At 38.2% G+C, this 142303-nt stretch overlaps 9 protein-coding genes across 13 annotated transcripts; 3 read left to right on the top strand and 6 right to left on the bottom strand.

The window, feature by feature from the left end:
- Window positions 1-3215: 3215 nt before the first annotated feature.
- Window positions 3216-66386, bottom strand: LOC106924132 (guanine nucleotide exchange factor VAV3-like). Of its 2 annotated transcripts, XM_088014968.1 has the most exons (27): window positions 65502-66370; window positions 57648-57764; window positions 47248-47306; window positions 46754-46819; window positions 46045-46162; window positions 44550-44642; window positions 44088-44156; window positions 43893-43996; window positions 42686-42785; window positions 42254-42349; window positions 40206-40274; window positions 39724-39810; window positions 38515-38600; window positions 38196-38328; window positions 34637-34746; window positions 31932-32033; window positions 31521-31612; window positions 30835-30857; window positions 29818-29842; window positions 27394-27524; window positions 21136-21201; window positions 20857-20891; window positions 20605-20721; window positions 14683-14770; window positions 14208-14337; window positions 6694-6842; window positions 3216-4640 (listed from the first exon to the last, which is right to left on the bottom strand). In XM_088014968.1, the coding sequence occupies exons 1-27, from the start codon at window positions 65703-65705 to the stop codon at window positions 4599-4601; spliced, it is 2511 nt and encodes an 836-aa protein (XP_087871094.1). In that variant the 5' UTR covers window positions 65706-66370; the 3' UTR covers window positions 3216-4598. The 2 variants fall into 2 exon arrangements, 1 of the variants encoding a protein (XP_087871094.1); XR_015765915.1 differs by lacking the exons at window positions 3216-4640; window positions 6694-6842; window positions 14208-14337 and having other exon boundaries at window positions 20605-20713; window positions 65502-66386.
- A 2740-nt stretch (window positions 66387-69126) lies between these two features.
- Window positions 69127-78158, top strand: dcaf8 (DDB1 and CUL4 associated factor 8). Of its 2 annotated transcripts, none has more exons than XM_014997689.2 (13): window positions 69127-69400; window positions 69826-69901; window positions 70010-70108; window positions 71156-71817; window positions 72395-72535; window positions 72641-72735; window positions 72875-72985; window positions 73121-73251; window positions 73845-73952; window positions 74337-74467; window positions 74644-74763; window positions 75135-75251; window positions 76160-78158. In XM_014997689.2, exons 2-13 carry the CDS (start codon window positions 69865-69867, stop codon window positions 76265-76267), a joined length of 1860 nt encoding a protein of 619 aa, XP_014853175.2. In that variant the 5' UTR covers window positions 69127-69400; window positions 69826-69864; the 3' UTR covers window positions 76268-78158. The 2 variants fall into 2 exon arrangements, with proteins under 2 accessions (XP_014853175.2, XP_087870627.1); XM_088014501.1 differs by having other exon boundaries at window positions 69838-69901.
- A 513-nt stretch (window positions 78159-78671) lies between these two features.
- ndc1 (NDC1 transmembrane nucleoporin) lies at window positions 78672-87752 on the bottom strand. 2 transcript variants are annotated; one of them, XM_014997687.2, is made up of 18 exons: window positions 87564-87751; window positions 86414-86534; window positions 86204-86305; window positions 85711-85885; window positions 85497-85623; window positions 84894-85002; window positions 84666-84717; window positions 84430-84562; window positions 83978-84070; window positions 83817-83898; window positions 83540-83701; window positions 83199-83459; window positions 82946-83058; window positions 81944-81994; window positions 80629-80692; window positions 80439-80539; window positions 79461-79621; window positions 78672-79369 (listed from the first exon to the last, which is right to left on the bottom strand). In XM_014997687.2, exons 1-18 carry the CDS (start codon window positions 87600-87602, stop codon window positions 79306-79308), a joined length of 2010 nt encoding a protein of 669 aa, XP_014853173.1. In that variant the 5' UTR covers window positions 87603-87751; the 3' UTR covers window positions 78672-79305. The 2 variants fall into 2 exon arrangements, with proteins under 2 accessions (XP_014853173.1, XP_014853174.1); XM_014997688.2 differs by lacking the exon at window positions 81944-81994 and having other exon boundaries at window positions 87564-87752.
- A 380-nt stretch (window positions 87753-88132) lies between these two features.
- Window positions 88133-91093, bottom strand: LOC106924138 (uncharacterized). Its single transcript, XM_014997697.2, has one exon. The coding sequence runs from the start codon at window positions 90049-90051 to the stop codon at window positions 89338-89340; it is 714 nt and encodes a 237-aa protein (XP_014853183.1). The 5' UTR covers window positions 90052-91093; the 3' UTR covers window positions 88133-89337.
- Window positions 91094-91440: 347 nt separating this feature from the next.
- On the bottom strand, window positions 91441-96368 carry yipf1 (Yip1 domain family, member 1). The gene is made up of 10 exons (XM_014997695.2): window positions 96285-96368; window positions 95943-96054; window positions 95208-95365; window positions 95030-95110; window positions 94829-94916; window positions 94574-94690; window positions 94331-94497; window positions 93543-93725; window positions 92195-92302; window positions 91441-91969 (listed from the first exon to the last, which is right to left on the bottom strand). Exons 2-9 carry the CDS (start codon window positions 95974-95976, stop codon window positions 92219-92221), a joined length of 912 nt encoding a protein of 303 aa, XP_014853181.1. The 5' UTR covers window positions 95977-96054; window positions 96285-96368; the 3' UTR covers window positions 91441-91969; window positions 92195-92218.
- A 1849-nt stretch (window positions 96369-98217) lies between these two features.
- Window positions 98218-100754, top strand: lrrc42 (leucine rich repeat containing 42). Of its 2 annotated transcripts, none has more exons than XM_014997691.2 (7): window positions 98218-98918; window positions 99014-99145; window positions 99219-99337; window positions 99423-99508; window positions 99922-100035; window positions 100120-100204; window positions 100282-100754. In XM_014997691.2, the coding sequence occupies exons 1-7, from the start codon at window positions 98524-98526 to the stop codon at window positions 100584-100586; spliced, it is 1236 nt and encodes a 411-aa protein (XP_014853177.1). In that variant the 5' UTR covers window positions 98218-98523; the 3' UTR covers window positions 100587-100754. The 2 variants fall into 2 exon arrangements, with proteins under 2 accessions (XP_014853177.1, XP_014853176.1); XM_014997690.2 differs by having other exon boundaries at window positions 98219-98918; window positions 99216-99337.
- A 409-nt stretch (window positions 100755-101163) lies between these two features.
- Window positions 101164-105052, bottom strand: tmem59 (transmembrane protein 59). The gene is made up of 8 exons (XM_014997694.2): window positions 104831-105052; window positions 104529-104634; window positions 103889-103983; window positions 103656-103808; window positions 103490-103562; window positions 102487-102610; window positions 102277-102394; window positions 101164-101811 (listed from the first exon to the last, which is right to left on the bottom strand). Exons 1-8 carry the CDS (start codon window positions 104984-104986, stop codon window positions 101659-101661), a joined length of 978 nt encoding a protein of 325 aa, XP_014853180.2. The 5' UTR covers window positions 104987-105052; the 3' UTR covers window positions 101164-101658.
- Window positions 105053-105542: 490 nt separating this feature from the next.
- Window positions 105543-108336, top strand: tceanc2 (transcription elongation factor A (SII) N-terminal and central domain containing 2). The gene is made up of 4 exons (XM_088014794.1): window positions 105543-105921; window positions 106009-106150; window positions 106960-107153; window positions 107854-108336. Exons 1-4 carry the CDS (start codon window positions 105823-105825, stop codon window positions 108040-108042), a joined length of 624 nt encoding a protein of 207 aa, XP_087870920.1. The 5' UTR covers window positions 105543-105822; the 3' UTR covers window positions 108043-108336.
- A 1118-nt stretch (window positions 108337-109454) lies between these two features.
- On the bottom strand, window positions 109455-115729 carry cdcp2 (CUB domain containing protein 2). Its single transcript, XM_014997698.2, has 6 exons — window positions 115663-115729; window positions 115075-115422; window positions 112221-112562; window positions 111133-111486; window positions 110726-110904; window positions 109455-110199 (listed from the first exon to the last, which is right to left on the bottom strand). The coding sequence occupies exons 1-6, from the start codon at window positions 115727-115729 to the stop codon at window positions 109894-109896; spliced, it is 1596 nt and encodes a 531-aa protein (XP_014853184.1). The 3' UTR covers window positions 109455-109893.
- Between the last annotated feature and the right edge of the window lie 26574 nt (window positions 115730-142303).

Here is a 142303-nt window from a genome sequence, read left to right on the forward strand (position 1 = left end):
GACAATACTGATACAAAATCCTAAACCACAGGCAACAAACAGACTCATAGCCAGACTGACATGCTAAGCAGAAACAATTTAAAGCCAGAAAATACACACACACGAAAACAAAAACAAAGAGAATCTTGTTACACTGTGCACAGAAGATGTCTACCATAAAAGGCTGCAGTGAAGCCAAAGGCTCCCTAAAGGAAAGTGACCACAGCAAACCTGAGCATTCCTGTTGGCAGGGCTGGTTGGAAAGCGAAGGCAAGCAGGTGGGTCGGGAGACAGACAGCCTCCTGCCAAAGAGGACAAGCAGCGCCACCTTGTTAAACCTGTCCCCAGGAACCGCAGGCAGACGCTCTGCTTCCCTATGATAATGACAGACCTGCGAAACAGCGTCACGCTCCTTTGAACAACTACTGACCTCAGAGCTGTGACTCGCTTTGACGCCATTGCCAGTTCCACCTCAGCACACTCACAAGAGGCTCGATTCACCACGAGCTTTAACGCAGTGTCCTAAATGCCAGGCTGCTGATGCAACCGCCGTCGGTTTGTGTACTCCATCAAGCTTCTCCATATGTGGGCCTCGCATTTAAGTGCCTCCAGATGCTTGATCTCCGATTACATATTAAGACCTTTGAAAATATGCTCCCCGGCTCGGGCAAGTTGTGATTAAGGATATGAAGTGAAACCCATTAATTTGTGTTTATCCAACATTTTATTTTTAGAGGACCAACTGCTGGCAAGCATCAAAGCCCAGTCAGCGCGCGCTGCCATGAGTCAAGAGGAAGTAACTGGGGTGAGCAAGAGATAGAAGGGGAAATCAGGAGATAGAGGGGGATAGATCAGCAGTTCTCCGAGGATTAGCTCATTTAGGCTGCTTTGATCTGGGAGGTCTTAATTGCTGGGCAGCACTGTTAGAGTCTTAATGAAGATTCAGCAACATCATGCCGACAAGAATGCAGAGGGATTGTTTCTACCTTCCCTTCCCAACTCCTGTAATCTGGAGACACAGTGACCTTAAATCTGTAGTTCGACGGTAATATCTGTGCATAGGCACAGCTTAATAAAGTTAATATTGAAAAGTTAATTTATTTCTGTAAATCAATTTGCGGAGTGAAACCTCATTACATGGAGTCGCAGAATTATGTGTTTCGAGCATTTGTTTCTGAAGCTGCCCGTTGATCCAGTGTGTCCACGCATATTAACTAAGAGTTGTGTGGAAGGAAAGAGTGTGATAGGAAAAGATGGACAAGCGACTGGGACACACTTAACAGGACAACGCGTTGAATTTATGTACAGTAAATGCATTTAATGCTAATATTTTCAGGTAAAAACTGGAAGGTAAGAGGTTCAAGTTTGGCAACTGCCATAAAGGAGCTGAAAAGTAGTTTTTCATCACACTGAAATATAAACTAAGTGCTCTGCATACAACATTAACACTACAACCTGGATATTTTCTTACTCCAACAATGTCAAAGTGGAAACAATGTAATTCACGCCAAACTAATCCAGTTGAAACTTTCCTTTTTTTTTGGGAAAACACTGCAGAGTGACTGGTGGTCACAACTCAGTAGTCGAATATAAATCTGAAAAATAAAGTCTTTTGCAGAGCCAAGCTCTTTGGGGAGGGATTGAGAGTATTTACTGTAAGGGCAGCTCCAGTTTTCACTAAATCCCTGTTTAACCTTCGTACAAAGATCCAGGGAGTATGGCTGGCAGAGAGCGATGCTAAGAAGATCATTTACACAGATGAAGAGAAAGCAGGACCACCTTTCACTCCTTGGCCTTTGGCTCTCTCACATGCATGCGTTTGCACAAACGCCCATCCTTATGAACAATGTCCCTGCATACTTATGCAGCTGCACCTCTCTGGCTGCTCTCGAACATCTCCGTTGTAGTCTTTTATCTTCTTTGCCTAAGACAGGAGCAGGAAGATTTAGGAGAGAAAGCGCATTAAACTAGCTGCACTGCCTCTTTGTGATGGCAAGTTTCACTGTTATAGCACAACAGAGCCCTTCCTCTGCAGAGTCTGATCATTAGGGAGGTAGCGGAGCAGCAGAGGCACAGTTAACATTACAGCAACACCAATACTGGGAAGCTTCAGTGCCTGGAAAGTACAAGGCAAAGGTGCTAAAGAGTATATAATGTGGTCCAATGAAATTTACTGCTGCAGGAAAACTGTTTTCAGAGTTTTTGACTACTTCATGAAAAAAAAAATCATGAAAAAAATCAATACATAATAAAATGCATGAACAGAAAGCTGCCAACACAATGTATCCTTATTTCTTATTGTAAGCTGATTGTATGTGCGATACAGCAAATATTTCTTTGTGCTTCTGCTTTACTGTTTCCATTTTCAAAAGATGGACTAAAGAATTATCTTTGAGATGTTGAAACCTTGGAATATTCTCTTATAAACAAACCCGGTGTGAAATTTCTTATATTTTGACCCCTGATTTTTCTGCTTTTTTCCTTAGCCTTCATGACTCTTAAGTAAAACAACCCTCTAAAATATCTAAAAAGTGTCCCAATGTGTGCAACTTTCAGATATTTTAACATCAAACCAATGCATCATTTTGTTTCCACTGTTTAATTTTGTGATATTTATTTCGTTTTATCTATTTATTTATTTAAAAACATTATTTTATCTATTTATTAAAATCACAATAAATAGATTGAATTTTGCAGCTGTTTGTGGCAAAATTAGAAAAAAGTTCAAGATGACTGTAAATATGTCGCTTGTCTTCACTGACTGTATGTTTGGATCCAAAAATTGTACAACAATATCCAGCTTTGAACTGAAAACAACATGAAATAAATCTTTTTGTGACTTAACGAATCAGTTCAATAAATAAGTTTCATTTTTAAAATTACTGACACAGTTTCTGATGACGTTCTAACTTATTATAATGCACCTATTCCCAGATTTTAAAGTAGTATTTTGCTGGAAGGATGAGACGCCGGAAGCGAAATTCGCCAAATTCGCTTCCAGAAATTAGAAAGTAAACAAGGCTTTGCAGCACCATCCTCCATGCAGCATAATTGCTTTCAGGTGTCTGTCTCTTCTGCTTGTTTAGCCGCATTTGAGAACCGCCAGTTCTCTGCCTGCTCCTCCACAACCGTCTCCAACCCAGCTGGGGTTTGTGATGCAACTGCAGTGGCATTGTTAATGCAATATCACATTTGTCTTAAAAGGAGAAAAGAATTGCCAATCAAAATTTCAAAAGTACAATTTGAATGGAAAGCTTTTATTAAATATTGATGTCACACACATGGTAAGCGGGTCGTTGGCGTTTGAAGGAAAATTCATCACTTTGACGCCCTTGTGCTACTTTGCTCCACAGTGAACAGCTGTTACATCACCCTTGAATCACTCATTTTCAAAGTAAGAAGAGTTGAGGTAAACACTAAAATCTTTGGAATGCAAAGGACTCTCAGGTTTCCACAGTGGATGCTCACGGTGAGGTATGAGATTGTACCACTAATTACATCACCCACTTATTCTGCATTGTTTTGCCTTTGATTGGATTTGTGGATAAGACCTTTTCATTAATAAATGCACATTAAAAAGTATCTTTTAAAGCACCGTCCTCTCACATGTCAGAAGTGATCTCGCATGTCTCACATGTGTGAGTGCAATCGTTCGCTATTCCTTCGACAGGTACAATTGTCCTTGGAGTGGATTTGAAATTCTGTTCCTGAAAATGGCGACCATGCGCATTGCTGGTGTGTGAATGTGTGACTGACTGAAATAACATCATGTAGAGCTGCACGGGTTTAAACAGAAGCTATCTGGGTGTAAACCATTTAAACTGTTCTATACAAAAAGGAATTATTAGAACTGAAATTTTGGCCCCATAATCTGGTGGAAATGTATCCTTTTTATGAGTTTTTTTCCCCCAAACAGGCGTCCTTCCTCTTCATGTCAAACAGAGTCTAACAAGCTATAATACTGAAACATTTCATAATTCTTTTCAAAAAAGAAGAATGTTAAAAAGTCCGGGATAGCAACAAATGAAAGTTCAAATCTGTCCAGTTTTTTTGAAGTTTGAAGAAGGGAAAAAAAAAAAAGAAAAAAAAAAGCTGAACACAAACGAAAAGAGAAGCAGTGAGGACTCCTGTGTTCCTGCCACGGTCAAAGCTCCTCAGCAGCTGAGTTCATCCCTGGGGGGGGAGAGTACCTGGGCGGTGCACTGTCAGCAGGATCTGCGCTTCGGCTAGACGACTGAGCCTTCCAGGTGTCGAAACATGATGACAGCAAAGGCAGGTATTACCACAGCCAAAGCAGTGATCAATAACAGGAGAAGGTGAGAGGGAACAGAGAGGGCAGACAGAACCACAACACTGCATGACATCTCTGGAATCTCCATTTTGCCAACCTCCTCCTCCTCCTCCTCCTCCTCCTCCTCCTCCTCCTCCTCCTCCTCCTCCTCCTCCTCCTCCTCCTCCTCCTCCTCCTCATGTGAGAGTCTACCGGCGACCAGGAGAAGATCTTAAAGGGTAGCACCGCTTCATCTCATGTCCCGGTTTTATCCGGGAAAGATCTGAGTAAAGGTACGGAGGGTGGCCGTCGTCGCACGTCGCCAACTTTCGCTTATCGTCTAGTGCAGTTAGTCTTCTTCGTCCACGTAAGTTGAGGGGAACCAGCCCACCTGAGAAACAGCAGAACAGAAAAGAATCAGGCACCAGCTCAAAGTTACACACACCCAAAAGAATCTTGCCAATTTGATCTTTTTATGTTATAAATCTCCGGTCGCAGAAACACAGTTATTATTTTTGGAATAACTAAATCAGAGCTGACAGGAATCCTACTCAGGCAGTAATGTAAGTAGACAGGCTTCACAGTGATCATTCGCAGCTGGTATTAAAATTCGCTCTGAGCGATCAGTTCACATTTTCCCCAATTTTGCGCAAATTAACACGTCACAGAGCAAGGCGACAAACATCCAGTGTGACATCACTGCTCACTTGAACTTACACACACTCAGTTCTTTCACAAAATAGAGTCACTGCTTGTCCAAATCAAAAGGACTCAGTGCAGGTGGTTGGGGCATCTGATCAGAATGCCCCCTCGGCGTCTCCTGTTGGACATTCTCCAGGTACTGATTCCGCTGTTCACAATGCATTTTGGGAGATTTTCTTAAACTGGGATCTGTCCAGACACATCCGCTCCTCGAGGGGAGTCTACTAATGATCCACTAATGCAGATACGAGAGTCCCAGTCCACTTCTGAGAGATTTTACCACTGTTCAGACATGATCAGATCATTCACAACAGGCATCAGCAGCAATGGACGTGATCAGGAATGGTGTAGGAAGTGAGGGAGTTAATGAGAGGAAAACAACCAACTACCTGGACTGAATATATAGGAACAGACTGGATTTTTTTTTTTTTTTTATAGTTCTGAAGGCTTAGATTTAGGAATTAGAATAAAATGAAATCTTGAACTGAGATGATGTGAGACATCAGTCAGGACTGTTTTTAGTCATCAACACTTTGCATATTTTTTTTATGTCTATAAAGTTTTTGAAATGAACAGGTATTAACATCCATATCTGGCTAAACTTAGTTATTTTAGTTTTGTCTGCACCTACCTGACATATGCAGAGTTTTTGATGAATCGGATAACAAAGACGACCAAGTTGCACAGACCCACTCTCTTTCTTTTTGTACTGAAACCACACTAATAGTGTGGAAGTTTTTATTAATTGGTTATTTCACATCTGCCACGCTTTGCCCTTTTGTGTGTTTTATGTGCTTCCATAAAACTTCAAACATACACTTCAGGAGAAAGGGCAAATATCACCACAGAAAGCATAGCTGTTTATTCTCCAAAACCCTTCATTATGGCTAAATTAAAACAATTCTAGAAAGATAAGCATGCCCAAATTCCTCCACAGAAATATATATAAAAAACCTAATTTGATGCTAAATGGCAATTGTTGTCACCAAGGGTGGTGCAGCAACTTTGTATTAGGATTAAGGGGCAATTACTTTTTCACATTGGGCCAGGTTGATTTTGAAAATCTTTTCCTCTTAATAAATGAACTTATCATTTCAAACTGTGTTTTTTCTGTGTACAAAACAGAAGAAATCTGTAAGAGGCAAATGGTTTTTAGAGCAATGTTGTTAATCCTGATGGTATCACCATCTCAGAGCACAGCGTGTGTTTTTCATCTTGGTTTGAAACTGGGGTGTAAATTTCTCTTTTAAAATAATACCCATGCGCAGCTGTTAATCATTATGAAATGATCTTGTGCTGTTGAAGAAAAATAAATATCTTGTGACGCATTTTTAGACTTTAAGTTGAGCAGCAGCGTGCCATGAGAGCGAGGCAGCGCTGTGCCCTTAGGCTATTGGTGAGAAAACGGATTGTTTTACTCTTTTACAAACATTTTCCTGTGAAGAAAGAAACATTTTCAGTACAACCAGAGAGCATGCTAATACTTCCAATGTTGCTGATAATAGTGATGAAATCAGACGTATGAATTAGCTAAGCTTCCTACTCTGGCTACATTGAAGAGAATGCTTTTGTCGTCATCTCACTCAAGAATCGTCCCATTACATTTCACTTATAAGATGACATAAAAAAGATTAAGAAAATAAAAATACAATGACTAAGTATTCTTTTTGTCTAGCAAAAAAAAAACAAAAAAAAAAACAGCCTAAATTCAAACCGTTTAATCAAAAGCAGCGGCAACTGACCTTGCCATCGACCTCTCCCCTCCACCAGCCGTTGGTCATCTTGGTGTAGATCCTGATAGTGTCTCCCTGCTGCAGAGAGAGCTCCCGCGTGTCTCTGGAGCTGAAGTCGTAACGTGCCACTGCGATACCGACTATCCTGGGAGAAATAACTGAGACATGGAAAGATCCTGTTATTTTTATTGCGATTCACTCTTTTCACTTTCATAGCAATCCCAAAATAGTTCAAATGTTTGCAATCCAGATAGATTCAAGCTGAAGTAAATAAAAACTACAAGAGAACTTCAGGTTGCCTGGTATGCATGGAGACATCTTCACCAGTCCAGCAGGTTGGGGCCCAGTAAAGGTCAGAGGTCATGGTTATTGTAGCTTTGTGCTGAACTTATTAAAAGTCAATCCAGGAGTCAGTTCACGTAATGCGTCCTCCCTTATCAGGATAAACAACATTCCTCCTTACACGTGCAGGTCAGGCCTCGTGTCACTTGTGAACACGGGTATGGAAAGGTTTGTCTGCCTTATCAGAGAAAATACAGATGACAGCTGTGAAGATACGCCGGACGAAAGGAGCGTATCCACTCCCGAGTGCACACAGAGGCACAATATAAGATGACAGGAGCTCTTACCATCAAATAAATATGCACCTGTACAGGATTTGTACTCGTCATGTTCCAAATACGATTTGTTACGTGGTGAGTGCATGATAATATGTTCGGTATTGCCGTGCATTTACGTCAGAGCAGTAAATTGCATGCTCTGAGCGTTTCTTCGCTATTTCTGGACTCTTTTGACCAAACCTGACATTTCAGTAAAATTCTACCAATTTTCATTTTCAACATATCTTGGACCGATTACCTGTAAAAGTGCACACATGTAAATTGCATTCCTTTTTGCCACTTCAAAGTAACTCTGAAACAAACTGGAGATAGGACAGTAACGTCTGCTATAAATTTAAATCACTAGTTTATGTTCTGATTTGTCGTTATGGGACAAGATAGAGTCGTAACACCGATGGAAAACATGGTGATGTATTGAACTATCAATAAAACATTACTAAAAAGTGAATTTATTTCAGTGATTCAATGAAAAAAGTGAAATTACATAACAAAATGCATTACATCCAAAGTGAGATATTTTAAGAATTTATTTCTAAAAACCCAGAACTTCATTTTTCATAAAGTTTAATATAAGACCAAAAACATTTTTTAAGACAGAAATGTTATATGACCTACACAATCACCCTCCACAAGGACAAGCTGCATAAGATCCCTGCTTGAAAACTTATTTTGTTTACTTTGTGTTGTATCCAAGCATGTCAATGGAAAGTTGAGTGGAAGGAAAAAGTGTGGTAGAAAAAAAAAATTCACAAGCAAGAAGGGTAACTGCAGCCACCACTCACATGTATCCAGAGTTTGGCCTGCAACTCTGCCCTCCTTGTGTTAAGCCATCTCTGAACCAGAGACAGCATCTGAAGCGTCTTTCTCTTAGGAGTCTCAAGGCATCTTTTCAGGTGAAACAGACGTTGTGTTTGATTTAGAAAACAAAGTTCCAGACTGTGGCGAAAGAGTGCGGAGGCACAAAATTGTCATCCTTGGTTCAAGAGTGGCTTAACGGCAGGAATGCAACACTTGCAGGCCGTTTCCTGGGTACCTGTGTGTGTGGTGGGTCTGGAAGCACAAACACTCAAGCCGCAATTCATACTTTGTGAATCTTCAGTAAATTATTAAATTGGCTTCATTTTACAGGCCTCTTAAGGCTGAAGTTATTGCTTGTGCACCTCTTTCTGCCACAGTTCTTTGTAACACTAAACTTTCCACTCATATGTTTGCATACAGCATGCTGTAAACTGTCAACATTTCTGATTAAGTTTCAAATTTATCACAGTGTGTGTGATTAATCTTATTACTTTTATCTGAATTACTGAAATAAATACACTGTTTGGCAGAAATGAACCATTCTACTCCATTCAGATGTATCTATATCTTACTTAAAATGTAATAAATGAAGACAGTTATGCTTCAAGAACTCTGAAATATGAGCATGCAGCTCAAAAGAGACAAAGAAGAGCAGAAAAGCTGCACCTGTACCTGACCAGAAAGGCGAGAAGGAGGGAGGAACAAAGCCGCAGCCGCCAGAAGGAACTACAGAGAAACATAGCAAAAGATGGAGGAGGAAGTGAGGGAAGTGGGAGGTGGGTAAGGGGGGCGGGAGGTTCAGTCCGTAGTGGGAGCAAAGAGAGAAAACATAAGCAAAGTAAACAGAAGTTTGACAGAAAGAGTGTGTGTGAGATGGCGGAGAGGAGCGGAGAAAGCAGAAAAGTTGTCAAAGTCAAAAATACAAGGAAAAAGAAAATACTGCTGAAGTGCTGTGAGAGAAATGGGCAAAACAGTGAAGCAATCAAACAAAACTGTCACTTTACGAGGCACATCTCATTCATTTTAGTATCGGTATTAAGCAGAGACATAGCAGTAAGTGGTAAAGAGACCAATAATTTGACAAGGCTGCGTCAGTGTAACAAAAGTAAAACATATCGAAAATTCATGGATGGATGGATTCAGGAATATTAAATTATTGGGGATTAGGAGATCTTGATAATCTAATCTATTGGCATCAGCAATCCTTTCAGCTTCAATCCAGGTGAGCAGAACCAAATGAATGTGGTCAAGATTGGTGGTTTGACTAGGACATGTCTAAAAACTCGGACAGGTCATTTCAGAAGGTACACTACTAGTAAATAGTAAAAAAAAAACACTAGTAAATATACTTGTGTGAAGTAAAATCCCAGTGTAAATCCGGATGCTCTGTGTTAGTGAACATTAATGAACCAAAATCACCAAAAAGCAAACCACACAGGTCAGGAAGAAAGTTGTGGAGAAGTTTAAATCATGGTTCGGTTCTGAAACAATATTTAAAGTTTTGAGCGTCTCACAGAGCTCTGTTCAGGTCATCAGCTTAAAACCAATCCACAAAGCTCTAATCAGAAAAGCAGCCAAGAGCCCCATGGTGACTCTGGAGGAGCTGCAGAGATTCACAGCTCAGGTGAAAGGATGTGGGCCGACTAAGATTGGAAAGAAGAAAGTCAATGTTGAACAAATTCAAATCAACACAGCAAACGTGTTGAAGAAGGGACTTAAGTCAGATGAAACCTAAAACAAAGGATGCAGATTATGATTTGTGCATCTGTCAACTTGATTATTAAATTAAATCAAATCTTAAACCTGGTAAGTGTATCATTTCAACTTATTTAAAGAATCGATTTATTGCAGGCGTACTGGCTTTAAGATTTTCATCAAAGAAATACAACCAGAAAACACTATAGATAAGTCATCTCTTAAAGATTTTCCAAGCAGATATTTAATTATCATTACACAGCAAATCATTTTCTGGTCCCAGCATTAACACACACAGACAATGACAAGCACCAAGTCAGTCACAATTAAAACGTTTAGAAGGGGATTTCCCAACGACTTTTCTTAATAAACTTATAGCGTTTCTGTAGTTCTGAATCTCCGTGTGTGTTTGCTCAGTCACACATTTTTCTCTATTCATTGCTATGCAGCACCTTGTTTTGAGATTCAAACCTTTTTTTTTATTTATCATTTTGCTTTTTGCATGACATCTATCTCTCCACAGAGGCTGTTTACCTGACAGAGAATACAGTGCCCACACTAGTGCGTCGACGGGGGTGGACGACTTAAGGCAATAATAATCCACCCCGCAAAGCACAGAGGCAGCCGTGGCTCTGTCAAGGTTTCATGAGAGAAGGTAGTGCTGTGAGTGGCAGCAGAACACAAAAGCACCTCTTACAGAGACGCTTTGAAGCTCCGCGCGCTCTGAGACCGACTCTGCCAAAAGAAGCGGAGGGACAAGGATGCAGCAGAATTTTACATCCAAACAGACACAAAGGCCCAAGTCTGACTTTGTTCCAGCGCTCATCTGCTCGCCCTGGCTGCTGGCTGTTTACACATGCGTCTCTCTTTAAGTTAAGACAGTTTACCTCCAGCTGCCTCCCGCTCATCTAGATTAGATCACATCTGCAAACTTTTCCCAGTTTTGCGGAAGCCGCCGTGGTCCCTCCGTTGGACCCGGGGTATTCCCCCAGGTGTATGCCAGCAGGCGGCTGTCACAATGTTTTTTTTTTCCCCGTTGCTGGAGCCAGCCCAAGTGAAATGTCATGTCCTGTCAGTAAGATTGTGAAGCCATCTCGCAGCTAAGCAGAGTTCGGAGTGTGACGTTTTGGAGTAGCAGGCTCTTGGTGGTTGCCTAAGGCACTTTAGCCCTAACTGGGACCTCCCTGCCAAGACTGGTGAGCTGCTCAGGCTCCTTTTTATTTATCTGTCAGTAAGCTTCCCAATCTCTCTGTTGTTTTTAGCTCAGTCCCTTACTTTCTATATCACCTTACTCCTATATGCATCTTTCTTTTAACAAAGAAAACGGCAGCAGAAACAAAGAAATGTTGAAATAAAGAACTAGATCAATTGCTTTTTTGGTAGAAATTATAATGTATAAGTGTTGGATTAGTTTTTGATGAAGGGAGAGTCCGACCACTGCTCAGGTGTAGCAGAGGAACAGGTAATGAGTAGATCCAACTGGCAGTCAGTGAGGTCATTTGTGAGCTTCCATGCAGCAAACAGGTGAGGCAGCACTATAACGTGTTGGTTATTCTCTGAAACTGAGTAAAATTGGGTTGTTTCAAACATTGTTCAGAAAAATGGCATACTTTAATTTAAAAAAATAGGAAAGGAAACATAAAGTAGCACAGAAACTGCTAGACTGTTATTTTACTTCTATTTATTAGCCTATCCAGCAGATTGTAGTCATGATTGTAGAGGTACTAGCTCTTTGAAGCGAAGACATTATGTTTTTTTTTTCCTTTTTGGTATTTTCTTTTTAGAACGTATCAATAATTTGTAGTTTTACAAACTCTTCTGCCTCAATAATTCACACATGAACAGATGAACTTCACAAATTTTAGGAAACAAACAAAACAATCCTGAGGCACAACTTGAAAGATAAACTTTGAGAATTTCCAGAAACTTGAAAAAACATTTTTTATCAAGACCAATTTTATTCTTAGGAATGGTTTAGATCCTTTGCTGAGTGCTTTCACTGAAATGCTTGCTAAAATAAAATATAGTTCTCAAAGAGACACTTAGTAGGGAGGAGCTAACACAGATAAACGTACAGGGGCATTAGCACAGTTCCAACTCAAACCCTGCCAGTGAGTATTGTAGCAATTAGATGCATATATAAAAGAAGAAACCCTCCTATGGTCCCATTTTTTAAAATGACATTCTAAATGGGTCACTAATCCTCAAAGAACACATTAACTGGACTAAAGAGAAACAGTGCGACATTTTATTGACACACTGTCTGCCAGATGGCACCAAAACACTGAATTAAATCCAGAGTACACTATGAAGCATGGTGGCTGAGGCATAATGATATGTCAAACTTTCTATTATTTTACACACTTAAGTTTCATGCATCTAGAGATGCAGTCCAGAGTTTCTGATTTGTAGTTTAACGATTTATTCTGGATCTTTCTGTGCTCTGCTCTCTGTACTTTCCCTGCTGAGTTTTCCTTTCTCCCGTTGGCTTTGGGCTCTTTCTTGTGAAGTTGTGTTCTGTTTTCGTATTGTTTTCTAGTTTGGGGTCTCTGTGTGTTTATTTTATGTTCTGCCACTCATAGCATTTCTATCCCCTCTGTTATCTGTTTTTCTCTTTTAGCTGCTCTCACTATGGTTGCTCGATTGTCAACCCTCCGTGCTCCAGGTTTCTCTTCTCAGTTCTTGGATATGTCTGCTTCATGTTTCCTTTTGGACTTTTTTTAGACTTTGTCCCTTGGATTTTTTTAAGTTCTGTTTGAATTATTAAAACTTTCAGCTTTTGCTCCCCTCCTTGTCTGTATTTGTGTCCTTCGAACCCACCGCTTGTGACAGGGGATGTCTTTCACACCGGGGTGTCAGGGCAATTTATCACATACCAAAGATGATGGGTCAGTTTGAATGCATCAACAACTTGAAGAGGCCATGTTGCCTTATGTTGCCTTCAACATAAGAAATTCTTTTTTGTTACAGGGCAATGACCCCAACCACACCAGTAAGTTTGTAGAATCCCCAAACCTGAATACAAAAGAAAACCAAACATGCTGTTTCTTAGACAAAACCAAGAAATCTAGAGTTATGGATGCAGAAAACTATATTTGTTCATAGTTTTCAGAAATTGGTGAACTCCAAGCAACAAATGTATGGAGTACAAATAGTTCTTAGAAAGCTATGTTTTCATTTATGCAGTAAATATTTGAGGTTTTATGAAAAATGCAGACACTACAATTTTTTTTGAACATCCCAGAACTCACTTTTCTTCACTTTTTCCGAAGTAAGAACAAATTTGATCTTTTTTTTCTTCATTCTCTGATTTGGAAAAGAACGCGCAGTGTTCCCAGTGTATTTCATCTGCTGAATGTTTTATAAATGGCCTGATCTGGTGTAGCATTTTTCTACTCATATTGAACACTCAAAGTGCTTCAACTTAGAATAACATTCACTCAACCAGACTCACAACATTCACTCAGCAAAAGGCAGTTCAGTAGGCAAGTTGGGGTTAAATGCCTTGCTTAAGGGAACACTGGCATGACAGCTGAAATAAAATCAACAACTTTATAATGGTGAGATATTTAATCTTACCATTGATCCACAGCTAAATTAAAGGAATTTTATGAATTTTACTCTCTTTTTAGTCTACACTGCTAAAATTCTGAACATGACTGTACATTGTCCCACAGTTATAGAGTAAATACTATAGGAAAACAAGCAAGAAAATAAGAAAGGTTACTCAAGATAATACATTTGAAATCTATTAAAGGGAAGTCATCGTTTTAAGATTCAAATACTCTGGATCCAATTTGTTCTTGTCTTGCTCAGAAACATGGCCAGAGCTGGACAAATTAGTTGGCATATCAGATTTTAAAACTTAACTGATCAAAAGGTGAGTAGGCTTGTCTTCATCTGAAAAATGGGGAGCATAAGTAGGGCGGGACGCGTAGGGGACACAGCAGAAAGGGTTCAGCCAGAGTGCTAGTCATGACAGAATCACTGCTTTATAAGTTAGAGTGTTTTACTTCCCAAGAGCGAAACGGTTTGATTGAAGCAAAAAGTTAAGGTTGTTGGGTGAGATCTGAGCAAACTGTTTCATAAAACAACTTGTATTTATTTTATGTGATAACATAGAAAGGATTCAGCACAGACTGTGCCTGTTATACACAGTTGGCAGGTAAGCAGCCTTCCAAAAAAAAAAAAAAAAGAACAAAAATCACCTTTTTCCTTTTTATCTGATCTCTCTTTTTTTTATAGCAAAAGCCACAAATGCTGGTCTTGGAAGCAGGTCAAAACAAAAACCTTGCTTAGGATGTCTTTCAGATATAACCGGCTCAAGATGTGATCTGAGCATGTAGCGTTTCCACCTATCAAGCAGAAAGTGTCAGGGAAGAAACCTGGATGTTTGCGAAGCAGACTCACCGTTGCCAACCTTGGTAATGGCCTTAGGCATGTTTCCATTGGACAGTTCTCGGTAAGGAACCTGCAGAGTGGTGTCAAGGCTGCTGAATCCCTCTTTCAGTGAGTGTTGTTTATAGTACTCTACCAAGTCCTGTGTGAGACGAGCACAAGAAAATACCTCAACGAAACAGGGGCTGAGTCTGGGTTATATTTGCACCAAAGTTTAGGTACTGCACCTTTGATTTTGACATATCTTGATGTTGACTCATGATCATATATTTATATTTTTTATGGAAAATCTTATTTGCAGGTGCTGCAAGTATTTGCTAATTACATATTTTAGCTGCTCATTTTCCAGCATGAATACAAAAAGATAAAAAAAAAAAAAAAAACAAGTTCATATATCTCAACTGAGCAGCAAAAGTATTGTCAATTAACTCTACAGAGTTCTGTGGGAACAGATAAAAAAAAATCCATACAAAGTCAAATGCGTTACCAGCACAGTCTTGAACAGGCGGCTCTCAGCGATGTAAAAGCATCCGTCCTTGGTCAGAATCTTAATGTGCTTGACTTTATCGTTGAACCTGTGGAGGGTAAAAAGGACATGGACTGATAGTCAACTATACATACTTTTACCTCCGTTTGGTCTCTAAGGTGAACCATAAGGAGTAGCTGTCTGAGAGATTAGTTGGTTGTCATGCAAGAAAGTATGTTTGCATAACAAACTGAATAGAAAAACTTTTTTTTCTTTGAATAAATACGTAAAGTGTCGTACCTAGTAATTATGTATTTTAAGCCATATTTTAAATGCATTATTTAGAAACTGGTACTTTACTCATAAGACTTTATGCCATTAAGGAGGTATTAATAAAATTCTATGTAATAAACCAATTACCCAAAGAGCATATTCTAAGAAGTGAATACATTTTTACCTTGCTGGATTACAAAGCAATTTCTTACAGTTCAATTAATAATGTTTATTTATTTGGCATTCATCACCACAGTATAGAATATGTTTTTATTATAACACATTTGTCACAAAAACAGAAAAAACAACTAATTAATGCAATTACTTAGTCACAGCCTTGTAAACAATCCAACAGCCAGGAGCAGAAATGGCGTGTTGAGCAGTGCGATCACGTCTTTTACAGCCGTGGGAAGATGCTTGGTAGATGCATGCTGGTGTTTGTCTTCTGTTTCTCTTAATAGATTAAGTTCATGATCATCAAACTCTCCCTCTTTCCCCTTTCTTGTCTCTAAGAAGTAAAAGTGGTTTTCTAAGATTTACAGAATAATGTTGGGAAGCAGTTTCCTACGTTCAAGCTAAATTAAATGGTTGATCTTAAACCATTTTTGATCATAATCATATTTTATTATTTGTGTACAATGCAAGAACCAACACAGTGGAGTTGGAGCAGCTAATTGCTTCCTATATAGTGAACGATAACATTCTTTTATCTCATTTGGTGCTGTATTACCAGGTGTGTGTTTCTTTGCTTCCTGTGTGGCTCTGAAGCTCTGGAACATCGTCCCAATGTCCCTACGATTCACAGACTGCACACACTCCTAAGAAATAACTGAAGGTGTTTTTATTTCATACATAAAGACAGGCCTTTATGTATGTCTTATTATTTTGCATTTGCGATGTATGTCTGTGAAAAGTTTTTTGCAAAACTTCGTATGCATTAAAACTTAAAAAAAGAGTCTAGGATTAAAACTACAATAATGTTCCATTGGTAACACTTTATTTGAAGGGGGGTGAATAAGACTGTCATGACACTGTCATAAACATGTCATAACACCTGTCATGAACATCAATAAGCCTTCATGAATATTTATGACTGTTGTCATAAAGCGTCATTCGGTAAATTATGACACTTTTAATACAAAGTTGACATTATTCAAAATGTCTTTGTTATGACAACTTGACATTAACCAAGAAATCATTACTGTTTAAACTTTACCTTTAATAACATAAAGTTACCTAATTTTTAAAGTGCAATCAGTAATACTTTTATAACAAATTTATATCAGTAATGATTTCTTGGTTAATGTCAAGTTGTCATAACAAAGACATTTTGAATAATGTCAACTTTGTATTAAAAGTGTCATAATTTACCGAATGACGCTTTATGACAACAGTCATAAATATTCATGAAGGCTTATTGATGTTCATGACAGGTGTTATGACATGTTTATGACAGTGTCATGACAGTCTTATTCACCCCCTTCAAATAAAGTGTTACCGTTCCATTTATATCCTCCATTAGTTTGATGTTTTACTTAGAACCAACATTGTAAATAATGTTCACAGTTAAACATGTTAAAAGACTTCTTATTTACACAGTTATGTAAAAAAAAAAATCATAGTAAACATATTGTAAATCATAACAAAAGCTATCTGAAAAACATACGTACAAGACTGAGTGAACACAGTCAAAATGTGTTCACTTAAGGAAAGGCTGACAGCCTAAACCCAAAAGTGGGAAACAAAGAGAAACGGACTGGCACGTAAGATCTAGGGCAAAACATTAAAAAGAGTTCCATCACATCAGGTGTTTTCCTTGATACATTATAAATATAGGAGGGGTAATATATTATTTATACAGTATATGTTGTGGTATAACGCATTGAGACATATAAGGTATGTTTTCTGAACAGAGTCTCTCTCATACTCGCAGGGCTGGAAACTACAGAGATATTGCATTTAACACAGAGATATGCTCATAGGCCAACCACTCGTGGTGTAGTTTGACATTAAACAGCTCTAGTTGATCGGTAAGAGCTTGCTGCGTAAAGCTCCATTATCTCAAACAGCCATCCTGATAATGATCTTAAGCACTGAGACGGGCAATTAGGATTGGACTGTTCAGAAACTGGCCCACTAGATCAAAGCAAGGAATGAGTAGCTGCGTGAGCCGACCAGAAATAAATGGGCTGGAATGGTGTGTCACTGGCTAAATAGTCTTAACATCCAAACACTATTTCAGAGTGCGCTCTCCGTCGTTATAATCTCCCACAATTGTCATGCCAGGTCAGGAGGACTCGGTGGGCCTTTATTTCTTTTAAAAGACCGTACACGCTTTGATGTGGCTTGAAAGATGTTCACCAGTTAAACAGACAAAGTTGCTTTTCAAAAGAGAGACAAGAAGCCACTTTGCTTCTAGATAAGGCAGCCTTTTATTGGGGCTTTGTGGGATTGTGCGTGGTATCTACAATTCAAAGGTATTGTTAACCCTCTTTTGAAATGCATTTCTAAGAGTTGTAACAAAAGTGCGTCAAGTGGTGCCATCAAAAGCTATCGAGTGTTCCTTATGTCTGAGACGCATAGCCGGATAATGAAACGACAATCCATTTCCACTTTTTCTCTAAGTCACATTTGCCCAATATGCATGAATTAAGCCAACTACGATCATGTTTACACTAAATCAGAGTCTTATATGTTTACATAAAAACTGTAAAAGAGTAGCCTCATTACAAATGTGCATCTTACTCCGTGATTTTGTGATTTTATGTGATAGACCAAGGCAATAATTGAGGCGTGGAAGGCAACTTATTTTTAAACCCTTCAACATTACAGTGTAATACGTATGGCATGCATGCGTTCTACCAAGTGATACAATACTTTCTAGAGCCATCGTTCACCCCAACTGCAGCTGAAAATATTTCTGCAGAATGTCAAACCTTTGCACATCTGCAGATCAAAGAAAATGCCACCCCTTTTTTTCCAGGGCAGCTTTTGCTCAGTCAGATTTTATGAAGAGTCTGCTTTAAAGCTGCAGTAGGTAAATTTCATAAAATATGTATTTTACACATTTGTTCAAAATGTCACTGCCGTGACAGTAAAACAAGAAACAGATAATCTGTGAAAAAAAAATCAAGCTCCTTTGTCTTCTCCCAGGGGTCCTACTGCCATCTGCAGAAATATACCACAGCAAATCAGAAACAACCAATAAGAGTCAGGAGGAGGGTCTTAGTATTGTCAATCATACTCGTGTACATGCTGCTTTGGATTACAAATTTGCTGCAGCTGTTCAAATGGTGGAAAACAACGTACCATTAAAGGTAAACTGTTTATCTGCCGCCATCAGAGGCCATGCTAACTAACATGCGCATTCGCTGCATGGGGGAAGAGTGTGAGCAGCTCTTACATAAGCATGATTGATTGCCGGTTTGTTTCTGACGGATGTATTTCTGCAGATGGTAGTAGGACCACAGGGAGGAAGCAAAGGAGTTTGATTTTTTTTCATTGATTAACTGTCTCCTGTTATACTGTCACGACATAGTGACCAGAAAAATAGAAACATTTTTATGTTTTATGATTTTCTTTAAAGATTGTTCTGATTTTAAGCTCCATCCATCTTCCCGTGATGGGAAGTATCACCGCAGTATAATACTATCAGGAAAAATAAAGTCGAGAGAGTGCAGCAATATAAGAACAATGTAGGACTCGTCAAAATATACAGGTAGATATTTCGACGACATAAACACGTATGTAGATGCCGTCCCACCTCCTACGTCCACATCCTCCAGGATGTGAGATATTTCTAGGTGATCATCACTCAGCCTAACATAGTGCCTCTGTCAGTTTGCCATTTTCCTGCTGTCCATTCCTTTGTCATCTTTTCTCCTGCTTTCCACACAATGTAAAAGAAGAAGGCGATTCATCAGGTCAGATCACTGATGTTCCATTGCTTCATCCAGTTCTGACACTCGCCTGTCCATCAAAGACACTTTGAGCGAGGGGAAAAAGCTCAGCCTGGGCGTCCTTACTGGTCTACAGCTGTACAGCCCACAAAGCAAGCAGCAGCACACTGTGTGATCTACCACCTTTCTATTAAAGTCGGCGTAAAGGTTCACAGCAATTTAATGACTGTATAATGGGATCTACGGGATCTCACCACCTTTGCTTCCTACACATCAATGTACAATGGGCGGCAGTAGGGATCCTGTAGTGGTTCACTGAATCTTCTTTCTTGGACTTTATTTTGTAGGTAGAGCAGTCGTAAGACCTGCTGCTCTGTAAAAGCTTTCGTATGAGACTACAACAAATTGGGCTTTGTCAGCTTTTTTCATTCATCCACTGTTGCTGCTTCTAAATCCAAAAGGGTAGACTGACCTGGAATTTGGGGCGCATCGTACATTCAAAGGAATCAGTATCCTGTAAGCGTTAACGTTCATATTTATTCAATGAAAGGCACTTTAGAAAGAGAAAAATGTGGTTTACTTTTATTGAGGTGGCAATTTCTTTAGTTTTATTCAGGAAAATGTAATGTAAGGATTGTACCCTGGCTAAGACGTTTGGTTTTAAGAATTTTTACTAAGTCAGTTCTGAAACAGCTGCATGTTTCATGGTGATAATTTTTTTAACAGTGGAATCCATGTTTTAATGACAAACACTGGTAAATGTCACAGGAAAAGAGATGACATTTTGGGATTTTGGGATGGTGGTTATTTGCACAGAAATGTGTATTGTGTCATGTACTATCTCCGTTTCACCCTCAATTAAACTAGTAACGCCAACAACCTGGATAAGCAGTCAGCTTATCTCTGCACAAGATGTGAACAATGCTCCACAGTCTCCAGGATCTCAATCATCATTTGGATCGGTTGGATCATGCCGTCGTCTGTTTCATTATGTGAAGGTATTCACGATGCTGCTGGGTTCTTACTAATCACTAAGAAGGTTTTTCTTCCATGCGTCCCTGGCCTTCCTTCCACACAGTAATGAGATGCTTCTTTACAATCTATAGAATTTCCCTTTAATGGCTCATCTATGCAGCTCTTTGCCGAGAACATTACATTAATTGAAACACTACCATCTGTGTGTGGGTGGGATGAAGTCGTAGCCCCATCTAGACACTAGATATGCTGCTACTAGCCTTCTGAACCAGGACCCGTATATATGCTGACACCAACAGGACCACAGGTTCATCACATCAACATGCTAAAATGAGTGAGGGAACTCCTCAAGCTCCATAACGAGTAACGGGGAGCACATTGCATTCTTGTTGCAACTATGAAGATTTCTCCAACACAGACTTTATTCTAATGCTCTGAGTTTGTTGTGAAGTGGGCTTGAGATGGAGACCACCATGCTGTTTTCATTTGCACTGCTTTCCATACAGCTACAACTGTTTGCTCTATTGATCAACACATTTAGATGCGAGGCTTAGATTTTGAATTTTATTATTCTAAATTCATTCTTAATTCTCTACATCAGGTTGTTAGCTGTATGTGCTGCTTTGTGTCATAAAATCATGTTATTCTAGTGATTAATAAAGTTTCCAATCTAATCTAATTCAATCCAATAATTAGGTTTTATTGAGATGAACTTCACAGGATGATCCTCTTCTGCTGCTCTGCTATTCATTTTGAATGAAGTGTGGAAGACTCAGAATGCCGTCACGTGACTCACTTTATGCTGATGGCATATTCGTTGCAGTCTTTGCTCCGGTGCCGAACCAGATAAGTGCTGTTCCCTCTGTCGATGAGCTCCACCTCAGCCTGGTATCTCTCCATTAGCCCTGCAAACCTGAGCAATCAATGAACAACTACTGCACTTACACCGTGGCCCATTCATGACATAACAATGAAAACAGTGGATAGCAATCAATAACATAGTGCAGAAATGAATCATGGTTATCATACACAATCTCTGTTTTCTTACCAAAGCTGGGAAGAATAATCGACAGGTTTTGGAACCTGGCGGAGAGAGGAATTGTGGTTATTTTGTGTTTTAATGCGATCGATACAAAGGGTGGAGGTCATTAGAGGTAATGTGATATTCAAGCCACATCTGATGGCTAAAATAAGTCTTCTTCAGTGAAAAAAGGCAATTCTAAGTCCAACACCTCATTGCTCAGACGTCAATAGTAGCCATTATCTACTGAATGCGTTGTAATCACACTAGATTTTGTTATTGATTTGGATAAATACAAACACTTACACATGGGCAAGGCCTCACAGCATCACTTGGAAAGAAGCCAGTCTTGCTTGTCGCCAGAATTTTGCCCTGCAATGGCAGCCGTTTGTTAATCGCATTATATTTGTCTGGGTTAAGATCAACTTTCTCCCTCCCCCTCCCCCCCTTTTTAACCCTCCTCCTGTACCCCCGCTCTCGGTTCAGTAAATCCTCAGCAATTAGCACACAACAAGCAGTGCATCTAATTTGCAGCCTGAGTTAATTATGGTTCAAAGTCTGCCGGCAGTTAGATTTGTACTGCATCAAAACAAGAGCCTCGTTTTAACACTAAATAATGGATCGTATTCTAGTCTTTTAATATCTAAATAGTGTGAGCGCGGGCTCACGCCAGAGACACGCGGCTGCTTTTCAGGAAACCTGCCCAAAGCAATCGCAAGTTTTATGTGCTCATCTGTAATTCTTTAAAACAAACAACAGAAACTTTTGTCTGCGTCAAATAAAACCTACTGCTAAAATGAACCTCTCTATTTCTAACGCATATACACCACACATAGAAAACAGACCTGCTAAAGCGCCTTTTCCACCTTTAAAAATGTGCAACTCAACAGAAAAACAAGAGGGAATGTTTACACACCAGGATGCTGCTGCGTTCAGAATTAGCCACCACATTCAAACTCCTCTTGCGATCACCGTAAGTCTGGGCTTATGACGTATGATGGCAAGTCGGCCATCTTCCAAAGACATTTGGCATCTTGTGAAAAATGTGTTAGAGCTGCAATAATGAGTTCTGAGAAAACCATGGACTGAAACGTTGAACAAGCACACCTTACAGGTCGCTCCACCTTGATCTCTGCTGCCCTACAGTCGTCCCTCCACAGCTGAGCCTGCCGAGAACTTGAGATGTCAACAGTTTTCCTGTTGATATCTCTCAACTTTAACCAATCATTGCTGAGAGATTTTTTGTTATCTATTTATAGGCTGTTTCTGTGTCATTAGCAGAGCTGCAGCACACTGGCAATGTTGAGCTTAAATGACGGTACACAGGGGATAGGTGTGAGTAGCTTGAACAAATGGACAGTGCTAAGGCCTTCCCCCTTCCTCTGATTGGTTGTTTCTGACTAGGAGTGGTGTGTTTTTGGCAGTAGGACCACTGGGAGGAAATTTACTTTTTCTTTTTACACAGATTATCTGTCTCATATTCAGGGCATACCGACAGTTTTAACAAATATGTAAAAAGAAAAAAAAAATACATTTCAATGTATGAAAAAACCAAGGCTGAAATTTTGGGTCATAATTTCAAATAGTTGTTGGCAACTTGTGGAAAAAAAAAACCTTCTGACCTGTATGTGCTAGGAAGCTCAAAATTAAAAGGAACTTCATCTTTCATCACAACAATGCAAAGAACACATCCATATCATCAAAGGAATGGCTTTAACAGAAGATTACAGTTTTGTAATCACCTGGTCAGAGTCCAGATCTGTGAATCTGGCCAAAACCCTGAAGAAGGCTGGAGCCCATAAAATCAGACAGATTTTAAGTGATTTTGCAAAGTGGTAAAAGAAAAAAAACAGCTAAATTAGGACCTGTGCTGACTCAACAGGGTGAGCAAACCTATGCCACCACCTATTTTACCTAAATTGTGTTTGTTTTTTCAGGTTAAAGGTTACAGCTCACTACAAAATGTGAAACAAAAAGTTCTAAGATGAATTCTCCTTGTCACTTTTTTTTTTTTTTTCATTTTACATCAAACAAACCTAGCATTATAACAGGAGTAAGCTAAACCTAAACTTAAATAGCCACTTTAAGTTTAGGTTTAGCTTCTAGTACAGCTTTAATCCACTAACATGTGTCTCATGTTTTCGAAAACAATAAGAACATCTGTCAGCATTAACCTAATAATACGGGCTTACAAGTTCAAATTCGAGGTCAATTTGAAGTCCATTGAGCGAACATGAGAAGACAAGAAGTGGTGGGGACACGTTAAGCTTCTCATTCAGCTTCCTGCCCTGTTTATGCTTCCCTCCTCACTCCTCTTTATTAGGGTATGAAATCCTTTTTGGAGCCATCCAAGCCCCGGCAGTAACTAAATTGGATAGCGAATCTTTACCCATCTCTATGATTCATTCTGTGTAATAACATTTCATCAAAGGTTTTTAAGAGAGCCCTTCTCTATTCGTTATGCTTTCGATAAGCGTATGATACAGATTAAACTTATTACTCTGTTGGCATAAACAGGCAGCAGCCAGAGGATCAAATGAAATTACAGTGATTGATTGTATTGTTCTGCCAAGGGGATGGGGGATAATTGCCTTCTGGGTAACAGGGGATATGAATTCTCAGTGTTCTGTAATTCCATCCTCTGGCGCCACCGGGGACGCTGAAGATTAAAGGCACCCTGTGGAGTTTTCATTGTAAACAAACAAGGTTCTGTTCAGATTCAGTGTTTTTTCCCCCAAATCGTATTGTGTGCAACTATAAGACCTTTTAAACTTGTTTACGTGAAACCGTTTAGAAAATCTTTTGTTTTATTAATCCTTTTTTTTTTAGTTCATTGCCACTGCTAGTAGCTGGGATCCAAATAAAGCAGTTTGAATTTGCAGGCTACATGAACATACTTTGATTATTTTTGTCAAAATCGATTTTTGCTTTTTAAATAACTGTGTATTTTTTTTTTTATGTAAAAATATGTAAAAGCAAACAATCTTTAAATTATGTGAATTCATTTTATGAAACACTGGCACAAGCCTGTGTACATGCATGTTTGCCAATCCCAGTGTTACCATTCTGGACTGAACAATTCCATCAGCTGGAAATGATCACTATTTACATATCTTTGGTTTTATGTATTTATTTATGGTTACTGTCCTTTTGGATGAGCTTTTATTGTTGTATTGCAGTTTTGCCCCTGCTTCCAAGGCAAATTTCTCCTACGGGAGACTAATAAAATTATTAAATTATTAAATTATCTTATCTTATCTTATCTTCCCCACAGAAGTGTCAGCATTCATGAATAGATAGGGGATAAAGGCAAATCCTGAAATGTCGTTGCTGTCTCAAATAGTATCTGAAAATGCTGTGACCTGCTATTAAAATTGAATAGTTTTCAAATGCAGTACTTAACAGACACGTTTTATCAGTGCTGGATCCAACTTCTTCTCCCTTTTTAGTTCAAAATTGTGCATCTGTGTCAAATTTTGTAAACGTTCAACAAGCCCGTGTAACAGAATTCCTTCAGCTGACCTATGGCAAACTAGGGCTGTTGTAAACGAATATTTTAGTAATCGAGTAATCTATCGATTATTCTTACGATTAATCGAGTAATCGGATAAAAAAAAAATAAAATGAAATATTGGTAAATCTGGCATAATACCGGTGTTACTATCAGATATCAATCAGTCCAATTTTTCATATTTGAGCATCCCTAACAGTTGCTTTTTTGTAGTTTAGAAAACTAACCTGTAACAATAATAGCTCACTTTCTAAGTTAACCAGAAGAAAAGTTATAGAAAAATCTGAAATTATATTGAATGTAATAACAAAGAGGCAGGCTCAGAAATATGCTTATAAAAAATGTCTACAATCCAGCTTTTAGTTTATGTATTCATCTTCAGTGAGTTTAATAGATTAATTAAACTCACCTTGCCACCTAACCTGTCACGCTTTGGGTTTGAAAATACGGGAAATGCCGCCTGGAGTGGGAGGAGAGGGCGAATGAACGAACGTAAGATGGGGTGGAGGGGAGGAAATGGACCAGCGGACTGACGAACCGTTAGACCGGGGGACGAACACGGGGGGAAGCAATACGGGATATTTACGACACCTTCACTGGTCACACTCAGAAACTCATCTACCAGCCATGTACGATGCGCTCCGCCACCCGTTTCTTCAGACCGGGATATGAAATTTATTGTGCGGTTCGTCGGTAAAGCTACATTTACACGGTAAGCATCAGCTACTCAGCCGCCCGCCCTGTTCAGGCTATCCGCTCACCTCAGCGCTCTTCCCGCCGTTCGCTTTCAACCAGCAGCCCCGGAGGAGAAATGCTGCCGTACTCCAGGCATTCCCCCAGTCATTTTAAGGATGCTTATTGGTTCCCCAAAAACGATAAAAAAGTCGGGCATTATCATCAATCAATAAAATCCCCACGGGCCAATCTTGAAGATTGGACTTTATGCCGCTGAGACTTAGCTTTTGTCAACAACTCAGAGGCGGAAGTGAGAGCTCCGCGCAACGCAAATGAAGTCCCGGCCGGAACACGGTGCGCTAACTAATAAAACATAAATTAACGAAGCTTCGAGGCAGGTAAATTTTCCTCGAGGAATTTTAGTAATCGAGGTACTCGAATCATTCGAGGAATCGTTTCAGCCCTATGGCAAACCCATCTTCCCTTTGGTATTTCTGAACAGGCACTTCACCATGGGCTATGCTGAACTTCATATGTCACTGATCTCCTACTGAAAGGTCCTGGTGTAAAAAAACACTTAGCAGGGAAATCGCCTGCACTGGAACGCCGGGTTTCCCAGCTTGAATCGTGTTTCAAAATCACAACAAAACTTCATAATGAAATGAATGGAGAACAAAATTAACTTTATATATTACTCTAAGTGTAATTTCACATGAAACGTTCTCAGCCGAAGACTGTTTGAATTTGCTTTCCAGAGCTGATTACCATCTTGTGGAGTTATTAGTTGTGTGCAAACCTTCAGCTGTTAAACATGCGGTCCTGGTAAACACTGCAACTCTGTGTCATACAGCGAGTCATCATGAGCTCACTCATGGCTGGAGAAATTATTTATCATCCCCGAAGTTACAAGTAGCCCCCTAGAATCAACCTTCCTTTAAAACAAGAAGGCGTTTATATAGGTTCATTATTACTATCTTAAATCTCCCATGATCCTTTGGTTAGGGCAATGACACAGCTTTGCACAAACATCCCAAAGGCTCCGCAATCATCTCCTTTGATTTTCAAAGAGAATTTATGAAGGAAATGTTACTGGTTTCCAGTTTATGTGTCTTTGTCTCTACAGCTACAATTTTCTTGATTTTAATAAGGACTGTTTCTTTTCACCTGTGTACCTCTTGTCTCCTTCTCAACACCAATTTATGACAAACGGTTTACACCCAGCGCAAGTCCAGACCTAAATCTGATTGAAAATTTGTGGCAAGACTAAATTTAATTCATAAATATTTATTTAGAAAACAAAAAAAAACATTATTGTCTGTGGTAATAAGTCTGTCTGGGAACCATTCTAGAAAAACACACATCTACCACTGGTAACCTTTAGCGAGGCAGCTCCCGGTATCATTATGCAGCAGGCATATACGCAGAAATGTGTTTCACCACCTTATTGCTCCGATTATGCTCTTACAGCATGCACCATTGCCATGGTAGCAAACAATGCAGTGCCATCAGTTCTAGGGCATGACATTCTGGTTGCTACTCAGCCAGCTTACAACAAGTCTCCTGGCACTCATGTCCTCGTCCTCCAACTCGTACGGTGACACAACAGAGAGAATCATAGGGCATCAGAAATCGGGCTAACTGCCCACTCCCAGCTGGGCTGCTGGCAAAGGTTGCTCTGATTGGAGCAGCACCAGAAGGAGAATGAGGCTTTGATGTCACCATAAAACAGAGCTGGAAGCAGTGAGGTGGGCTGCCAACAGACCACAGATAACTCTGTCTTTTCAAAAATAGATAAGGTCAAAGACCATGAACTGCTGGCTTACGTCGTGAGAGGTTTGCACAATTTGCCGGAGCACAAAGTGGCAAATAAGCAGTAAAACATCCTGGGGGGGGGGTAAAGGGTTTGTAGTTTCATCGTTTCATTGTGTCACCTAATTAATCAACTGAAGCCACTAATTGGTTAGATCATCCGATGGCTCTGATTCAATCTAAGCAGTGACAGAAAGGACAGATATCCCATCTGTAAGGTGGCTGGAGTCCAGTGGAGTTCATGTGGTAGTTCTGATGGCAGCTGACCTCATAAGGCAGCACAGAGAGTCTGATGAACAGCCACAAACAGAATCAGCAATTCATCAGGAAGAAAGCTGCCACAAAAGATAAACCGTTGCCGTTGCTACGCTGACATCTTGCTAATAGTCTACCGATTTCGCTTGTCTCAAAGTGGATACGATGGAGTTAAAATGCAAAACACATTCAAACCAGTGTTAGTGGAAAGACATTTCATGTGTCTTACCAGTCAAGCGAGTCTGAACATATTATTTTTTCATAAAGTCACAGATGTGGACATGAAACAGGAATGAGTAGACTGTGACACACACCTGCCACCAGGAGCTGTGCAGGTCAGCAAACATCAACTCAATTACATCCCCTGCCTGAATGCTTAGTGGGGGCCCACACAGGGGACTGGGGATGCCGCTGTAGTCTCTGATCACAATCATCCTCGGTAAACCTGGCAGACAGGGAACACAAACAGTCAGATTCCACGTTCTCTGCTTTTAGTTCAGAGTATTATGAAGGCAAAGTAGAGGAATGTCACAATGTGTAATAAAGGCTACTTTTCTGCACGAAATCAGAAAAAATCCAGTTAAATAATGTAAGTTAGTACATATTATAAAGAGAACTACTAAGATAAAATAACTATTGAAAAACATAAAAAAAGGATAAATTACAAAATATTTCAAAGTATGAAATCCTTACAATTCAGAAGTCCTGAAAATTAAAAAAAAAATCCTAAAACATTAAAGAGATCCTGATCTAAAAAACTTTTTTTTTTTTTTTTTAGATCAGGATGTGACGTGTTCATTTACTTAAATTTCTCAGCCAAGTAATCAGGCCATGGGGAGAAGATGGGCAGCCTGCCAGTATTTTTTCCCCTTTGTCAAGATCCCCAGTATCTGAGGGGGATTAGGGAGCAAACACTTATAACCGCCTGTTTCAGTAGTTATACTGATGAAATGCAGTGTCTTGTTTTACGGGACTTTAAATGCAGGTTTTGATGAAACATCAGGCTGACACTGGTTTGCAAATGGTTACTTTTAAATGAGTTGGATCTGTATCTGGACCAAAACTAAAATCCTGGTCAGGACGTCCCTCAAAAGGGTGCGTTCACACTGCAGCCTTAAGTGACTCAATTCCAATTTTTTTATGCAATGCGACCTGTATCCGATCTTTTCATGGCAGTGTGAACAGCACAGGTCGGATTCTTTTTCGAATGTGACCCATATCCGATACGTATCCGATTCAAATGCGACTTAACGTCCAGGTCGCCTTCATCCGAACTGAACGTCACTGTTTCTCAACAAATCTCACTATTCTGCGTCCTGATACGCGCAACTGGGAAGAAAAACAACAACCATGACAGACTATAATGAAGACTAAGTTGTTAATATGCTGCCCCGGCCGGATAACTACTTCAAATATGTAAGCTAAGCTCCACCGTTAGCCTCCATGTTTACTTCCGCAAACACTGAGCACTTCTTTTTATGGCGGTTGGCAGAACACTGAGAACGCTGACGCTATTGCGCCCTCTAGTGCGCATGCGGGACACTTTCAGGTCGTTTGCCCGTTTACACTGCAGAACGCATACAGGTGGCATTTACTGGCAGTGTGAACGGCCCTGGAAAAAAATCGGAATTGCCAAAAAATCGGAATTGAGTCACTTCAGGCTGCAGTGTGAACCCAGAACTCTTCAACATTTTGATACAAAACTGCATCAGGCAAAATGTAACTGACTGTGCTTATCGATACTCAGCAAAACATATCAAAAGCTGTTGAGATTATCATTTAGCAAATTCTTTCTATTCTTTCTCCAGCGCAAATTATTCTATTGCTTTTAATTGACTGGTTTCATTCTCAACTCTTTCCCAGGTCTTTTAAGATCTAAAGCACTTAAAAGGTTTCCACCCTAAAAGCACCAATTTACCGTCACAGGAAATCCATCTCTTTGAATCCTGAAAGGTGGCACACCAATCTTTCCTCTGCATGGCAGAGCCAACACAGCCACAAGCATGGGGCTGAGGCAAAGACTAAACACCCCTGCCAACTTAAAAGACACAGCCACTTACTCTCCGCTGACTCACACATCTAGCCCACCTCAGACAGATCACCCTTCCAGCTCCCGCTCCCCTGCAAACCAGCCTGAGGAAACTATTAGCTGACTGTGACCTCAGATGAATGGAATAGCTCGCATTCATGTTTTTAATAAGAACAATAAGCACGGCTGTCTTCCTCATAAACCCCCTTATGGAAATTGATTTATCACAAAGGCTCGCTCGGCTCAGCAGCCGAGGCTGAGGCTCGGCGGATTGCTCGGGGAGCGAGTCTGCATTTCTTTTCCAGTATTTCTCCTGCGTGCTTCTCATAATCATTCCACCCACTCCAATTCATCTCAATGCGATCAAGGGTTTAGGCACCATGGCGAGCAGAAGGAAAGAGGCTTTCTTTCTGGCTCTGGCTAACGATCCCTTGCTCACACTTTTATCTGGTCATTAAAATTTGTTAAATGTCTAAGTCAATTGGATATTCTGCTCCAGAAGAGAGCTGATTCGTGGCCTAACTTATGAGAAAATAGCATTCTGAATATATTTCATGGATGCATGAGTTCCATGACTGAAACTGTATCAGTTATTTCAATCTTTCTTAAAGTCTCTGCTACAAGGCCGAGAGGAAATGATTTAAAAGAAAAAGTGTGTGAAGCCCTCTGCAGGTTAACAAACTTGCTCAAGTGGTCAAATCATGCTGACCTGGGCCTGGCGGTGCTGCGTTCTCCTGTAAATGGTGAAAAAAACAGAGAAAGAAAGAGAACAAAATAGCAAGAGGTAAAATATTCGTTGTGCCTGCACAGGATCAGATTGACATGAGGAACGAGTCACACAATCACGTTGACGGTTTACGCTGTTTAAGTGATTTAGCCATTTTAGCACCAATGATAAAGGCCAAGAGTATTTTGTTTAGTTTTAGGGTAAAATTTTGAGAATATCTACAGTTTTCTGCCAGCAGCAAACGATTTAAAAACCTGTTATTGACTCAGTGAGCTGGTAGGTCGTTCAGTTTTGGCTTTTCTTACCAATAAGGGTTCAATTTGAGGATTTTAAAAGGTTGTAGCAGATAAAAAAAAACTCAATTCAATCTGCTAGATTTTCTTGAATGGGAAACTGTTTTTAATCACTTTGATGAAGGCTTCAGATGACATGTGTTGTGAAATGGCCATATTTAAATAAAACTGAATTGAATTGAAAATGCTAAAAGCTTTTCTCAGCTAACTATCTTCATTAAATATAAATTAAATATAGTGAATGAATGGATAGATGGATAAGCAGACCATTCATTGTACGTTTAATACAAATAGTGATTACATTTTGTTTTCACAATTCACAATGCCTGTTGGATTTATGAGACAAATTCAGTTTTTAATAGCAGTTGTTTGTTTTAGCAACACTTTATTTACCTAATCTGGAAAAAACAAAAAGTAGAAACTTCTAAAGAAAAAAAAACAAAAAAAAAACGCCCTAAATTTAAACATGAAATGAGACAGTTATTATTTAAAAAAAACACATCTCATATCAACTTCATCCCACAAAAGGACTGAAGTTAAAACTGCAATAACAAGGTCACCTGTAGCTTTGTTGATGTTAATAGCAAAAGCCTTCGTTATCTTTCCAACCACAGACAAAATAAGAGTCCAGCTGCTGTTTCATGCCTGAATCGTTACGTTAGCTAAGATGTCTTAAGTCGAAGAAGAGAAACAGATCAGGTCTTACCTTGGGCCTCAGCTTGACAGGATCTGCAGGCAGGTGGGAAACAGACACAGTGAGAGGAATACAATATTAGACTATGGTGGCTTCTTGACATCCAACCTCAACTGTCAACCTCTGGTGGCCCTTATCATGCCTCTGAATGCATAAAAACCGCAGCGGTTGTGAAAGAGAGGAAGCTTGTCAGGCTCCTGAGCTGGCTTTAGCTGTGTGTGAACTGGGTGAGGGTAATGTATCTAAAAGCACCAGTCTGGAGACACACATGAGGCTGTTCCAGACGCAGCATTAAAATTCAGCAAATACTTTTTTTTTTGTTAGTCTTAAGCTGCAAAAGCAGGGAGAAAATGTGTTTTATTTGGCACACTTTTCTTATAATGAATGTAAAGGGAAATACGACGTTGGGAGCGAAAGGAGGGTTCAGGGTTAATGTTACTATTACATATATTAATTTGAAAATAGTGAGGAAAAAAGCATCCACATTTCTGCCTTCTGCAATCCAGAAAATAAATCCATGGAATTGCAATAAAGTTCTCCAAACATTTTACTCTAAAAAGCAGAACTCTGCTCTGTAGATTACATGGTCATATAATGGCAGATATGTACAGACAAAAAAATACCTGCTCAGCTTGCTTAAATCTAAAGTCTGAGTGGTAATTAAACAAATAATTGGCTAATTTAGTGTTAAGTCTCACCTGTTCTCCCACAGGCTCCCAGTCGACCCAGACACTCTTTATGAGCCCCCAGGCCACATTTTTGACACCGATAGCCCTGGTTAAAGATGCCCCTGCAGACAGTAACAAAAGAAGAAGAAAAAAAAAGAAAAAACAAAGCAAGTGACATAAAGAGATTTCTGGCTTCTGTCCCACTGTCAAAATAAATGAAATGACACAGGAAACAGAAACAGCTAACATGACAGTATGTACTTCATACAAGTTAAAAGCCCGAGTTTTAAAATGTCATTAGGTGTAGCAGAATTAAACCATGGTTTTCCAGCAGAGAACTTGAAGTTTCTGCACGTCCTAAAATCTATCGTAAGGTCTCTTCATCAGGAATGCACAATTATTTTCAGATTAGTCTTAGTCTTAATGTTCTCTAAATCTTACCTGAGCAAAAGGTGACAGTAACTACAGGAAGTGATTCTTTCAAATGTGTGCATCTTGAACTGGTGGGAGTTGTGGTTAGCCTTTTCTGGTCGGATATTTGAGCTAAGAGCAAAAATAAAACAAAACAAATTGTGTCATGCATTATATATCAGCAGGTGTCGCAAAAAGAATACCCGCAGATGAAAAATCAGCAAAACTGACAAATATAAAATTACTTTGTGTAAATAATTTACAGCATTTGGCGATAAAACTTGAGGAATACCAGAGTTTATTTGAAGAATTTCATGAAGTTCTTGTCTGACGGAAGATAAATCTGACACTTGTTAGTCTTTCATATTTAATTTTACTACTGATATCTGAGATTAGATCTCAACAAGGCTGCAACTTTCTCAGCTGACATTTTAAAACCTAGTGTCTGGAGATGCTTAGAGTATAATTTTCATCAAAAAAAATGTTCAATAACTTCAGAAACTTCACTTTAAAAACAACCTGGCAAACAATCTGCACTCACATCTACTTCTCCCACTGTTAGGAACAAACTCAGGACCTGCTGCTGATATCCAGTCAGTAGCAAGGACCAAATGAACCAAACAACAAAAAAACAACAACAACTCTCAGTTCAACTATCTAATATCTGAACAGTCAGATGGAAAGAGTTACAGGTTTGCTTCAAAAATCATACTCTAAAAGTAAGCAATTTATTTTCAAAACCAGTGAAGTCTTGAGTGGGTAAGATGATGTTTTATGTCCTCCTGGAACAAGAGAATATTTGGTTTTTGTGTTGTCTGTTTTCCTAAGAAACTAATTAACTCAGAGACCACTCTGTTATTGCCTGAGGTTTCTGAAGGCTGGTGTTTATCTCGTTTTTGCAGCCCTGCCCCTTACGGAGTTTATGTTTTTCTGTCAAACTTAGATGTTTCAGGTTATCAAAAATGTTAGCATCACAGCAGTTTTCAACTGATGATCTCGTTTAATAAGAGAAAACAGATATACAAACCAACTTAGCCCTTTGTAAAATGGAAATGTTTCAGTTCATGCTTCATTTGATTCGGCAGTAAAAGACAGACAGCAAGAATGTCATCAATGGAACGATGCTCGAAACAAACACAAGATCCCGTCTCACATTTTCCAAAAGAACATACTGATGACTCTTAAGACTTTTGGGAAAATACTCTGTTAGCAGACAAAGTCTGGGCTTAAATCCAGTTGCAATACTGTGGCACGATCTACGAAAGATCGATCATGCTCAAAATGTTAGCATCATTAACATTAATCTGTCTAAATTAAGACAATTCTGCAGGACAAAACTTATCCTGAGCCAAGTAAAATTAAATGATGGTGCCGAGGATGGCACAACCGTTTAACACGTTTAGAGGTTGATAATATCCATCAATGAACAAAGTTAGTCCTGGAAAGATTTTTTTTTTCCTTTATAAATTATATTATGGATTTTATATTTATTAGGATTGTGTTATGCCTGATTTTAACATTTGTTTTATAACTTTAAGCATTTATTTGTAACAAAGGCAAATACCTTTTCTAACTGCATTGTAGCTCAAAGGACCTGCAGCACAATGTTTTCTTCTTATACTCAGTAGTTGTCACGTTAATTTGTTTTATTATTTTGTACATAATGTAGTCACTTAACATTGGCTTTGGCCAAAAGAATAATAAGTGTTGCATCTCTATTGAAAGAAAAACAAGCACATATTGTTTCAGTGTGAGTGAATGTCTCCATAAAGCAAGTATAGTCCTTAGCGCAATAAAGAGAGTAATTGAGTGCAGATAATTGCAGTTCTGCACGAGCTGAAGTATAGACGGAGCAACATGCATGACAAAAATAAACAAATATGTTTTCAGCGCTTAGGCACAATCCAGAGACCAGCTGAGTGCTCCCCTAAGTGAGTCTTCCATCGTGAGCTCACATCTTCTTCAGATGGCACAATTTTCACTTCCAGAATTGGACCTTCTGGTGTCATTACCCAATGCACAGAAGCACGCATAGCTTATTTCTGACTAAAACCCAGTAGAAAAAACAGTTTGGAGCCGCCCAGAGAGAGAAGGAAAAAAAATCATTTTTGTAATGTTTGTGAAATGCACATTATGTTTTGGGCAAGTATCGGGGGTTTTGTGGTCCAGGGAGGGTGCAATTTACATTACCGCAAAACATTTCAGAACATCACGGCAATTTCAAAGCTCTAATGTATTCAGCAAGGTCAAAGCTTCAAGTGTTTATGAAGGGAGAGTGTCGAAACACGACGTTCCAGTCCGACGAGGCAATCTCAAACTGAAATAGCATTTTCCAATCAACAAAAGAAGACAAAGAGGATATCTGCCGATAAACTCCTCCAAATGTTACAGAACAACACAAACACAACAGTTTATCTCCGCAGAACACTGAACTGCAGAATTATCACAGCAGAGTGAGTTTACTGTAGCTCTGCAGCTCACTTTATATCCACACATAGCTGTGTAAGTGTGTGCATGTGTGTGTTTTTGTACTTTTTGTCAGCCGTGTGTGCTTGATTACGACTAAGACCTGATCAAACAGCACACATGAGAAAGTCAACAGCTCTCTCCACTTTGAAACAACACAGTTGCAAACAAAAGTAGATAAGCTCTATGCATAGACATGCATACAGTGACCTGTGTCAAGCAACCCGTTACCGTTCACGACTGGGGAGTTTTTGCCTCTGTGTACTTACATTGCCATTTCAAACTGATCCAACCACTTCTTCTTCAGCTCTTTGGTCTTAAAGAAAAGCTCGAAGCCCATATGTCCCTGCTGGTGAGTCACGAAGAAGCCGTAGCACCACTGCAGACATCGAGAAGACAAAATGGAAATGAAATTTTCCGACACCACATACGTATGAGTCAGAATAAGTACAATGACCTAATTTTGGATTTCAAAAATCGGGTTAGGTTTTATTTTCAGGGCAGGTTGATGTAGTGTTTTAGTAGGTCTTATGTTTTTTTTTTTTTTATACCTTTTTCAAAAGCCAGAAAATAGAAGGAGTTTGTGATGCATCCTTTAAAAGGTATTCAATATTTCTTCAATATTTCTTCAATATTTCTTGTGTAGTTCTGGAAAAAGCAAAAAGGGTGTCAACTGTCCCTGGTTTACCCTCCAATGCACATCCTGACAGATGTCTCTTAGCAACCATACAAATGGCCTTTCAAAGTACATACAGACACATACAGTGTTCATAAACATTAAGTAAAACCTTTTTACATTACAGCTATTTTATTTCATGTAAGACCAGCACGATATTGCACATAATCAAGTTGGTGGAAGGAAAAGGTTTTTAAATCATTTTACAAATAAATATGTTAATATTCTATTGTACATATGATTATAGCCTTTGTACTCTGTTACCCCTAAATAAAATATAGTGCAACAGACATTTCTCTTGGTTCTAGAGATGAATAATAGTGATTATGAAAACTGCTCTAGAGTTGAGTCACTTGATAAATAATTAATAGCATAAAAGCATATATATTTATCTAAAAAAAAAAAGTGAATCACTCTAAGCCAGCCTTTAAGTTGTAACCCTACCAGTTATCCAGTCCTAATAATGACAAGGTAAGTATGGCGGGTGAATAAGTGGCAGCTCTCTGACATAATGCTGTCAGCAATCCTCCCTGGTTTTAGTGCCAGTGAGGTCACCGGCTGCACAGATCAAGGAAAATATGTTGGCAGCTGAATTCTTTCAACATCAACAGAGCTGCTCCTGCAATATGAGTTTAACCAGAGTTCAGCCTGGAGAGCACTGAAAGGTTCAGGCTGTAAAAATGCACCTTTAGAGGAACCAACTTCCTTTTACATTTATAAATTCATAAGTATTACCTCTAAAAACTTAATCCCCGCCAATGATTTAGACCCCATCTAGCAGGGGCCACACAGCTACTGAGAACGCGTAAGGGAGACTAAAACATTTCTTACTTTTCAGGTAAGAAATGATTTCTTTAACCTGTTGACCACTAAGTAGCTCCAAAGTAGCACGTTAAGATTTATCCATTTCTAAATTAAGGTCCCTTGCTCTCGCCAACAATCTGCTTCCGCCAGTTGTGTCATATACAGTAATGTGAAAAGTAGTTGAGTTTCCCCGACAGTGATTAGGCTGACCTGCGGAGCCCCAAGTCTTTTAGAGCTCTGCTGGGTCTTAAATCATTGATGACTGTGTGGGTGCTGTTCAGCAGCGCCGCATTCAAAGGTTGAAGTTTTATTTAGCAGAAAATGATGTATAGAGTTAAGCAGCCTTGGAAGAGTACACACATTCATCACCTGATATTAGCATCTCGGTCCTGCAGTGCGTGGTGGTTCCAGGCACAGGTTAAAATTAAGCCCAAACATCTCCAGAGGTGCTGTTGTGTTGCTTTGTGCAACTAACAGGAAATGTATAACACACACAGCTCAAGGCTGGAAAGGGTCTCAAAACTAAATTCATATTTAATTTCAAAGTACCTGCAAAAAAAAAAAAAAAAAGACAAAACCACCGAAAAGCACGTTTAGGCAATGAGATGTTAAATACCAGTCACTGTGCTGCACTAACACCACCCCAACACACATCTCACAATGGCTTAATAGAGTAAATGATTATGATAATAGGCTCCCTTTTATGAAAACCACATCGTATTTTGGCGAGCTGTCGCTTTCATGTTAGCAATCAGCACCAGAGTGAGAAGACACCATCTGCAGGAATCCATCAACACAACATCAGCAAGTCTCTGACACAACAATGCTGCCTGCCAAACATTTGGTTAAAAAAAAAAATTCACACTAACCAGAGCCCTGCAATTCCTTCAACTATTTCCCATTTTGTCACAATCTCATGTCAACCTTTTGTCTATATTGTTGAGATTTTATTTACAGAACAACACAAAGCGGCGCGTAACTCTGAAGCGGAAGGGAACTAATAACATATCATTCAAACAATATTCAAATAATTCAGTCCCCCACTATTGTCCTTCAATTTCTCATTCATATCTAAAGTGTTTGAGAAGATAAAGATAAAACTGTGGAGAATTATAAAGTGGGGTGGGGATATAAAACAATTTTTAAAGCTTTGTGGGTCTCATCATTTTAAAATGGAAAGAGTATGACATAACGGATGAAGGTTTGCTGTTGTCCATCTAAAAGAGGGGTCTCCAACTGTGTTCCTCAAGGACCAACACTAGCTCATTAGCAAGGCTCTTCAGAGCTTGACTACATGCTAGTGAGAAAGTTTCACCATGTAATTCAAGGAACACGTCTAAAAGTTGCAGGACTCTGACCCACAAGGAATGCAGTTTGAGACCACTGATCTAAACTAACAAGCCGTGCAAGGAGAGCATCAATAAGAAAAGCAGCCAAGAGGCCCATGGTAAATCTGGAAGACCTGCAGAGATCCAGCACTCAGTTGGGGAAAATCTGCCAATAGGAAAGCTATTAGAAGTGCAGTCCATAAAACTGGGCTTTAAGTGAGATACAGGACAAATATAGATTCATTTTAATGCATATTTCATTTGTCTCTGCGCGTCAAGGCACTGAATTCAGATAAAGTTATGGATTGGACAAATGAAAAAAACCAAGCAACAAATCATTCAGTCACAGGGCTACAACATTTTTGGTTGAGGTGGGCTCTATGTATGAGGATGCACAAATGCACACAGAGGTCCGTTTGAGGAGTCTGTGGGGTTTTGCACTGCAGTCTGAAGTTCGGGCGTTTCTGGAGGACAGCATTCTGGGTGTCACTGTACTGCAAAAAAAAAACAAACAAACAAAAAAAAAATAACTCGCAAACACAGTGGCATGGCTTTCCTTACTGACATTACTTTGCATTTGAATAACCTGAACGCAAGGTTGCAGCGTGTTGACCTGTGTGCACATGTAACCACTTTTCAGCATAAATTAGGTGATTTTAAGACACTTCTCCTCTGGTGAGGAGAAGTGAAATCGTATCTTTCAGAACGATAAGTTACTCCACAAATACCAGACTGATATTGAGAAATTGCAGGAGCAGTTCAAGCATCATTTCTAAGTTTTTGCAGCGACGGATGAAGTTCTTTGTGGACCCTGTATCCACTGCTGCCAGTGAGCAACCTTCAGAGTTGCAGCTGGAACTGTGCAACCTGCAGTCAGATCCGTTTTTTGTTGGTTTTATTTTCATGCGAGGCACAATGAGAACAGAGTTTAATTTAGGAGTCTGATGTGGAAAACAGGAACATGGACGCAGAGTTTGCATTCTCAACAACTACTATGCTTATGAGCATGAGTAAACTGACCTTTTTGCCTTCTCTGTCAGCTGTGGGATTGTTGGTAACTTTGAAGAAGTTAAGATCCAGTATATCCTTCATCTCATAGTTGTCTCCCCTTCTCTTGCAAACAATGGCTGCCACATCGAATAAAAATATGTGCCTATAAAACAAGAGCATGTTATTTTATTTATTTGTCTTTATTCTCTACCATTAAGATTTACTTGACATTTTAGTCAAAATAAGCTTGATCCTTGGACTAATTTCATTCATCCAGCCTTCAACAAGTAATTTTACTGTCTAAAGATTTATTTTTCTCTTAAGGGCAATGACCCTGAAGCATACCAACCTGTCCTGTTTCCTCTTGTCAACATTGGAGACCAAGCGCACCTCTCCATCGCCTTTTGGTCGACCAAAAGTGACAAGTGGCTGATTCTGCAGGCGAAACACACAGGAGCTAAGCGCTGGTTTACTTTCAAAATATGCTTTGACACATAAATGAGGATATTGTTGTTACTCAACTGCACAACTACCTCGGTCAAACAGCATGTAGCACATTGCTCTCTATGTCCTGTATTTAAGTACTAGAAAACAGAAACCCACCTGTTCAGAGCTGGCTTTGATTGTTAATAACTGTGACACTGATCGATATATTCGATGAATATCTGCTCGATGATTTTGTAATGTTTATTGCCTGTTTCATAATCTATTACTATATTATGTTACATGGTTTGAAACGCCTTGTTTACTGAAACGCGCTCGAGATCTTACATCCCAGGTATTTTTTTGGTGTATTTGTATGTAAAGCAATGAAGAGTTTGATGTTTTTGTGGCCTACAAGTTATTTTATGCCCTAATTATGCATGAGCTATATATTATTGCATCACTGTGTTTCCATCTGAGGGTCCAATTTTAAATGCTTTTCGATTCCTTACTCAGAACTTCCACATAAATACCCAATTAGGTTATTTTCTGTGTAATGAGGATCAAATACTATGTATTTTTTACTAACCATTGCACAATTTTCAGAAAAATGTCCTTCACAGTTTGAGTTGTTTAAAAGGGGCTGCTTTTGTTACTGATGATAAGACAGTGTGCTATGATTATTCCAAGAGGAAGATTTTAGTAATTACTTGAATAAAAAAAATTTAGGACACTAATTAAAGAAAAAAAAAAGCTTAATCTGCTATTACCAAGCTTAGCTAGTACAGAAGAAGAATGGAAAAATAATAATATTACTTTTGTTCAAGAGCATGTAAACCTGCATTTCCAGAGTGGTTTCACTGAAATCATCACATTCCAAAATGTTTAGGAAGTTGACCATTTTGGAAAGGTTTTACAGTGAAGAGAAAATATATATTTTTAGCTACTGGTGTTTGTCAGATGTTAAGAAGGGTACAAAGAAAAAACACAGTTAAAATCTCAAAATACACCCGGGCCTCATGTTTCTAAGGAATTTGAGTTTGCATCATTTACTTCCTTTTGCTTAACATATAAAAAAATATATTTAAAAAGCTGGTTATAGTTCCAGGAAGAGATTTATTTATTTTTTATTTACCAGGTTTTCGATAGATCTCTGGTACTGGTCGATCTCCCTCAGAGTCTCGTTATCTCTCTTCACTTCATTGACATACTGAGCAAGGTCCTAAATACGAAACAGACAAAAAGAACATTATACTGGATTAATGTCATGCAAAGGGACAAGAGTCAACTAAAATGGCAATCATTGCATGGACATATGTTTCAGGAGCTGACATTTCTGTATTAAAAATGGTTTAATTAGTGTAATACTCTGCTTTTCATTAGTTGAAAATCAAAATATTTTTTTTTTCATGATTAAAGGTGTCCGTCCTGTTTGTAGGTTGCAAAGCCTACAGATTAGCTGCCGAAGCAACTCGAGATAATCTCAGTATTAGTGTTAGCGAGTGAAGTTTTCTTTGCACTCTAAATGTAAAGCTTATTTAACCTTTTTAATGAAACAAGCAGCTTCTAACATGAAATGATCTGCTATGTATCATACTGTTCAAAACAGGCACTTGCCTTCATGGCATCAAGAGCAATCTTCAGGTTGCTCTTATCAGCAGCATCATGCGTGTGTTTGACGAGTTCCTGGTGGAGGAAAAGGACAGAAAAACGATTACAGACTGCGTCTGCTAGCTGGACTCTCTCACGCAGACACAATTACGTGGACAAGTACATTCAAAATCAGAACCCGAAGTATTGATTTGACAAAGACGGGGAGCGGTTTTCATTTGAAAGACTTTTCTTTAGTTTCTCTGATTTTAGAGCAGCTGACGAGGTAAGTTAGCTGCAGCAGATCCTCAGACAGGATTTAAAATAGACAAGGTTTAACCGCTTCTCCTTGTTTTATATTCCATTATTAGGTTGTTCAGTTTATTGCAGCTCAGGAAATCAGTTGATTAATTACTTTATATTTTGAGATCATCAGAAATCATAAAATGCTTCTTAGCCTTGGATGTATTTTTTTTTAAAGAAGACTATTAAGCATCAGTACATCTCTACACATGTGTGAATGCTTATAAGTTTCATTAATAAATTTAGCAGTTGTTGATTTTTAATGTAATCTTTTGAGGAAGTCAGTGTTTTTTTATATCAGCATATGTAGATGCCCTCTTTTATTTGTCATAAAAAGAGTTTAATTTAATATGTTATAGGACTGTTGAATGTATACAGACACACTGTGATTTGTGAACAGTTTAACATTTTAACATGTTAGCAATGTTGCTGTTGTTGTTTTCACTATTCTGTTGTGTTTTAATTCGAAATATTTAATCTCCAGATTGTGCTAAATAAAATATACCTAAGTAACAACCGCAGGAATGTATATCTTTCCATTTTTATTTTTATTTTTTAACACATTACTGTAGTTGGGGCTGTGCAAACAAAGTGTGATGGAAGACACTCACTTCCACTGGAAACCTCACAGCGCATCCCGACATCGCTTTGTGTTGAAGCCAAGTTTTAATTTCTAAAGTGGCAGATGCTGCCTGTTAACCACACAAGCTGCCAACATTGTTTTAACTGTGTGTGTGTGTGTGTGTGTATGTGTGTGTGTGTGGGTGTGTGTGTGTGTGTGTGTGTGTGTGTGTGTGTGTGTGTCTGTTTAATAATTATGATAATCGAATCATTTTCACACCATTATGCACTGAGTATACCTATTATATGTAAAAATATATATATATAAAAAAAGGGTGTGGAATGATTTAAGCTGCAATAACATTTCTCAGAACATTATGAGTAATGAAAAGATAAACAACCATATCTGAGTCACTTTTTCCTCTTGCCCCTCTTCTCCTTCCCCCCCCCCATCACAGTTTCTCCTCAGGGAATGGCTAAGAACTCCCTGATTCAACACCATTTACCACAGAGGCCTTTACCCTCCACAACGATTTAAAACCACTCTGTACGCATTGGCCTTTTCTGCCCTGCCAGCTGTAATCTGACCTCAGATTCATATAAACCAGAGGAGACGATGTCATACGGTTTATCAGTAGGTGGAGGAACCGGTGCGAGTCCGAAAGGCAGGAAGTCCACTTTCATCCAAGAGAATAAAAGCATCCGACAGAGGATGCGCAAAGCTAATCTTCTGTTTTTATGACTGGAAACAATCATTATTCCTCTAACAAAAACAAAAAAATAAAATATTTTTTTAAATGTATAAATGATATTCAGCTGGGTCACATAACAGGAGGTTTCCTCCTTAAAATATTTAGACTGTGATTTAGTTTGATTTTCTTTATTTTTCTTAATTTTTTGGTATGCCAGTTCAGATTCCAAGAGTGAAGCAAAGTGTGTTTACTCATCCAATATGGTGTTTTTCATTGAGTCTTAAAGAAAAATTATAGAGCAAACATGTGGAGGATGTCGCCCCCTAGTGTTTACTTGCAGATTTTTAATGAAAAGAAAAACTCCATATTCTAAAGGTTTGGATTTGTGTTTTTATGAAACATAAGCAGTAACATGAATGGGCTCGACATAAAACAAGCTCTTCTAAATATAAAATTCTATTTTTTATTGAAAAAAAAATGCTTACAAATTTTTCAGTTTGGTAAATTAAGCGGGTTTACCTGTAGCAGGAGATGGTACTTCAGGACTCGTTGCATCGGGACAACCAGCAGGTCCCTCAGTGTGAACTTCCCATTGTTGGCCCTTTTGGAACATTCCTACAAAATATACAACGGGCATATTAGGATCTGTGTAAATCACTTTGCACAATGACAGATTCTGTATGTGTTTGTGTTAAAAAGGTTTTAATATTTTTGGTCTGGAATAAGCTTATGATTTGTTCAAACATAAGTATTTTTTTGCTAGTTTAAATACTTTTCTTCAATTTCATTGGTGTATCATTTCCAGAATGTGTTCCTCCAGAAGAGTAAAGCCTTGGTATATGTAATGCAAAAAATGCACACTAGGGGTCAGTACAAGTTAATAAATATCATTTGTGCAGCGCATAGGCGTGAGGAGTTTTGGAAAAGAAAAGTGGTTTTCAAAAGTTTTACCTCTAGCTTCAAGCGAACATCTTCTTTCTCTTTGCAGATGAGGTCTAAAACTGCAATTGCAATCTCCACCCGGCTGCAGTATATCCCATAAATGAGAAGTCTGTGATGGGGAATGAAAGGATGGTTTAGTAAATTAAAACATACTGTAAGGCATCCAAAACTTCCTGAAAACCATAAAAGCATACAGTACTTTGCAAAAAATATCCATGTCCCTTGAGCATAATCACATTTTTTTTCACCTTACAAACACAAACTTCAATGTATTTTAATGGAATTTTATGTGAAAGAACAAAACAAAGGAGATAAAGATTGTGAAATGGAAGGAAAGTAAGACCTGATTTTAACTATTTTTGAAAATAAAATTTTGAGAAGTGCTGTGTACAGTTAGATTTAGCCACTGGTACTTGTTTTACCACGATATAAAATCTAACGCGACCAATTTCCTTCAAAGGGTCTCTAATTAGAAAACTGAGGCCCGTATGTGTGTGATTCAACCTCTGTATTAATGAAGCTGTTATGGGACGGCTTTGGAGGCTCATTAGAGAACATAAGAGCACAAATCGGCATCATGAAGACTAAGGAGCCAGACGGGTCAGGGAGAAAAGGTTTAAAAAGAAGAAGTTTAAAACAAGCTGAGGTCATTAAACCGGATCCCAGCTTTCAGCACTGCTCACTCCACCAGATAATGGAACGAACACAGCACAGCTGCAAGCCTACCAGCAAACAGCTCCCAAAAAAAAAAAAAAAATGATTCAGAGCAAACAGATTCATGTGTGAAAATGGCCAAGTCAAAGTGCAAAACCTAAATCTGCTTGTGACACTGTTTCATTTGATAAATTACTTTTTTAAGAGCAACTGGCTACAATTTCATGTCTCTAGATAAGATGAGAGAGCAGAAACATTCTCCTGAAGTGCTGCAGCTGTAAAATGGCTTCAAGACGTGTTGCTTGATGAAAGTGATTAGGAGATTTTAAAAAAAAAAAAAAAACGAAAGCCACACGTTTCAGATTTTATCATCACTAAAACCATAGCAAAGAATACAGAAGTTCTATAAAAAAGACACTTATAATGCAAATACTTCAGTGATTTGAATGGTTGTTAAAAAAAAATTAACTGATAAGAGAGAAAAATTTGCACTTTAACTAGAAAATTCACCAACAAATAAAATAATAATGGAAAAAAAAAAACTCCAGGTCAAGTTTAGTACCTTTCCTTATAGCTGATGAAGATTTGGTAGAGATTGAGGGCATTTTTGTTCAGGATGGAGTCTTGCAGATCTCCCATTAGGCTCTTGTGAACTTTAACCAAATCCTGCATTGTAGTAGAAAGCCATGAGCGTCGGAACAGATGGTCTTACTGGCATATTTTGCTATTAAGAGATGAAAAATGCAATTTGACTTACAGGAATATTGACAAAAACTTTGTCAATCTCAGCTGCAGAGAAGAATTTCTTCAATGGATTTAGGAAATACTAGAAAGAAATGAAACAAGAACATCAGAAAAATACTTTGAAACTCCTTCTTGACACTTTTTTTAAATAATAATTTGAAATAATCACACATCCATACTGAAACCACACAGATGTGTCATTTGATGAATGACACTAGAGCGAGAAGGGAAGGTGAAATGCAGAACTGTTAACTGGGAATTTCCCCCCAAAACCCCAAACATCTAGAAAAGTCCACATGCAGAATGATCATCGTGTAATCAGATTAAGATTAACGAGTCTGACATTGTGATTGTAATAATTTCTACTTCTGACAAACAGCTAGTTAAAGCTAGTTGTGTTAACGTGGTACAAAAATAAGTAATCCAAGTCGTGATGAATGAAATCTACACATTTCACATGAAACTGGCTCAGCACCTTTTCAATGGACTCCAGTGTTTCTGTGTATCGCTCTTCCGTCTGCTTAATCTCTGAAAGGCAGCAGCTACGCACATCAACCTCTGCCTGTTTCTAGGAAGACACACAAGAGGAAATGCTGTTTGAATGTCGCCATCTGATGGGGAGACGTTGTTTTCTTTACTGCATCTGAAGGAAAGGAAATCCAAAACGTTGGCAAGTGACTAAGCAATTCCATCAACATTCATCACACAACCTTTAAATGAGCCGTTTTTTTGTTGTTGTTGTTTTTAGTTTTGTTCGTTTTAACATTTCGACGCATTGCAACCACACAACCACAACATATTTTGTGAGGATTAGGTGTGAAACAGACCAACTGTAAGTGTGAATTATTCAAAAATGGTATGGAAAATGTCTAATGACAATAGATGCATTTTCACTGCAAGAGGCGTTTTAGTAGACATGTTAGTTTTCTGGAGTAGGTTTGCACAAGTCAGGGCAAAAATCAGCCAAAAGCAGTTAAAATCTATCTAAAACAGTGCAGGTAGAGAAGTAATACATTTAGATCTACCCTGAATTTGGGCGGGACTTCATGTTAAAACATTTATTAAGGGTTGACTATCTTTGCTTTTTGTTTAAGTGATCGGTGTGTTTATCTTCCACTGCTTTATTAACTTTAATTTACGTGGCTACAGGTCTGTTTGTTTGAAAACTTAACCATGCCAACAGTGCTGAATATGGCAGTGTTTTACAAAGTCTTCATTAAAATACATCATTAAACTCTGTCAGTGTTAGAGGAAACATTTAATTAAAGAAAGCATGGACTTCCCCAGTTACGTAGCGGGAGAGAGACAAACATTGTTGTCAAAGCTCTTTAAAGAGAATTTAGAAGGTCAAGTTAAAATATTTTTAAACGTTAATGTTCCGAGATGCCGACTGAAGATCTGCTCAGCATTAGTGAGCTTGTGTGGTTACTGTTCCTACAAGACACATCTCCCTGACTTTCAATTATTAAAGTTAAACTAATTCTGAGTTGAAATTTGTTTTATTTAAACTTCAGAACCTAATGACTGGAAAATGATCAGAAATGACATGAATCTTTAGGTAAAGGGCTTTGGTTTCAGACCCTCAGTCAAAAATTCACACAAAGCACAGCCAAAGTAGCTGAACATTTTCCAGGAAATTAATTTCTGGTAAAAAAAGAAAAAGAAAAAAAAAACCTTCAGTTGCGAGTAATGGAAATGAACATTAACTGCTCAGAGGGTAATTTCTTTTCACACCTTCAAAAAAAAAATAAAACAGTGTGATGGTAAGAAAAACAAATAAGCCCTTTAAAGACTTTCATTACAAGAAAATACTGTATTGCTGACGTACACTGGATAGCAATACACCTGGCGAGAGGTTGCAGTTTCATAACGCCAGTAATGTTTAGTGTGTGTGTGTGTGTGTGTGTGTGGGTGTGTGTGTGTGTGTGTGTGTGTGTGTGTGTGTGTGAGAGTCTGACTCATTGTGGTACCAGTGGTGCATGCTGTTCAGTCTTCATGAGGTCTTCATAGATCTCGCCGCCTGCATACTCATCTTCCAGCCCGTATACCGCCGCATACAAGTCATCTTCGTCCTCAGGAACATTCTCACTATCACACACACGCACATGCACACACACACACACACACACACACACACACACACACAAGCGCACAAACTTTAACGAATCAAAACCATGCAAACCATCTGTCACAAGTAGGGTACCTTGTTGCACAAACCAAAATGTGTAAATTGTGAAAGGGTTTTGCAGCTACAGTAAAGTATTTTCTTTCTCATCGTGCCCACATGCAGATATAAAAGAATGAAATCCCTCAGCAGGACAGCTCATGATTCAAATAAACTGGTCTGCAACACTGATGTGGCAAGAAACAAACACAAACATTGCAGTTGCCCCATGTGCTCTCAAAATTTTATTCTTTTCTATCAATCACACTGTCAACAGCTCCCATTGAGAATCTTAATGGGGGTGGAACAGCTAGACTCAGCAAAAACGTGCCAAATTACTCATTTGTTTTCTCTGACAGTAAGAGGGAAACCAAGCAAAGCCTTTTACCAAACATGTGGGTGGCTGCAGACCCCCTGGAGAGCCCGGACGCAAGAAGCTAAATCTTCTTCTGAATGAAATAATCGCGCGCCATCAACACCCCCAAAGGGCCCACAGAGACAAGACTCATACGTACTCAAGCAGGTCCTCCAGGTTGTTGTAAATCTCCTCGTCTTTCAGGCTCTCCTCCAGCGGAAACGGCCTGGAAGAGAAGGGAAAGCAGGGAGACTTCAGTCAATAAAGGAGAAAAAGAGGAGCAAAAGTGACTTTTTATCTCTAAATGTAGTGATGTGTTAGATGAGATTTCTCAAAACCTGGACAAGAGGTGAAATACTAAATTCGAAAACCTAAATAAAACTTAGGTTTTATTAACGTCTGGTTCTCTCTTCTGTTTCTTTTTGTTTGTTTGTTTTTACTGTTGGATAATCAAATTGTTTATTAAGAAAAAAATATTTTTCAACACTGCTTATAATGAAGTTAACTGGAAATTGGTGGGTGACTTGCGGCTGCAGTGTTGGCTGCAGTGTCGGTAAAGAGGGAAGGCGGAGGCGGAGGTGCTGGATGGAAATGAAACAGAGGTGCAAGCAGAAAGTAGTTTAAATGTGTTTAAGAAATATTTACTGGACTTACTTGAATCCTCCTTGCTGTGCGATTGTTGTGTGGGAGAGCTTTGACAGAGTGTCCATAACCTGGCGAAACAAAAACAACCATATTTCTGAATGAGTGTGTGAAATATCTCGATTTACATTACCATTGTTTTTATCATCTGTGCAAATAATACAAAATAATCTCAATAAACTGGACAGGAAGTACTTTTGTTTTGATATTTCTTAGCAGTAACTGTCCTTGTGATGAAACAATAGCTTAACAATTAGAGAAGGCCTCAAAAGTCTAAATTATGAAGCCGCAGTTAACATTTACAGATTGCTATGAGACTATTTAAGCTTATTTTAAGCTTATTTTAAGCCTATTCAAGCTTAGTGCAGCACATCAACTGTCAGAACTACTGTGGTCTATAGCTAAAATACTGGCTCGCTTTCACTGCTGATGATAGAAATACAACTCGAGTCTCAGATCAAGTCAATTCACGAGGCTTTAAGGAATAAGTCTAAGAAGTCTTTAGTCTTGGTTTATGTAACACAGAGAGAGAAGAATCCAAAAGAAACCCATGACCAAAATAAAAAGCCCAAATGGAATCAAACTCAGGTCAGAACGACTTACAAGATTTTTGCCCAGGGAGCCAAACAGGCTAGGACCGCCTCTGCCGGGTGGATTAAAGAGCTCGTTAAATAAAGTTTCATTTAGCTCGTTATATTTTTGTGATACCTGTAAGATTTTAAGGGGTTTTTTTGCTTGTTTTTTTTTTTTTTTTTTTTTTTTTTTTATTTAGTTCAGGAGGGATTAAAACTTGGAAATTATGTAAAAAAAAAAAAAAAAAAAAAAAAAAAAAAAACTTTGTGATTCTTGGCGAGAGAATGGCAGCTTCTACCACTCTGCCAAGGAACAACCACCCTGTGTGTGTTGAACATCCGTCTTAGCTGAGCTGAGACACAGAACAGAGAGAACTGAGAGAAAAAACCCTAATCTGGTACACTGAGAGGTAACACAATGACCACAGTCATGTCAAGTCTCTCACTTTGACCTAGAAACAGTCCCGTATTAGAGTAATTACATCGCATTCCCCCCCGCTTCTACAGTAGTTCGTAGTTTTCTCCCCCTTTCTTCCTCCTCAGCAGAGGGTGGATGTATATTTCCCGGTATTCTCAAGTCTAAAACTTGACAGGTCTGATTTTGCTTCTTCTAACAATGTGGTTGTCAACGATCCTTCTGAAAGCAACTGCTTCTTTTATTCAAGTATATAAATTAGAAATATAGTGCATTCTTTCATTATGCCTATTTACTTTGATCTGTGATGTGATATTGATGAAAAATACACAAACTCTCCTCATTCTTTCTCCAAAGTTCATAACAATTTGACTCCCTGATTAGGAAAGAGTTCATCCTTGTTATTTCCTTTCAACAGATTTTAAATTAAATGTATATTGAATGATTTTTGAAACTTTAAAATAGTTTAAAGTTGCATCTTACCAATGCTACAGGTGTCAAATTGTGAAATATTCTTTCACAATTTGCTTAACAAGCTTGAACAGCCGGCTTGAAGAATGTGTGCTGGCTGAATACATGCAGGGTTAGGTTTGGTATTTCCTTACTAATTTGAGGCAACTGTTCTTCAGCATAAATGGTGCCTTCTTTAACCTATAAAGTTACCTAAGACACAAGAATAAAAGCATGTCTTTGTGTTACAGGCCACTGGATAAATAAACCCTGTTTTGGGGCAAGTGGGAAATTTTACACACTAACCAAAGTGATTGTTCTCGCAAAAATGGCACCCCACCCACCTTCCCAAAAGATCAAAACGCAGAAACTCATTTCAACCCTAGGGCCATAAAAAAAATCAGCAGAGTCTCACACAAACCATGTAAAAAGAGTCACACTATTCTCAGCCACAGGTAGGAGATATCAACTTCCCATTAACTGCATAGAAATCGACAAATACATTATATTATATATTTTTATTTGCCGCTTGTGCCCACACCCTTCCTGTTTTCATGATGCGCATCTGCCTAAATCTAAACTTGACACTTCTGTCAGATAATGCCAATTAAAACAACTACTTTGCTATCATTCATTTTACACACATACATATTTAATTTTTCTCTTTGAAAATCGTGCTATCACTGTCGTACTTTGTATGATGCGGTTGCCAAATGTCAATTTTTATAGAAACATTTATAGACAATTTTTGTGACTTGTGTACAAATAATCACATATCTTTTTCAAGTTGTGTTTTCAAGAATAACTGAAAGTAGGTGGATTTACATTTAAAATACTTGTTCTTATAAAAAAATAAAAAAATAAAAAAACACTGGAAAAGCAATGTTTTTTTTTTCTTGGTGATTTTTAAATAAGATTGTGCAGATATTTATTATTAAAACCATATTCAGATGTTTTGATATACAGACATCCCGGTGCACGAGTTGCACTTGAATGCACCGTATGAGAACACCTGGTGGGAAAGCACCTCCTGACAGCAGAGTCTTCTTGACAACATCATTGTTTAGTCTAGTGTGTGCTTCTACTGAGACTCCAACACCGTTTGGACAAGTTAAAGCAACAGGCAGAGCTGCAGGGAGCTTTGCTTGTGCCACAACTTATTTAGTTTCACCTTGAGTTTTTTTAAAGCAAATAATTCAATCCAGCGTATACCAAGTTGAAAACTGCTGGCAAAAAGTTTCAACTCAGTTCGTGTTTATGTCTTTTTTTCTTTCTTTCTTAGTTCAAAGCAACTTCAGACAGAGATGCTGCCATGTGATTGGCTGATTCGCAATTTGTGTTAATGAGCAATTTAACCTCCTAAATTATACTCACTATACTGTGAGTATAATTTATCTTAATAAATTGAATTTTTTTTTATTTTTATATCATGTAATTAAATTATTCAGCTTCAGACATTTTTCTAAAGTTAATTTAAAAACTCACTCTGCATGAAGGCAGTGAACATTTGCAAACAAGTATGTGTTTTTTTTTAATTATTATTATTGTTATTGTGATCTAAGTTAATCATTTCAAGTGACAAGTTACTCAATACTTATTGAGTCACTGAATTAAAACTCAAATCATGAAAGTGAAAGAAGCCACGGTGACAGCCTCACGCACATGCATGCTCTGCAGGAAATGGTCACGTTACCTCCAACTCACACCCGTCCGTCACACTGTGTGTCAGTACGATGAAAGCTGGCACACACATATCGGCTTTAGATATGAAACCCTTCGTATTAGTTTCAGTGTGTCTAAAAGACGCTGTTATGACATTTTAAAGTGTGCAAAAAGTGACAGTGATAAAATCAATTCTTCCGTTGTTTCCCTTCAAAGTTTACTTAATTGAATGAGTGCATGGCAGTTATCAAAATAATAATAATAATATTATTAATATTAATAATATTTTCATCGGACAAAAAAATAAAATAAAATCCACCTATGCAATTCTCCTATGATTATGTCTCGGTGCTATAATTCACATTTTCTCCAACTCCAACTTAGTACTAGACACTGCATGAGAAAAAGTAAAGTTTAGCTCATATTACTATTATTATGACGTTTTCCAGAAGTCTCTGGCATAGAATAGTATTAAATGTCAATAACCTGCATTACTATTTGCTTTATTCAGGGGGTTTGGATTTACAAACATGTTTTATAAAAACATAAACAGACATCTGACGGCTTAGAACTAACAGCCTGTGTAGCCGCAGTTTATGTCCTCTTCCTGTGTGAATAAATGCTGCGGCTTTGGAGCACACAGGTGTACTTGAAACTTGAAAGAGTCTTGAGACCAGCTTGAAAACCTCTTTAAAAAAAAAAACATTTGTTTCGCTACAGGTTATTAAAAGCAACTAAGCTCTTTTTCAACCTAAAGCAAAATAAATATTTCCCATGGATGCAAAATGGTTTTAAACATCAGTATTGTTGCTTTTAAGTATTTACAGCCTTTTTATTACACCGACTTAGCTCCTAAACGTAGGAGCTAAGACGTTTTACTTTTAGGAGTTGGTACCACAACTCTTACTTGAGTAATATTTCTGGATACTCTGCACACTGTTATTAAGTTCAATAAATGAAGAGAAAGAAATTTCAACCCAAGATGCACCAGATATAAATATACAGCTACAGTTTATGTCTGGATGAAAATTCTTGTTTCAACACAAGCTTTGTTCTTCTGATGTTAGTTTGTACATGCTGAGCCTGCCGAGGCATTTGATAGTGAAAAAGACAACACACACATACCACTGTGTTTGTTTCACAAGTTTTATATATTAAAAAAATGTACGTTGAAAAGTGTTTCTTCTGCCTTAATTTGTTATTTTGTAATTTATTTGTTTGTAATCTTTTTTTTTTTTCATTTTTGTAAAAATCTGAACACAACTTCATACTGTTTGTCTCTCTATTGACATCATTTTTAAATTTTAAATTAGATGTTAGATGCTTTTTACTCTTACTTGACTAATATTTTTGGATGGATACAAATTACTTTTACTTTGGTAAAAGTAATAAGTTGAGCAGCGCTATTCCTACCTGAGTAAATTTGTTGGGTACTCTATCCCACTCTGCTCTAAAGTGCTTATTCAAGAAAACTGCTGCAAGTTTCTTAGCATTACAAACTTCGATCTGATCATGAATGATGAAAACTTTTTTCTGACTGATTTTAAATCTTAAAAACAAACTGCTCTCACACCAAGTTTGTCTGGTTAAGCCACATGTGACTTGCAATGCAAACCCAGAAAGTTAGCTGACGTCCAACCGCCTCGGTTATTGTGGCCTGTTTTAGTAAATGCAACTTCTACGCCGAGGGCAGAGTGAAAAAGGTGATTTTATTAAATAAATCTTTTTTCCTGCCATAAAGTAACCTCCAGAAACAGTCATTTCGGTTAACTGTACAGTTTAGCACTTGTCTCCACTTTGAAGTGTTCACTCAGCTTTGGTCAGTTATGCTGTTTTAAAAGTGCTAATAAGTAAAGAAGTCTTGGTTTTTGGTGTATTTGGACATTGTACCTCCTCAGTTTTAGTAAGTGGAGTGGTACGATTCTTAAAACAATCAAAAATTTGCATTTTGTTTTTGAGTACCCACATTTTAGATGGTTTGTTGTCCCAATTAGTTAATTGTATTTTCAGTTGTATTCAAAGTTTGTCTCTGCAAGGTTGTTTTCTAAGCAAGCTTAAAAATGTGCCACTTTCATTTATAAAATAACAACAGGAAGATAAATGCTGACAGTTTAAATGGAAATAGAAAGTTTATTTATTGTATTTTACTTTGCTGATTTGTAACATGATCCAATTGTTATTTTGTCTCAAATATTCTCTTGTCACATGTAACTGGTGCATAAAACATGAAATGAGGATCATGTGGAAGTATTTGTTGTCGTGCAGAAAAACAGAAATGTTGGTCTACCACAGGCCGACCTGGTAGAGACAGGAAAATGGCAGAAAACAAATGGAATTTAAGTCCCTTTGCAAACTTCTGCGGCTACCAAACGGACAGACGAGGCACCATGGAGAAAACTAAGATTCTGTTATGGCACATGAAAGCGAGCGGCTAAGAGCAGAATGAAAATGATGCAAATCAAATCTCCTTGTTCACTTTGAGACCTACAAAGAAAACCTTGCAGATCAGGCCAGACTTTGCGGAGAACGAGGGGAGATGTACTTTTCTGAAATCATCAAAAACTGTGGGGACAACTCTTGTTACCACAAAGAAATGAAAAAACCTTCCAGTTTTTATCTTGCTCTTTAAACTTATTTCTTCATCAAAGTTTAATGAGTTTGCAATATTCTTTAATGGTAAAGTTCAAAGCATCAAAAATCTCCACAACACAAATACCTTTGCACCCTGTTGCACATCTAACTTTGACACATTTCACATCTGTCTCTGACAAAACAGTCAAAAATATTGTTCGGACTCCGTCAACATGCTGATGAGTTACCGACTAGATTCCTAAAATCTGTAATGAACAGCTTGTTACTACAACTCGCTCATCTAGTCAACATCTCACTTCAGACTGGAACATTTCCAGATCAATCAATTTGAGACTCTGTCTCTCTCTCTTGAACGTAATAATCAGGGATAATATTGAATTCAGACAAAAATGTTAACAGCCATATTAAATCGACAACATAGACAGTTTTTTATCATCTAAAAAACATTGCTCGGATCAAAGGAACAGTGTTTAAACCAGACTGAGAACGATTAATCCATGCTTTCGTCTCCAGCAGGAGGCTCTCACTTAGCTCTCTAAGTGAGCTCTGATACGGCTGCAGAAAACTCAGAACGCTGCTGCAAGAGTTCTTACTAGAACCAGGAAATACGACCATATTAGTCCAGCACTCAGGTCTCTGCACAGACTTCCTGTCGCACAGAGAACTGACTTTAAAACAGCTTGTGCATAAGTGCCTTCGTGGTCTAGCGCCAAAGTACATTTCTTTGCCATATGAACCAGTTCAGACTCAACGTCAGGTAGTGGTCTTCGGCTGGTGATGTTGCATTTCAGTGTTTTGCTCCTAAAATCTAGAACAGTTTGAAAAAGTGGGACATGACTTGACTCTGACAATCTTTAAATCAAGGTGGAAACATTTCCTTTTAGCTGTGCATGTGGCAGCAGAAAGCATTTTATCTACATTTTTTTTATTTCTAATTTAGTTGAATGCTTTTTCCTTGTATTTCATTTGTTTTGCCTTTGTCTGTGTTTTTAATATCTGCTTTTAATCCCTTACTCTTGATATTTCTGTAAAGCACTTTGAATTGTGTTTTTACACACAATGTGAATAATAATAAACGTGCTGCTTTGTCTTACCTGTTAAATTCCTGAATCAACAAATTTACTTTATTTAAGATCATAGGCACCTCAAATTCAGCTTGCCACCATCATTGTGAGAATGCTTACATGAATGACTGCATGTATTGTGAAGTGCTTTGGGGATAAAGTGCTATGCACAAACATGTCTTTAACCATTTACAAATTGTCTTAAATTGAAAGCAAGTTAGAAAAAACGTTAGATTCTAGTAAGACCAAAATTAACAGAGTCAAGTCCAGATAAGCGTCAGAGATTTATGCTAACCCTAAAGAAAAATACATATTTCTTATGTTAAAATAAGTATTAAGAAAGATGTCCAATTAAGAATGAAATGTGTTTATTTCAAACTTAATCATTTTCCTTTTTTTATTGTTATTTTAGGAATAAAATTTGACAACACCGAGAGAGAGCAAAGACTTCTCTCTTTCACCTTTAAGACGAACAGGCTAACTGAACAAGATAGCGGTCTCTCAAAATTCCCACTGAAGACATTTACAGTCTGTAATTTCCTCAAACTGTCCAACCCCAAAATGTGTCACTTAAGATTAAAAACGCAAAGAAGGGGCTACTTTATTTCATAGTGAAGAAAGAAAGAAATTCCTTTTGCTTCTTCAGTTCTCCTCCGCAGCCTGGAGCCTTCATGCTGCTGCATAAACTCATTGAAGCAGCCTGCAGCGCAGCTTGTAGTAACTCGGAGGAATGTAGGTTAGAGAGCTCTCATTAGATATTCAGCAGACTAATGCTCAGTCTATGGGCACAGTTGGCACAACTCAAACCCGAGTGGATTAGACCGCCTGAGATTTACGATGTTCTCTTGTGAATGTTCAAAATAAGGAAGAGATTGACCACTTCTTGTTTAGCTGTACAGCCCTTTCTGGGGCAAATCCAACTCAATCACACAGTCCAACCTACGGAAACCCATATTTCTATGCTACAGAGCAATCCTTTTCCCACCGCAAGCATGTCCACTTGATGGATAACCCTTGAACATGACTGAGATTATGCAGCCCGGCTTGCATGTACTGTACATATTTGCAGAGGGCACCTCCCCTGTGGGATTATCAGCAGCCAGATTAACTGGAAGCTTCTTTAGGTCACAACACACTGGACTGAAGAAAGGAAAGTAACAGGGATGCACACAGCTCAAACTAAATTATTCAGATTCAGGGGCAGTCATAAACTACATTATATCCTCCAAAACTTAATAGAATCTAAAAAAAGATCAAAAGTTTTAAGACTAAAAAGTATTTCAAGTGTAAAATTCTTAGCATGTTTGAAGACTCCGACTTATCACTAACAATAATACAGAAGACAAAAACTACACCATATATTTAATCGCAGTGTGCAACACTTCAGTCACCAAAGACTTTGAATGCGGTATTTGGTCAGATATATTTCAACAGTGCATGCTCCACATAAGGATAATATATTTGGCCAGTATGGACACCAGCTGTTCTCAATGCGTCCACCTGATGTTGACATTATGTGGCTGAGAGGCTAAAGTTATAGAGATTAGTGGGGGAATTGGTGAATAAAATTTAGGAAAATGTGGGAAAACTAATTGATATCAGCGAAAATGTAATTTTAATACAGAAACATTACATCATAGTTTGGCTATGACATACGGAATCATGAGGAAGACTGCTGCCAAAAATGCTGGTTGTTTATAGAGTACTCCATCCAAGCATTTTATGCAGAAAGTTTAGTGGAAGAAAAAAAAACGCTGATACAAAAAAATGCACAAGCAACATGGATAACTGCAGCCATCAAAAAATTATGAAGCAAGCCATATTCAAGAGCTTGGGGAGATTCACAAAACCTGGACTAGAGGTGGTGTCAGATCTTTACAAAGAGAGGCTTCCAGGACATGGGCTGTAATGCCTCCTTCCTGGTGTGGACCCACTCCATCACCATTAATGTTTAAGAACACAAAGGACTGGACTGTTGCTTATTGGTCCAAAGACCTCTTTTCAGATTTTGCATGTCTTTTGAAATTTTGATCCTACAAACTGAAAGAAAAACAGAGAGGCACAGAATCTAAATTTATGAGATCCACGGTGAAATTTGCACAGTCAATGATGTTTTCAGGAGCAATGTGATCTGTCCACGCAGATTCCCCAACAATGAACATGAGCTGACACCCACAACTCAGGCAACCTGGACTTCCTTATTATCTCAAAAGCACCACAAGGCTGGTCACTTTCATCCCATGACCCAATAATGAATATACATAGAGTCTCAACCACGTTTTAGGTGCAAATAGTAAATGGAAAAATATTTTTCAACTTATTCAATATATTGACATTTTTTTCCCCCTCATCTTATGCAGTAATTTAATTTTCAGGAAAAACTGGATTTGGATTTTTATAGCTGTAATCATCAAAACCTGAAGTTAACCCTTGAAACACATCACCCTGACAATGAATCTATAACACAAGTATGAATTCAATCACTTAATTCAATCGCTGAATTTACTAAGATGCACCTGCATCACAAAAACCCAATAGGTGAAGGCTTCAAAACATTCAAAAAGCTTTTTCCTGAGAGGCTGCACATGAATGTTTGTGCTTTGGGTAAAAAGTTGCTCTCAGGTGCTCTCAGCTAAGGAAATGGAGAGAACAAGATGACTCTCAGTCTGTGCGGTTTCTTCAGAGGTGTTACACTTGGCTTTTCAACTGTGAACAGGAGTCACTCTGGTAATAAGGCAGAGAGCAACACTGACATGCTGACCTGGTCATGCACTCTGAACCAGCTATCACAATAAAGCACAAGCAGAAAAGGCAGATAATCCTTCAGAAGTGTGTCTGAGTAATAAGCGGCAAATGGCTGCACAACTAAATCCTTTTAGTTTCATATGGGTATAATACACAAGATTATGACAAGTTAATTAAACACATGGCAACATTTACAGAAAAATACTATTATTATCTATTATTAGCCATGCTCTTTAAATGGGTATCTCAAACTGCTTTTCATATAATAAGATCTTCAGACTGTATCAATTTATAAAAAATGATGAGGAAGATGGAAATACAAAAGCAAATATGTAAGACAATTCATCATATCAGATGTGATCAGGCGTGAAAAAATAATTTGTTTATGTCGGCCGCTTGTCCATTTTCTTCAAATCAAGTCAAATTTTTTTTGCGTAGCATCCTTCAGCAGACACCAGTTCTGACATTATATGTATTATAAGATAATTATACAAATGTGTGAGAGTTAGACACAGAGGATATAAATATGCAAAATATCTGGAGGGCGTCCTTTTAATCTTACTCCATAGAAAAATAATACACATTTTGTCGTCTTTTTCTCAAACGGTGATACGTTTGTAATATTTTAATGTATGATCATAGAGGAACAACCCAAAGCAGTTTTACATTTCTTAGCCCAATTGTATTTTAAAACATGAACTAGAAAATATAATTATCTAAAGTCAACATTTTTAAAAGATCCTGTGGTCTATGATATCAACATGCAATCTGAGACAGCTAAAGAGCGGTAGCTAAAAATCACAGGAGAGCAGCTATAAACATAAAGTAGAGTAAAGTTGAACTCCCCATGTTTCGAATACAGACTTCCTCAGAGATGCAGCAATAAACAGATAGGATGAGTGGTTGGCTCACCTTTCCAAAATCTCTGACATCAAAAAGGTCAAAGGCTTCAAATAAGTCACTTTTCTTCATGCCGAACACATCACAGCAGGAAGACAGGAACGTCCTGATGTTCTTCAGGCACAAGAACTAAAAGGAGAAGACAATCACATTCAGCAAAAAAAAATAAACACTTTTGAAAATACTGTTCTGCTTTGCATTTACCTGAAATTAATTTCTTAAAAATGCATGCTTACAAATGCAAGCAGTCGTTTACTGTAGATGTTTAATTAAACTGTCAATTTTGAATTCTGAAGAAAGTTGAGCTTGGTTTCATTTCATTCAGCAGAAGTTTCCTGGGAAATTCTTCACCATATACTTGACATTTATCTCACAGTTTCTGTTGCTTTATGAGTGACTTTGCTTTCAAAGATCTCTTCTGAGTTCTGCACTTCCACAAGACCATCACACTGAGCAATCAAGAAAATCAACATAATCATTTACAGCAAAGGTAATTAGTTACAGCTGAATACAAGTAATTATCGTAAAAAAAAAATCCTTATGTTAGTTAGCCTTATGCTAGTTTAGGAACAAAAATAAACTTAATAGCAACATGAAAACATATTTCTTGAGAATAATTTGTTTTGCACAGATTTTTAGTGTTCTTCTATTTAATGACGTGATTTGAAAACTTTCTTCACATTAGACCCACAAAGAAGGTGTTTGGTTTCCACAACATGAATCAGAGAAGCAGTTAGTTAGGCGACAACTTCAGCTTCTTGACTCTCATCACTCAGTGTGAAAACCACATTTCCCTCTCTAATTATCTCATGTTAATCTGGTCACTCTAAATTATGTGCTTACACACTTAAGTATACTTCAAGGAATTGCTGAAGTTCTAGTGCAAAAATCTAGAACCATGTGCGAGGAATAAAGTCCTCACACATTGTTACACATTGTTATTACTTGACCCTCATTTTTAGACCTCTGCTGCAGTTTTATTTTTAGGTGTTAGACTAAAGGAGGCCAACAAAACAAATCCAAACTATATTTGAGGTTTTTATTCTTTTTTATGGGAAAGCTTTGTTCAGTTTTCCTTTAATTTTTTTCAGTTATACTCTACCTTATGTTGGCCAGCTATATACAGATGACTCAAAATAGACCAATATTTGCAAATTTAATGTAAAAAAAGAAAAGAGGTATATATATATATATATATATATATATATATCCAACGAATAAGGCAAGTCCTGAGAAGCCAGCTCAATGGCAAGAACAAGATCCGTGCAATAAACAGCTATGCCTTACCAGTAATCAGATACCCTGCCAGAATAATTAGCTGGCCAATGGAAGAGATGAAGGCCACGGACGTTAAGACTCGGAAGCTGCTAACCATGCATGGAGGGTTCCACCCCAAATCCAGCACCCTGAGACTGTACACAAGCCGTAAGGAAGGAGGCAGAGGACTAGTGAGTGTGAGAGCCACTGTCCAGGATGAAACATCCAAGATCCATAAATACATCAAGGACAAAGCCTCAATGGACGATGTGCTCAGCGAATGTCTCAGACAATGGGGAACAGAGGACGAGGTGCTGGAGGAACCATCATGGGAAGACAAGCCCCTACATGGGATGTACCACCGACAAATAACTGAAGTGGCTGATATCAGGAAATCCTACCAATGGCTGGAGAAAGCTGGACTCAAGGACAGCACAGAGGCCCTCATCCTGGCCGCCCAGGAACAGGCACTAAACACCAGAGCAATAGAGGCTCAGATCTACCACACCAGACAAGACCCAAGGTGTAGGTTGTGCAAGGAGGCCTCTGAGACAGTCCAGCACATAACAGCAGGGTGCAAGATGCTGGCAGGGAAAGCATACATGGAACGACATAACCAAGTGGCGGGCATAGTGTACAGGAACATCTGTGCCGAATATGGACTGGAAGCCCCGAGGTCAAAGTGGGGAACACCCCCAAAGGTGGTGGAGAATGACCGAGCTAAGATCCTGTGGGACCTCCAGATCCAAACAGACAAGATGGTAATGGCGAACCAACCGGACATTGTGGTGGTGGATAAAGAACAGAGGAAAGCCGTTGTGGTGGATGTAGCAATACCAAGTGACCACAACATCAGGAAAAAGGAGCATGAGAAACTGGAGAAATACCAGGGCCTCAGAGAGGAACTGGAGAAGGCCTGGAAGGTGAAGACCACAGTGGTGCCTGTGGTCATAGGGGCCCTCGGGGCAGTCACCCCCAAACTGGAGCAGTGGCTCAAACAGATCCCAGGAACAACATCAGACATCTCAGTCCAGAAATGTGCAGTTCTAGGCACAGCCAAGATACTGCGCAGAACCCTCAAGCTCCCAGGCCTCTGGTAGAGGACCCGAGCTCAGAGGATGAAAGAGACCACCCGCGGAGGGTGAGAAGGGAATTTTTTTATTTTTTTTTTATATATATATATATATATATATATATATATATATATATATATATATATATATATATATATATATATATAATCAGGCATACACAATATACCGGCAGCACAAGGAGTATGAAGTTACTCCCATCATAGTGAATGTGATCCACATGTTCTGAAAACTGAAAGTGAAAACTAAACGTTTATCAGTACGAACGAAACCCCAAACTGTGCCCTCTTTTAGTGTCACTTCCTACCAGGATCTATGGGTCAGTGGAAAGCCAGGTGTCAGCTATACGATGAGCGTGTATGGTTATGACTGAGGATTTAAAGAGTTCGGAAATTCATATTCACCATTTGTGTCGTACAAGAAATGTTTTTTGGGTTGTTTTTTTTTCTAATAAATCAAAATTAAAAATAATGGATAAACAAATTTACCAGTGCAATTAATTTTTCTAAACCCTCGTGAAACTGCGATTGATCTAAAATGTGATTATGCAATTGCTCAAAATGAAACCTGAGAAGTTTCTTTGAAGATTCTAGAGAACAGATAGGCTCCTCTTTATCTCATCGGCTCATCGTGGAGACGCCTGTAATCACTCCACCGCCCCCTGGGGCCCTGGTACTCTGCAGAGGAAGTGCTTGAACATGATGGCTGTGCAGCACCAGAAGCCTCATGCTTCTGAATCTAGAGTCAGAGCTCTTGTGTACAGTCCCTTGTGCCGTAGCTGTTCTGTTTCTTTCAGGCAGAATGAAACAAAAAAGCTACAGACTATCTTGTGGTTTATCTTTAAAATGCTATTGTGGGTTGGTGTTTTTAGTACTGTATTATGACTGAAGAACTGTATGGAAATAATCATTAAAAGCCAGTTCCAGCAGTTCATGTTATGCATGCGACGCATACAGTGATTCTGCAAAAGCAATACATTTCTTGTAGACTTGTATTATGCAGCCTTAATTTCCTGTTTTACTTTGGTTATTCATGTTTCTGTGTACAGTCAAATTATATTTTGTTTGTGATTTGCTTTTTATGAAGAGGTGAGACACATTGTGCTAAAAATTGGAGAAGATTTATTGAGTATCCATCATTTTGCATTGAAACCAAAATGTTTAGCTGAACTTAACACGTTGACTTCATAGCATGCTTCCCTCTTTCGCTGTCTTCATCCACTTCAAGTCCCCATTTTCATTTCTATAAATTATAGCTCGGGAGGGTGGAGAACAATGAAAATGCCATTTACAAATCTGGAGCTTACTGACACACATGCCTCTCTTAACCGTATACTCATATGGCCTACAGCTGCAGGCCACAAGATTCTTTTGTTTGGGTCCTTGTACTCCGAGTTCACTTTGAGTGTCTTTAAATGAAGGGGAAAAAAGGACATAGATGGAACGGCCAGAGCATATACCAACCACCCCAGTTCATAATTAGGTCATGAAACTGTATCTACCCAGAAAGGATTTCAAGTCCAATTAATGCCGCTTTAAATTGCGATATTGTGTACGTTCTCTTCTTCTTTTTGCAGTAATAGCTTTTTGCAAAGTTATTGTTAGATCTACTTCCTTGTGTTTCCTTTTATGATCTCTAACTCATAGCTTTTAGAAGCTATGATCATGACTGACGTTATCTGTGTTTGTGACTGCACAGGAAGCAAGGTTCAAAGAATGACCTATAAACTATCCGTAAATATTATGGAAACCACAACAACTCATCCGGTGACTTGTTTGCCTTCGTTAGAAGCAAATTAACCTACCAGACTTTGTTCACGTTCAGCTAATGCACATTGGTGCAATGTCTTTTGTCTTGTCAGAATATATACAAATGAGAAAACGCAATCTGTCCAGCAGGGAAAACAAAGGTAACACTTTATTTGAAGGGGGTGAATAAGACTGTCATGACACTGTCATAAACACATGTCATGAACATGAATAAGCCTTCATGAATATTTATGACTGTTGTCATAAAGTGTCAGTCGGTAAATTATGACACTTTTAATACAAAGTTGACATTATTCAAAATGTCTTTATTATGACAACTTGACATTAACCAAGAAATCATTAGTGATATAAATTTGTTATAAAAGTATTACTGATTGCACTTTAAAAATTAGGTAACTTTATGTTACTAAAGGTAAAGTTTAAACAGTAATGATTTCTTGGTTAATGTCAAGATGTCATAACAAAGACATTTTGAATAATGTCAACTTTGTATTAAAAGTGTCATAATTTACCGAATGACGCTTTATGACAACAGTCATAAATATTCATGAAGGCTTATTCATGTTCATGACAGGTGTTATGTCATGTTTATGACAGTGTCCTGACAGTCTTATTCAACCCCTTCAAATAAAGTATTACCAAAACAAATACCGAACATGTCAAAGTGTTTGTGAAATTGACCGTTGTCCAGAGTACAATCCAGCTCCCCATTAATGAAGAATGAATATCAACTGACAGCCTATAAATAGGTCTCTCGTTGCCAAGGTGTCACACGAGAAGCTGATCATGGTGTGTAAAACCAAAATGCTCTGTGACGACCTTCACACGCCTTACATGTTCTGAAACACATTGATAAAATTGGTTACGGACTTTATTCTAAGCTTCTGGATTGGAACTGGGAGTCTTCGGGGACTCTGAATTGACGTGATTACAATTCAGAAGGTTAAGATGCGATCATAATCAATTGACAGTTACCCAGATCCCTCCCCAGACACGCACGTCTCTAGAAACTATGTCTCGCTACAACATGCTTGTAATCGCCTTATTCTGTTTTAGTCTCATTGTAAGGTATGAAGTATCTTCTATGAAGTATCTTGGAGGGCGGATGTTAAATCCAAAGGCTGCTACAAAGCTTCTATAATGGGAATAGTGGGAACGATCTTTGTAATTATCTTCAGCTTTCCTGAGTTAGTGGGAATTTTAGCATCCGCAGTTTGACAGGCTTCCAGTTTGCAGTGTTTTACTTCCACCTCATTGTTGAAATTTGAAATTTCAAACATCCCTCATATGGCATGGATCTTGTCATGGGATTTTTTCCCAGCATGCTATATTCACCATAAACTGTCTAGGTGCTGCATTTAGGTGCTCACCAGTTCCTTTTTTCCTTATATTTAGATTGTAAATAAAAACTACAATAATCGAGTTTTGACGTTGTTTTTGTTTTTTCTTTTGTTGAAAAAGTTACCATCATTCATGTGTGCATCTTGATGCATCAAATAATTAATTTTTGACCCAGTCAGTTGAGATCAAAATTAAAGTTGCTGTAAGTCAATGATTCAATGCAAACTGCTGGGTTTCATTAGATAATAAAACTTCTTAAACTAACCTGAATAACGAGCTGAATTTGTTTGTTTGATAAATAGGACAAAGTGGAAGGTATGTGTGATTGAACTGAAATGACTTCTTTGTATAGCGTCTCAAGATGACATTGGGAATCGGCGCTGTATAAATAAACTGAATTCAAACTGAACTGAAATCAGTCACTCCGCATAATTTTACAAAAGCATGCCAAAATACAAAATTTGGAGAGGTGGGCATCATAGTTTCAGCGTGTTTTTTCAGCATGTGGGGTCAGCAGACATATAACTTAAAGAAAGACAAATGGAGAACTTAACTGGGGCATTCTTAATAACAAGACAGTGATCACAAACACATAGACAAGGAAGCTCTTGTTATCAAATTCCCTGAGAAAAATGTTTATGTTTTTAATTCTTATTCAACATTCTTTATGTCTAAAAGTGTTTGCTACTGGGCTTCAAACTCCTCCTCAAGCAAGCATTCTCCTGCTGCAACAACTGCACATGTTTCCTGTCTAACGGGTGGATCAAAGTCAGGATTTTATCAGCCCTCTCCAGTGGCTGCAAAGACTTTAATACTCTACGGAAATTTTTATTCCAACTTGCTTCTGCAAAAATAAATAAATAAATAAATAAATAAATAAACTCCAACAAATTAATTAGTTTTAAACAAATTAAACCACTGAAAAAAAAAAAGCCATCGACAATAACTCGAAGAAAGCATTTATACCAATCAGTCTGGCAAAACACCAAAGAACTCTGGATGCTGAAGATTAGTTTGTTCCAGATGTTTGCCTGAAGCGTCAAGTCTTTATTATTAGAAGACCTATTTTAAAATCGAGCCAAAAGTTAGAAAGAAAAAAACTCATGCTGATCTGATAAGCTTTTTTTTTTTTTGCAGTGCATTAAGGGTAAATGTTGGTTCATAACTATGCAAAACTATATTACAGAGTGCCAATATAAATTGTGTTTCAAATTTGTGTGAGCCTGGTGTGTTAATCTTCTTAAAAACTGCTTGTCTTTCATCTGTGTTGCTTTATTGTCCTCTGTGCATATTTTTATACATACAGGACTTTTAAAGGCATAATTTGTAATTAATTACAATACTAATATTATGCTAGGATGCTTTCTCGTTCCCTTTTTTAATGTGTTTGACTCCCTTCGCCGCCCTCAATTGACAAGATGATTACATATTTAGATTATCAGTTCAACATGCTTTTTAGGCTATAAATTCTTAAAACCTTAATTTACAGGCTTAATTAATTAGATTAAACATCAAATTCCGTCATAGTAACAAACTTTTACAAAATAAACTCAGAGAGTTTGGACAGGTCTCATAAAACATGCAGGAGCCGCCCCTGGTGTTGCCTTTATCCAGCTGCTTTTGACATGTCCACTCCTATATCTGCTTGAAAAGGCTCTTTCCACACGTTTTCCTTTCGCTTTACTTTCCATGAACATGCTTCAATACTAGTCTGAACAGACAAACATCTTTAGCTAAGATGTTTGTACAACAACCACCATCTGGAGGATGTCAGTGACTTTCTACTGAACAACTGTTCTTCCATATGATTCTACATGCCAGCATCTCTGTATTAAGTACAATTTTACCATTGTCCTTTTGTAATATTCAAATTTTCTGAGAAACTGAATTTTGCATTTTCACAGGTTATGTCATAGTCTTAAAAATTAGAATAGAAAAAGGTTTATATAGATCTGTATCTGTATGTAATGATTATATGAGCTTCATTTTTTTTATTTCATTCTTAAAATAGATTAACTTTGTAATGATACTCTAATTAATTGAGGGGCATAATGTTAATTTATGGGGAACAAACAATGAAGAAATAAATAGGGAAGAAGCAAAGGGGTGAATGAAATTCTGTTGTCAGTTTTGGTTTTGGTGTTGCAAATTATGGGCCCCATCTGGCCATCACTTACAAGACTATGTAGGTTCACTCCTGCTGCCTGTATGTCGTGTTTATCGAACAGTTTGATCCATACTTTAACATGAAAAGTTAAATGATTCGACTCAGACTGCTCAGAAACAGTCTGAATCGTGTGTTTTTTGGCTATGATTGGCTTTACTATTAAATCGTTTTCATGGCCAATTTCACCTTTTCCCCGCACGCGTAACGAGAACGAGCAGACTCGCAGTGTTTTGAGCGTTACCTGTGACATTTGCGGCCTCAGGTTGATCTCCTTCAGGTTGATGGTGTGGGGCTTCAGGTTGTTGAGCAGCTGGCACAGCAGCACCCCGTCCCGCAGGGTCTGAGCCAGGTCGAACACCTGCGCGGTGTCCGCCGTGACCCGGTGGTTCGCCGGCAGAACATTGCAGCCGATCAGCCACACCGCGCACTGCCTCCAGTACTCCATCTCCGCTGTCTGTGAACAGCGGGTCAACGCGAAAATGAAATTAAAAACTTTGATCTTGCTTTAAATCCGCGCGCGTCATAACAGAAGCCGCTCCTCGAGCCGTTCACTCGTGTCCGTGAACTCCAGCATCGCTTCTGGAGGGACCACCGCGTCGCTGCAGCTTTTTTTCCCTGCGACTCACGGGGGCGGCTGGCTGATGTGAAACCCCCCTCAAACTGTCTAAACTTCCCCTTCCTGCACAGAACTCGCCGTTACCTCTCCTTTAATAAGTCTTGTATAGACATAGCTATAACTTTCCATGCTACTTAATATCATAAACCCGCCACAATTTTATTTTTATTTTAAATAGGCGCTGCACCGTTTTTGTTTTTGTATTTTTGTTGTTGTTTCGTTTTTGTTTAATGTTTTGCTACATAAGAGGAAATGTCGACTGTGTGCTTGAGGCTGTGACAGGTGTGCCTCATGTAATAAATAAATACATAAATAAATACATAAATAAATAAATAAATAAATAAATAAAAGGTTGGCTGTTAATGGGGGAAAATTCATCTTCGCTGTGATCACAGGTGGGTTCAGCAACCAATTTTTTTTCTCAGGTAAAAATAGCACTACTCAAATATATTTGTAGACAAGTAAAAGTAAAAAGTTATGGAAAGTAGCCAGTCAAGAAATTAATCAAGTAAAAGTAAAAACGTATTTTGCTTGATAACATCAGAATTTAGATTTTACAATCAGACAGCCAAAAAATGTAATGTGCAAATTCTGGTTTTTTTTTAAAGACTTTATAAAGATTTATGAAGCTAAGAAGTATATTTTATATGTATATATGTATGTGTGTGTGTGTGTGTGTGTATAGGTGTGCCATCCTAATGGCTCAGCAGGCTCAACAAATAGAAAACAAGACTAAAACAACAAATCTTGTTTGCAAACAATAAGTCTCACTTTAACATAAACTGGTGGGTGTCAGTGTCTGGTGCATTTATGGCTAAAGTATGTTATTCATTGAGTGAAGTTACTCACAGTGGGTAGAGTATCCATAAATTGTACTCAAGAGCTATCCTGCAGAATAACATTAACCAAGTACTTCTTCCTCCCAAAAAGTAAATGCAACTAGTTGCCATGTACCTATGACTTTTTATTTATTTAAAGATTTGAGATTATTTACTTAAATTTGGATTGTTGAAATGTAATCAATTTACGCCTGAAAATAAATTATTTTTACATATATACTTTTTGCTTTATTTAAGGCGTAAGGTTGTGGAGAAATTTATTGCAGGGTTAAATTACAAAATTACAGGTACATATAGAGCACTGTTCAATTCATCATCTGAAAATCAAAAGAGTATGGCACAAATGCAAATGCTAACTAGCCTAGCAAGGTGAGCACTAAGTAGAGGAATAGCCAAAAAGCCCAGGGTAACTATGGAGGAACTGCAGAAATTCACAGTTCAGGTGGAATAATCAACACAAAACCTGTTTGCTGTGCACTTAAAAAAATCTGGCAAAATGAAAGTGACTGTTGCAAGTAAACCAATACCATCTAGTGTTCATACTTTATCATAACCCACAGAGGAACACAACAAACATGTGGAAGAAGATGTGGTGGACAGATCAAAGCAGAAATGTTTGGTCTGCCTGCAAACATGACTGAAGACTAACCCTGCTCAGTACAATGAACCCACCACCCACTCAGGGAAACATGTTGGTGGTGTCATCATGAAGCTGAATACTTTCATCTGCAAGGATAAGGACATTGGATCTATGTCTTACCCCCTCACTTCATCAGTTATGACATAATATGTAAACTTGTGTGACATTATGTTAAATTTATCATACTGAAGTATAAAGAATTTCTTTTGTTGTTGTTCTGTCTACCTCATAATGTGAAACTTCAGAAACATCTGGCTCCCTAACTCAGGATGAAACGTGGGATCTCCGTCCTTCCTGTGTTTATGCCAAAGGCTCAATAGCAGGGGTTGACCCCAAAACACCTCCAACAGAACAAATTCTCTCTCTGCCACTGTTGAACCCCTGATATTTTTCTATTTACATCTGACTGCAATAAAACAGAAACATCACAGCCTCTGAGCACCAAATATAATTCTTCACCTTATATAATACAACTGGGTTTTGATGGCAACAATAAACACAGTTTCACAGGGAATGAGAACATCATCCCAATAAACATAATACTTGAAAGGTTTTGGTTGATTGTTTTGTCAAATAATGTTCAGTTATAGCAGCCAGATATACAGGAATATTCAGTATTAATGTCTCATTAATGCCTAAACATATTTTTAAAAAGATCTACAAAACAGTGGCCATTTTATATTCACTTTCCTCCTCCAGGTTAGGGCATACATTGATTATATCACAGAGGTACAATTACTCAAAGCAAATACTTTATTGCTGTATATATTTCATATAGATAATAAAGCACACAGAGTATGTTTAAGCAGTTATATTTATGTAAGTAACTTTAAAAAAAAACAAAAAACTACTTAGAGCAATTTTACTGCATCCTTCGTTTTTACTTTTACTTGAGTAATATTATTAATAATGCTACTCTTACACTTTCTGGCTATTTTAGCCACTTCCAGTTACTTTCTGAATAAATAACAAGGCAAACTGCATCAGACACTTACTTCCAACTTAAATTAAAGTCAAATGTCTTGTTTGCATACAAGCTTCATTGTTCTGGTATTTTGTATCTACTAAGTCTGTTGTGCCACTTGGAGGTAAAATGAAGGTACACCGAACAGTAGCTACTGCGTCTCACTGGAAGAATTTTGTTCTGTTTTAACATATAAATGTCCTACTGACTACTTAGATTTACATTGTGAAAACAACTGATTTGGATATGTTTGTCTCTTCTTCCTGCAGTTGTCATTTTGCATTGATGTAACCTATTTTTATTTGGTTTTTGCAATTACTATTTTAGTATTTTGTTGTTGTTTTTTTAAACAAGAATTTGCACAAAATATTACGTTACCTGACTCATTCCATATTTTTTCACAAATAAATTCATATGTTATGATAAAACAGTTAGTGTTGGAATAACCATTTTACCAAAATACTTTTTGGACTTACTTGAGTAATTTTGACTTTAATTCTACTTGTGTAAAAGTCTTGAGTACAATTTATTAACTTCTCTAACCAGCTCCCATAGGATATTACTATAATCATAATTCAGATATTAATAAATAAATGCAGACAAAAAGCCCAGTAAAGTAAATACAACTACTGCTGATAATAATAATAATAATAATAATAATAATAATAATAATAATAATAATAATAATAATAATAATAATAATAGTAATAATAATAGTGGTGTGACTATTTTTTAATAGAACTTCCGGTTTTTAAAAAAAATCATAAACAGAAGAAGCACGTACGACACCGGAAATGGAGCTGTGCAAGAAAAAAAAAAGAAGCTGGATCGTCAAAACATAAACAGAGCAGAAGACAACCTTGTGTGAACGCAGCTAGCTCGTATTGTTGTCTGACTTTTTTTTTCTTTTTTAGCAAGAGACAGCTTAATGCAGGCTCTCCTAATGTCGTGTATTTCCCGTCAGAGAACTCCTAGTCAGGGCACTTAGCTCGTTTTCCAAGTAGCGAGGTGGAGAAAACAAATCTGCAATAAAGATTAGGACTAAACTAAGAAGTGCGCCTCGTCGGGCCTTCGAGTAGAGGTAACGCTAGCTATGCTAAGTTAGCAATTTAAAGTACCCGCATTTTGACAGCTAGCTTGTTGAGTACAACTTGAATGCCTTCTCTTAGCTTCGATGTTTGTTCGCCTTACACATACTATGTAGCTTTTACTTTCGATGAAACGAGTGTCAGGTTGAACAACAGTCGCAGAAGACTGACACCACAAAGCAAACACGGCATTAGTTGGGCCTCTGTGTCGGCTAGCTGGGAAGTCAGTTGTGTTATGTTAGGTGCAGCAATGTAGACCTGGTAAAAGTAGGCTGATAGTAAGTTTTAAAGTTAAACGGCTAAGCTGCGACGGAGATTATTTAATTTTTGGTTGTTTTCGCTTTCTTTTCTTGCTTTATCCTCATGCTTGGTCAGCAAGCATATATTTAATGCTTCTTACTTGCTTGACATCTTACAGTTTCTACCTTAGGACGACGCAGGACCCAAAGGAGACAGAATGGCTGAAGCTGACGAAAAATCCCCTGTGCTTAATGGTGCAGTATATAAAAATGCACAGTTTTGTAGACTTAATCATAGCCATGTATGCTTTTGTGCCTGTTGGGCCTGCGAGCTTATCAGAAAAAAATACTTGTGTTTATCAGGTGGTTCAGATGAGAAACAGCCCGGAGAAGAGCAGCAGCACAAGGACGGGGACGCCTCTGGAAGTAAAGACAGTCAGACACAATCTTCCTCTGAAGACGGTAAAGCCACTTTTGTATTCTTTTTCTGTTTCATTGAAAATTTTAGGAGCCACAGTGTGCTCCAGGTCAGTTTACTTCACCATTTGGTTCCTCCTTGTCCCCATTTTGTCTGTTACTACTTCCAAACAAACCAATTTGCACCTGTGTGCTTAATCCAATGCTTATCAGCTTTTTTTTTCTTTTGTAATTAAATTAGGAATTTTAGAAATATATTAGAATCAGTCGTTCAGGACTTAATCTTCACGAGTTTTACATGAAGGCAGCTGGGCGTCTCTAGCCTTCATTTAAAACACAAAACTGCAGAAGCATGAATATCCATAAGATGCTAAAGGTCACAGAGGGTAAGAACAATTAAACCGAGAGTGGCATTTACCTTTACTGCCCATCTTTACTGCAATATTTGTATCATCAGTCATATTTGGTTGTTCAGAAATATTTCTGTTCTTTGAATACACAGACAGCCCTGATCTGGAAATGAAATGAGCGCTGCTCCATTTGTTAATGCAACAATGTTCTGACACTATAGTTGGGAATCTACAGTAGAAACGGCCACCTGCATGCTCTGCTAACTGATTAACTTGCTCATATTAGCTTTTTTTCTAAATTTGAAAAACATTTCTCCAAGGTTTTAAAGAATCATAAGCAATATTATATTGTATAATCTTAATTATAGGCCTTTAAAAATCAGAAATATGTCCAGCTTTTCAAGGATGCTCCAGTAAGTATTGAATCTCTACATTTGTTCATTTATTGATTCTTCTGTCATTTTTTTTAAACAAGTAATGTGGCAGCATTTGTCATTTGTAGTTCTGGCCGATTAACTTGGTTGTTACTAAACTACAACAGCCATAATGTAGGGATGCAATTGGTTTTGTTGAAAAGACTCTGTCACAAGATGTTCAGCTTCCTCTGCAAAAGTTTAGATTCCATCATTGTCTGTTTTAGTCAATTAATACAAAAACTTTCTTAATTTGTGCACGATTTCTTTGTGAATCTCCCACGGAGACTGCGTTGCCTTGACATCTCGGCCTTTTCCTGTTTCCACAGCTCCCAAAGAAACAGTAGAAGCGTCTGGAGACAAAGGCATACCAGAGGCAGAAGGAGAGACAGCTGCAAGCAAAGAAGGAGAGGAGGAGGAGGAGGAGGAAGACACGGACAGCATGGACGGCAGTGGACTGTTTTCTTTCACGGAGGACGGAGAGAGGGAGAGCGAGAGTGGGAGACGAGAGAGGGCCAAAGAGAAGGATCGAGGGAAAAGGGCCGCTAGAAAGAGAATCCGACCTGGAGGGGGCACTAATCACTCCTCCAGCTCAGACGACGACGACGACGACGACGATGAGCCAAAGGAGGAGGAGGACGACGATGACGACGACGATGACAACGAGGCCATGGAGTCCTGGTTGGGCGCCGAGCTCCACGACCTCCGTGGGCCGACGTGGCAGGCGGTGCCCTCTCTTCGCTCCAGGGAGATCGGCAGGAACTCACACCAGTTTGTCCGGCGCGTGTGTGGAGCCCGCGGCCTCGTGCAGAGGCTGGAGCTCCAGGGACGCTTGGAGCGGCACACTGGCTGCGTCAACACGTTGCACTTCAACCCCTCTGGGACGCGCCTGGCGTCTGGCAGCGACGACCTGCGGGTGGTGATCTGGGACTGGGCCATCCGGCGGGCGGAGCTGGAGTTTGACAGCGGACATAAGAGTAATGTGTTTCAGGTGAGGTGCCGGGACGAGAGGAACAGATCAGAATCTGCAGTCAGTTTATTCTTGGGTTGTTTAAAGTTTATCAGGAGCTGAATATGTAGAAATGTCCATTTGTCCAACCTCTGTCTGTCCATCCATCATTGTCCATATATCTATCCTCTTTAGTGCCATCCATGCGTTCTCTCTCATTTTGTCCATCCATCCTCTTTACAGTTTTTCTCGTCGTCGTAGCTTCATATTTAATGCCTAGTACCTGCAGAAATGTCATCAGCAAAAACTTTTTCAAGCTATTTTAAAAATCAGGTTTAAACTATGAGAGGAAACAAATTATTTTGACCTGAAGCAAATGTAAGAACCCTGTCAATTCTTTGCAATGTTTGTGTTCAGTAAAAAGAAAAAAAATTACAAATTTTTTATCACTGATGGTATTTAGGAGGTCACAAACCAAAGGAGATTTTGCTGATTGAAACACAGAATGATCTCATACAAAAATGTAAAAGGTTACTAAAATAAATACAAATGATTAAAGTAAAACTATAATCTGCATGTGACTGATATGAGTTTTCTTCTTGCTCTTGGGTTCCAACAGGCGAAGTTCCTGCCTCACAGCGGAGACTCCACCTTGGCCATGTGCGCTCGTGACGGTCAGATCAGAGTCGCTGAGCTCTCGGCCACGCAGCGCTGCAAGAACACAAAGCGGGTAGCACAGCACAAAGGAGCAGCACACAAGGTGAGCATGCCGACAAAGGCTGTTGCAAACCAGAAAGTGAAAGACTTCTGAGGTGACATGCCAACTCTTATGCATTTTCACTTTTGTGTTTCTTCGTTCCATCAGCTGGCCCTGGAGCCGGACTCGCCTTGTTCGTTTCTGTCAGCTGGAGAGGACGCCGTGGTGTTCGGTATCGATCTGCGCCTGGATCGTCCCGCCAAGTGAGTTCTGTTCATCATTTGGGGTTTGACTGCAACGCGTTGAAGCAAGAAAAGAACAAGAACCGCATCTTAAAATGATCCTGGTCATCACACAGCTCACAAATGTTTCCCGTTTGTCTCCTTATATCCTGTTTGGCAGTAAACTGGTGGTTGTAAAGGAGGGCGATAAAAAAGTGGGACTGTACACCATCTTTGTCAACCCAGCAAAGACGCAGCAGTTTGCAGTTGGTGGGAGGGATCAGTATGTAAGGTATGAGCTGTGCTCTGGCTCCTGTGTTGGTTATCCTGCCTGATTTATTAGAAGACCTCTGAATTTAACATGACTTTTTTTTTTTTTTACACGTTTTTTCCTCTTTGTTTTATTTTTTTTATTTTATTTTTTTAGAATTTATGATCAGAGGAAGATTAATGAAAATGAAAACAACGGTGTTCTGAAAAAGTTTTGTCCTTCACATCTGGTCTCCAGCGAGTCTAAAACCAACATAACCTGTCTTGTGTACAGTCACGACGGCACAGGTAGAACTACATCGTTTTTCATCTTTTGGCTTACTGTCAGTTTAAAGTACCAACATGTCTCAGTCTGACCTGTTGTGTTTCTCAATAAAAGATTTCCTATGTGTGTTTGTCTGTGCAGAGGGACATTAAGATTAGCTTTAGCATCAGCTGTATACATTTATCAGTTATTTGGATGAGCTTTGAACAATAGTTGAAGGTTTAATTATCTCAAGCTCACACACAATACTCTAGAATCAACAGGAAATGTAGGAACTTTTAAATTAGAGTATTTTCTAGATCTGGGTAGTGTGAAAAAAGTAACTTTTTTTTTTCCAATTTTCCATCTTGTTTTCTCTTTGTCTATGTTTCTCAATATTCACCCTTTTCTTTCTTCCATCCCTCTCTTGTATTGTCCTTCCTCCTGTTCATGCTTGTGTCCTTTCTCAGTTCATCATTCTTTTCTCCTTTCTGTCCTTCCTTCTGTCCTCTGTGTCTTATGTGCTGGATTTTGTCCTCCTTTTTGTTCTTCCTCTTTGTTTTTTGGTTGTTTTGTTTTTATGAATTTTAACACGTATAAAATGTTGCGACATTTAAATTACTTGTTGACCTTTCAGAACTCCTGGCCAGTTACAACGACGAAGACATCTACCTATTTGACTCCAACCACAGTGACGGGGCAGACTATCGCAGGAGATATAAGGGGCACCGCAATAACGCCACAGGTATTTATTTTTTGCGAATAAAGCAGCAACTTTAAATAGAAGAAGAAATCATCTGACTGGAAATGGATGATGTTAGTCTCAATAATGACTGGAAAAAACTAAAAGTCTGAACAAACTATACCTAATTGTTACACTAACAGCAGCACTCTGCTCTACTATGGGAGGAAGATTATTTGTAACTTGCCATTTTAAAGTTTAGTGAAACTCATTTTTGTTACTTTACTCATCCCATAATGAGGTTTTGTTCTAAAAAGAAATTAAAATCTGCATGCCTGGGTCAGTACGTCTCTCTACTTCTCAGATCCGTTGGTTTGTAAAACGAAGCGGCCATTTTGAGTTTCCCTCCAGCTCTCACACTGACTCTGCATTTCTTCTGTTTCACAGTGAAGGGTGTGAACTTCTACGGTCCCTGCAGTGAGTTTGTGGTCAGCGGCAGTGACTGTGGACATATTTACCTGTGGGACAAAAACTCTGCTCGCATCGTCCAGTTCATGGAGGGAGACAGAGGAGGAGTGGTGAGTTTGATCAGCAGAGTTCAAAATGTATGTTTTCAAATATTACAAGAGTTGGCTAAACTGTAGCTTAAACTTCAAGGAGTCGGTTTGTGTAAATCTCACCAGATTTTTGTTCCGTTCACTTTTTGTTTTAAGTTTAGGATTTGTGATGTTCAGTGATTGTTTGGTAACTCCAGGTGAATTGTCTGGAGCCGCACCCCCATCTGCCAGGAATGGCGACCAGTGGGTTGGACCATGATATCAAACTGTGGGCGCCCACTGCTGAAAACCCCACTGGACTCAAGGGCCTGAAAGAGGTATGACTCCTGCTCAATCCCATTTGTTTAAAATTGATTTTGATGGATAAAGTAAAACACATGGATTTCTAAAGTCATCCTGCTTGATTGGAATCTAAATAACCACTATGAATGGGTTTGGTAAGTTTCTGTCTGGTTTTCCTTGTTCAAACTAAAACAAAGAGCCTCCATTATGGGAAATTACAGAAGGGTTTTATTTAATATGGTACAAAAGGCTTCAAGTGAGTCCTTGCCTCTTTATTTGGTAAAATGTTTTTGTCAGATTAATTGAAACTCAATCCTTTTCCTAATTGCTTAAAGGCTGGGGTCATAATGGGGTCATTATGATGTTCATCTTCATATTACACCGATCACTTCTTGTTTTCTGAAAGGTGATGAAGAAAAACAAGAGGGAGCGCGATGAAGACAGCGTGCGTCATGGCGACCAGTATGACACCCAGCTGCTGTGGTTCCTGATGAGACACATGAGAAACAGACGACCTGCAAGGGTGAGTCAAAGATTTCATTAGATGATTTATTTTTCACTGTGTTCGGTTTGGGATATTGGCAGGAACCACTTAGGTAGAACAAAGACGCTTTAAACAAAATAAGTCGCCAATATTCCTGCAAAATGCAACATTTCAGTTTAAAAATTTAAAAACTCATGTTAAAAATATACTTTTAACAGAAAAAATACTGGTTTACAAGGTGGATTAATTATGGCTGCTGCTACAAAAAAAAAAATCTGAATTATTTTTCAACAATGCTTTTTGAAACCCAATAACTTTCCTATAAAAGCTATTTCTCTGTTTAATGTGACCTTTTCAATTTATTGCAAACTACAAAATGAAATGTAAACAAAGATTTGCACTTTAAAGTATACAGCATATATGGAGATGGATGGTCAAAAAGATCAAATTAATACATTTGGTCTTATATTTCTCATTTAGATTAAAGTAAAAACTGTATTAATCAAAAAATTATTTTTTTGGCACACAGATGTTAATCAAAAATTAATTCCTCATAAATTTAAATTTAAGAAACACTAAATAAAATGTCATTTGTTATTGGAGGAACAATCGGATGCCTACATTAAATTGATAATAGATAATTAGTGATAATAGATAATTTTGAGCCCTATTGCTCATTTTTTATTAAAGTTAAAACACGTCAATGAAATTGCTTTTGATACCTTTGATAACATTTTATTCAGTGTTATGTTGTAAATGCCAAACTTGGCTATTACAAAAAATATCTAAAAAATAAATAAACTGAAGTCTAAAAAACTACAGATCAAATAAGTATGTAGGATCAAAGTGGGCGCCCTAACAGTGCACAGGTTCTACAAAATGGATTTAAAGCCTGATGTGCCTGATGCAGCTGTGTTTTCAGTGAAAGTAATCCCGTCTCAACGCAGGCTCGGCGCGAGGGAGCAGACGCAGACACCGACGAGTCCTGGAGCTCTCCGGATTCCTCCGACGAAGAGGACGGCGGTCCCGACCACGTCCAGTGCATGTCGTCCTGAGCCACGGACAAACAGACGTACACCCACATACATCAACTGATACTCACAATTTATTGCCCTCGAATCGATGCACATTGGCAAGCACTATTGACACACTGGCATGAGCCACAGACACACACACACACACACACAAGCAAGCAGACACATTTACCTAAACGTACTATTACTGTTGAAGCAGAGCGACGACGATGTGTGCACACGCCGACTGTAGACTGCGACACTTCCACGATCCTGTTTCTTTAGTGGGAATTTGTGCACAGAGGCTTAGTGAGCGCTTACGACCTTCTGAACCACTCGGAGGCCCCCTGTCTCTCCACGTGTTGTTGACGTAGACTCGGAAAGTTGTGTGTGGCGAAAGGCGGGTGCGATGTGCAGCGAGCTTTACGTCACCAGCAGACCCATAAGCACAATCTGGGTTAAACGACTCCTGCTCTCGAGCTGAGTCTTTCAGCTGAAAGGAAAGGATTTAGGCGTATACCTTCAACTATCCCCTAAATGTGACTCCCTTTAAGATTTAGACTGTGTAGGGGGCGAGCTCCGCTTTAACCCCAGTCTCATAATTGCTTGTTTGTTTTTTAATTTGGAGCAGCTTGAGACGATAGTTTTCTTTTTTTTTTTTTTTTTACATAATTATCTTCGTGCTTTCCTGTTCTTTTCGTCACTACTGGTTGCACTTTGAATCAGGGACGATTTAGCGAGCTTGATGATGGGGGAGGAGCCATCATCTTGAATTTGTCATAGGAAACACAGAAGCGGAGTTAATTTTATTTTTTTTTGTCCCTTTTGAGGTGGGATATTTTGCACTTGAGTGATTCTTGACCGAGAAGAGGTCGTGTCCTTCGTTTTCTTCTTCTTCCCTCTCTCTCCAAACTGAAACTCATCTACAACAGGAAAGCTTCAACTCACCTCTTGATAAACATGATAAATCAGAGGTGAATTTACCCTCTCAGGGGGGGATTATGTGATTGCTTTTTTCTTTGTTTTTTTTTGTTTTTTTTAAAGCGCCAGACCCCACCTGGACCAGTTAAAATGTAAACACTGCCTATGAGTGACAGAACGTAATAATCTCGGTTGCAGTGATTTCTGTTGTTCCCTTACACCTTATCCTTTCTTGCCATGACTGTAAAGAACAAGTTTTGTGTTGAAGCATCATGCTCGAGCATTAAAAGCGAATCCCTCAAGCTTTTGGCAAGAAGGTCTAAACTGAACTCTTGAAACGAACACTTGACCCAGGTTGGAGGGCTTTTGGTTTTGCACTCGGCACATAAGTCCTGTCTGCGCTGTTAACACTGGCTGAAAGATGAGGGCGGAGGGAGCGGCTGGGTCAGTCTGCCTGCCAGCCAGTTGCTGTGTGAGAGCGATAAAGTCGAGCTTTTCTCATTTTCTATGAGAACCGTAGTTAGTTTGAATTTATATGTACATATATATATAAATATATATTAGAACTGTAAAATACGAAAAAGAAAAAAAAAGAAACAAAAAAAAAACTTTAGCAAATGCTGTTTGACTTCAGAAAAAAAGGAGAGAAAAAAAAAGTCAAAACATTTGATTGGTATTGATGCAGAGATTTATATTCTATACTGTATGAGGACAAAATACTTTTAAAATCCACAGAAAACGTTGACGTGTTCATTTTTCTTTCCCCGTTTCTTGACAGCTGTCATTACGAGTATTGCAACTTTGATTCTTGTTCAGATAATTGTTCCATAACTTCAAACAGTTCTATCCAGATTTTCCCACGTGCTATTTTTTTTTTTTGGCATCCTGCATACGTATAAAAGAAAAGGCTTTGATTAAACTATTTTTCCCACCACTGCCTAATATTGCATTCTACTGGTTTATTTGGAAATATGTACAATTTGTGCAATAAAGAAAAAGATGATGCTCTTGATGTTGTCATGAAGTGGTCTGTCATTGCTTTGGTCCTAGAACAAAAACGGTCAGTACTGGTACAGATCTATCTTGATAAATATATACCTTAAAATAAATTCAGATTCATTTCATGTTAGAAATTTCAAGTTTTTCCACCAGTGATTTTTTTTTTTTGGTCACCTTTTTTTTCTTACCATTTCTTAAAAGATTTAACTTGAAAGGCATATTCTCCTGTATTTCCCATTTTGAAGTGTGGCTGAGAAAACCAAATATTTGTATTCTATAGATGGTACAAATTACGGATGACAAAAGTTATGACACCAATTACAGATTTTTGAGAAATTGGAGTAAATGTTTACATGGGATTTTTATCTGAAGGCTTTATAGACATATGAAGATGCCAGTAATTGAGAGAAAAGATTTTAGCAATGTTAAAGTTCTTGACTGAAAGATTCTAGGTTTCACCCTAGAATCTTAGATCCCAGGGGAAGAAGGTCTGTAGGTTTTCATTATAAGAATTCAAAATATCAAATCTTAGTTCATTTTTTTATTCAAGTCTGAGTGGAAAATCAAACTCATAATAGCAGTGGCAAACATTCACTCACAGAGCTGCATCAAATATGTGACTCTCATCCAACAGGACATCCTCATCAAGCAAAAATCCTGATACACACACACATTAAACATGTTTAAACCCAGAGATCTGATCTGTTAACTGAGAAGATGTAAAAAAAAAACTGGAAGGAAACTCCAAAATCAGAACTAAACAGGTTTTAAACAACTAAACATTTAACTTCAAAACTGGTTCTGTTAATCATGGCAGTTTCTCTTGCACCAAAAAGAAACTGGATTACTGAGAGATGAACACAGAACTTTGGCAAAGACAGGCTGTTGAATATAAAAACCAATCTTTTTTTTTTCTTCACCAGCAATCCTTTTGTTGAAAGACCTGAGTGTACAAAGGTTTTTGTAGTCCATCGTTTACAGTTTGAAGCTTGTTTGCTTCTCCTGCATGTAGGAGTTGGGATCAAACGTCCAAAACATTCTGTAACTTTGCTGAGAAAATACTCCAGGAGGCACCATCAGGCTTTCACTTTTTAAGTCTGTGTTCAAACAAGCAAAAATCTGCACAACATCAAACATGAGCAGCAGAAACCAGAGCAGTCTTATTCTTTGAACTCCAGAAACTGCTGCAGTCTTTTTCGGTGCTCTGCAGACATCTGGACAGCGCTGAAATTCAGAAAAAAATGATTTAATCAGAGTATACAGGAGGATAAATCCATCCATTACTGTATTTTAAAAAAAATCAAGCACAGCTTACTTTAAATGACTTCCGAAGGTGGTGGTTATCCTGTAAATGGCAGTCTTGAGCGTGGCTCTGAGAGCAAAGCGCAGTGTTTTGTAGGTAAAGTCCTCCATGCTGTTGGCGGACCTGACCGGCTTACTGGAAGCATGAGGCAGCTTAAAGTGTCGATCCACAGCCTAGAAGTGAAAAAGGCAACAACAAACGTTAGTCTGTCAAACATGTGAAGCTGCTATGGAAGAAGCTGTTAACTTTTCATTGAAATAGTGATATAGTCAAGAAAGTTAGCTTAAAATATATACTCAAAGTAATATGAATAGCCACATTAATGCAAAGGTACAACCAGCATTGCATTAATTGGAACAGAAAAAATACTGGATCACACTGAGACAATTACATAGCTGGACTTTAACTACAGGAAGAGACACTCGGTCTCCTATAAAACTAAAACTGAGCGTTCATATGGCTGACTTTCAGTTTTGTACGAAAGTCGTCGTTTCTCCACACCAGATGGCTTCTAACGTGCGGCGCGGGAAGCATTTGGGAAGGAATTAGTGGCGCCACCGCCAACATTTTAAAAATAATGCAAATGAGGGCTCATCACATGTAGGTCATTCATGTGAACCACATGTTATAATTAAAAACATTTACTGTCAGATTAGTGATTTTGTTCATAGTTAGAGAGTTTATAAACTTGCTCTACGATACTAACGTTCATGAATATTTACATTTATGGTACAAAAATCATGTACTGAGTTACTTCTTGCTAATCTTAAACATTTTAATTATTGAAAGCTGTTATCTCATGTGGGATCGATTTTTACATAAAAAATTAGAAATGAATCAACATAAATAATTAATCTGAGTCCAACACATCATTAAGCTGAATACACACTTCCAATGAACCAAATATAAGGGATGCAACTAAGAAAACCATAACTGCACCATTCAGTGAATTTACCTTGTAATGAGCCACATTAAACCATGTCAACTTACCTCTTGTAAGTGGAGCATGGAGCTGAGAATGCTGGGTAATGTAGTCTGAACAACCCCAAACTGGTCCTCTGTGAAGGAGGCCTGAACCAGGTATGACAGCGCTGCAGGGCGGATGCAGGAGAAAACGATGAACATGCTGGACTAACGAGTTCCATCTGATCCAGACGGAAACACAGACATGTCGTCCTACCTTCTAACGCCCAGATGTGAGCCTGGCTGTCGGCGAAGAGGGCCTGACTAGAGGCTTCCGGAAGCTGCAGGACAAAACGTCAGTCAGTGAGAGTTGTCTTTGAGATGCAACACCGACTAATGAGAAACCATACGGCTTCACAGATCAGCTGTGACGGCAATTCAAGTTTTCGATTATGATTGAAGATTACAGGTGCATCCCAATAAATTAGGTCATCACTAAAACGCAAATTGTTTTAAGTCTTAATTACATTGTGCCGTGTCGTTTCTGTCATTAAACGGCTGAGTTTCAAACACCTGCATGGATGAAGCATGGGCAGGTAGCACAGTTTTAAAACATTATGGTTTGGAAACTGTAAAGTTTTTCAATAACTGCGTAAAGTCTTTAAACCCAAGTATTCATCAGTACTTACCAGTAAAAAAAAAAAACATCTCTCAAATGACATTTTCCAAGAAATAACATTGTAGCTGTCTACATCATCCTTTCAACACTGTGTAGTCCACAACGTAGCATTACAAAGCAGAAAACCCCCCAATCATTTCTGTTTAATGCATTATAATTTTCAGAGAAAAAATTAACTTTAGTTTTTAAAATAAACACTCCCAAATACAAAATACTACTCTTTTAAAAGGTAAATGTTAAATAAAATATGCTTTTTGATGAAATTCTAATTTATGAAGATGTACCTGTATGGAAATATATTCGATTCTTCCAAGCATAATTTTGGGTTCTTTGGTTCAAAATATGACCAACTGCATATTTTAAATCATTCAAATATTTTATGAACATTGTACTTTAGCAGCGCAAAAGTCTCTAGAGAATCTAAGTGCATAAGCCGTCTTGGTCGGGTTTCTTTTAAATGATCGCAGCTGTAAATTCAAGAGTTGTTAGTTGGACACATGTCTATGGGCCACATTACATGCTGCAGTAATTAGAGGAAGAAGCATAAATCTCAGGAGACAAAGTACCACCAATTGTGCGATGCTGACAGATATCTGGCGCTACAAAAGTCCCGGCGTGATTAGAAAAGCAAAGTTTTGTCAATAATTGATAAGCACAAATAACACAGGCTTCATCATCAAGCAAGAGTTTCAAAGCACGCGTTACATGACTCCTTAATCCAAGCTTTCAAGGTAATTAGCCAGGCTCAGTGTAACAGCTAGATGGAAAAGAGCTACATTAGTAATGCCGGCAAGATTAGGCCCAGAACCAGAAGGTAGATTAGTGATTTGTTAGACAAATGAAGATCTGTGATGTCAGATAAGAGCATGCAGCCGCCCCTCGGTGTTCATGCACATGCTTCACACGTCCTTACCTTGTTAAACAAATACATTATCAGCACCCGCTTTGCCATGAAATTTTTAACCTGGGAGAAACAATTAAGTGCAGAAATGTTTTGATTTCAAACAGAAAAAGAGCTTAAATCAAGTGATCACACTCAACTAAGACCTTTTTTTTTAAGGTGAAGGCATATTTCCAGTGAAAATAAAAACCAAACGTGATTTTCAAACCCCGTTAGGGATAAGGTGGTGTTTGTATATTTGGTTTCAACACTTTTACTAATTCAGAAAGCGTTGAATTAAAAAAAAAAAAACAAATTCAGAAAAAGCTCATGAAATTATTTTATAGTTATGATTTCTGTAGAGAATTTGAGTGAAGAAAGCCTTAAATTTGAAGCGCAGAGCTGGACAGACTCATACAATGCCTTGTTAAAGTATTCACAACCTTTGATTGTTTAAAACTTCAACGTGTTTCAAATGGGATCTTATGTAAAAGGCACTATAAAAAAGGTTATAAGAAAAATAAAAAAATAGTGATTTATCCCAATAACCACCCTGCTAGAAATACAACACAGAACATTTCTCACTTTAATGAAAGAGCAAAAAGACTCAGTTCAATGCAACAATGTGATTTAGTGACGTTTAATCCAAATCTAAGTTGTTCTTTTATATTCTCTAAAAGATATTTCAAGAATATTTTAAGCAAAAACAACATATTTAAAATGAAGTTAATTTTCAGCAAACATTTTTTTTATTTAGGAATATTAATTGTTAATCAAGTTACTGAAGTTAATAATTATGTATTGTCTGATTAAGTGTTGCTTATGTTCATTTTTGGTGGTTTTAACTGGTTATAGTTGATGTGAAATTGGAAGCACTTTTCTCCTTTAATTCATGTAATACTTGGTGTTGGTCTAACACATAAAAATATGATAAAATAAATGAAATGTGTGGTTTTAAACAACAAAATATCAAATTATGAGGTGAATATTTTTGAAAGGCACTGTAACAAAATTATAACTGTGACATTTCAGTACCTGTTCTTTTCTGTTTTGAAGGAACTGGGCCAGGAAACTTGGCTTGGTGGGTTCATGTTTGGGGCTGGGAACCGAGGCTGGAGAGCGTGGTGGGCTGCTGCTGACCTGTGACTCTGGAAGAACAATATTCTCATTACTTACCACCATACAGTTCAAAATAGGCAAACATCAGAAGTAAATAAGTAATGGCCTTGCTGCTAAACATTAAGAGATTAAAAGGTAGAGTGTGGCCTTTGTTGAACCCTCCTCTAACCTGCGGAGGTGGACCAGAGTTTGGGCGCCCGCCTCATGATGTGCGGGCTCTGCACTGAGCCGTGCCATGGCGAGCACTGATCCACCGGACCGGTGAGCCGCCGCAAGGTGGGGGAGGAAAAGGGGCTGTCCAGGTCGGGCGTGAACGGTGCCGTCAGAGGGCTGTGTGGACCTCCGGCAAAAGAGCGGGCGAAAACCGAAGTGGGAGTCTTGGTTAGGAAAGTTGGTCTTGGACTCATCAGGTCTTCTGTACCAGAGGAAACTTTAAGATAAAGAAAAAAATGATCAAACTTTAGTGATCTGAAAGGCTTCGCCTTTATCAAACGATTGTAAGCAACTTACATGATGTGTCAGATGAAGTCTTCCTTTCACTGCCACTGGACAGAGATTTGGCCCTCCCGTTGGTTGCTACGGTTTCATGATAAGCCACAAGTCTCTGCGTCAGATCGGCCAGCAGAGCCAGACACTCTCTACTGACAGCGTTCCAGTTATGAGGATGCCCGCCTAGAAAAGACGGAAAAAAACTACTGCTGAAAGCCAAACTGGATATCAATATGTACTTGAATAAACGAACGAAATATCACAAAGAATTATGCTGCATGTGGAAAACGTGGCAGACCTGGCTGGCTGAGACTGAAGACTTCACTGCGCCTGGATGGAGAATGTTTGGACAGCAGAGCCAAGTCCTGCAGGGCTAGGAACTGACATTTAGAAGAAAAAAGTCAGAAAACAAACAACAAAAATATGACTGCGCAACAACCTGCGAGTCGATATTTATACCTTCAAGATCATTGGTTGTTGGTCAGTGAGAACTCTGGGAAGACACTGGCGGGAATCTTCAGTAAAAGTTGGTTGCACAGGAAAACTGTACACCTGCAAAAGATACACAAATATATACACATTATCCACAATGTTTTCACATGACTGCCAGTGGCTTGCAAAATATTGATACCACTTGAATTATTCAACATTGACATTTTACAACACAAACTTTCCTCTGATTTACTGAGCTTTATTTATTAATTTTTACAAATGACTGAAATGTATGGCGTGCATTTGTATTTTGCAGGAAGGCAGCGAGCCAAGACAACTGGGTCAAAGCTGAGTCTACTAAAAAGTAAAACTGTATCACATAGTACCATGTAATATTCAGAACAAACCATTGCAAATAAATATAAAGTCACTTCTACTGGGTCTGACTTGGAAAAAAGCATTTCAATCAGTTCACATACCTCTGTGACAAAGATCCTAAAGAGCAGCAATGTGGTGTACCAGGTGAAGAGGAGGAAGGTGGCGCTGATCCAGAGGTGGTAGAGGAGGGACAGGTCCACAAATCCAGTTATGCTGTCCAGACGATGGACAGAGCTGGAGGAGGAAGAGGAGATTCAGACACAACGATGCTTATCCAACTCCTCACAATGCTCTGAAGGCCCAAAACATTTATGGAACTCATGTCTAAAACACAAACCTGTCCAAATGAAGATTCAGAGTTTTGCAGATCCATGTTTTTGGGATATAACCTGAATAAAACATTTTTTATCAAAATGTGCAGGAAAAAAAACAAAACAAAACAAACAAAAGAAAAATAACCCAAAACTGATGACAATTGCAATGAGGTGCAATGAATAACAGTACTAAGCTAAACTCTATGGTTAAGATGACTTTTTAAAAATTCTTTAGCAAACAAGTCACTCACCCAGAAAGAAATAAGCAACAGTGAAGTTCCTGATGGAGTAAAATGCTTGAATGGCGCTGCACTTCAGCACTAAGGGCAGGGACCCTTTGAAGTGGAGATATTTGTATTGCTGAGGAAACAGTAACCGGTGGACTGTTAGTATAGAAGTAGAAATCAGTTTAGCTCGGGATTAATGTTGGTTATTTGAGTTAAGGCCATCAGTCAGGTAAGATGTTTACACCCAGCATAATCTTAAATCTTTCCCATTTCCTTCCTGTGAATGCATATATAGCATTTTGCAACAAACAAGCTAAACAAGTTTTGTAAACAAGAACTTTGTGCATAAATCTAAATTAAATATGGAGCTTCTCTTTTGCTAAAAAGAGTTCTGCCGCTTCTGCCAAGAAGAAAAATGTCTTCAACTCCAGTAACCTGTTGGAGTTGGAAACAATCCACGACATAAAAAAAGAAAAAAAATAACTCAGTTGTTTATTACTCCATCATTCTTTGCTTTAAGCAAAAAGCTTCAAATAAATTATTAATGGAAATAAATAAGATCAGTCATGTTAATGATGATTGTATGAAAACTGAACAGCATGGTTAAGCAGCCCTCTTGTCTCCTACCTGAACGGCATTGAAGGAGACATAATTTATGTTATGGATAACTCCCAGGAGGCTGTGAGAGAAGCCGACAAATGCTCCCGCCAGCAAAAAGACCAGGTGGTACTCATTGAGCCCCATCTGAGGAACTCTGCAGAGGATGAGAAGACACCGAAGCAATTAAAGTTAGATAAAAGTACTGAAAACTAAAACGGAATTTGGCCTGGCATCGACTTACCCATCGCTACTTTTACACGGGCACCCGAGTGTCTCATATCTGCTACCAGCAGTGACTGCACAACACCAACCTACAATCACTCCCATCAGGCAGTGGGCAAAGGAGTTGATAACCTGGCGAGGGTGAAGCAGCTGACCCAGCAAAGCGATTTTAGAGCAGGCAATAGTTGGGATAACTAAAGATGCAGAGAAATACATGATATGTGAACAACTGGACAGAATCCGCTGGCAAAAAAACTGAAAATAATGAACTGATAATTATTTTTAACATCTCAGTTCTTTGATTGCACTTAAATGATCCAGAAACAGAAAAAAAATTATAGAAATGGCAAAAAAAAAAGTTTTTACTGTGTATTTTTGCTGAAAGCAGGCAGTAACCAAAGATAAAAATGCCATTTAAAATGCAAAGAAGTTCTTTATTTTCTCTTAAAACCAAGTTTCAAGAAGCCTCCGTGCCAAATACCAAAAAAATCTTACTGCTCTCTGCCACTCACCTGTATAGTACTCTAAATTCAAGAACCCAACCATGGTGACCACTCCACCAAGCAGGATGAAGGAGAAAATCAAACAGGAACTCATCAGCAGAGACAGGCATTCTGGTATCAAAAGAAAAGTTGTTGTTGTTGTTGTTGTTGTTGTTTAAAGCACACTTTCAACTGGGTCAGATAAACAGGTCAAAGAGCACAACCAACATGGCGACTGACCTGAAATAGTCTGAATGGGGTGCAGAAAACTAAACTTGCTGAGAAACACAAAAACTGCTGTGGTGGGCGGCAACAACAGGACAGACCAGGCAATGCTGGCAGCAGCTCTCCACCAAATAACCTGAACAGAGAAGGCAGTAGTATTACACCAACAAAAGAAAAACATTTATGCTACAAAACGCAACTGATCATTTCCTCAAGCATTTGTAAGCAAAGTAAATATTAGCTTGCCATATTTATTATCTAAACATCCCTGCTGCTAGGTTTGTTTCACTTTTTGTAAATATTCTATTGTTTTTATGTACAAAGATGCACATACATTTTGTCTATTTTTATGCCATTTTCAAGAACTCCAGTTTTCTTTTCTTACGCTGTAAATTTACCCTCACTTTATGTTATGTTATTCTTAGTTCTGTTCCTAATATTTTTATTTTTGAGTAAATCTGAATGTTTCGACTTGTCACCTTGCTCCTGGTCAACCCGAATTTCCACACTGAGAATCAATGATTTCTGTTTTTTTATTATTATTATAAATCAACCTACCACCCATTACTGAATGAGAAAATCTGCAATGCAAGAGCGCATTTTGTGACAAATTTACCCAACTTTTCAATTTGTTTTCAAATGCTCTGTTTACTTCAAAGGTGTTGTTTAAAGTCTACATTTAGAGGAAACCCGTTGATTGTATATTGTACAGATAAGCATAATCAAAAACTTACAACCTACACAGCACGCCGGTTTTTCTTCTACCTTCTGAAAACTATCTGGAAAAGCTCCAACTCGCCAAATTAGATAGTTTTATTTAGTGGCTGACATTTTTTCGATATTTTTTACCAAACCGAGAACGGCACTATTAAACATACAAGTCTTTGCTAATGAAAATATTCGTACAATATGTCATTGCTAATATTACATTCACAAACTTTTTGTTTCCCAACTCTTGGATCTTTTAAATTCATAACGTATTTCTCCTGCTTTTTATTTATCTGCTTTACATAAATTAAGCTAACTCAAAATGAAATTAAAAACAGTAAGTTATAAAACTGAACTCCAGGAAGCTAGCATAAACAAATGGGGTAGAGGTTAGCCTCTTAGCTTAGCGATCCAGTTTTGTAGTTCTATAAGTGAACCGTTATTAAAAAGAACTCACCTTGCGGATAAACCAGCAGCTTGTTTCTGAAGGAAACATGATGCTTGTTTGAAAATTACTCCACTCTGCGAAAAAGTTGTATTCAGCTCTCGGGCTGTCAAATTATTTTAGCCTCCGGTATCCACATCGTCTACATCGCGCCACATGCATTCAAGACACCTCTGAAGGACCCCGATTAAAAGTTGCCCGTTCTACTGCCTGTTAAATGTTTCATTTTAAATATATTTTTTCTACATAAATGCAGTACAGAGTTGGTAACACGTAATGAGACACATACATAATTGTTAAAATGGTTTTAGTTTTAGTCCACAGAAAAAGCAGTAAAATAACACTAATAAAACTCAACTCAAGGCATCAAGACAAATCAACACGAAAATAATGGCTCAATGGGAATTCCTACAACTTTCTGGGATCAGAATCGTTTGGAAAGCTCCGCAAAAAAATGTCTCTAATCGTCCTCGGTGCAATTTCAAGCTTCGGCAATACTAGCTTGATAAAGTACAACAGTATATAACATTCAATTGAAATTGTCATTTATTTCAGTAGTTCTTTTCAAAAAGTGAAATTGATTTTAATATAGATTCAATACGCTGTTTATTTATGGTAATTTTTATGATCATGGTTTACAGCTCATAAAAAATATCCTGGAAAATTAGGATAACAAATAAGACCAATAAAAATATTTTAATACAGAAATGCTTTTTACTGCCATATAATTACCTGCACAAACATGGTAAAAATGACACACTCCACAAGAAGGGAAGGCCACCGAAAACCATTAATAAAGACGTTGGTTCTTCACAGAGTATGTTAGAAATTAAGTGGAAGAAAAAAATATGGTAGAGAAAGGTGTGCAAGCAACAGGGATAGCACACATTGGTTTAACGACCATTTGAGAAAATTCATAGAGAGACACCTGAATTCATAATGTGTGTTGCAGCTTGAGTCATTGCCTGAAAAAGGCATCCAAATGGGCTACAACTATATCATTCCTTGTGTTAAGCTGTTAGTGAAACAGAGACATTGTCAGAATCACCTTACCTGGACTAATGAGAAAAAAGGCTGAACAGTTCCTCAGCTGTTCCGGTTATCACATCACACATTTCAATAGCTGCAAGCCCAGACATCAGTTAGCTAAAATAAACAGCCACATGGTCTGAATAACATGTTACTGAAATAAATACACTTTTAGATGATTTTCTATGTCAATGAAATGTACATGTATTAAATTAGAATATGTTCAACATCATAAATGTTTTTAATGCCATCAATATTCAAAATTAATCAATTTAAAGCTTATACATTCTTGCAGCCTAATAAATTGGCATCTCTCTCTCTATATCTATCTACCTATCTATCTATCTATCTATCTATCTATCTATCTCTCTCTCTCTCTCTCAGATGGCCTCTGCCAGTGGACACAGTCCCAATGTGTCCACTGGCTTCTCAACAGGTATTATTATATCTACCATTATGGAATTTCATTGTACGGTGTACTAAAAATATTCTATTATTTACACAAAAAGTCAATATATTTCTTTTATAAAAAGAAAGAAAAGACAACACAGCAACAACTTATATAAAAAAGCCTAAGTCATTGTTCACAATACAAATTTGTTCTTTGAACCAGTTCGGTTTAAACTGACATGTCATATTATAGGATTTGCCTCTTGGTTACAGATATGTATCAAGCATAGTAATTCAGAAATTCTTTGAATCATTCACTTTAGTGTCACTGTTACCATCCTTGCATGAACCGCCAGAACTGAAGTCCTTAGGTTTCATTGTGCACAGAACTCTTTCTGCTATAATGAAAGACATTACCAAAGGAAGATAAATTGTCCTTGTCTCCATCCTGTCTAATCTGTTTGGTCTCAAAAGCATTAGGTGGGAGCTTCTGGTATGAGCTTATGGACATGTCAGTTTGAACTTCTTTGTGGGTGAAGGATTTCTGAACAATTGCAGGAAGAGCGAGCTGCTCCCTCTGGGTCTTCTTGTCGTCCCACAGCTTCAGCAGACGCCGCTGATTATTTGTCATATCCTTGAGATTTTGCTGTAATGATTGCACTTGGTCCTCTAAGAGCATCTTGGAGGTGGTCACATTGGACAGCTCTGCCGTCAGGTCATCAATGGTCACTCTAAGCTTCCCAGTCTTGTCTATTAAGGAGTTGCACTCGCGCTCCTTTTCTTCAAAATCATTGACTATGTCTTTGGTGGTCTTCCCCGCAAAGTTGGGGCTTCTCTCCAGTCCGATATCAGTCCGAAGAGCCTTCACTTGCTTTCTAAGCTCTTTGTTGTCCACAGTCAAGATCTTCAGTTTTTGTTTCAGGCCCTCAGTTGAACGCAACCTCGTCTCATTCTGCCTGAGTTTTTCCCTGAGAGCACTTTCCCGTTGTAAAGCATCATCTCTTTCCTTCCGGCAGTTCTCCAAAAGTTTCAGCATCTCAAATTTTGAGGCTTTTTCAGCTCGACCACTTGCAGAAGCCATCCTGCGGAGAGGTTTCCAAATCAAGAACGGAGGAAAAATTCTTACTACATATCTTTAGGGAAAAACGGAGTCCTTTAGTGGGGTGTTAATGAATCCGCAAGCATGTCTGCGACTCAGGTAGGTGACATTCGTCTAAGAAGGTTATCAGTTAGACAAGTAGGCTCCAGTGTAACTCAAAGCTGAGGCTAGAATGACCATTAATTATGGCGCCACCATCCCTTTGACACCGTGTCAAGTGACCCAATGTTTTTCCTATTTTGTTAATTAATCTAAAAACGTCGGCCCTTGTTAATGAGTGCAAACAATGGGCCAAGTCTTAATGACAATCTCTTCCCTGTAACAGAACTATGCTGTGTGCCTGAATGTGGTCCATTGCAGGGCTCAAGATTTTCCACCGCAGGTCATTCAAACTGTCACACTAGATTTTATCGGTTTAGCCCTCCATGCAACAGCTAAGATGGATGAGTCCCATGCTGGATGGCGACTAAAGCCCAGCGTTGGCTTTTAAAGTCAGACACGTTCTTGTAAATGTTGAATCTATACCTATTGGTTACAATTTCACCTTTAAATATTTAAAATGTCCAACTGTGGAAGTGGACAGGCAACTTCTAACACTGGCAGAAGGGTCACGTTGCTACCCGATGACAGCTGGGGTGACTTTAGGTTCTCAAGTCTAAAAACCTTAAAGTGCACCAAAAGGGCAAAAAGTTCAAGTAATTGCAAATGTTGACATTTTAATACGACTCTTCAGTTCTTCTTCAGTGCCTTGAAAAATAACTTTGAACCTTTATACATTTTGTCACATTACACATAACCCTCAATAGATTTTAAGTATCCATACAAAGTAGAGCATCTTCTGAAGTAGAAAGGTAAAATGAAATGACATTGGCTTTACATGACACTTTACATGAGATCAAGTCATTCCCATTCACACACCACACACTGATGATGGTAAGCAACTGTATTGTAGCCAGTGCCTCCCTGGGGAAGTCTGATAGAAGCGAGGCTGCTATATCGTGCCATCGGCCCTTCTGACCGCCACCAACAGACAAGGTTGATAAAGTGTTTAGCCCAAGGACACAATGACAAAGGCAGTGGTAGGAGTTCCATGGCAAACTTCTACCACCATTGCCAGGCAATCCAACATCTGTCAAATCGAATGTTCAGTGAATGTAGACAGCAATTTCCATAAGGCCATTTGAATTAGTCAAGATTTTTAATACGCTTCAATCATTTTAATCGTATCGCTGGCTGTATGTTTATCATTGTTGCCCGACTGGAAGGTGGATCTAATTCTTAAGTTTTCAGTAACCGCCATCAGGTTTTCCCCTAGAATTGCCCTGTATGCAGTTTTTGCCTCTACATTAACTTTGAACACACAAATTAACATGGATTTTAACAGATTTTACTATAATTTGCCATAATGACAACAAATTATTTATAGAATATTTATAGACATTACTTTGACATCTTGCCAGGCTTTGGCAATAGTTAAGGGCACTTGATATTAAGAAAATACAACACCTTTACCTTCAGAGGGTATGTATGAAACAACTATAAAAATGATATAAAGAAATAGATCAATGAAATACCACTGATCCTGCAATCACCAACCACTTTTTTTTTTTTTTTTTTACATTTTAACATTAGTGCTGTAAAGTGGAAATAACATCACCACCACAATAACATTGTGTGTGCTGTGTAATACTACACCCCAATTAACTTAAGTAAGTTTAGAAGCCATCCCATTAGAAGTAACATACTGGAGAACAGTTTTCATTTTCAGAGGTCATGCCGCTGCACCACAGTTACAAGTTGGCCTTTAAGGCCTTAATCCGGAAGGGCCAGTGAAATCCAGTCCACCCATGACTTCATCAACGCAGGAACTTGAGTCTCTCTAATAATGCAACTGGAGAACCTGTAATTTAAAAATACAGAATAATGCACACTTTAGGGAAGACAAAAGTTTGTGGTCTGGTTTTTGACTCAAGTACATCAAAAAGAGACACTTGATCCTTTACCCAAATAAAAAATAGGTGCTATTAATATAGGCCTGCAGTTGATAACAAAAAAAAAGCAATTGTGACATCAATGTTAAAGTAATCATACTTAAGAAATAAGCCTGTTTAGCTCTGTTGTTTACCTTCACCCAGTGAATGCAGGTCCTTCATGACGATGTTCCATTGGTGATAATTGCTGCAGGGGGACTGACATGTCCTGGTCCGAGCTTCGCTTCGCTGAAGAAGTACATCTGTAGGCAAAGGCAAGGCAAGTTTATCATACACAAAATAACTTACAGACCTGTATGTGAAAACAAAGGAAAGGAGTGAAGTAATTAGACATTAAAAACAAGAAAAATTGAAATAAGAAACATTAAAGAATAATTTAAAAAGAAAAAAAATGTCAAAATTATAATATAAACCAAAAAAGTAAGAAATGTTAAAAACAAACTGATGAGGTATTCTTCAATGGGAAATATGCACTGAACAATAAGGTTTTCAATCCTTTTTCACATGAGTCAACAGTTTCTAGACATCTCAAGTTTTCAGAGAAAAACTAAATTTCCTATTCTTGTTCAGCTTGGGTCCTGGCAGCACGGAGAATAAAACTGACCAGAAAATTAAGTCTTGAGGAACCTCACATGTAATTCTTACATAGCACAGTAGCAGGCATCACCTTTAGAATAATGTGATCAATAATGTGTCAAACACATCAATGAATACAGTGATACAAAAAAGTTTTAGATGCATCCTGGAAAAAAAGAGAAAATTTCTCACTACTACCTTTTCTAGATTCGTAGGTCAAAAATGTTAGATACTAGACCTTATAAGAAGGCATCCAGATTGGGTTTCTTCACAAAGTCTGATCTCTGCAATTAACTGTTGAAAGCTCAATGCTAAAATATGTCAAGAAAAACAACTGAATCCATTAGCTAAAACCACAATCAATCTCAGACTATAATTTAGGTGCGAGGAAAATATGAGCTAATAGAGAAAAGAATGCAAGAGTCTTACAACCCATTTATCTTATTACCTCTTCAGACATAGGGTTACTGTACTTTGTAGAGCAATTACATAGATGTTACAAGACATTGGATATGGCTGCAGACCTGACAGTATTCACATTAAGAAGTCATCCAACAGCCCATTGTGCCAGCAGTTAGCAAGCATGGCCAAAGTTTCCATTGACAAGAGGAGAACAACCTGACACTACCAGGTACATTTGTTTCCCAGAAACACACAGGTAGGAGCTGTGCAAATATGGCACGGCTTTGTATGTGACTGACACAACAAGCAGGGTCAAAGCTTGGTTATGCTGAGATCACTGAGAACAATTGAGACTCAGGCAATCATTGTTACGCCAACGTGGACTGGTTATAAAGAATCAACTAAATTAGAAACGATGTGAAGGCAGAGAGCCAGATCAAGATAATAAACCTTAGACCATATTTGTTTGCTCACATATCCAGCATCGGAAGCCAGCATTATTACCTTACAGCCTACAGCCAGCAGCCCATTCAGCAGCACAATGCCTGCTACGGTCGCTATGATGACTTTGGGGTGGTCGTCTCTGAGTGCAGGCCAGAAAGTCATCACCAGTACTGAGCTGGACAGGCAGAGCGCCACCACGATGGAGAGCCACCTCAGCCACTCAACGTGTGGAATCCACAGGACCTGGTATTGAAACAATTTGTGTCAGAGTTATGACATACAGAAATATATTTCCTCAAAAGCTGTCATGGCATCAGTGAAAAGTATTAATTTTTTAATTACTACAAGTTTATTGTTAACAAATACAGCTTCTAAATATTCAACCCTAACCTTCTCATTTCTTCTGCTTTCTGTTTAAAACTTATGCAGCTACAGTGCCTTGCAAAAATATCCACACCGCTTCAAAGCAACGGTTTACGTAAAAGCAAGGAGTGATTTGGGCTGATCAGATAAGAAAAACCTTTTCAAACCATCAGGAAGGTTTATTTGCATTCAACTGATTTGAGCATGTTGATGTGTTAGAATGGCCAAGCCAGCAAACAGATCAAAATCCAAGAAAGAAGCTGTCGCTCAAAATAGAAAAACAATTCTTAAAACTTTGTGTAAATTTATCAACTCAATCTCTTGAGGTTGTTTGTGGAAATGTGACATGAAGGTTGAGAAAACTTATGCAAAGCATTACATAGATAATAATTTTTTTTAAATAATATGATTCACTAAAGCATTAGAAGGCTCAATTTGTTGCAGAACAATGTCAGTAGCATAATTAACATATTTATAGGACTTACCACAGCTGGAATGTAAACTGCCAGCGAATATCCGTAGACACAGACAATCTCCATAAACGAATATGACACCAAGTTCAAGATTTTATTGCTCCTCCACAGCAGCAAACCCCAGAGTCCAAGCGGCACAAGCCACGCATAGCTGAAGATGGCCGTGGCAGCTATGCTCACTGGAAAACACGTACGGTGCAAGAGGTAAACTGGACGTTTATCAAGCATGTTTAGCGTCAGTTGAACTGAACTCACCCTTTCCAAACTCTGCGGTATATTTATAGTTTGAGTTGCCAAAGTATCGCAAGAAAGTAGATAGGTTTCCACTGATAGCAATGGCAAACACAAGGGTGGTACAAATCCAGAATGGTCCTACAAACACACACATACTTATATTTAAAGCATCATTATTTACAACTTCAATGTGTTATGAATAGTAAAAGGAAATAAATCAGCCTACCACCACAAATAATCGGTGACAACAACTGTGCAAACTAAGTCAGAACTAACCATAAAGATCTGGGTTTTTACGAAGGTGAACTTGAATGAAGTTTTTTCCAGGCCACGGCACCAGTGAGCCAAGAATCCTCTCCCTTACCTAAAGAAAGAGTTAAAAACACGTCAGATTTCAACCAGGTTTGAGATACATTTGCTCTGAAGTAATTAATCTGATGATATAAACTGAGACAGGGACGAAACAAAGTGACTTACATGATGGGTTTCAATGTCAAAGAATTTCTGGTAGTATTCAAATGTCCAGAAAGGAGCATTTTTATTTTTCCCAGACAGAAGCTTGAATAAAAAAAAAAAAAAAACAGTTATCTAAATATCTGATTTATACACATTTCAAGAAGCAAATAATTTTCCAATAACAGGGTCATGGTCTGACCTCTTCTCTGTCCTCACTGATGAGTGGTTCTTCATCACCAACATCTTGAGCAAAACCAACTGCACTTCTTTGCCTCTTGGATTTTAAATCCTCATCGTCAATGCTAATGGTGATTGCATCTCTGTTAGATTCCAGAAGAGTCCCAGCTTCATCAAATTCTGTTAGATGGGACAGATGTTAAGTATCTGGATCAATGTGTTTGTTCTTTCAGGAAAGTGTGTACCTACTAAAACTTGCTCATTTTGCAGCTCATCATTCATTCATGAAAATCAATACGCACATTAACATACAAAATGTCATGACAAAATGACACCATGGACTGATAAATTGATGTACTGTAGTTTTTGAGTTATAATTAAATATTGCACATGTATACTACAAAATAACGTGGTGTGTGGTTGTACTCAGGTAAAGTTAGATTGAATTAATATATCAATGCAGGCCACACTTTTGTGATTTTTGTAAAGAAATATTAGAACCACGTATTCTTCCACTTCAAAATTAAGCACTATTTTTTGCTGCTCAGCCACACACTCCCTACAAAAACACACTAGTTTGTGATTGCGTCACAAAATGTGAAAAATCGTGGGTAGCTCTTTAAATCTTTATTTATTTTGACAAAAATTCTTAGGAATTTAGCTATCAAATCTATGTAAAAATAGACACCTACTTACTAATGTGTTATATCTATAAGACATTAAAATTTGAGAGACAGAGTTCAGGGAGAACGTTCACCTTGAAATTGAAATGGATCATTTTTCGACGCCATTCCCTTTTCAGTAGAAATGTTTGTTCTTTGAGAATCTGCTGGCAGGCTGGCAAAGAGGCAACAAATTAATCCTAAAAGCTGTGAATGAAAAAAAGAACATGACTGTTGACGTTTTACATCTGTTGACTCCAGGTTAAATACATTTTTAAAACTATAGATACACAATAACTTAGGAAGCTAGCTTACTTAGGAACCAACTTCGACTGGTAAACTTCAATATGTCAGTAAAATAAATAAACAAACTCATATTACTATTGTAACTGTAAAATACAGTATAAAGGTGTCGATTTTCTTAAACCCATGCTTACCAAATTCTGCGAAAAATTCGTAAAAATTATGTCATCGTTATTAGCTAGGGAAACCCGAAGCAGGATATGCCAACGAGGTAAACATGACTCGTTCCTGTTGTGAGATATTTTCAAAATAAGAGTTCAGATACATGAATTTGGCTATGTATTTAACGGACATGGTGAAATTTAAAGTTATCATAACTGTAAAATATTTAATTATAAAAGAGTAATGTAAACTGAGGTGGGTTTTTGGCATATATCCAGATCTACAGAAGGACTGCTATTAGTTGACTCTTACTGTGAAGTTTGAATGAAACGATGGTACGTTGTAGTGTAGGTCACAGAGTCCGCCATATTGTGGGTGGAAAGTAGCCTTGGAAAACGACACAAATTTTATTGGAAGTGTAATTTCCAGAATAAAACTATACAATGTACATCAAATTGATTCATATATATTATATATTTAATTTACATCTTAGTACTAATGTTGGTTATCGTTTAGAAAAAGTAAACAACAGATGAAAATCAGATGTTTTCATCTGTCAGTTAAAATTAACCAACTATTACCTCTGAAAATACCAAACCAACATTTATCTCAGTTAATATGTTTTCGATATTGCAACTAAATACTATAGTTCAACCGTTTTTTATTATAGACATGTGATCTTTAAACATTTTTCTTAAGATTTTACTATTTATAATATTTTTGGTTTATTGCCTTTACTGCTGATGTGACAGGGTGAAACTCTTCCCCTGCACCGGTGATTGTGGCCAAGGCCCTTTAAAAAAGCTGTGGGTAGACAACTGAGCAGAAATGTTGGAAATGTGATCATAACAAAGGAGTTATAAGGTATTTGGGGATGATTGATATAGCATTGAGTAAAACTCTAATAAGATCTATAATTTGTCCTCGGTTATTTGAACTCTCTATTGTAAATTTAAGGATTAAACAGCCAGTAAATTAGTTAGGGAACACAGCAATAACAATGGTTACAGAAACTTCAATGACATTGCATAATTAATAACTTATAAAGTATTTAAAGGACACAAAGTTAGCTGAGAGAATTTATTTATTTTTTTATTTACTTATTTTTATAAAGTAAAGGCATTTGAAAGCTAGGATTAGTTACATTTGACCTCAGTCCGGTTGATGGCGGTAATACACTGAAATTATACACTGCCAATGTATGGCGTTCCATTTGTGTCAAAAATATGTAGAAGTCGTGTAGATGTTGTTGGTCTATGTCGTTGCTGCGTCGTGGTTATTACTCACTGTCATCTTGTCAATTCATCTGCAGTAAAGCAGTGAACCACTTGCAGTAAATTTTTTTCTGTTACTCCCCCATGTTGTTGGTTCAAGTAGTTGTCTGAATTTCTTTAACTTCTGTGATTGATCATCGACCACCCCCTCCCGCTCTCTCCTCAAACGAGGTTCACTTAGGGACTGTCAACAAATGTCCTAACCAAACAATCCTGACAAACAAATGTAAATAAATGCCTTGCCTTGTAACAAACTGACACAAAAAAGTGGTAGTTAGGGTTACATGAGTCACACTATTCTCTATTGAATTTTTAAGTCATATTCAATATTTTAAATAATTTTAATATTAAATAATATCATGTTTTCTTCAATAGCTTCCAAGTCATGTGCTCCATTGACTCAAAATCAGTGTGAAATTGTTCTTCTAAAGCAGGGGTGTCAAAACTCCAGTCCTCAAGGGCCACTGTCCTGCAGTTTTTAGATGCGCCACAGGTACAAAACGCTGGAATGAAATGGCTTAATTACCTCCTTCCTGTGTACATAAGTTCTCAAGAGCCTTGCTAATGACCTAATTATTCTATTCAGGTGTGGTGCAGCAGAGGCACATCTAAAAGTAGACCAACAACAACTACACATGACTTCTACTTATTTTTGACACAAATGGAACCCTTTCATTTTTGACACAAATGGAACCCCATATAAATATGGCGGCGAAGCGACGTAGAAGCCTCTTATGCGTTTGCTCTTCTAATGTGTCTATGCTCTATGATAGCAAAGGGATCTGATCATGCCTGTGAAAGCTGCATACTGGTCGTGAGGAATCTAACATACAATACTGAGAATGATGACAAGGTGTAGCTGGGAATACCTCGAACACAAAGGAGCTTCTTTGTTTATGGTTTAAGCTAAGCTAATGACCCTCTGGGGTGAATTTGTGATCTACTTAAGAGTATTCAAATCTGGTGTTAAGTTAAGAGACGTTTTTGCGTGTCTGTAATGGACAGCAGCAACATTTATGTTCGAGAAAGAGGCAACCTTCGTCGTGTGAGTGACATTATTCTGGCACAACCAAAAACACCACCGTCATCATCATGCAGGAGGACGAATCCGTTTGTGCTGAGGAAGGAGCATTTCATTTTCACCTACAACGAGGAAGGAAGTCTGAGATACACCACTAAATCCCTCTTTGACATCACTCTGCTGTTCGTTACTGACAACATCCAGCATGTGGACTCTTTGGTTGGCTTCCCAGAGCAAATAGGCGACAGACTTTTTGTGGCAGCAGAAGAGAACCGCGTGTTTTTAAACCCAGATATTTCTCAGAAAGCCTTGAAATTATTCAGTGACGCCTATGGAGATTTGGTGCTGGGCTCACTCTGTCTTAGAAACAGGTTGGGGTATATTGTTATCTCCTCACCTCCATGCCTCTCTGCCTCTTTTTTGCCATAGATAGCAGCCATTCATGTCTGCTTTTCTTATTCTGCAGGTTTCCACTCCTGCATGAGCGGATCACCGAGATAAAAGCATTTCATAGTTTAAAGTCTCTGGATTTGTTTGGCTGCAGACTAGGAGATGATCATGAGCTGTTCCATCACCTCACTTCCACATCACTGGCGAAGTAAGGCTTGGCTCTTTTGGATGCACTCAGAAGAAAAGATAGCATTAACTCTGAATCCTGTCTTCCATAGCAGCCTGACTCGGCTGTTTATTGGTGGCAACCATCTGTCAGATGTTGGCCTGCAAAGATTGACCGCGCCTGTCCGGATGATGCAGAAAGGACTGGACTCCCTGGAACTCCTGGATGTTTCCTGTCCGTAATTTCAATGGAGTCTGGTGAGCACCAATTGCAAACATAAACTGTATAATATTATAGATTTTTTTTCTTTCTTATACAGGCAATCCCCTCTCAGAAATGGCTTTGAGATACCTTACCTGTCTCCCAAAGCTGGTGAAGCTTGATGCATCTGGGACCAACATGAAAGTAAGACGAGAAGAGTGTGTCATGAAAGATTCATACCACATTCTGTCATGTTATAACCACAAACAGTGTATTTGATTTGGATTTTATGTGACAGACCAACACAAAGTAGAATGTACCTGTAAAGCTCAAGGAAATGGATACCTAGTTTTACATTTATTTTACAAATGAAGTTGGACAACTGTGGCCTACATTCTCTTAAAGCACCTTTCACTACTACTATAAATTCAAGTAGCCCCTTGAAATATAACTTTTTCAATTATCAAAAAGCTGAAAATGTCAAAACCAGGGATTAGTGTAGATGATGTAAGACAATACATCTTGCTTAACGGGCACGATTTGTGGTGTATTATACTTATCTGGGTATTTTTTTGTTTTGTTTTGGGCCTGGGAATAACTTATCGTTTATATATGAGCTTGGCACAGGATTGAAGACAACCGTGTGGAACTTATTAGGGCTAATTCATTCGGAGAAACCACTGAACACCTTTGATCACTCGGGGTGTAAAACAGAAGGATGGGCAGAACAGGTAATCAATTTTAGCCAATACCAGGAGAGCAGATAATTTGTTTCAATAAGCAGAATCATTTATCCACATTCATCTTCTTTCCAGGTTGTAAATCAGTGGGAAACGAGTGGCTGCCAGACGCCCAAACCGAAGAAAATGGAAGAGTCAAGGGCCTCAGCACTTCGCTTCTGTAAGTCTGTGACATTTTTCATTTTAATTTGTTAATCAATTTACAAATTGAGTGCTGAGGTGTTTTTTTTTCTGTAGTTGGCAGACAGAAGTTTGTCAGAGAGGTACTGAATGCAGCACCACTGGTCAGTGAGGATGGCAAGCAGACCAATATGGAGAAATTACACTTCTACAAACCAACAGGAAACAATCATCTGTGTGGGAAAATGGATCCATCCACAACAAAATGTCTCCAAGCTAGGAATCCCACCTGTAACGTTGCAAAGACGAAGCAAGAGTCAAGCAAGTGTGACGCTTCTCATCAAAGCCCTCCGACTAAGACAAAACGCTCATCCTCATTAGTTCTCACAGCAGAGGACACGGAGTTGTTGAACAGCTATTGAATAATGGAATCCTCTGGGCAGCATTCCAAAATAATCAGACATGGGAGCGGCCGTCAACATGCTGCATTCACACAAACTATTAGCAGTTCACATATACTTAACAAAGGAAGTGTTTTGGATTTATTTTTTATTTTATTTTTTTTAAGATGAATAAAATTTTGTATTTTGCCAGAGTGTCTTTTTTTCTGCAGCTTTTAACTTACTACACAATGTACTTTAATAATCATAAAACTGAGTATCAAGTTATATGCAAGTTTCCTGTAACTCACACAGTAACAAAACCCATATGTGTAGAATTCCTCACTGACATTTTCTATACATATGGTGGACATTACCTACTGTAAGATGATCATCAAAACTTTTGTAGGATGTTTTACCCCCAGTATTCTTGCACATATTTTATGCCAGACCTACTTTTCCTGAGCTCTCTGTTTTTGGCTGATTTGTAGAGTACAAATTTAAACTTTCCCTACTAATTCACCAGTTCTGCTTTTAACTGTCTGCTGCAGAGTCGATATCGTCATCCTTTCTCTTCCGTAATTTACCAAAAGGTTAAAATATGATTCTAATTCAACAATTTCACAGTTGTATATTTTATTTGTATTTATTACCAAGGAAACAATCAGAGCAAGAAAGACTTAACTGCATGTACCATTTCATTTAATTAGGAGCACAGACTTTTACTGTAAAATGAATCAGGATGTTGCAATACAAACATTAACAAAGGGGGATTTGGGTAAAAACTTGCATCACTTCAAGTCAGTTCATTACATTCAATAAAAACACAGAACTAATGCACACTTGCAGGAAAAAAAACAACCCCTAAAACATTTTATTCCTTTATTACCCTCAATATACTTTAACACAATTATACCAATATACAGAAAGTTTTAATTACCCAAATGTCAGGTTTAAATAAAGCAGGGACAAACCAGTTAAACGTAAATGATCTGAAAGTTCTGCTGAGACCACAACCAGCTCAGGCCTTAAATTGGAGATTAAAGAAAAAACAAAAAAAACAGAATATCAATGATCAATAGGAAAGTTTCCTTTAGGATTGCTGTCTTGTTTTCTAGATGTTGGACTGTCCCAGGTTCACCTTGGAAGGAAGTGGCCCCGCTTCTTCTTCTGGCCCTTTGGAGGTGATGATAATCAGAGAGGATGCTGGGTAAGGAATCAGTTTCTGCTCTTTGATGTAGTCCTTGTCCCCATAGATGCTCAATTTCTACAGGAAGAGGAAAACAAAACGGAGTCTTTATGCATTCAGTCTGCATGTTAAGCTAGTCAGAACGGCTGCAGGTTTTACAAAGACATCTCGACATGTATCCATACTCCTTAAACTTTTCACATTTTGTTATGAAAACTGATATTTAAAAAGGACAAAATGAAATGTTGAAGGGGCAACAAGTGCATGCTTTTAAGTAATGTGTCTCACAGAAACATTTAAGTAGTAAGTATAAGCTCATAGTCTATAATTTACAGTAACATCTGAATGTTGAACTGCTCTTGAATACTGTAGGTTTTACTTCATGTTAATCTTCAAATGTTTCCAGAACATTTGAACAGTTTGATGTTCCAGAAAACCTTCAGGTTTCTGGAACCTTTTGAAAAGAAAATGGCCACAACGAGCAACAGGTCTGAAGGTTAAACAACCTAGAAACCACGACAAAGAAAATAACCCAGGGCTTACCTCAGCGGGTACATATTGATCCACAGCAGTTGCCACAGTAGCACAGCAGATCCAGATCAGGACCGACACAGACAGAATTAAAGTAGTTGTTAGGATCCACCCAGGCAGCCAGGGGTTCCTGTGGAGAAAATCACAGTTGGTCTGTGTAGCTCCGCAGCACGCGGAACCATGGTGTTACTAAAGTTGCTTAGGCAACAGAAATGTGCAAACCTCGACAGGCAGCTGAAAAGATTGTAGCCGTCGTCATAGCTGCGTTCACCACTCAGCTCTCTGTCTCTTTCTTGGATTAAAGTCCGATGGTATTCTTTGTAAATAGGGTTGCTCAGCCGGGGGACTTTAAAAGAAAGAAAGAAAAAAAAAAGGACAATTACAAAAATAAGGGATGCACCTTTATGTTTCATCTTTACAGTTCCTTTGCTGCATTTCTAGATCATGGTTGCTTTCCAGGCAGATTCTCAAGTTTTAAAATAATCCAGATATTTTACATGAAGGAGGTCAAGGACATTAGAACGAGATTTTAAGATGCTCTGTGTAAGGTTGCTAAATATTGTCATGTTCCATCAAAAGAATCAGAATCTGATAAAAGATGTAGCCATTTGATGAAATGAGGCTGGTTGAGATGTGAAACAACATCCAAAACCTGAGAATGCTGCATCAGCTGTTTAAAACTGATTTAAACAGCTGATGACTGGGTGGGGGGCCCGGGGGAGGACCTAAAATTTGCAATAACCTTTTGTACTATATTTTGCAATAAGTAGAAAATGTGCACAAAAAAAACACTCTTGTAGTGTTGACTATAAGTTTTTCACTGCAAACTAGAAACTTTTTTTTAAAACATTTGTTGATTGACTCAGTAGAAAAAAAATCTTAAAAAAAAAAAGCAGTAATTCTACCTATTCTGTCAGCTGAATTTTAGACAGAGTTAAGGAAGAAAAAATGATCACAAACTGGTGTTGGAATGGGAAAAGCATCCTAAATGTTAAGCTCAGAGTGGCCCAGAATTCAACTATTAAACTATAGATTATGCTTCAGGAATAGGTCTGTGTCAGGATAACAAACATTTAGCAAGATTCAAAACTGGACACAAAATGTTTGACATTCATGTGGCAGGTGGATGCACGATAATGTTGAGCTGTGCTATATGCCAGAACGTTTTGCATTTGTTCTTAATTGAAGACCGTTGCATAACAAGAATAAGATTTGATGTGCTTACGGCTTTTCTGGGGCTCCTCCTTTGAATCTTTGTCCAGTTCAATTTGGGAGAAAATCCTAATCTGTGGTTCAGACTGGGAAGCAGAGGAGATAACTGGATTTTTTAAAATCTGTTGCATAGAATGACCTACCACTGTCAGGTTTATTAGAACTAATCAGAGCAATACCTGGAAAATAACAACTTTTCCATCATCAGCTTGAAGGTAGAACGTCCAGCTGGAAGTGATGAAGCTGTGGGCTTGACTCATTACATCATCCCAAAATCCTCTGACCAAAGTGAGGGGATACAGAAGATGAATTCTGGGCATCATGGCCTCCAACTGTTCAGAAAACAACAGAGACACTAAGGATGCCATTATTTCTTGAGAGAAATTCTGCATTGATTCAACTCCCGGTATACCTGGTCCTGACGCTGCTCAGCAAAGGGAAGCTGATTGTGACAGCCCATGTTGCACGCATACTGCTCATCAGGCTGGGTGTAGGCTTCCCGACAGGCTGCATGAGTTTGGAGTAACAGACAGCAAGACAGGTTTAGAAGACTACAACAAAATGTATCAAGAGAAAGGTTTTATTGTTTAATTGTTATGCAAGGTGCCTGCTCATATTTCATGTCATTTAATATGATGGGAGAATCACACACAAGTAGTGCATCATAGTGAAGTGGAAGTTTTTATTTAAAAAAGAAATCTTAAAGTGTGGTATTTATTAGTTTCATTTCACACTTATGCACTACTTCATGTAGGTCTAATTCATAAAATCCCAATAAAAACACATTAAAGTTTGTATTTTCAACGTGAAAACAAGGGGGGTGGGAGTACCGAGTATGTACAGTCAATTACGCTTACACAATGACTAAACTTATTTTTACACCAGAAAACTACTCAAATGCGACTAGAGATTATTCTAGATCAACCTTGTGTGTGTCAGGTGGAGCTTTATTTAGTGTTCATTTAGTGTCAGGTGGAGCTTTACATTTAGTGTTGAACAGTCTGACGATCCTGAACGTTGTAGGTGGAAGATGATAGATTGCATACACTTACTTGATTCACATTCAGTTCTGGTCTGATTTAAATCGTCGCTGTCACGGACAAAATGACAAATGGAGAACAGACGACAGCCTCGTTGGCAGGCGTACAGTTCCTCCTCCTGAAAACACAAAAACAAACCCGAAGGACCAGTTGAATACCTCTGCGAAAAATGACGCACTTTTCGACGATTTCTATACAACAATGCATCAAATAATAGAACTGCACTTAAATAAGTAAACCTAAATGATCTCCTCTAGCTAAATTGCATAACGTTAGCGCAAGCTAGCTGACATAAGCAAGATAAAAGCACTCACCCGTGGATACGTGTGCAAACTGTATGTCATTCCGCAGGACTTGTGGCAGGACGCTGTGCTTCCCAGAACGCTGTCAAACACGTCTGAAGACGCCAATGTGCAAGCAAGTAGGACATTAAGTCCCAAAATAGTACCAACGAAAGAAAAGGTTCCCATTTTGCCTGTGAAAACCCAAACAAACAACTCCACTCCTCTTCCCCGTCCACCCTAAGCGGAACTGTAAATCTCGCGAGATTTTTAGCGTTAAGGTTGCGTTTACGGACTCATAAATAAGTGTTCATATTTTTAAAAGTGGTAATTTATACCCAAGTTCTACCTAGAGATGTAATGTGAAATGTTTTTAAATGTTATTTTATGTCATTTTCTTTTCTGTTACGTTTTATCTCATATATATTTGACATTTTTTCAAAAATATATTTTCCTATTGCCATTTTTAAAGTCACATCTTTTTTTAACATTTAAACTAACCTGGATATTGTATGAGGTAAAGTAAAGGAAACGTCTAATATATATATATATATATATATATATATATGTATGTATGTATGTATGTATGTATGTATGTATGTATGTGTATATATATATATATATATATATATATATCGCTGCACCTCCAAATGTTATTCTTTTCTTTAGTTATTTTTACTTGACAGTCATTTCATCATTTTATACTAGTTGATTATTTCAACCAAGAGACATTTTTTTCCCCTAAATACCTGAAGGCAACATAATTTTTGCTACAAACAGGCTTCCGTCGGTATTTCAACATCATTATTGAAACTATTTTTTTACTATTTTCTCACACGTAAACATGCTTAGAGAGTGCAAACAAATAGCATGATCAAATGTATAAAATCCCTCTTTAATATTAATTGCAAATTATTTAACGAGAACATAGTTTTTATCTAGCAAACTGTATCCGTTAGCAGTGGTTAGCTTACTTCAGCTAACGCTAACAAGCTGTAGCTGAAGAAATATACTTTTATTTGAAGATGGACAAGTTTGTCGTTCGGCTTCCCAAGGGAGAAACACCCAAACAACCGAAGAGCGGCGAGAGAGTTTACAGACAAGCTACAATTGAGTCTCTACGGGTGAGATATTAAGCATAGTGTGAATAAAAACAACATACGTTTCTACATTTAAAACTGATGATAGACCATTCATAATGTTTCTTCAAGAGGGTAGTTGTGATTGAGGACATCCTACGTTACAAGTCGACGCTAGAACTGCCAGATCAGAACAAGGAGAACCTGATGAACGCCCTGACTGAGCTGAGCAAGAAGATCCCATCCAAAGAAGTGCTCAGGTCCACTAAAATAGGTACACGCAGGAGAAACCTTTAAATCATCATTTTCTGCTCTTTTACCACACAGAAGAGATCTGTTATTAAACGGTCAAAATAAAAACAAGATAATTAATTTTGGCCCTAAAATACTGGCCATTTTCTATTACTATATTAAGAAATACAGCCCAAAGTTATGCAGTCATAGTTGATTTAAAACAACAACATAATGAGTAATCCATCTAATGTTTTTGGCCAAATCTGGCAGCCTAAGCAGAAAAGGCCAGACTTTCCTCTCTCCAAGGCGTTCCCAGTTCAGCTGAGAAACGAATAATCCCACCTGCGACTCGTGGGTCCTTCTCTGAGGATCCTGGGAATCATGCAGACTCATTGCAGAAAGATCCCAGAAAGGGATTTGAGCACTCTTGCTGCAAGCTGACAATGCTACTAACTGCTACTAACCATTTTGATCACCGAGGATACTTTTTCTTTATTGCTTGAAAGAAACAATAAAGGAAAAATAATCTAGTGTGGTAATTACTGTTAAAAACTTTGATTAATTGCCAATTATTTTTGTGTTTATTCAGCTTGTCTGATATTTAAAGTTGTTTAAGGATATGAAACATTTAAGTAAGATGAAAAACTAAAAACAGAAGATATCTGTAGAGGTTAAAATACGTTTGTGCTGCACTTTTAGCAGATTTACCATACGTCTTCATTTTGGACAAAGTTCAAAACTCAGTCTTAAATATTACTTACTCTTTATTGTTGAAAGTCCAGTTTGTCACAAGCTTATTGCGTACTAACCCGAGGCTAAATTAATCCTTCTGTTTTTTTTTTTTCCTAGGTCACACTGTCGACAAAGTACAGAAGCATCCAGACCCTGAGGTGAGTTCTCTGGCAGCAAAAGTTTACACTGACTGGAGGACTTTCATTGAGGAGAATTCAAATAAGCCGTCTATTGAAGTGCGCTCTGACAAACAGTCTGAAGGGCTCAGGAGCAACGCTCGGAGACTGCTGTCTGAAGCACTGGAGGTCAAGGTGAGAAACGGGACAAAGAACTTTCACGCATTTACCATCTTTTCGGGTATCTGCATGGCTTTGGCTACATGGCACAGTAATCATAAACCCACAAAACCAAATTCTGCTTGAAAACAAGACTACACATTTTTAAATGGTCTTCTTCAGGACTCCAAATCCATAAAGAAATTAGATTTTTATCACTAAACTGCACAAATTACGTGCATTCTATTAAATAATTGTGAATTTGTTGATATTTATTGATCCTTTCATGGAATAAATGGTGGAGTAAAACATGTAAATTGCAATTTTGACAAAACAGACAACTTTAAGTGGATTTCAGACATAATAATTTGGATTTATTATGATCATTAAGTGATAAATACAGGTGAGAATAAGAAATCTTTCACAATAAAAAATAGGATAGATTTTAATCCTTAAAGGTGTCTTGTTTATTTTACTATAGTTAATCTCTTCTTGGAGATTTAGTAGGAACAAGTGAGACTCTCACCAAATTCTGTACTTGTTAGTTGAAATTGTAACAAAACTAAGCTATTTGTTAAAATCAGGTTTGTTGGTTTCATATTCTGTGGTCATCGTCTTTTTATTATTTGCTGGTTTATTTCCTAACACTTTGGTAATTTTCTATTTCATCCCTACAGATTGTTGAACTAACTGAATTGAAAAGTATTTTTTGTCTGTTGGTCTGTATGTGATACAGGAGGACTCTGGTCTGATAGACAACATAGAGAGAGAAGTTTTCCACCGGAGCTCCCGGTTAGTCAGCAGCTCATACAGACGGACAATCAGGGCGCTGGTGTTCGCCTTCAAACACAACCCTGACGTCAGGAGTGAAGTAAAGGACGGCAAAATATCAGTCAGCCAGCTGGTTTCGAAATACAAAAAATAAGTGACTGCAAGACGGACTGTGACTCTGACCTATTATGGAAGAGATTTTAATGCCTGTGAATTTTTTTTAATTTTATTTTTAGTCTTTAATCGTGTTCTCTGTTGGCTGGGAAAATGCAGAATATTTTTGTACTTTGAGGCACGCCAGTAAATGTACGCTGTTTTATGAGTAAATGCTTTAATTTTAATATGACAAGCATACCTCCACTTTCACGATCCTGTACCATATGTCATTAATTTTGTTTTAAAACCGAATGAAAAAAATGTCAATTAAATACAAAATTTATTGATGACATTTTTTATTGTAAACATACATGTTTCATAATTTTTTTTTAGTGTTGCCTTAGAGGTTTTTTCACCAATTATTTAGCACAGCTCAAATGTAGTCCTTGACGGTTATCCTGCAACTTTTAGATACATCCCTTCTCAAACACACCTGAATGGCTCAGTAAGGGGCATGCAGATCAGAATAACTGAATATGAGGGACTTCAGTCATTTGAGTCAGGTGTGAGAACGAATGCATCTTAAAGTTGCAGGATAGTAGCTCTGGACCTGGTCACCGCTGGTGCAGCACATTAACAGCGCTACAACGCTACTTCTGGAAGATAAATTGTATCTAACACTATTGACTCTTTATATGAGTTCAATAAGTTTCCCAAAGACACTTTATCATGACAAGTGGAGAAGAACAGATCAAACTTCTTTGTGGATTCACCTCTTGCCAGTTCAACTTTGTCTGAAAATTAAAACTCTTAAAAACAAGCAAAAAAAAAAACAACCCCACTGTGGCTCAAACACACACACACAGCCCTGTTAAAATAAGGTGTAAAAATAGGACTGTAATAAATAATTACAGAATATATCATTTTCTAACATGATATATTCTGTGCCATTCAGGTGGAAAAACAAATTTATCAGAGGGGAAAACACACACAAAAGCTGGTTGCATAAATGCCCTTTAACCAGTAGTTTTTGCTAAGCCACCGTTTGATTTAGTTTCAGCGTTTAGGTTTGCAAGACCTTAGTATGAAAGTTTACAATCTCCTCAAACCTTGTGGAAGAATGTGTCAAATCAAAGTTTGAACCTGAACTTTTGGAAAAGCCCGACTGGGCAGGATCTCTGTGATTCACTGTACCAGAATAATTAAAAAGTAGTTAGTAAAATGTCTTCTCAGATTTTTTGGGGGTTATTATTACAATGTCTTGAACATGTCACTTGTAGAAAATGCAAAACAGACCATGTTTTATATTGTATTTAATAGCAAAACATTTTCATAAAACCTTACAAAAACAAAAATAAACTAAAAACATCATATTTTCATCTCCCAAAGTACTCCTACAGAACCATCTTAGGTTTTTCAATGTCTAAGTCAGAAAGTAGCTAGAAAAATTCTCTTAAGAGTTATCACTTTGCTAAAAAAAATTATACACCACCACATTTCACAAATTAACTAGTTAGCTTCTAGAAAGTCACATTAAATATTTGGTTGCCAAAGCACTTAAGTAGCATCCCCAGCACAACTTGAATCACATTCATTGATGCAAGATGGATAGAAAACCTTACATAGCTGGCAGTTCCTTTATGTACCTGAAAGATCTATGTACAAAACAATCAAAAGTACAAAAAGTTAGAAGTTAAAATTTTTGTTAGTAGATCTTGGTTTATTATGACACATTCAGAAATGTTTACTGGTGCACATTTCTGTGCAAAGCATTGCAGGTAACATATAGCTGTATGTAGAGAGCAGTGTCAACATCATAAAGTTATGTTTTCTTTTCAATTTTGTATGTTTTTTTTGTATAAAAATTAATCGAGACTTAAGAACTTGTTGGTGATCTCTATGTAACTCACTAAAGAAGCACCAACCAAACAATCGCTATCACCATGAGGATGACAGCCAGAACACAGATGCTGATGAAGACAATATCACTCAAGTCATGAGGTTCTGCCTCTGGTTCTGCCACGTATCCGCTGTTGTCGCTTTCCGCCTGCTGGGCCTGCTCCTCCAGCCGTCGCTCCTCCGCAGAAATGATTGACACAGACGCGACCTTCCTTAAGGCGTCGCACTGCACCTTGTATTCCTGCACGTTCTGCTGCTTCCCATCAGAGAAATCAATGTAGAGCTTGTTCACCAGCATGGTGATGTTGCGGTGTTTCTGTAAAGGATTATTAGTCACAAAATGGGTACAAAATAAGTTTAGTCACATTTTATCAGCTGCATATTCTATAAATCTTGGCACTTGAATCCTTGGACATGATAGAAGCTTCATGTTATTCTACGTGTAGACATGACCTTGAAATAGTTTGGTCATTTATTTATAAAATATAGATTCATAGATTTTAGACATGAGTTACTTGTACTCTACCAACCATAGAATAAACTTATTATAATGGCAATCACTGTCCTGCAAATCCTTAACTTGGTCCACATGCTAAAAGGTGCCTCGTGGGAATGTGGAGAGTAGGATTTGCGGGGCGGGGCAGTGCTTGAAATAACTGCTTGCAGTTGTTATTTTTTTAAGTCTGATTTTAAATCTACAACACTAAAACTAAAATATTTAACCATTTTTTTTAATATTCCACTTCCTTTTTTTTTTTTTTTTGTACAGATCTTTGTAAAAGCAAATTATTTTTTAAACAAGAAATAATTTCATGATGTAATAGAGTATGGGAGCCAGTTACCTGGCTGGCTGTACCACAGTTGACAAACTGGGCCAGTATTTTATATGAGGTGGTTGTCAGCTGAGCTGTGCATGTCGGGTTTCCAAGGTAGATGCTCTCTCGGTCCAGCTGAGGGAGCGACCGTTGAGGAATCAGGATGGTAAACTCTGATCTGGTGCAGCTAACGTTCACCGGCACCACTGAGGAAAACATATTCAAGCATTTCGTGAGCAGAATAGGAACGACACAGAGGAGAGCTGTTTGCTGGGATGAATGTTTAGAATTTAAAGAGCAAATTTAGTTGGGATTAATACTGCAAACAGTGTACTCAGTGGGGAGTACATATCTTTAACCTGCAGTCCCCACAGGATACACTCAATTAATAGTCCCATTAGCTCCTGATAAAAGACAAACACAAACACATTTACCTCCTAGATAAGAAGCGGTGAACCCTCTGTGAGCTTCGTTTCTGTCTGTGCTGAGGACAACCAGCAGCTTGTTCCCCTTGGAAACGAGGGAAGAAGGCTTCTCCCTGCCGCACCAGCGCCCCATCAGCGTGTCTGCCTGGCTGTCCCCGTCATACACCGACACCGAGTCGTAGTCGCACTCGTCTGACAGACTGTTGCGGCCCTCCAGGTCCATGACAGGAAAGAAGAGCTTGATGCGGTACCCGGCTTGCAAGGTGATGCTCCAGTGGCAGTTGATGTTGTTCGGGTAGATGTTGGGGAAATGTGGGCTGCTGAAGTTGCCGCTCACAGCCGATAGAACTTGTTGGCATTCACCTATTTGAAGTGAATGTCAGTAGTTAGCCATCTTCATTAAGGTTTCTGTTCTGTGTTTACTTTACTACTTCTTTTCAAGGGTGCTATTTAAAGCAGTCTTAAAATTAAAAGCTAAAGTTTATAGCAGGTAATTGAAGTTTATGAGGACTCCCTTTAAGTTTATAGGTTTCCAGTTTTGGGAATCTGACTCATTTGTTTACTTGCATTGCACAAACGTAATGAGTAGGTTATGCATTCTAAAGTTTAACTCGTCCATACAAAATCTAGCAGCAAGTAGTTAAAGCTCAAGCGGTAAAAAGCTGGAGATTGATGTAAGGTTATATCTGCATCGCAGCTCAACCATAATCTTTCATGTAGTTTAGCTACTGATGGAACACAGTACAGATATCGATCTGGTATCGATCAAAAACTCATAGCTGCAATTGAGACAAAAAATGAAATATTTAAGTCAGACGTAACATTTGTGCACATTGTCCATGCCTTTAGATTTACACTCAACAAAGTCACACTCACACGTTTTCCAGTCTGGACTTTGACTGGACCACTAATGGGTTTTCACATTACTGCAGAATGTGAAAAGCCTTTGATTCAATTCAAAGGATTCGATTTGAATCATCTTGTTAGTCCTTCAAGTGACTTGTTTTAGACATTCAGCTTCATCAATGAGCTTTTTTTAATTCGATGTTTTCTTTATTTTCCACTCTATTGACAGTTAGTCTAGGAAATGTTCTTACCTGAGTAATAGTAAGCCTTGAAGCCTCGCCCACCAATGTTGAAATCCGACTTGAAGACTACCAGGAGTTGGTTAGCAGTAGTGACTGTGTTGGGGGGTTTATCTGTCCCACAGTATTTGCCGAGATGGCGGTGGGTGACTGTTGGCCCATCGAACAGGGCAACAAAGTCAAAGTTACATCCCTCGTTGTTCTCCAGCTGGAAGTCCAGGAAGACCAAGGTGACAACACTTGTATTTGACACGTGGATTGTCCAGGAGCAGTCTGCATTGTTGCTGTACTCCTGAGGGTAGCCTGGGCTGAAAATTACACCGGATAGTCCAGTCAACACTCCACCGCACATGTCTAGCGAGGACAGGAGGCAAAAAGGGAAAAAACTGTTATATGGTAAGAAAAATGCCTTTAACCAGAAACCATCACTCAATGTGGATCATGTCATCAAACATCTCCCTTATTTATGTACCTAAGCAAGAATTTGGGAGATTTATACGACAGTGACCCAAAGCCCACAGCCAAGCTCACAAACACTGGCATCAGGAGCCGTCAGCAAATATCTCTGAGCAGCCCAGTCAGAGGATGGACTTTCATCTAATTGAACATCGCTGTAAAGATCAAGACCTTTTTACTGACTCTTTACATTAAGTCTGCCTGAGCCAGAGAGCATCTCCAGAGAAAAACAGCAGAAAATGCCCCAAACAATGGGCCAAGTTTGTAGAGGGAGGCTTATAAAAGACTTGAGGTAGTGATTGCTGCTGAAGGTGCTCAGACAAGTGTAGAGTAAAGGCTGAGAATGCTTATATAGTACACAGTATTTGCGGTTTTCTTTTTTAATTTTCAATAAAATTGCACCAGTTTCAACTTTTTTCACTTTGTTGCTATAATCCACTGAAGGGTATAAAACTATAATGCTGAAAAACTAAGGCACGGTGAATACTGTCTGGAAATGCAAATTAATTCTAATTGCTATTTTTTTATTCTGCATTTCTCCTTACCTTCTCAGATTTTACCTGTGTGGAGGTAAAATTCCCCTTATCTATAGTTAAAGCCTTCACTTCACTACACTCTCACACTGATCAAACATTGTAAAAAAAGAAAAAAATGGTTACTTGTTGAAATGTGAAGCGCATCTTTTAAAATGCTGTTGTAATCTGAGAAAGATCAAAGAACCATTGAAGCACCTCAGGCATATTTCAAAGACAAAAGATGTCTAATGTCCAAAGTTGAAAGTTGTGCTTGACTGCTTGCTGATCCATTTTGGCGAGCAATAAACAAAAGTCAGTTCTCCATTGTTTACTTTTGCTTTTCTCGGTCTGGTCAAATATCTTAGGCCCTCAAAAATCTCAGGATGTGATTTAAGTCTAAACTTTAACCTTTCCAAAAACATTTATGTTGATTTTTTGCTAAGTACATTAGATTAGATTAAATTCTTTAAAACATACAATGATCACATTGGCAGTATGGGATCATTGCCCTGTTTGATGATTATGTGCTGTCAATCCTCCAGTTGTCTACAACCTGGCTGATGTTTTTCTCCAGAATTGTCATTCTCTTTTCATATGGTTCTTTTTAATCTTTAAAAGTTTTGAAAAATACAGAAATGTCACATGCTCTGACTGTCAATTTTGAATTCTGAAATCTAAAATCCACGTCCTCTTTCATCTTTTTCCCAAAGGCTTTCAGAAAATAAGAAAGCTTTTTTTGATTGGCTTTATCTGTGAGGAATGAGTCGTCCTTGCTTGAAAGAGATGGGAACCAGCTTTGTACACAATGTCCACAGCACCGTCATCATTGTCATAGCAAAATCTCCCTGCCTTTGTCATGAACCTTGGCTCTAGGACGAATTTTAAAAGGAACAGGAACTAACAATATTTCACTTGAGAGCAAATTTGAACTCAAGCAGCATTTAACCAAAGTTGTCCGAATTAATAGTCCAATTAGCGGGTTTCGTTGTTGGAGGCATAAGGGCACATACTTTGAAACAAATAGCGACTGCCAATTGGTCAATTGCTGACAACCCCCCCCTAGAATGATTGACAGGCCAATTATTGGCACTGATTCTATACCCCCTACAGAAGGCTGTTAATGCTGCCCTCTTCAGTAGGGTAGCCAGTGTCTATGGTGTGTGCTAAGGCATATTTTTTGGTGTTTAAACAATTGGAATATGTGGCTACAAGCATTATAAGAGGGGGTCTTAAATATTCACGGATTTCATATATTTGCTGGTGATTGTGGTCCCTAACATATGCGAATCCTGGGAGTCTATTGTACTCCACTTGCCCTCGTTATAATGGCTGACTATCTTTTTCTGTATTTCCACTGATAGTTTGATGATTTACTCTTGGTGATGATTTTTTATTATTCTTGTAAAACATAAAATAAATGCTTGAATAGGATCATTGCCCTGTTGGAGGTTAATTGCTATCACTCTTATCTTTGCTAAAACATCTTTGAAGGGAGCCAAGTAAAGTTGGGACATTGCCTGGGCCACACAAAAAGGTAAAAATTACCTCTTGGGAGGAAAAGCAAGTTGACAAAATTAAAAGATTACTTTAAACCTAAATCTACCAGGTCTGTATAATTTTTGGGCTCAACTATACCACCCTTCCTTTGAGGTAGTTTGAGGTGAATTTCTTTGACAACAGTCTACAAAGGGCATTATTTTACACACATTAAGAGTAAAAATGTTTAAGCTCAATAGAAAACTTTAAAAACAGTCTAAGATTGTTGTATCTAAATTCTAGACATGTATACAAGGCCAGGATGTTTAGGTACAATTCACGAGTTACAAAATCAGCAGAAGTTTTGCAGAGTTTAGCCCCAATATATCTGTCATGTTACATTAAATCTAACCAGTTACCTTTTCTGTAGCCAACACTGAAGCCCCTGTGGGCCACATGGCGGTCCGAATGGAAAATAATGGACATGACATTCCAAGAAGAGGTGAACTGAGGTGGGGAAATGTCACCACAAAATGTCCCAAGGAGGTTCCCCTCGTCCTCAGATATGCCATTGTATATTTTGATGTAGTCGTAAGCACAGCTGGTGTGGTACTCCAGCTCAAAGTGGTGAAAGGTGAGGAGGACTGAGGAGCCTTCAGCCACTACAATCAGCCAGGAGCAGTCAGTGTTGTAGGGATACAAGCCTGGGAAGTTTGGGCTGGAAATGTTACCTGACAGAGCGGAGAGGATGCCTCCACATTTGACACCTAGAAATTACAAAAGCAATGTTTTAGTTTAGCTCAGAGGAAAAGATATGGGAAGGCTTACTGCTTATCCCTGACTGATATCACTGTTTTCTTGCCAGCTGATACAATCCATGAAATTGTATTACACTCTGACTTTGAACAATGGAGGCCCAGCTTTATCTGTATATATAGCCTCTACAAAATAAAACACTCCTATTAAATCTAAATAGTATTCCATCAGGATAAAAAATGACAACTCACCTTTTTTAGTATAAGCCCTGTCAACCAACAGTAGTAAATGAATCAGTATGGCCACCCCGAGACTCATATTGTTATTGTGGATTCGGCTTTTCTGAAACCTCGACTGCTTTTCCAGCCGAGACACACAACTGTAATGTCACAGTGCACCGCCTTGAGGTAATAGGACTTTGAAAAATTTATCCACTGCCTGAATGGGGGAACCTGATGCCTATCCACCTACAGGCTGCGCTTTGGCCTGTTTGCTAAATTTTAATGACTGATATCCAGTGAGCTCTAGATGCTTGTCAGGACACTGTTTGCAGAGAGGTTATGCATTTTTAATGATGGCAGAGTGCACACAAACACTGTCAGACAACCAGCTGGGAAGGGCCTTGAGACAGACAGAGAAAATGGATTTTATAATAACAAATACTTCTGTCAGAGTTGCATGAAAAATAAAAGGAATGTGTGAACTGGGCTAAAATGTTGTTAAAGTGATGGCATTACGTATTTTCCACAATCAAGTGTGTTGCCTGAAGTTGCTTTAAAAATGTCAAACATAGCTTTAAAATATGACCTTATTGGATGCCTTGAAAATGGGCTTCTGTCCCTTTAAGAAGATCCTAGTCTTTCCAACACACTGCCTTTAGCTCCTCATCACAACAATGCTCCTCTATTATGCCGTTAGCAACTGTTCTGAGGTGCGTTGGATTGAGAAGTAGTTTGTATGATGACCTCAGCAGATGCGCAGTTCCACCAGGTGTTTGCTAATTGTTGCTGTCACTAGTCTGGTGGAGCTGAGAGGAGAAGGCGCAGAGACGCTTTATGGGAGCAAGTGTTTAGGCACCTCTTTAAACTCTCGCAGAAGATTGAAGGATTTCTCAAACTTGCATGGAAGATCTAAAGCAATACTCCAGGTATGTTTTTGATGAGGGCACAACATTATAACATCATATAAAGTTTAAAATAGTCGGTTTTACATAATACCCCGCCTTTAAACATCAAAAAAAGTGTTTCAGATGAGGGAAACAACCGCAATAAAGATTAGCCCACACATTTAATCCAGTCGTAACAGTCTGCTTTTATAGCACAACCATAATGAGCTCATGAAGCTTCCCCACAAACCAATTCAGTTTCTAATGAAAATAGTTTGGCCATGCAGAGGGCTGTGCTAATAATATGGCATAATTACAGTTGTGCTTGTGAAAAGGGCGTTTCTGGTGACATAAAAGAGTTGCAAAAGTATGCATATCCCTTTAATGTTTTTATGTTTTGTCAAGTATTTTTACTTTGACTTTATGCGGTAGATCAATACAAAGCAGTGGATGCAGGAAAGAATGTGATGAATGTGGTTTTAAGAACATTTCCCCAAAAAAGTGAATGTCCCTCCACGTTTTGCACATGATGAGAATGATTTCCCCCCCCCTGTTCTCAAACACCTCAAGCTCCATCAGATTAGAAGGAGCTCAATTGTGAACATCAATTTTCAAGTCTTACCACAGATTTGAATTGAATCTTAGGTCTGGTCTTTGAAAGGGTCATTGTAGGACATGGTTATGATACAAACTATTTCACTTTAGGTATAGACCTGTTGTCCTGCTGGAGGGCACACTGCCGCCATAGACTCAAGTCTTCTGCAGCCTCCATCACGGGGAGCTGGAGATATTATCCTTCGCCTTTTGGATGCGTTCCTGCTCCAACACACCTGAATCCAATGGTTAAACTCCCTCATCGGTATGTCACTCAGCTCTGCAGAGCACCTGGTAACGAGCAATTCATTTGATTCAGGTGGTTTGTAGAAGAAATTCATCAGATCATAAACAGTCCTCTGTGAGATATTTCAAGGCAGTTGATTGTACTGAATTTTATTTAAGGTATCAGAAAAAAAAGGAAGATAATTCACTTGCACGTAACATTTAACAAAAAACTATTTCAGAATTCATGTCTAATTTTCTGTCCACTTCACAATTATGCACTACTTTTTGTTGGTTTATCACATGCAATCCTAATTAGTACATCAAAATGTGCTTTTGTAATTTGACAACTTGAAACGGTCAAAGGGTACGAATACTTTTTAAAGGTACTGCATGTGAATTATTCTTTGTTTTGATTTTAGCTCTTTATAGGAGTCAGAGCAGTACATAAAAAAGGTCATCTCTGAGAAAGAAACCACCCTTTTCAATGCAAATTTTGTTTACATTCTCATTTCTCATTCTAAGGAACATAATGCAGAGGCTCTCAGATGGATATTTTCCTGTATTTGCCAAATGCCAATCGTATTCCATGACTCACTCCCTCTGTTTGGCAGTCTTATAGCTCAAAAGTGCAGATAGATGTATACAATAACACTGACTGAATGGGGTGGATAACAAACAGGGAGATAAAGCGCTCTTAGTGAAACCATACTCTGCAAATTAATGTTTGCTGTTCAGCAGTGCTGTGAAGGCAGAGCTTTTAGACTGACATCTAATAGCTTTGGCGGGTCTCCTTTAATTCCCGCACGAGACTACTAGATGGCGCTGTTGCCCCACACCAACAAAATGATGAAGGCGCTGCAGGCTTCCCAAATAGTAATGCCGAGCTCCAAGCTGAAATAAATAAGAATGTGATTAAAATCAGTCAAGTGCTTTTTGCACAGAGGTCTGTGAGACTGAAATGAACTTGCCTTGTCTTTGAATTTTAATTCTGTCCTCTCCTAAAGCTCGTCATTGTTCAAGGATGTGGGTGCTGGGCAATGCTGCAATGTGTTTCAGGAAGATATTGTGCGTTTGGAGCAGTTTAATCACCTATTAGGAAACGAAATGCTCAGAAAAACACAAATGAAGGTTGGAACTGCTGGAAATTTCTAGAAGAGGAAAGGGAAACATTTAGCAAGCAACTGATCTGGGATATTTACATTAAGCACATAAAGTAAACGAGGGCAAAAACTTTGTCTTATTAATTACAATTGCTATGCCAAACAGGGTTTTATGCTCTTTTGCAGGTCTGGTGTGTGCTCTGAATGTAAAAGCTGGAGGGCCACTGTGTATGGCAGGTTTTAATCAAAAGCGTGTGTTGATGTCTGTATGCTTTAGGGAAACTATGTCATTGAATTTATTCCACATCAAGACAGATTAGAATCTCCTTTGAGACTGCAGCATGAGAGCTACTAATATAACACTTCATACAGGTACATTCTCTTTGAAGAAAATTATGTGGAAAAGGGATTAAATGAAAATATAGTTTCAAATATTGATACAAATTAGTGAAGAGACAAATTGACTCAGCCTCCCTACCAAAACCATTTTGCACACAAACAATTAGGTTAACAAAATGTGTTCTTTATAAACACCACTGTATAAAATATTATTTGTCTGCAGGTCCATTGACTGTATGAACCAGATCTTTTGTCAAAGTGTGAATGTTAAACATTCGCCTTAGTTTGTGCTACCCACTCAATAGGTAAAATATAAATATTAGCTTAAATGAACAAACCTGTTCTTGAGAATTAACTGAGATTATTAACACAACCCACAGATGTTTAGTCTACATCATTATATAACATACTTTTATTAGTTTTCATTTCTTATTTCATCTCATGAAGGTGTTCAGTGATGCCTGCAAGTTATTGCATATAAGTGAAAATGGCTATCTTTTTAATATCTTTGTACCCAAACTGTGTGGCCATTTTGACCAATTTTTGTTAAGATTTTAATTTTAAAAGAAGCAATTTCAAGATTTTCAAAACTAATACATAGCATTTAACAATGTATAACACATTGCCTGTCTGTATTGACTTAACTCTTTTGTCAAGGTCTGAATGCTGAACATAGTTAGCAGTAGCATGTGCTAGCTTGCTAGCAGGTAAAATGCCACTGTTAATTTGAGTGAACAAACTCATTTCCAAGTATGAACTAAAATCATTAAAACAACTCATTGACATTTACATTACTACAGAGCAAATCTGGTGTGAAGAATTGATGTCCAACATTTGGTGGCAATTCTCCCACTAATGTTTGGTTAAAATTACTCGGCGTCTGTCCTAGCAACTTGAACCCAGTATTAGGATTGAATAAATAATCCAGAAGATATTTTTATCAGCTATCTTATTTATTAGTTTTCTTTTGCTGTCATTTGTTAGCCATATGAATGTAGCTCTTATTCTACAACCTTGTGATTCCATTGAGTGCCGCCTAACAGCCAGAAATGTTTTTTTTTTTTTTTTCCCGCTGCAATGCTGGAATTTTGTTAACATTTCTACCTTCTCTAGACCAAGGACGATATTGTTATGTCATTGCACTGCCAATTCAGGGAGCTCAGATTGGATTATGGGCCATAATGAGCTCAGCCTCCTTCTATAGTTATGAGCGTAATGAAATCTGTTATCCGAGTTAAGGAGCAGAGAGGAGAAAGGACAGACTTCCATTAGCAACTGCTGCAGTACTGTCTTCCTTCAGTTGAAATAACATTGTTATGGTAGCTTTTCTGTTGGTTATACAAATTGAATTATGGAAAAAGAAACATCCCAGTGTTTGCCAACTGCACTGCGGGATGTTGGTGGGTTAATTAGCTTTCTCGTCTCCCAGTGCAGCAGCTCTTGTCACATTGTGTTTTCTTTATATTTTCTTGAGCATTTCTGCTAAACTTTTTCCTCTTCAAAACAATGTTTCATTACATTCCTCCATGCTGTTTTGAACTTTAGCTAACCGCAATACATTTGCTTGTACTTTTGATAAAACCTCTTCTGGAGAGAAGTCTTAGAAGAGAAGAGGAAGAATAACATACATATGTAATGAGGTAAATGAGTTTGAGACAGCAAATCCTCAGTAGGGTTATGTAGAGTAGTCACAAATTAGGAGAAAAGGATAGCAATCACAATGTGAGCTTTATCTCTTCCTGAAGCAATTCGATCTACAATACAGACAACATAATAGTATCAGTTATGCAATATTATTCTTTGCGAATAAAATGCACAGAAAAGAGCATATTGCACATCCCATAACCTCCTCTCCTGTCTTTCAGATTCTGTGGACATTCATCTATATTATCAGTAAACCTTCCTGATGTTATTGTCACTGTCTACAACAGTTTACAACTGAAAACCAGCGTTCAGGCCCGAGACCTGGGAGTAGTGATGGACTCTGACCTGAACCTTCAGAGCCACATTAAGACAGTCACAAAGTCGGCCTTCTATCACCCGAAGAACATCTCCAGGATTAGAGGACTAATGTCTCAGCACGATCTAGAGAAACTCATCCATGCGTTTATCTTTAGCCGCATTGATTACTGCAACAGCATCTTCACAGGTCTGACTAATAAATCAATCAAACAGCTGCAGCTGATCCAGAACGCTGCTGCTCGCGTTCTCACTAAAACCAGGAAGACAGAGCACATAACACCAGTTTTAAAGTCCCTACACTGGCTCTCTGTAGCTCAAAGAATAGACTTTAAAATACTGTTGTTTATAAATCACTGAACGGTTTAGCACCACAATACATTAAAGATCTGTTATTGCTGTACCAACCGTCTAGACCCCTCAGATCTTCTGGTTCTGGTCTGCTCTGCATCCCCAGAACCAGAACCAAACGAGGAGAAGCAGCATTCAGTTTCTATGCACCACAAATTTGGAATAAGCTTCCAGAAAACTTTAAAACAGCTGAAACACTGGGTGCCTTTAAATCTCAACTAAAAACCCACCTGTTTAAAGTCGCTTATGGCTAAATTAGGGTTAGAGTGTGGGTTTTGATGTCTTCAATGTTTTTAATGTTTTTATCTTTACTTTTTATCTATTTATTAATTTCTTTTTATTTCTCTTTCTCACTGTTTATGTTTTAATGATGTAAAGCCCCCCGGAAAACGTCCCAGTTAAAAGACGTTTAACTAAAGTCCTTCGGGGTTTAGAGTCCCAGTTGACGAAGTTTCAACTAAAAACCTAGAGGTTGGAGTCCTTGTCAAACAGTGTTTTTGACTAAAGTCCCAGAAGGTTAGAGCCCCAGTTAAACGACGTTTAACTGAAGTCCTAAAAGGGGCGCGGGTTTTAATGTTTTTATCTTTTTTGATCTTCTTTTTTTCCCCAAAATCTCTTTCTCCTTCTCACTGTTTATTCAATGTCACATGCTCTTTTTATTTTAATTATGTAAAGCACTTTGAAATGCCTTGCTGCTGAAATGTGCTATACAAATAAAATTTGATTGATTGATTGTTTTCATTCTTGCATCTGATGTCATCAGTTGTGCTGTCTCCAGCACCAGCATCCCAATGTATCCCAAGCTACAGATTGAGGCAATCATCTAATTTATAGTAGTAGTACAGTAGGATTTCTAAGGTAAACATTTCTTCTGAAAACTAGACGGGTCCATTCTTACCATTCATGCATCAATTGTCTGTAGCCACCTGTCTTTGCATGGTCACAGGGGGCTGATATGAAGTCGGGTGCACCCTGGACTGTCTTGCTAGTCAACTTCTATCTACTTTTTGCAATCCACTTCATCCGATCTCCATGCTCTTCTTCACCTCTCGTTCCCTACTCCAGATACCTAAACTCACACATTTTTAGCTACTCTTCTCCTTTCAACTTCATTCACTCAAACTCATTTCATCTTCCTTCTACTGACCTGCAAACTTTCCAGAGCCTTGCACTGCCTACAAAGGCTCTCTTTAAACTTCCTTTGTCTCAAACTACAGATCACTTTGTAGTTCATAAAGTTTATGGGAATTGTTAGCTAACTTTTTCCGTCAATCTGTCCGTCAATGCAATGGACCCCTGCCTATTTACCGCTGGAGTACTTGCAGCTTTACCTATTTGCGGATGTTTTTGAATCCAAATTATTTGCAAACAATCCAGCTATATGTGAATTTATTTATTCAGCATAACCAAAATATTCAAAAGAAAATGCAGCTTGGGTAGATAAAATAGCAAGGTCTTCATGCTACCTGACATGACACTGACTGGCATTTACAAAGCATCCTATTCATTTTCCTTGCAGCTGATTGGCTGTCTACCTAAGTGTGGTTATAAGGAAGAATATAGATATTACCTTCTGCAGTAATGCTAAGACAACTTCTACTGTATCAATGCATTTTGAGGGATATTTGTCATGTATTTGACTTTGTCAGGCAGTGTGACATTTCCTATCATGGCACCCTGTCAAATGTGTTTTCTAGATCCATAGAGATCTTTTGGAAAACTTGACTTGTCCATCAGTATTTCTTATCATGAAACCATACTATCACTCACTGGTCTTCATTTCTCTTATTAATCTAGCTTCAGCAAAACTTTCCAATGTCTTCATTGTATTTTTTTTCCATAATTTGTTTTCCTTATTTAACATAGCTCTGTACATTACCCCTATTCATGATAATTGGCACCAGCACACTTCTTTTTACCTTTAGGGTCTTCTCATTCTAAAACAATAATAATAGAAATTTAACACATTAACATTTTAGCTTAATTGTATCTGTTACCATATCCTTCAGTTTGTTACAGGACCAACCAATCCCAATACGCAATAGGCTTATGGAAGATCTCTGGATTGTTAAACCACTCATGTCTGAATGCATTCATTGTTTTTCTTTCTCTTTTTTTTTGCTGTCCATTAGCAACTAAATTATGTTTTTTTACATTGGAATCTGTTATCATCATCCATGAAGTCTAAGCTTTCAGGGAACTTCCACCACTTAAGCTGTTTAAAATGCTGCAATATGGGATCATTATCATAATTTCTGCTTGCAAGGACATTAAGCCAGCAACAAAGTGTACATTACATAATGGCTCATGATAAAAATTAGCCTGTGCATTGCTTTCTCTTTGGGTTTCCTCACGAGTTATTCATTTGGGAAGTCTATGTCTATGACTCAATGGCTTACCATGATTTTTGGGGAGAAAGTTTGTACTTGTTCTTTTGCCTAAATAAGAACATCTCTAAACAACATTTCTGCTATGATATAATTATTGACAAGTGTGATTTAAATACGGCTCCTGCAAGCAGTCATAAAAGATCAATCTGAAGGAACATCTAGCTACACAGTAGCCATATTTTCAGACAGACCATAGCATATTGGTTTTGTTGATTTAAAATGTATTTTTAAGAATTTATGAGGAAAATATAGTAACTTTACACGAGTGTGTTGATGAGTAAAACAAATGACTTCGTAGAGGTTCTTCTAACCATGGTTTCTGTTTTCATGGAAGAGTTTGCAGACCTTTTCAGCCCATTTTTCATAAATAAAAATACAAACAGCAGATATAAAGATCGAACATTCAAAACAAAATACAGAAAGATGGATGGATGGAAGACAAATACATAGACATCTAAATTAAATTTGGGACTTAAAATCCAAAGACAAAAGTGCTCGAAACAAATTAGTTTTTTTTTGTTTTTTTTTTTTTTCCTTTTTTTTTTTTACATAACAATGGTGGAGTTTAGCTGAATTCTCACATTTGCTACAAAAGATCATTGGAGAAAACTGCAGCCTGCCAAGGGATTTCAGGCGAGCTGCCCTTGTGGGAAGTTGATGAAATGGTTACATGATATAGTGAAACAACCCCTCTACCCCCCGCACCCCCCACACACATGCTAGAAGAAGCATTTCCATATTCCATTCCTGCAGACAAAACACATTTGAATGAGGGAGGGACATGTGCAGCATAAGATGTAGAGCAGGGGAAATGGAACAATCTAAGCTTGGTGACCATGCAACCTTTCGAAAATAATAAGGTGACTGGAGTTGTAGGCAGGCGTGGAGGGAGATTGGCAAGATTTTATCACACAAGACCAAAGGCATATTAATCATAGTCTGGGCACAACAGTAAGAAAAGAACTCAGAAAAGGTTAATGTGTGGAAATGGGTGTAATAATGTGCAGCATTGGAATACTAAAATGGTGCAGCAAAGCTATTATGCACTTTGTCACGTGTCACTGTACATAAGGCAATGGCAAGGAAATATGATGAAAAAAATGTATGCCATCTGCCAAACAGCATGATTTCAACAATAAACCTGAACTGTTTGCATGTGGGAAGCTCAGCTGGTTAGGAATGTCAGTTTAAATCTGACTCAGCCTTTCCTGCATGACATTCTGCTCTCTCTTTTAGATAGCCTGCATCACCGTGCAGACAAATAATCTCCAACATTATCCTAATCAGCATCCACATCCCCCTCTTTAGGCACATAAACCCAAACAAAACCTTTTCAGTCGAAGAGAAAACCAAGTGTTAACCATTCTCAGTTGTGTTTCTGAATCTCTGTGACTGTTATATTGATAAGAGGGACTAAGACAGCAAAAGCCCTAATTTGAGGGCTACTGTTCAGTGACAGGCCAGCGGGGTACAAGCTTTACATCTCTATTTCAAATGCATAATCAAAGAGACTGTGTACTCATCAGCAGGCTGCAGAGCCAGTGATCTCCCTATTTGTCTTGGGGCATGAATGCCTTGGCAGCTGGCCTCTGTGTCTGTGGCGCCTCTTATTAATAAATACATACATGAATTCAAAGGCTACATTAATACAAAGCAGGAAGATATTATTTCAGAATGGCCATTTTTTGTTTCACAGACATAAAAATGTAGAATGGCATTGTTCCAATTGCCCTTTTCTCTGTCTGTGATACAAAAAGCATTTTTAGGAAAATGACACCAAGCTTCCTTTTTTTTTTACTACATCACTAGATGGCATCTCAGATAGCTTATCAACAAAATCTTTAAAGAAGATGGCCAGATGTTTCAGTTTCTGTGATTTATTTATTTATTTTTTTCAATATGAAATGTTGGTGTAAGTCATTGCCCAAGGTTCTTCAAAGAGTGCTTATTGATGCTGATGGCTGTGGGCAGGAAGGATCTCCACTAGCAGTGAATCTAAAGAAACCTTGGGCTGAAGAAGCAGTCTCATGAAGAGGATGCTCAGGGTTTTCTTGATTTTATGAAGAATCCTTCTTTGCACCATCATCTCCAGTGGTTCCACAGTCGTCCCCAGAACAGAGACAGCCTTCTTTATCAGCTTATTGGGCCTCTTTAAGCCCTGACTCTGACGCTTTCTAAGAGCAGGGTGCCCTGAGATGTCCTGATATCTGCTTGGCCTACTCAGGTGGACCAACAGGAATCTCTATCGGACTCTCGTGATGTGAGATGTTGCTGGCGACTTAGTGGTGAGTTTTCTTTGGGGCTGGAACAAGGCAGGATGTTTTCCATAACCTCCTCTTGGGTCAAGCTAAGGTTGAAGAGGCGTTACAGAATCCCACAGAGCTGCTCTGCAGAGGCATTCAGGACACCTGGACCTGCAGCCTTGCTGTGGTCTCTCTCTCGCTGCCTCATCACCTGAATTCTTGATAGAAGAGCAGGAGGGAGAGGCAAAGAGGGCAGTAGCATCTCCTTGTTTGGTTGAAGACAAACTGGGAACAGGAGAAAATTATGCAGAGTTTGCTCCTGAACTAAATGAACAAGCTGAACTGCTCTTTTTTCAAAATGACTACTATTGTTTTATGGTCTTTTGAAAAATGTTTGTCTCATTGGTTTAGTAAAAATAATTGGCCTAATTTTTCATGCTGAGGTGTCCTGCAAAAATAAAATGTAGACTACTTAATTTTTCGTTGATTTTATTGTAGACTCTCAGTCCATTGATTTTGTTTTTGATCTGCTTTTGGGTCTATGGACTCTCATAAAACAGCAAAGTTTATGACCACTGTTTAAACCTAATTAGCGTTGAGCCACCCCCAGTTGATATATATTAGTTAATTAACCACATTTAATTTCAGCTTATTATAAGTAAATAGCAGAAAGCATAAACTGAAAACTGAATTTTCCTTTCTGTGAAAGTGAATTTCATATCTAGCCACTGAGCTCAGTGTTGCCTCAGTTGCTGTTCCCTGAGTTTTTTTTCTCTTTTGCTTAACTCTGAGCTTTCTGTGCTTTTGCATCTGTTCAGTGTCCAGGATGCCTCACCTTTTGATATTAAACAGCTTTAGCTTCTCCTTTAGCTGCTGCCTCAAAGCCTCTTCTTCTGCCTTTGCTGTGGCATCTTTCTTTTTTTTCTTTTTTCTTTGATTTGTTTCTTGACAAATTAAGTCTTCCATATTTATGTGCTGTCTGATTCTAAAAGTAGTTTTAAAAATAAACGAAGACAACAACCCTACCTCTGAAATGAACAGCGATGAATATTTCAAATGAAAAAAGTAGCCATTTTCATGCTCAGTTTTGTTATTTTCAGCAGATCTCCTTAATTGAAAACATATGCTACTTTATGCTGCATACGTAAAAAAGAAATTTTCAGCATCATATTTCGTGAAAACCGGAGAAATCTAAAACATTCGAAACATAAACCACAAATCGTCTTTTTATTGTTTTTCAAATGATTTAGAAAAATCCTAGTGGCACATCTTTTTAAAATGGAATCGTCTGTATGTCAAACAGATGTTTGGCCGTTCATTGGCAACACAGAAAAGGATGGAGAGAGCACTCTTGCTTTCTTCAAAGATCCTCCATGTGAACTGTGTGTGACTGGAAATTAAAACTATTACCATCTGTCAGGATGAGAGCTTGCTTTGACAAAATCTACAATCCAGTGAGACCATTTGAAGTGACCTTCACATCTGAGCTGTGTGTGTTCTTCACAACAGATTTGTGAAAACAAACAGATGAAGAGGACAAATTTATCCATGGCCACATAAAACACTCTCCACTCGGCACACTTCTTATCCCAAGATTATGATGCAAGTATTTAATAAAATTCCTCCTTCAAGGAAAGAGGGCAGCACAGTTCATGACGGTTCAAACCATGAATGGCAGGGAGCCAGTCGGGCTATCAAAGCAGCCCAAGATGTTTTCTCGGCAAAACGCTTTAATTTGCCTTGGTCTTTACTTTTTGTGTCATCTGTCCACAAAACATCTGCGGACGTCCTTAAATTATTTCAGTAAATAAATCAATAAACAGGCCTTGCAGATGTCCGTTTTCCATGTTTACCCACAATAACTAGCTTCAGCATCTTTTGTTCTCAGTGTCTGAGCTAAATCAACAACAGCTTGTATATCCGTGTTATGACTTTTTAGGGGCAAACAAGGTGTTGGGAGGAAAAAAACAATAGCAGATTTATATAGTTTGAGTAGCGTAACAGATGGTGCTTTTGTAACAGCTACACTAGTGTAGGAAAATTAAACCCACAACCTTAGACTGATTACATGCACAAATATTAGATTTTCATCTGCTTCCATTCACTGCCACTTTAATGTAACCCCTTAATTTCTCGTTAACATAAAGCATATTTGAAAAGTGGTAGAGAGAAACGGGAATGCTGACCTCTTGTTTAAAGTTTTAGCATTTTTGCTAAAGTGTTTAACAAACTTAGCTTCAGCTAAGTAGAAATTTCCACATAAATTGTAAAGCACATGTTGAATGAAGTTCTGCTGTGCAGTCAATAACTTTTATTCTTTACCCAGAATGCATCGCTGCAGAAGGTTCTACAGTTAAAAGTTGTAAAGGGATGTTAAAGTTTCTTTAAACATGAAACATGTTTGGACATGGTTGCGGCTCAGTTCACATTTGGAGTTTCGTCAACTGAACTTTACGCTCATTTATATATTTTGGGGAACAGCCGTCTTGTTTGCGTTTAAAAACTCACCAGTCCAAAGTCTCTGAAGGTTCTACATGAAAGAACTCGTTGTGATTCTCACTAATTATCTGAACAGCCATGTTTTCAAAAACATTCTCCTCGAGAGATATGGCACATTTGTAAGCAAATTTCAGAGAAAAAAGATACGTTTCTGACATTTCCTGAGCTCGCCACTGATTCAAATCGAAGCCTCAGGATATCAGCAAAGCAATTTCCCTTTTCTGTGGTGTGAACTGTTGTTTTAAAAAACATGTTGCTGCCTTCCATCATAGTACTGTGGAACATCAATCAGGACTGTGGTTACTAATGCAGCTTCAGTGGTCATCACAGACGGACAGCCCACTGACAGATGAAGGAGCAGAGCAAAAACATCATCCGTGGTTTTGCGAGAAAAGACACAAACACTTTCATCAGAGGACATATAAGTGATGATAATACGCTGCAGCGTGGGAGATACCGGAAATCGAGAAACAACATTTATATTTACAAATGTAAGCAACATAAAAGTAATACAATATGAGAGCAAACAACCTCTTGCAGTTTTATTGCATTGAAAAAAAAAAACATTACACCCAATGTTTTGGAGCAAGACTTAGATTTAATTAGACCCTATTAAACACAGAAATTGGTCATTCTGCCTCCCAGGAGTCACACTGGCCCAATAGCTGTTAACCTTCTGTCTCTATCAGTGCTGTTGTCCCCAGAACTATTAATATACTGGTGGGGATCATGTTGGAACGACTCCAGGGAATGTTTTCATTGGTTCTCAATAAGGGGCTGATTATCTCCAACTGTTTATTCATGCGAGTCAGATTATTCCTCGGGAGTATTTTGAATTTGTATCTCAGACAAACAGTCCAAGTTCGGTGTGCATTGAGTTCAGTGTCTCATAAATTGCAATTTGCTTGCTGAGCCACCATGCAGCATGGGGGAGTGAGATGTCACATAAATAAATGTTTGCTTTTCGAACCATTCTGTTTTCTCAAGAATATGAACTACTGGTACATTAGGTGCACGACCTTGGATTTGGCTTTGACATTGTAAAAGCATAATATCTCATGCAGTCTCTAACCAAATACTTGGATAGTGAATGAGAGTTAGGATGATCTGCATGTCCCCCTGTCTGTAGATTCAGATGGTGCCCCCCTGTTGTTGGGGAAATGACTGGTGCACTTGACCATCTGTCAGGAAGCAAAGAGCTTTTTCTGATCCAAAATGTTACTGAGGCCAAAAGGGTCAGCAGCAGGGACAAGGACAAATCAGAAAGATGCTCTATTATTCAAACAATGTTTGCTGTAATGTATGAACTCATTTGTGGCGTGTGGTGCTTCTGTCCATCTCAGCAAAATTGCAATATGGAAGTAAGCTGAACCTCTGTGGTCTTTGTTGTTATTTTCACCTCTTTAGTTTTATATTAGAGAAAAGATAAGAAGAGGGTAAAATTTTTCCACTTTTTCAAAAGAGGAAGTAAAATTATGCATTTTTTTTTATGTATCTCTATTTTTATTATAACTAAGTTCTTGCCAGATGGTGCAAGAAGTTACACAGTCTGGCTGCAAAATCACTAACAGTTTAAATCACCTTCAATTAACATTGCTCCAATCTTACAGAAACATCACTAAGGAATAAAAAAAGAACACATGGAGATATAAGACCTTGTAGACATTTTCCCCACCAATAATCGGTCTGTTGTTCATATACACTTAATTCTTACAGAGTTGCTGCGGGAGCTGCTGACTTTCCGCACCAGTCAGTGGGCAAGAGGTTATTGAACAAAGTCGAGCGAAATCAATCAGTCAAACTTTATTTACAGAGCAGACAAACTTTAGATAAACAGAGCAAGTATATAGTAGCATTGAAAGTAGAACAATGGCAGTTAATCATCAGGAACGGTGGAAACGCAGCTTCCTCAAAGAGAATTAATCGGTTTACATTTCCCCACCAACAGGCAGCAAGCATCTGTAAAAATAATGCATTTATGACTTATTGTTCTAAATTTCATTTTAACTGGTCATAATAGCTATTTAAAGTAAAACGTGGGCACATTACAGTGTGGCAATAAATTAGCAAACTGTTTTCTGCTGCATCATAGAATATAATTTTAAAGCCTGTAAAACTAAATTTCAACAAATGATTTTACAAGCCATAAAGATTTTATTTGAAGAGACAGGAAAGACATTTCCTATCGGAAAGAAGAATAACTGAATTAAACAAATTAAATTAAAGGTGCACTGAGGTGTAAGCGCTGTCAATAGCAGAAACATATGGCCGTCTGTGTGAATAAGTATTGGAAATATTAGTGTAGTGAATCACTCAACCATGATTTTATCAGCAACTATAAAATCCATCAAAATGTCAGGGGTTTAGTATTTTAGGGTAATCATGGAGTATCTTTATTTCATAGTGCTCTGTGTTGAGAAATTATGAACACAACAAAGATAAAAAAAGTCTGACACAAATAAAAGTTTAAAAAAGGGACAGATTTCTTTTTGACGACTAAGCTTCCTTCTTCTACTTTACTGTACTTGACGATTTGTTAGTTTTGTGTTTCCTGATCATAAGACCACATTTAAAGTCAATGCTATTAGCTACAGCTCCTTCATGTTCTTCAAATGCTTCCACATTTCCCTTCTTCCTTCTGGCTTCATGTATTAACCCCCCTGCAGGACCCCAGTACTAACAGACCTTTAATAGATCTGATCCTGTATGACTGAGATATCAGATATGCAGTGAGTGAAGGCAGCCTAATCAAGTGCTCTTGCTGAAGGCCACAACTGTACTCTGTTTATGTGCTGGGGTGCTCCTCTCTGCCCATGTGAGTTTGTGTTGTCTGAAGTATTTACTCTGCAGCAACACTGTGTGAATATCTAATTAAACTGCTGTCACATTTAGCCCAAAACAACGCTGCCGTCTACATTGTTTAGTCAGAGATGATTTACAAAGCTCTGCGTCTGATAAACTGACATGTTTGCCGCGACATATATCAGAGACAAATAAACAAAAACACTCCATTTGCTGTTTATGATGGCCTATCTGCGACTGCAGCGCCTTCCAATATAATCTGTGCAATTTGTAAAGCATTACTGATGTGCATTAAATGAGGAAAAATAGAAGTTAGTGCATGCGTGTTAGGGGCTCTCAGTCTGTATGCAAAGGTTCTGGAGTCTTGACTTTTATTTTGAAATATTGTCAGATAGTTTAACAGAGAAGCTTTAGAAAATTATTATTATTTTTATTTTTATTATCATGCGTTTATTGCTATGAAATAAAGGCATGAAGTTTACATGTTGATCACAGGTGAGAATAATTGCAGCAAAAAAAAATGTGTGAAAATTTCCTCATTTGGGATAAACTTTCACATGAAGGTTTTTCCCACAAGTTTTTTTACTACAGGATATAATTTCCACATGTGAATCATGTTTCATGTTACTCCACGATTTAGGCAAGGTAAGTTTACTTTTGTAGCATATTTTCGCAACAAGACAATTTAAAGTGCTTTAAAACATCAAACAACAAACAAAGAACATTACAATTTTGTGGCAGGACAACGGAAAGTGACAAAAAGTTGGAATACAAACTAAAATTAATGATGTTTCAGATAATTTTAGGCAACTATAAAAAACTAGATTTTTGCCGTGATTTTAGTGTTATTGTTTTTAAGAGTCTCCCCATGTTAGTTCATTCCTCTGTGGGTTGTCTGACAAGGTCTTCTTACCATAAATGTGATATACATAATCTGCATGATGTTGAATTAAATGTACAAACTTACTCTGTTTTCCCAAATGTTCTCCTGCACACCTCCTTTTTGGCCTTATGGTATGGATAATGAGCAGAAGATCAAGATATCAGATACCTGCGGAGATAATTTTCCTTTAAAAAGTAGCTGAGGTCGCTTTAATGGTGAGTTTGTGGGCACCTCTGGGTGTTGGATCATGTCACCTGGAAGAAAATCCATAACTCACTGGAGGAATATTACACTATGACCTGGAAACACCTCTGAATGGCCCAGGAATAGTGCTGCTCAGGAGGGATATGTCTTGCCTTCCCACCTTCATCTCCTTCCTTTCTGACCTTGAATAAAGCAGATGAAAATGTACGGATGAATGATTTTTATTATACAGAATATGCTAAGAATTACGACATATATTACTCGAAGCCATTATTAATCACCAACACCTTTTGAGGCCAAGGTAATACGGAGGAATTATGCGTATTCGTGTAGCCGTAAAGCTCAAAAGTCACAAAATGACACAAAACTACAAATTGTAACAGAAAATAACTTGGTAATTTGTTTTGGTCTTGTCTTTATAATCCATGTCATGATTTTTCTTTTGTTCCATTGTAAGCCTTATTTAGTTGTAATGGGTTTGATATTCTGGACAACTGTTTATTCAGTTCCAGTAAATGTGTGTCATTGCAGTTGCCTTTTCATAATTGTGCTTTAACTCTGGGTATTTGGTATTTGTCTCTTGTGTAGTTTGCATTACTCCATGTAAGGTCACATGAGGCTGGAGCCTGCCTCCAAAAGTCTTTGGGCAAGAGGCCCCCATAAACACCAATACCTGGATATAGTGCCTTGCTTAAAACTTTGCCACAACTTTCTTATTCATGCAGTATTGTGGGAGGGTTTATGTTTGGTTACTATTGTTAACTAAAAGGGCAGAACTATGCATTTTCCTTGCACATAGTGCCATTTTATAGCACAATGAAGTAACTATGTTTCCTTCAATTGTTATGAAAGTACTGTAGATACCCCCGCCCCCCAAAAAAAAATCACTTTGCAATTTGATGCTGGAAAATTGGCCTCTGTCTCTTTAAGAAGCTCCTACTGTTTCCAATACGTTGCCTTCAGCATGTTATCAAAACAGTGCCCTTCCTGGATGCTGTTTACAACCATTCTTATGGAGTCTTGGGTCTTAGAAGTAGTTTGTATGTTTAGTTCAGCAGACTCGCAGTTCCACCAGGTGTTTGCTAATTGCTACTGCTGCTAGTCTGGAGATACTGGGAAGCTTGGGGAATGCAGGTCTGAGGAGCTTTGGGTGAACAGTACCTATGATTTATCAAACCTGCATAAAAGAATCAAAGGGAATGACATTATAACATGATGTAAAGCTCAATAATAGTCGATTTTATTCCCTGCCCATCCCTCTTAAATTGTCTTTAAGTGGAAGAAAATAATTTTAGTTGGATTTGCTTTGGGTTGTTTGCTAAGGCTTTCATGTCAAGATGTCGTTACGCTAACCATGAACAACTGAAACAGCTCTGCTCTCATAAAATATTGATAAAAAATTCATAATCAGTTGAATTCGTTATTTCTGCTTGAAAAGCATCATCTCTCTGAAGTAACAGAGAAAGATATGAGTGCAAGCTGTTTTTTTTTTTTAGCAAGTAGTGACTGATTTGATTTTTTTTTTTTAATTACAGTATCTGGACTCCATTTCCTTGAAAATGTCTTTTTTGAGTGAAGCTTTCATAATATTTGCTTGTCATCTGTTAGAAAAAAAAGAAGAGGCATTCAGTGGTTTATTCTGCAATGTTTCTAAGAAGAATCCCAACTATCTATCCCTGAAACAAGCTTACTTCTTCTCTTGAGAAACAGACAACACTGACAGGAATCTGCTTGGACAAAAAGGCCCATGCATTAACTTGAGCCCGGCCTGACCGAATGGACCTATTTATCCACAGACTCAGTTTCAATTAGGACAAAGACAATGGTGAGAAGACATCCATTACCACCCACAGCATGTTTCCAACAGTGGCAGTGAAGTATGTTGGTGGACAGAACAAGAGGAGGAGGAGATTGCTGTTCTCCAGGACTGAACTGTAGCTTTTTAACCGAAGCAAGTGATTGAAAGATTCAGCAAGTTCACAGCCGCTACTGCTGTGCCCCTAATGCACAAAGTAATTCAACTGTAAACTAGAGCATACTCCGTTTTTAAAGGATAATTCTAGCTGAAAATTATTTTTTAACAAAACCCATTAGAAGAGAAATGATGTGATTATTCAGACTGTTATATAAGATTTTGAAGACATAAATAATACATCACATCCAAAACTCACTGAGCTTAGAATTTATGTATTGTAAAGCTAAATAATGACTGAAGAGCGGGGAACTGGGAAAAACACATATAATCATCAACATAATGTCCTTGAGTGTGGAGTAATATTGACAGTGGAATGAAATAGCATTTCCCTTTTAAAGATTTGTTTTTGCTCTTCTGTCACATAAAAGATTTCAGCTCATCCAGAAAACTTCAGTATTGAAGGAAGAAATGCAAAAACTATTTTTAAAACATGGTTTTATTTATTAAGGCATAAAAGCTATCCAGTCCTATGGAGAAAAAATAAATGTCCTCCTTTTAAATCTGAAATAAATAACCACACTTTTTAAAAATCTTCTGGTTTCACTAACCACACCGGCGGGCGATGTGCGGGGCACATCAGCCCGATCTGTGTAATCAAGAAATGCCTTAAAATCAATCATCATCAAATTCAAGAACAGAAGAGAAACAAAGTGATTGACGACCAACAATCCGGAAAGTGTTAGAAAACCATTTCTAAGGCTTTGGAACTCCAGCAAACAACAGCAAGAGCCATTATCCACAAATTAAGAAATAATGGAACAGTGGTGAACCCTCCCAGGAGTAGCTGACCAACCGCAATTACTTCAACAACACATCGACTCATTCATGAGATCCCAGAACAATCTAAAGCATGCAGGTGTCAACTGCCTCAGGTAAGGCTAGTGTCAAAGATTTAACAGTAAGAAAGAGACTGAGAAAAACATCATCCATGAAAGAGTTTCGTGGCCATTGGCAAAATGTGGACCGTGGATAAACGGGGTTAAAAATGAATTTTTTGGATGGTGTTTCTCAGTGGCCTACTCAAAGTCTGGATTGAGAATTATGAGTAGGTCTCAGTTTACCAGTCTTTTCATGTTCCGACCGTCACCGATGACTATTAGAGATTAGGAGCTTCGTCGATGGAAAGAAAAGAGTCACACCTTGTGGAAATTAACATACAAGCCAATTAAATAAGGACTAAAAAACAAGACGACAAAAATAAATACACAAAGAACATAAAAGGATGTAAATTTAATAACAAATATAAATATTTGAGAGCCTAATTTCATACATATTTTCATGTTCTGCCTGAAAGACAGCTTTTATCGCAGTGATATATGAGCAGATGCTGGCAGTAAACAGTCTGACAGCTGTTAGGATGATGTACTTGCAGTGTAAGATGAGTTTCTTCTTGCACAGTGAGTGCAGTGTTTGCTTGCTGAAGGAGCTTATTAATGCATCCTCTGTGTCATGCAAGAGTTGAGAGGAGTTCTTATGAGTAACATCTGCTAAGCTAACATCATCCACCCACTCACTTCCTCCATGGAGTCCAGAGGACAGTCCAGGAAAGAGCTGAATATATCTCTGACTCTTAGTGCTGCCACTGCCGCTGAAAGACCAGTGAGCTGAAAATTGCAAATAATACCTCAGTGTCAGAAATTGCTTTTAGCAGTACGCCACAAACTCCAAAGAACTTCAGTTCACTTTAGCAGGTGGCGATGCCTTCTGCAAAGCACCGCAGTGCTATTTTCAGCTTGATTTTCATTTTCACAACCTTCATCCCCAAATACACACCATAAATATGAATCACAATTAACAACAATAGATAAATAGATTGTACAAAATTAAGAGTTTAGATTTAAAAACTAGGATTCAAAATTACACAGAAACTGACCCAAATGGTCACATAAAAGTAGTCTGTCATTGCAGTGAGAAAGAAAAAAAAATGTGATCCATGATCCCCCACCATGTGCCCAGCCATTGTTACACAACTGCAATGGAAAGCCACCTGGACTGTGCAGAGTGTGCTGATTTGAGCCATGCCTCTAGGTGCCAGTAAAATAAAAAAAAGGTTGTTCACACTGCTGGCCTCCAATGCTCAATTGTGATTTTTGTGAAATCCACTTTTTTTTTTACATGGTTCCTCACATTTCCAAATATAAGCAACTTATATCTGATGTCCTGTGTGATCTACAAATGAAAAATGTTCCAAATGTGCAGTAGAGAACGCAATAACACCTCACGTACTGAGCATGCTCAGTATTTGAGGAAGTAAACATGGATGGTAATGGTGAAGCATATCTTGCGATTTTAAAGTTGTCCAGCACATTAACAATTTAATCTGCATTATCATCCGCCATAGTTGTTGGTTTTCTTCTGGCATCTGCGAACCAGGACTCAGAACAGCGATGTAATTGTCGAGTATCGATGGCGTCCACGTCGGATGAATGACATCTGGTCGTACAGACGCAGGTCACATTCGAAAAGATCAGATATGTATCGAAGTTAGGACCACATATGCCAGTGGCTTGGGTTGCATTTGTAAAAATCGGATCTGTGTTGTTCAGACTGTCAGATCAGATACAGATTACATAGGAGCAAAAATAATCAAATTGGGTCACTTCAGGCTGAGGTGAGTGTAGCCTTATTGGCTGTGGTTTTGACTCCACAGCCAATAAGTTACGAATTCCCATCAGGGATTAAAACCAATGCACCAAATTCTTTGGATCATCGTTTGAATGTTGGATGTTTCTAAAGCTAGCTTGTGCTAGGTACTTTGCAGCTAAAAGGTTAATGTTATCCTCAGTAAACCAAATCCTTAACATTAAATTTATCACACACCATAAATTTTATCATCCTATAATTTCTTATTTCATCCTGTGAAAGATGTTCAGTGAGATTTAATCAGGTTGTATCGTTAAAAGTGGCTCCTTGTTATCTCTGGTTAAAACAACTTCTGTCTTCTCAGCAAAAAACCGTCTTTGGATTTTAAGGAAGAACTCTGCATGTTCTTCATTAAAAACATCCTTTCTTTTCAGAGCCAAACAGTCATTTTGTTTACAGCATTGCATAAATAATAATAGGTCAAATTTGAATACCATCTGACATTCAGTGATTACTAATCATTATTTAACCTACACTTGATATACTGGCATTGCTTCTGCTTATTCATTGCAAAGTATCTGGTTTTAGTGAGAGACCATAAAGTGTCTCCTTCACACCGTGAATTCACTCTCATAGAAGTGGTTACATTTTGCATGACCACATTTGCATGTTTGATTCTGGGGTGACGATTTTGAAAACTTACACGCTGTGTAGATGCCCTTTCCATTATGGCGGGATTTGCACCTCATGTCACCTTTTTCGCTTTGACTGACGGCATCAAGGGAAATGAGGGGCGGTCACCCGCTCCACGATGCAGGCCCACCTGTCAGAGCCGGCAGGGTTCACAACTGCCGATGTTTAGGATCAATGTGGGAGCAGTGGACTTCACTTCAAGGATATATGCTCCATAAACTCAATTGTCATGCATTCATTAAACCCATTAGCACTAAATTTTAAAAGGGGGAACAGTGTAATTGACCTGAGTAGAGCAATTTCTTTTGGAATAATCTTTCATTTTAACATTCTGCTGACAGATCTTTCCCCTGGAGTCCCTCTCATCAACTGTCTTTTTTAGCTGATGGTCTATATCTGCTTTTTTTTTTTTTTTTTTTTGATGACCTTTAATTTATTTTTGGTATGTGTCTGACGTTCCCTAGTGTGAAATCCCTGCACTTTTCATACGTGTCGCTTTATGCAGGTGATGCCACTTTGAACAGGATTTTCCCAGGGATAGGTGGTCCCCTGCTACCGTGGGATGCTCAGTGAAGCAGGAAATTGAAAAAGGTGGAGCACTGGGTTTATAGCCCATCATCTTTATTAAGGCTTGTTTGCACAGACAGAAACGCAACTGTGTTCATTTCACGCCTAAAGTTTGAAGTGTTCGCTGCACCCTCTTCCTGCTTATCTTCAGACTGGAGCCGAGACAGATCAGCTGTTTTTGCCACCAGCCATTTAACAGATGGGGACATCACAGAACATTATCTCAGCATGTGTAGATCCACCTGAACAGACAAGTCAACAGAATCAAAGACAAATTTAAGCGTAAACACTGCAGGAAAATTAGTCTGTTATCCTGCTGAATCAACCTTTGCTGCATGATTAGGGCTGTTTTCCTCAGGAAAACTTTTTTAAAGACTTTTTTTAAAGACATAGCGCTGTTTAGAGATTCTTTTTCTCATCTCTATGAGTGCACACATTTCTCTGACAGATACCCCAAGTAGGTATCTTCAAAAAAATGTTTCCTCTTTATTTATTTATCTTTTTTCTCTTTACCAATTTAATAACCCATCAATCTCTATTCCCCAGGGTGAACGGTTTATTGGATCCTTTGCTATTTTTGATTTTATAATTTAGAATTTGCAAAGTTAACTTATTAGCCTGAGTGAGGATTCCCACCTGATAACAGCGGACTGAGTTCGTCGATCCCAGCGCTGGAGCCGTGGAGCCGACCAGCAGCCCTCTTCTCTCTTAAATCCTAAGCGAGGTTTGAGGCTGGAGCCTAGTCCAGGTTGGCCAAACGCTGTTCGTCGACGTCCTCGGATGTCCAGTCGAGGTGTACGGGTCATGGCACCAAATTGTTGTGGAAAAAAACGGCTTTACCAAGCACTGTCAGGTGAAATCACTCAATCAGGCTTATTCATGTATTGTGCACAATGCAGAGAGCTTGTAGGACAATCAATAATGAAGCAGTTCTGGGTGAAAAGCTCTGCCAGGCAGAGACAACAGATGAGTTTTATACCCAGGATAAGGGATCCAAAAACAGGGCGGAGACAGTCTGGTTCTGATGTGGTAGTTTTCCACCACAACGGGTAAGTTAAACTGATTTTTCTGATGCCCCTGCAACACCCTACTTAATGCCACCCTGGGTAACTGCCCATATTAAAACTGCTACTGTGTGTAGATATTTGCAAACAATGCAGGTACTAGATTGATATTCAAGTTACAGTAAACACTTTACTGACTTAGTATGAGGGACAACAAAATCTCAGTCACTGCAATAGTCTTGTGTCAAAGAAATGTTAGATTCCTCAGTGTGTACTTTCTTTTTTAGCATGACTGTATGTCATTTTTTTCAGAATCCCATTGCATAAGTCACAGTGGCATCATCAGCGTCACCCTTTTGCCCTCACCGGCATGAGAAATCAAAGGGGTCAGAGTTGTCCCATGTACAAGTCTAATACAACAAGCTGCTGCAGCATTTTTGAATGAACATGGGAGTTCAAACAAATAACCAGTTTTCAATGTGCTGATAGTTTCACCACCACTGCGGAGAAGCCTTGCCGTTGATCACAAATGCCAGTGGAGCATGCTTAGGAACATGAGCTGTTCAAGAATGTGGTTGTTCATTGTGCACTGCAGCAATAATAGGAAGCCATTGCTGTTTGAGACAAAAGTGGGTCATGGAAGAACATCTTAGGGGACTGCTGTGAAATTCTGAAAAGTCATTTGCTGGGAATTGGATTTCTAATGACGCTAAATGAAATTGGAGCTGTGAAAGCGTTCCGCGTGCGCTCCAGCTTCTACAACCCCAAAGAGACTCTGAGGCGACACATGAGGGTAGTAAAGACAGAACTTATGGAAATGAATGGCACCATGTGAGAGTCGCATTTCATTGTGCTTTATTAAACTTTACGGCTGCTTGATGAGGCCCCGGACCCTTAGATACGATGTGGTTACTTTACAGTCTTAGTGGATCTTTATTTTTTTATTTTTTATTTTTAAACAGAACGTATAAACATTTAACTGGGCAGGCTGACAATTACATCAGCAAAGAGGAGCTTTTTTTTTTTTTTTTTTTTTTACACAAGTTTTAGCTGTTAAACTCACATGCTGCAAGGATCCCTGCAGTTTTGAGCCGTACAGCAGAGTGAAAAGCTTTACTGTGGCAGTAGGGCATGCGGTTAATTGTTATTGATTCAGGGATCAACAGGGGTTAAATTGGTATTTGTCAGGTGTGCATGTTCGGGAATCAAAAAAAGAAAATGGACAAAATTCAGACTAGTGAGCAGTCTCCATTGGCTATATGCTTTAGAAACTAAAGTTTCTCCACAGTCTAGGTAACTCGCTTGCAAGCAAGATGATGGCTTGTAGGATTCCTCAAACATGCATGGAAGAATCATAGCAACACTGTGAGTATGTTTTTGATGAGACAATAACATGATATAAAACTCGAGAAGGTAAATTTTACAAAATAACCCCCATTTAATAGAGGGGATGCAGTGTTGACAGAATGAAGCCCAGGCGTAGTTATACAAATCCAGAACAGCAAGTAAAACATTAATGCGTATTAAAGCCTTACTGGTTGCGTACCATTTGTTACACTGGACTGCAGAGCTGTGTCTCTAATTCTTGCATTAAGTCAAATCGGCATGAATATGTAAAACACTGAAATGGTGCTGCGGCGATGCTACGGAAAACTTTAAATCAGGACATGAATAGAGCGACTATGAATACAAACACGACAATATGTTAATGGCCTGACAAACCAATTGTCATTGCTTCTTATTTGCATACAACAAAAGAAGAAATCTCCATCTGGGAAGCAAATACTGATCAAAACGGCAGTGAAAGCACATTGATTATTGGGTTTAACTTATATCCGTTACATTGTCTAGACTTTTGTCTGTGTTTTCCTCTCTCTCTTGTCCCCTTTAGCTCCTGCTTTGTTGTATATTTCCCATTGCTATGCAGCACCACCTTCTTCTCAATTACATAAACATATTAACTACTCCTAACTGGCAAAAAAAAAACAAAAAAAACACCAACAAATAAATAAATAAGTAAAAGCAAAGTGGATTATCTGTGACTCATTCCAACATTTGTGAGCACTTGAAGAATTTTCTAATTTGTTTGATTATCTTTGAAGTGACAGTCATGCATAGTAATCCCAATTTATGCTAATGTGCTGCTCCTTTTCCTCCTCTCCCTTGCGGAGGCTCAGAGGATATTGGCATCTTTTGGTTTGGATGTGTGCATGCATGCATCTGTGTATGTTTACGTGTGTAGTTTTGTGAGGTTGCAAAGTATAAAATGAAAATGGACCAGTGTGATCTTTCGCTCTGAGTGCATAAATGCTGTGCCACAGATTCTGCTCATTGGCCTTGTGGTGGAGAGGCTAATTAACAGAAAAAAAGCCTGCCAACATCAACAGAAGGGCATGTTCTAGATACCAGCTGCTGTCAGGAGGGAAGCTGCTTTTAGATTAACGGGGAATTCATAAAATCGGGGAGGCAAAAACCGATGCTTGCTGGCCACTGAGTCACCTCGATAAAGATGCTCAGGTTTGCATCATTTTTTGATGAGCTGGAGGAACCAAAAACATAACTTGACATTCAGTTATACTGGAAAGGCTTAGGAAATTTGCTGAACAGATTGAAGAACCTTCTAAAAAAGATGGCGTCTTAACAGACTCGTAGAATCAAGCTGCTTCATCTCACTGTGAGGCATTTTCGGAACTTCATATTTTCTTTTTATCTTCCAGGTTAATTAATCGATGGTTCCAATCATGTCAATGAAGTAATTCTCAGTTAAAAATATGTAAAATAATGTAATAAGCAGTTATTGCCATGTGTTGTTAACATAAATGCGTCAGTTTTACAAAGATATTTAAGACTTGTATAATTAAGCTGAGCCACTAGATTCTCAAGAGCATTTAGTACCAAAGTTTTACAGTATTTATGTAAAAGTTTACATCCGGGGTGCCCAATACGTCGATGAAGGTTTTGAGTCGATCTCGGCGGGTGACAATCTTGAACGCCACCAGGACGCTGAGAGCAGCACTTCCTCTTCTGACGGGCTTATCAAAAAATATTCACTAAGATCCTAAACGTTTGTAGCTTCATTAAAAAAGAATAATTGTTAAAAAAAAAATCAACGAAACGTGTTAAAATTAATAATCTCAGTAATTATTGTTTGAACAAGGTGTTGCGCAATTCAGTGCGTTTCGGTCCCATTAACAGAAAAAAGAAAAAAAAAAGCGACTCAAACTGACGAGCAGAAACCTGATACTGTAAGGGACTGAATGTTGTGTTTTTAGCATAATCTCTGCTCGGCTTGCAGGCGCAGGCGGTTGCCACGGCAACGTGCTTAAACGACAAAGAGACAGAAAGTAAAAAGGTAGGAGTGGTTTTGATTTGA

This window comes from Poecilia mexicana, unplaced genomic scaffold, assembly GCF_051168715.1.
Source record: "Poecilia mexicana isolate PSO_F unplaced genomic scaffold, ASM5116871v1 scaffold_17, whole genome shotgun sequence".
Classification (NCBI taxonomy): Eukaryota; Metazoa; Chordata; class Actinopteri; order Cyprinodontiformes; family Poeciliidae; genus Poecilia; species Poecilia mexicana.

What these genes read in the sequence shown, in the direction of transcription:
- LOC106924132 (XM_088014968.1), bottom strand. Translation starts at nt 65,705, where the DNA reads ATGGAGTACTGGAGGCAGTGCGCGGTGTGGCTGATCGGCTGCAATGTT. An exon ending in AACCTGGAGGACCTGCTTGA is followed by an intron (nt 46,163 to 46,753) that starts GTACGTATGAGT and finishes TGTGTGTGATAG; the next exon opens with TGAGAATGTTCCTGAGGACG. An exon ending in GATCAGTTTGAAATGGCAAT is followed by an intron (nt 32,034 to 34,636) that starts GTAAGTACACAG and finishes TTTTGCTCTTAG; the next exon opens with CTCAAATATCCGACCAGAAA.
- dcaf8 (XM_014997689.2), top strand. Translation starts at nt 69,865, where the DNA reads ATGGCTGAAGCTGACGAAAAATCCCCTGTGCTTAATG. An exon ending in ACAATCTTCCTCTGAAGACG is followed by an intron (nt 70,109 to 71,155) that starts GTAAAGCCACTT and finishes CTGTTTCCACAG; the next exon opens with CTCCCAAAGAAACAGTAGAA. An exon ending in GGGAGGGATCAGTATGTAAG is followed by an intron (nt 72,986 to 73,120) that starts GTATGAGCTGTG and finishes TTATTTTTTTAG; the next exon opens with AATTTATGATCAGAGGAAGA.
- ndc1 (XM_014997687.2), bottom strand. Translation starts at nt 87,602, where the DNA reads ATGTTTCCTTCAGAAACAAGCTGCTGGTTTATCCGCAAG. An exon ending in TTAGGATCTTTGTCACAGAG is followed by an intron (nt 84,071 to 84,429) that starts GTATGTGAACTG and finishes TATCTTTTGCAG; the next exon opens with GTGTACAGTTTTCCTGTGCA. An exon ending in ACCTTCGGAAGTCATTTAAA is followed by an intron (nt 79,370 to 79,460) that starts GTAAGCTGTGCT and finishes TCTGAATTTCAG; the next exon opens with CGCTGTCCAGATGTCTGCAG.
- LOC106924138 (XM_014997697.2), bottom strand. Translation starts at nt 90,051, where the DNA reads ATGGCTTCTGCAAGTGGTCGAGCTGAAAAAGCCTCAAAATTTGAGATG.
- yipf1 (XM_014997695.2), bottom strand. Translation starts at nt 95,976, where the DNA reads ATGGCGTCGAAAAATGATCCATTTCAATTTCAAG. An exon ending in TACCGCAGAGTTTGGAAAGG is followed by an intron (nt 94,498 to 94,573) that starts GTGAGTTCAGTT and finishes CGTGTTTTCCAG; the next exon opens with TGAGCATAGCTGCCACGGCC. An exon ending in CAGTTTACATTCCAGCTGTG is followed by an intron (nt 93,726 to 94,330) that starts GTAAGTCCTATA and finishes TTTCAATACCAG; the next exon opens with GTCCTGTGGATTCCACACGT.
- lrrc42 (XM_014997690.2), top strand. Translation starts at nt 98,524, where the DNA reads ATGGACAGCAGCAACATTTATGTTCGAGAAAGAGGCAACCTTCGTCGT. An exon ending in CATCTGGGACCAACATGAAA is followed by an intron (nt 99,509 to 99,921) that starts GTAAGACGAGAA and finishes TTTATATATGAG; the next exon opens with CTTGGCACAGGATTGAAGAC. An exon ending in GGCCTCAGCACTTCGCTTCT is followed by an intron (nt 100,205 to 100,281) that starts GTAAGTCTGTGA and finishes TTTTTTCTGTAG; the next exon opens with TTGGCAGACAGAAGTTTGTC.
- tmem59 (XM_014997694.2), bottom strand. Translation starts at nt 104,986, where the DNA reads ATGGGAACCTTTTCTTTCGTTGGTACTATTTTGGGACTTAATGTCCTA. An exon ending in CTGAGCAGCGTCAGGACCAG is followed by an intron (nt 103,809 to 103,888) that starts GTATACCGGGAG and finishes TTTTCTGAACAG; the next exon opens with TTGGAGGCCATGATGCCCAG. An exon ending in GGAGGAGCCCCAGAAAAGCC is followed by an intron (nt 102,611 to 103,489) that starts GTAAGCACATCA and finishes TTTCTTTTAAAG; the next exon opens with TCCCCCGGCTGAGCAACCCT.
- tceanc2 (XM_088014794.1), top strand. Translation starts at nt 105,823, where the DNA reads ATGGACAAGTTTGTCGTTCGGCTTCCCAAGGGAGAAACACCCAAACAA. An exon ending in GCTCAGGTCCACTAAAATAG is followed by an intron (nt 106,151 to 106,959) that starts GTACACGCAGGA and finishes TTTTTTTCCTAG; the next exon opens with GTCACACTGTCGACAAAGTA. An exon ending in CTGAAGCACTGGAGGTCAAG is followed by an intron (nt 107,154 to 107,853) that starts GTGAGAAACGGG and finishes TATGTGATACAG; the next exon opens with GAGGACTCTGGTCTGATAGA.
- cdcp2 (XM_014997698.2), bottom strand. Translation starts at nt 115,729, where the DNA reads ATGAGTCTCGGGGTGGCCATACTGATTCATTTACTACTGTTGGTTGAC. An exon ending in CAAGGCTTACTATTACTCAG is followed by an intron (nt 111,487 to 112,220) that starts GTAAGAACATTT and finishes CACTTCAAATAG; the next exon opens with GTGAATGCCAACAAGTTCTA. An exon ending in CACCGCTTCTTATCTAGGAG is followed by an intron (nt 110,905 to 111,132) that starts GTAAATGTGTTT and finishes TGTTTTCCTCAG; the next exon opens with TGGTGCCGGTGAACGTTAGC.